A 144,179-nucleotide genomic window follows, 5' to 3' on the forward strand; every position below is an offset into this window, starting at 1 on the left:
TCACATAGTTGATCCTGTTGATCTTTGGCGATCTGCTCTTCAATGGTTCTTACACTTTTGTATCCAGGGTGAGCTTCCCAGGTTTTGTTTCTCTGCTCTTCAATCAATAAACCAATCAAAAAAATGTATAAAGCACGCTACTCACCTGTGAGGGTCTCAAGGCACTTTTGGGGGGGGGGGGCAGGAGGGTCACTGTTCGAACAGCCATGTTTTGAGGTTCTTTCTGAAGAGCAGGTCGTCTTTGGTTTTGCGGAGGTTGGTGGGGAGGGAGTTCCAGGTTTTAGGGGCAAGGTAGGAGAAGGACCTGCCTCCTGTGGTGGTGCATTGGATGCGGGGGACTGTGGCTAGGGCGAGGTTGGCTGATCGGAGGTGCGGAGTGTGAGGAAGCAGGAGGAGGTAAGAGCATTGATTTGCTGTGTCATGGAGAGGGAGGGGTCCAGGATGATGCTGAGGTTGCGTGCGTGGTTTGCGGGGGTGGGTGCGGGTCCTAAGGCGGTGGGCCACCAGGAGTCGTCCCATATGGTTTTGCTGGGGCCGAAGATGATGATCTCGGCTCTTCACATTACTACCATAATGGCGGCTCAAGAAGACAGGTGGCAGCTGTTACTTTTTCTGTAGAAGATTGCTTCTTCCCTATTTTGTGAGTTATGTCCTTCAAATTACTTGCTTTCAAACGGGCTGAAAGTGGTGCTCCTGTCTACTGCTAAGGATGATTATGTCATCTTGGTAGCCTGTCTGGCCGAGCAAAGGTTGCAGGAGCAAGGTGACGTACTCTGGTGTGTTTGCCAGTGCCAAGGATCGGCTTCACATCATCTTTGCTGTCCTGTTCACCCACTAAGACTTGGCTTTTCAGTTCTCAGTAATATTGGTTCTGATGTTACCTATCCTACAAATCCTTCAGTTGTGGTTAACCCCTGTTTCTTTAGTAATGAGTCTATAGCTGCATCTTGGGTATCCACTTTTGGGATGACAGTGTGGCTGCCTTCACAGGAGGCAACACTCTAAGAGAGATTTAACTCTGAAACAGTGGTCCTTGGTGTGAGTTTGTTTCTCAAACTGGGAGCTATTAGTTGTCTTTAGGATTCTGGAGCAATGGCGTATAAGCACTGAGGCATCCTGGTCTGTTTAGGACTGTCAAAAAAGTGATGCCTGCCTGTATTCGGAATCACACTGTCTTTGGGGACAGTTCCACTTTCAGCTGGGCCCTCATCATGATTGCATTCTTTTCTTGGTCTCTCTCTTCTAGAGTCCACTCCTGTTGAAGACGGCAGACTATGCTGGGCCTTTTCATACTGCGCTCTGTAACTGTGTCTGGTCCCCTTTGGGGCTTCCTACAGCTGGTTCAGGGATGAGTCTACCTACGTCGTTCCCCCCCCCCAAACAATGCATGGACAGCTTTCTCATTTTGTTCCCTATTCTGAGTGCTTGAGGATTGGCTCCTTGATCGTGGCATGGCTGGCTCTTTTACATTTCATGATTGTTCCCTTCTGCCTACACAAGCCATGGGGTGACATTCTTTTCTCTGAGACTCTTCAAGCAGCTTGGAGGCTTCCTCTAGTTCTGACAACTCTGCGTCCCATGTGTTTCTTTTCTACCTGGGTCACTTTGCCTCTAGCTGGGAGGAGTCAGGGTGGTTATTACCAAACTAGGATCTACCTTACCACTTCACTTGTATCTGGTTCGACAGAGGTTATGACATCCCCCATTTTATTGTCTTTTTCCAAAAGCTTGGGGGGATTTTCAGTGGTCTCCTCAAAATCCACTAATTTCTCTAAGATTCAAATTAGATTTATTTATTTCACTCTCTGGATACATTGGTAGCTGTTAGGGTTATATGCGTCTGTGGTCAGAAGGCTCATGAGGACTTAGTTGCTCACTTCCTGCTGAGATTTCATTGACCCACCTGTGGTGTTTCTTTAGTCTCATTCCTGGGACTGGCCTATTTCAGTACATTCTTTTGTTCCTCTGTCCCTGTGGGAATTGCTGATCTAGCTCTTTTGGGTGTTAGTTTCATTAGTCCATCGAGTATGCAGGTGCCCTTGCCTTATCATCCCCTTTCCTGTAGATTGAGTGGTTCTTCAAGATGACATTAGGTTCCCACCTTAGGTTTCTTCCTTGGATCACACGGCTCAGGGAGAGGTTATAGCAGCATTTTCCCCCATTCAAATTTGAAGGGGGGCTACTTAATTGTCTAGCTGTTCACTGAGATGTCCTTCCCTGTTAGTTCAACATGTTTGTTCAGGAAATCTAACCATTTATTCATCTCCTTTGAGAAGGCTGGTTGAAGTTGCTAGTCATCTCCTTTGCTTATTTTGAGGGAGACATACTTGGCCATTTTTCTGGCATCTTCGCTGTCTTGAGGTCCTCTCTCAACTGGTCTTCAGGAGAGGTTTGTATATGGTTTGGCGGATTCCTGGATGGAGGTGCAGGTGATTCCTTTACTTGCCATTTGTGGTACAGCCGTTCCGAGCCTTCCTCCCGAGCCTAAGTATAGATTTGGAGGCTTCTATGTTAGGTGGCACTCGGATGAAGTTGGGAGTCTGCATACTCTGTTTTATTCTCTTGAGGTTTTTGTACATTTTTACAAGTCCGCAGATTTCCAGTGTTGCTGACTTGGTGTTTGTATTTTTCTTCTCATTTCACCATAGGACAGGCAGTGGCAGTAGCAGTAGTTTATGAACGAGTGCGGGGAATCTAGCTTTTCTGTGTTCCATGTGGATCCACCATAATGGATGAGTATACTTTGTAACCTTACTCAGTGACTGTTGTCTGGAACCTCAATTTGTGCTTAGGTACAGCCCCACTTGGACATTAAGTGGTATTCCCAGTGTGCCCTTTCACACCTATTTAGGAGGCCTGTGGATCCAATATGAGCTTTATGTGCAGCCTTAGCCCCAACACTGCATTCAGGCATGAGCCACAATAGTCTCAGCCTTTTGCTGGCCTTTCCATCACCAGGGTACAGGCCCTTCTCCTCAAAAGGCCCATCCAAGTTCAAAAGAACTCACATATAAACCTAATAGCCAAGGTCTGCCCGTTTACTAGCACTAATGAGGTTCTATTGGAAACTGGCAGCCTAAAGCATTTCACATCCACAAAGTCACTTCGCTAAGCATATCATCAAGAGTCTTACGAGAGCTGTAACTCACACAATCAACAACCTACGCACACTTCAGAGACATAGCACAGCAGTCATGCACAGCAAGAATTTGGACCGCCCAATATGGAACCATTTACAGGCAAGGATATCAGTAATGTATTCACTTGCTGTGCACACGCCTTGCTGAGATGCAACAGGTGACTTAGTAGACTAACACTTGCCATTGCCGGGCTCTATATTAGAACCCATAGTCTAAGACATTGATTTTGGGAGGGCCTCTCATCTCACGATGACAAGTACTATTTGAGGTGGTTAACACTTGTTACATGATCGACATGAAGTCCTTGGGATAGAATATGCACTTTACAAAATATGTATCATAAGAGCTGGGACACAATTCCCAGTCCAAAAACGCATGCACAAAATTACTTAGCAAATTGTATTTATAGTAATAGCAAAATAAGCATTACAATGCCATGCATATCCCAGTGGAAAATAAGTCCTTCCTCCCCTCTGATGTGCAAAGTTATGCCCAACTGCCTTGTGACCACTTTTGCAGTTGCAAAGCATAAAATGCTAGCACCTGATGAGGCTGATCAAAATACAAAGCAAATCCTGTGCTTCGACCTACCTCTTTTGAGAATCAAGCGTTGCATGTTTTAGTGCTGCGAGTTGCCTATATGTCAACAATTCAATTTAGAAAGGAGAATTACAATGTTCACCTAACAATAGTTTATGGGCTCCATTTAGTTTGGGGGAAAGGGTACTGCATCACGTGATGGCTATACCGTTTATGACGGAGTTACCCATTTCCTCCAAACTCTAAATCAGATCCTTAATTTGCTTGTTTAAAACTCATTCAATTTCCACGCCTTGTTTGTTTCACCATCTCCCCCTTAACTGTTTCCACATATTGGCATTATACGGTTAAAGGGAGCTTTATTTTTTTGCCTTGCCAAAAACGTTTTTCTACACCTTCCTCTTATGAGTTCCTAAACATTGGCACCTATGTGACTGAAGTTCCGGGGGCATCTTTCCAAGGAGGGGGCTTGGCAGAAGCAGTACTGGCGAATATGGTGAAGAAGCCTCCAAAGCCAGACACTTGGACCCCAACATTTTCTTGAGGCCGGCTCTGGCTGCCCAATACGTAGCCTTACGAACAGCAAACGCCTCAATCAGTCCCTCTGCGCGCCTAAACCAACCCATTGCCGATATTTGCCCAGGCACTGCTGAGGCGTCGGGAGAGTGCCCACCTGCGCGTCCTGAGCACTGAAACGGGAACCTCTGTAGAAAGACTGACTCTTCAATCAGGTAATGTCTTTATTAACTTCAGGATCAACAAGGCACAGAGACTACCCCCATCTTTATCCCATTCATACTCCAAATGCCACCCTCTGCATTCTACCACCACCACCATCCCCCACTGTCACAGTATTCCTTCCACACGGTTAGCCCACGTTGAAGCACGCACTGCATATCATAAGACGGAACCGTAAGACTCAACACTCCGCTGAAGTTTAGTTACTCAGCGTAGGCGCCATTATCAACAGTTACCTCACTCTCCAAACCAACCTTAATCTACGTTCCTCAGGAGGCGGAAGCGTCCTAATAATTTATTTCTGAGGTGCAAGGGGGCGCATTTCCCATAAACGGAATTACGTCAGGGGCAGCGCGGGGGCGTGCGTCCGTCAATGGACTTCGCTTCGGACTCGTAATAGTTGCGCAGCCGCGCTCCCGTGAATAATATGAATTTTAGAAAACTGTTAAATGACGGTCTGCATTAAAAACGTCTCCCTAGGGCAATATTGTGGCGGCTTGTAACGATATTTCCGCTCGAAACTGCTCGTAAGTTATATGTTAAATAACTCAAGCAAATTATATCAAATACGTGTAAACTATTTGTTGGAAATTCTAATGAAGGAACATTAAGAGCTACGTTTTAAAGAATATGGCTATGTTAAGACCCGGACTCGTCGTTTTAAACATGTTTTTTGGAGAATATACTCTCTGTTTTTCAGGTGATAATTTCCCACTTCTAAACCATTGAGACATTTGCAAACCACTGAGCCAAAGATAACAAATATAATATTTGTATGGCATCCACCAACTAGATTTAGACGAGATACTCCCGCATTTAAAAGCAAAATTAACTTCATTTTAGCAGACTCCCGTCTGAAATTGCCTCACCTTAAATATATGCCAATGAAGAAAATACATTCGCCCCGATTTTGTTCTTAAAACTTACCACTTTCAAGTTCTACAATATTCGCATGTATGGTATGGCAATCATCATTGTGTAATATATGAAATTATCTCACGACTGATGTATTACTCATGACTAGCCTTTTTAATATCTCTTAACCCGATGACCGCCACGGACGTAATGGTTACGTCCGTGGCTGCGCCTCTCAGATGCCACGGACGTAACCATTAAGTCCATGTACCAGCCATCGGGGGAAGCACCAGCGCTCCCCCCACCAGGGGTGCCCCCCCACTCCCCTAGGTCAGCATTTGAAGGGGAATTGCTTCCCCTTCCACCAAAGACCCCTCCATCCCAGTGGCGTCTGATGATGTCAGCGCACGATCACGCAAGCTGACCTCATCAGAGGCCTGCCCCACGGATCGGAAGAGATGGAAAAGCATTTCTCTTCCGATCACTAGAGGGGCCAAGAAAGGCATGAAAGGAGTGGAAAGGCCTTTCCTCTCCTTTCATGTCTCTCTCCGGGCAGCAGAAATGCCCACTAGACACCAGGGAATTTTTGTAGTTGTTGGACTTGTCATAAGGAGAGCGGCCCCTTCGGTAAGGGTCGCTCCCCAGTGGGCCAAATTATTTTTAGGCCTTTTCTGCCCCCAGGGGGGTAGCAGAAACCACTAGACACTAGTGATTTTTTTTTTATACTCACGAATAAGGGGAGCGGTCCCTTGGGCAAGGGCCGCTCCCCAGGGGTGGCAAAATATTTTTAGGCCATATCTGCCCCCAGGGGGCCAGAAACCTCTAGACACCAGGGATATATATTTTTTTATTTACTCTATGTTTTTATGATTGGGGAGCGACCCCTTAGGCAAGGGTCGCTCCCCTGGGGGGGGGAAATTGTATTTAGGCCATTTCTGCCCCCCTTTGGGCGAGATTGGCCTATTTCTGTTAGGCCAATCTGCCCCCAAGGGTGTCAGAAACCACTAGACACCAGGGATTGGTGTGTGTGTATGTGTGTGTTTTGTCTGGGGAGCAGCTCCTTGGGCAAGGGTCACTCCCCATGGGGGCACATTACTGTTGGCGAGGGGGGCAGATCGGCCTATGGGGCCAAAGTTGTTCTGCCCACCAGTGGGGAGATTGGGAAATACCCCCGATTCACACCCCAGGGGGGCAGAAAGTCTACTAGATGCCAGGGAATAAAAAAAAGTAATAGTGGGGTGGTGGCTACTAAACAGTATGGGCCTGGTTATGCCCCCACCCCAACTGAAGGGGATAACAGTCTTTCAGCTCTCCCCCGCACACTAAAACATTGTATTCCACAACAAGCAAAAGGACATTTGATTATTACAGGTTTTGGTTTTACATTTGGGCATGAGAGCTTGGTAACTCTCAAAATCGTCCCACTTGGAATGGTGAGGGCTGCACTTTTTTGACTTTGGGACGCTGCCATGTAGAAAAATTACCAAGACCTAGACACATCTGAAAAGTAAACATCTGGTTGATTCCAGGGTGGTGTGCGTGAAGCTCCGCATGCAACCCCACAGTGCCCTGCAAACCTCCAACTTTGCTGGAAATCACACATTTTTCCCACATTTTTGTGATGGAACCTTCTGGAATCTGCAGGAATCCACAAAATTCCTACCACCCAACATTGTCTCATCTATACCGATAAAAATTCTGCTGCACTTGTCAGCCTAAAAATGTTTCTTTTCAAACTGCCCTTTTGGACCCGCTTTGGTTCCCCCTCAATTTCGACATGTTTTTGGTTCTTCCCTGTCACAGACACTTGGCCCACCTACACAAGTGAGGTATAATTTTTACCGGGAGACTGAGGGGAACGTTGGGTGGTAATTTGTCCCGGTGCGGTGATCCCACACAGAAATGTTGGAAAAATTCAATTTTTTAGCTAAATTTGAGCTTTGCTGAGGACTCTAGGTAAGAAAACATTGGGGGATCCATGCAAGTCACACCTCCTGGACTCCCTCGGGTGCTAGTTTTCAGAAATGGCTGGGTTTGGTAGGTTTCCCTAGATGGCTGCTGAGCCCAGGACCAAAAACGCAGGTGCCCTCCTCCCCGCAAAAACAGGTAGTTTTGTATTTGATAATTTTGATGTGTCCAGATAGTGTTTTGGGGCATTTCCTGTCGCGAGCACTAGGCCTACCCACACAAGTGAGGTACAATTTTTATCAAGAGACTTGGGGGAATGCTGGGTGGAAGGAAATTTGTGGCTCCTCTCAGATTCCAGAACTTTCTGTCACCGATATGAGAGGAAAACACATTTTTGGGCCAAATTTTGAGGTTTGCAAAGGATTCTGGGTAACAGATCTTGATGAGAGCCCCACAAGTCACCCCATCATGGATTCCCCTAGGTATCTACTTTTAAAAAATGCGCAGGTTTGGTAGGTTTTCCTAGGTGCCGGCTGAGCTAGAGGCCAAAATCTACAGCTAGGCACTTTGCAAAAAACACGTCAGATTTCAATATAAAAATGTGATGTGTCAATGTTGCATTTCCTGTCGCGAGCATTAGGCCTACCCACGCCAAGTGAGGTACCATTTTATCAGGAGACTTGGGGGAACACAGAATAGCAAAACAAGTGTTATTGCCCCTTGTCTTTCTCTACATTTTTTTCCTTCCAAATGTAAGACAGTGTGTAAAAAAGACATCTATTTGAGGAAGGCCCTGTAATTCACATGCTAGTATGGGCACCCCGGAATTCAGAGATGTGCAAATAACCACTGCTTCTCAACAGCCTATCTTGTGCCCATTTTGAAAATACAAAGGTTTTCTTGATACGTATTTTTCACTCTTTATATTTCAGCAAATTAATTGATGTATACCCGTTATAGAATGAAAACCCATTGCAAGGTGCAGCTCATTTATTGGCTGTGGGTACCTAGGGTTCTTGATGAACCTACAAGCCTTATACATCCCCCCAACCAGAAGAGTCCAGCAGACGTAACAGTATATTGCTTTAAAAAATCTGACATCGCAGGAAAAAGTTACAGAGTAAAACGTGGAGAATTTTTTTGTTTTTTTCACCTCAATTTCAATATTGTTTTATTTCAGCTGTTATTTTCTTTAGGGAACCCTTGTAGGATCTACACAAATTACCTCTTGTTGAATTCAGAATTGTATCTACTTTTCAGAAATGTTTAGCTTTCTGGCATCTAGTATTGGTTTCACACCCATTTCTGTCACTAACTGGAAGGAGGCTGAAAGCACAAAAAATAGTAAAAATGGGGTATGTCCCAGTAAAATGCCAAAAATGTGTTGAAAAATTTGTTTTTCTAATTCAAGTCTGCCTGTTCCTGAAAGCTGGGATGATGGTGATTTTAGCACCGCAAAAATTATGCCATTTCCAGGGGAAAAACCACAAGCCTTCTTCTGCAGCCATTTTCCCTATTTAAAAAAAAAATGAAATTTTCGCTGTATTTTGGCTACTTTCTTGGTCTCCTTCAGGGAAACCCCCAAAGTCTGGGTACCTCTAGAATCCTTAGGATGTTGGAAAAAAAGGATGCAAATTTGGCATGGGTAGCATATGTGGACAAAAAGTTATGAGGGTCTAAGCGCGAACTGACCCAAACAGACAAAAAAAGGCTTGGCACCTGAGGGGGAAAAGGCCTGGAAGCGAAGAGGTTAAAAGGGAATATGGTTGCCATGCATCAACACTGAACGTTATCAAACTGTTACTGATGAACAAAACCGGACAAATATCTATCAGATATTCGTGAACTTGCTTTTCTGTAGGAGAGGAGGAAGGAGAGGAGACAGCTCAATCTACTCGGAAGAATGTGGGTGCTCTTCTCATGGAATGATCCCTACCTACTTCACTTATCTCTGTCATACCATAAATTTCAAGGTGTCAAGTTTTTTTTTGTAAAAGTGACTTAGCAAATTGACATCTACATGATACCTCAGTAGGAGGGAGCCTAAATCTTTATGAGCTGCCTACGTAATGTATACTAGTGGGGAGAATACAGAGAGCACAGAATTTACAGACTTGTATATGTAATCCCTCAGCATTGGTAGACAATACTCAGATCTTACTGAAGCCTGATTAAGGCCTTTCTAGTACAGAGCCCAAATATCATTGATCGCTCTGAGCAATGATTCAAGGGCTTAGTAACTGGTCTGGAAAATACCCCAATGATAGGAGCTGGTGCTCAGATCTTACTATTTGGCTTTTTACTCTTAATAGTAAAGAGCAGAGGGAGCTCCTATCTAAGCAGTTGGCTTGTGTTAGGTCTCTGTGGTAGGTTGGGATAAGCTAATTTTACAAGGACTGGTCCATGGTGTCTATCAAGCTCTAGACCAAGTGGCATAATGCAAAATCTGGTTATTTGGTTTGGGCTTCTAGAGCTTTCCAAGAGGTGCCTATGGGGTCTGCTTGAGAGCAACGCACTTTCTGCACCACCAGGCTTACATCATACCCCCTGAGGAAGCTTTGACTGTTTTTGATGCCGTAACTGGCAGATAGTGATGTTCAGGTTATTGGCATAATTTACAGGTCTCAGTCAAAGGTAGAAAAATATTCCTACCGCTGTCCTGTCCCCCATGTCCATAGGAAATGAGTTAGCAGCCTGAGACTACCAAAACCACCTCTGCCTCTTCTTCCAAACCATTACTCCATAAAACGTTTTTCACTTTATGTTTCATAGAAATGAACTGCCTTAAATGGACCTTCCAATCACCCTCACCTTTACAGAACCTTCTGTTTGTTAGTTTTTTTAGGTGTCCTTTACCACTGTATGGGCAATGCTAGGCTACTGCATTGTGGAGAAGTAAGGCTAGTACATAGAAATAAATGTCCAAGCAGGGTAGAAAGAAATACCAAAGGCAAAAGTCAACAAATCTCAAAGAGATGGACAACTTATCTTCGTAATGTTCTTTATAATGGATACTCTAATTGCATATTCCTCACCTTTAGCCAATTCCCCAGACAGTAGACTGAATCCAGAAGTTCTCCCGCATGCCACCATGTGGCGTTTTGCCACTCTGCATCAATCCAATCTTGGTCCTGCAGCCACCACTGCAGATCTTTTGCAGTTTCCTCTGAAATCTGGGGCAGATTGGAAAGATCCCCCTGTTGCTGGGCCCACTAGGAATTCAGATCCCACTGCAGAGCCTGCATATGACATTTGGCTTGACCAGCAGGATGCCATCAGTCCCAGTAGCCTCAGAGTCATCCTCACTAAGATCCAGGAAAGAGGTTAAAACATTGAGATCATAGCCTAAATATCGTGAGCTCTCTTCTCTTGGGGCTAGGTGTAAAACTGCACTGTGTCCAGAATGGCTCAAATGAAGTGGAGTATCTGTGAAGGAGTCAGGTGCAATTGATGGTGAACCCTTGCGATGTTAGGAGATTCCCTGTAGCCTAAAAATTGGAGGTGACTACATGAAGCTGGGACCCCTGACTACCAAAGATGGACAGCAACCACCTCTAGCACTTTCGTGAACACCCAAGGAACACAGGTAAGGCCAAAGGGGAGCAAACTGAAAATGCTTATGGCCTACTGGAAACCACAGGTAACACCTGTGGGCCTGAAGGACGGTGACCTAGAAATAAGTGTCCTGCAGGTCCAACGCTACCATCCAGTCTTCAGGGCCGACAAGACCTGGGCCAGGGTTAGCATTTCAAACTTTTTTCTTTTTCAGAAGGGCATTGAGAGGGAGAAGGTCTAATATGGGACAGAGAACCCATTCATTTTCAGCACCAGGAAGTGGCTGAAATAACAATCATGACAGACTTTTCCCTCCAAGATCCCCCCTGTGGCTCCCTTGGGCAAAATAGCCTGCACTTCCTGCTGCAGAAGAGACAGTTAGTCATGAGTCAGATGTTCTGAGGATGATGGTAGGTGCAGTAGGGTTCTAAGAAATAGTAAAACTTAAGCTGGCTGAACAGCTTGCAGGGCTAACCTGTCCGAAGTGATCAGCTGCCACCCTAGCAGAAACTGTTGGATCTTGCCTCCAACAGGGTGGCTCTGTGCCGACAAGGTCATGCTAAAGAGGTTTGGAGGGGTCGCACCTGGTGTCCTTGTTGCCATCTCTGATGAGTACCACAACCACGAAAGTGCAGTGGAAATTTTTGTACCCTCACCTATCGGGACTGCTGGCTGTGGAAAGGAAGTGGGCAAAACTGCTGGCCTGGCTGGCAAGGGGAAGCAGAAAGGCCCAAGGAACACTCTGTGGCTGTGCTATCACTAGGCACTCCAAAGCCAAGACAACCCTATCACCAAACAATTGGGAATCATTGAATGGCATGTCCTTAAGACTGGCCTGAACGTCACCTAACTTGAAAAGCCAGTTGAATGCATGCGTGGTTGTCTCCGAATGGCCATACTAGTGCCACTAACTCCACTGATGGAGTTAGTAGTATCTAGTCCACAGTGGATGGTGAACTTTGCTGCATCTCAACCATACTGCATGGCCTGAGGAGAATGACCGGGACTTGTTCCAGAACCACAGGCAACACCTAAGCCATGGAGCCCCATCAGGCTTGAGAATGAGAATAGCGGCCTCTTGGAGAGCCTTATACCAGTTTTCCTCTTAGTGCGGTTGAGCATTCTCACCTGCATCATCATAGCCCTCACTGTCTGAGCCTGTGCCGAAAAGTTGATGAGAAGCCTGAGTCTGGGAGGTAGAGGCACTATGTCCAGGTCGGAAGGGTGATGAAAGGATTACACCTGAGACAGAATCCTTTAGCAGGAGCAGCAGGCCTTGGGGTAGCGGTCCCCCAGGCTATTATTGGCTCCATGAGGGGGGGCTATGCAGCTCCCTTCCAATGTTTAAAGAGCCCTGGGGAGGTGGTGGTCCGGGGCTCTGCAACTGACCCCCTTCATTCTTCAGTTCTGTCCCACGGCAGTGTCTGCCCCCGGGGCAATCAAAGCCCCCCCTGAGTCAGAGGAAACAGCCATGTCCTGGGGTGGGTACCCTGGGACATAGCAGGAACAGTAGGCCCTGGGGGGTGGCACTCCCCAGGGCTATTATTGGCTCCATGAGGAGGGCTGCGCAGCCCCCTTCCAATGTTTAAACAGCCTTGGGGAGGTGGTCGTCTGTGGGTCCGCAACAAACCCCCTTCATTCTTTCTGTTCTGCCCCGGGCAGTGGCGGGCTGCGGGGGTCCACCCGGGCCCCCCTATTTTGTTACAATTGCCCTGGGGAGGTGGCGGTCCCGGGGCTGTGGGGTGTCCACAGGACACCCCCACCATAATTGAAAGATTTTGTCCTGGGTAGGTGGTGGTCCCCAGGGCGCGGTGGGGAGGTGCACCTGACCCCCCCCCACTATTCATTTAAACCCCAGGGCGGTGGCGATCTCCGTGGGATAATAAATAAGCCCAAGAGGGGGCCCCGTGTTCCCCCCTCCTTTATTTTTTATAGGCCTTTGGGACCTGGCCCACCCAGGGGCTTTACTAAACAAGCACTGGAGACCGCACTTATTTTTTTTTTCATTTTTGCAGTGAATTTGTGACGCCGTCGTGAACTCAAAGCAATATATATATATATATTTTTAAGTGCTTCTTCGCCATGGGGGGTTAGGGTCCGTCTGCCACCAGAGGTAATAGGTAAGGGTGTATCTACCCTGCCCCATTTTCTTATATTTTATCTTTTTTTCAGGGACTCAGCTGAGTCCTGAGATGGCTGCCAACACGCCTTTGCGTCCTTGTGTGTGTGTGTATATATATATATATATATATATATATATATATATATATATATATATATATATATATATATGTATATATATATATATATATATATATACATCCAGCGTTAGCCTAAACATCACAAGATATCATCCCCGCGATGAAAAGCAACAAGCCAGGACTCAGTGCAGAGTAACGTGCTTTACTTTAACAAAAGAAAAGAAAATCGAACGCGTTTCGGAGAACTAACTCCTTGTTCACAGATCCAAATCACCTCTGTTTTTACAAGTATTTAAATGTCCAAAAACAGGCAACAGAGACTTAAAATAAAAGGACTCAAACCCAAATTCGTCACACAAATGCTCAAAAGGGTGTCTGCCATTTTGAAACAGGCAAATATCTACTTAGAATCAAATAGACAAATTAAATTAAATTTATACAAGTTGATATACAATCAAGTTTACTGTCAAGTATCATGTATATACCCTATTCTTCAAACTCATTAATTTTCTAATAAGCACAATACACTATTATAACACACTCTTATTTTTATACTATCACTTATCTGATTGAGAGATGTCAATCCTCATAGATATAATAGCTCCTTGCATTTCAGCAACACCCCACTAATATTTCTCATATACCTGTTTAAAAAAAGGGAAAAAGAAAAACATAAGTATTCATACATAGGATACAGAAAAAGAGGAAATACAATACATGGTTAGTTATCTGCCACATTAATTCTAAACAAAGGATCCTTCCAAAATTAATTCCAATTTTCTCTCTACAATTTTTTCACCTACAGTTTTTCACAGTTTTTCCGCAATTTTTCACAATTTTCACACTCTTATTTAATCACATTTTTTCAGATTATCTTAACCCAATTTTTAAACAGAATTAAGGTGGACCCAGAGTTCTTCATCCTGGTTAAAGCCATATGGGGAGGTAGTCGAATACTTTATTATAAATCTAGACTCTAACTGCCTTAGTTCCAACTCTCTATTCCCACCTCTTACCTTTGCTGGAATATTGTCTAATACACAGAATTTTAACAGGTCCCTGTTTTTTTGATGTGTACTCGCAAAGAGTCTCCTAATTGCATATGATTTATCCTCATTGGTTATTGCCCTCATATGTTCTAATATCCTCTTTTTGGCTTTGTGAATCGTGCTGCCAACATAATATTTGTCACATGGGCAGCTCAAGGCATAAAAACAATATTCAGTATTACAATTCACATGTTTCTTGATTGTGAATGGAGCCATATCTTTGGATAATTGAACTTTGTGGCAATTTTTACTACCTTTGCATGCTTTACATCTTCCACAAATAAAGAAGCCCTGGACAGTACTCACTCGATTAGCCTGAGATGACTGAATTAGGCTTTTGCATAAGCGATCTTTCAAGGATACACATCTTTTAAAAGTCACTTGAGGTTGTTGACCAACCACACTTAGCAGATGGTCATCTATTTGAAGGATATTCCAATATTTCATAAAAATTTGTTTAACATCCCATGCTTGCGTGTTAAAAGTCGTAATAAACCTTACTGTTTCATTAGATTCCTTACTAGTATCTTTTTTCCTAGTCTTTTCTCTGGGCTATTAGGAATCTTTCCCGGTCCAGTGGTAGTATTTTTTTGACAAGCATTATCAATTAAATTTTCAGAGTAACCTCTTTCCAAAAATCTCTTTTTCATAATTTGTATTTCTACCAAAAAGTCGCTATGTTCACTGCAATTCCTTTTTGCTCTTAGAAGTTCTCCATATGGAATACTCCAAATAAGGTTTTTTGGATGGCAACTTTTGGCATGAAGAATACTATTCCCTGCTGTGTTTTTTGAGAAACAGAGGACTCGTAAGTTTATCATTTTTAATTTCTAACTTCAAGTGTAAGAATTCAATTTCCTTTCTGTGTATCTGTGATGTTAACCTTAGATTCATCTGATTTATGTTTAGTGTTTTAGCAAACTCTACTGCCTGATCTTCATTGCCACTCCAAATAACAGAAATATCATCCATAAAACGTACCCATAGTATTACATGTTCCTCAAAAGCCTGCATTTCATAAACTATTTGTTCCTCCCACCAACCAAGGAAAAGCCCTGCATAACTAGGGGCAAAACAAGTCCCCATAGCAGTCCTTTGTAGTTGTTTATATATCTGATTGTTGAATATGAAAAAGTTGTTGGTTAACCCCTTCGCTGCCAGGCCTTTTCCCCCTCCTGTGGCAGGCCTTTTTTTGCCTATTTGGGGCAGTTCGCGCTTAGGCCCTCATAACGTTTTGTCCACATAAGCTAACCAAGCCAAATTTGCGTCCTTTTTTTCCAACATCCTAGGGATTCGGGAGGGACCCAGACTTTCTGGGTTCCCCTGAAGGAGGCCAAGTAATTGGCCAAAATACAGTGAAAATTTCGTTTTTTTTCAAAAAAATTGGAAAAAGTGGCTGCAGAAGAAGGCTTTTGGATTTCCCCCTGAAAATGGCATCAACAAAGGGTTTGCAGTGCTAAACTCAGCAGCTTCCCAGCTTTTAGGAACAGGCAGACTTGAATCAGAAAACCCAATTTTTCATCACAATTTTGGCATTTTACTGGTGCATACCCCATTTTTGCCATTTTTTGTGCTTTCAGCCTCCTTCCAGTCAGTGACAGGAATGGGTATGAAACCAATGCTGGATCCCAGAAACCTAAACATTTCTGAAAAGTAGACAAAATTCTGAATTCAGCAAGGGGTCATTTGTGTAGATCCTACAAGGGTTTCCTACAGAAAATAACAGCTGAAAAAGAAAAATATTGAAATTGAGGTGAAAAAAACATCAATTTTTCTCTACGTTTTACTCTGTAACTTTTCCCTGCAATGTCAGATTATCGAAAGCAATACACCGTTACGTCTGCTGGACTCCTCTGGTTGCGGGGATATATAGGGCTTGTAGGTTCATCAAGAACCCGAGGAACCCAGAGCCAATAAATGAGCTGCACCCTGCAGTGCGTTTTCATTCTATACCGGGTATACAGCAATTCATTTGCTGAAATATAAAGAGTAAAAAATTGCTATCAAGAAAACCTTTGTATTTCCAAAAAGGGCACAAGATAGGGTGTTGAGGAGCAGTGGTTATTTGCACATCTCTGAATTGGGGGGTGACCATACTAGCATGTGAATTACAGGGCATTTCTCAAATAGATGTCTTTTTTACACACTCTCCTAAATTTGGAAGGAAAAAATGTAGAGAAAGACAAGGGGCAATAACACTTGTTTGCTAATCTATGTTCCCCCAAGTCTCCCGATAAAAATGATACCTCACTTGTGTGGGTAGGCCTAGCGCCCGCGACAGGAAACGCCCCAAAGCGCAACGTGGACACATCCACTTTTTTTAAAGAAAACAGAGGTGTTTTTTGCGAAGTGCCTACCTGTAGATTTTGGCCTCCATCTCAGCCGGCACCTAGGGAAACCTACCAAACCTGTGCATTTCTGAAAACTAGAGACCTAGGGGAATCCAAGGAGGGGAGACTTGCGGGGCTCGGACAAGGTTCTGTTACCCAGAATCCTTTGCAAACAACATAATTTGGCTAAATAAAACACACGTTCCTCACATTTCTGTGGCAGAAAGTTCTGGAATCTGAGAGGAGCCACAAATTTCCTTCCACCCAGCGTTCCCCCAAGTCTCCCGATAAAAATGATACCTCCCTTGTGTGAGTAGGCCTAGCGCCCGTGACAGGAAACGCCCCAAAGCGCAACGTGGACACATCCACATTTTTGGAAGAAAACAGAGGTGTTTTTTGCGTAGTGCCTACCTGTAGATTTTGGCCTCTAGCTCAGCCGGCACCTAGGGAAACCTACCAAACCTGTGCATTTCTGAAAACTTGAGACCTAGGGGAATCCAAGGAGGGGTGACTTGTGGGGCTCGGACCAGGTTCTGTTACCCAGAATCCTTTGCAAACCTCAAAATTTGGCTAAAAAAACACATGTTCCTCACATTTCTGTGGCAGAAAGTTCTGGAATCTGAGAGGAGACACAAATTTCCTTCCACCCAGCGTTCCCCCAAGTCTCCCGATAAAAATGATACCTCACTTGTGAGGGTAGGCCTAGCGCCCGCGACAGGAAACGCCCCAAAGCGCAACGTGGACACATCCAAATTTTTGGAAGAAAACAGGAGGTGTTTTTTGCGAAGTGCCTACCTGTAGATTTTGGCCTCTAGCTCAGCCGGCACCTAGGGAAACCTACCAAACCTGTGCATTTCTGACAACTAGAGACCTAGGGGAATCCAAGGAGGGGTGACTTGCGGGGCTCGGACCAGGTTCTGTTACCCAGAATCCTTTGCAAACCTCAAAATTTGGCTAAAAAAACACATGTTCCTCACATTTCTGTGGCAGAAAGTTCTGGAATCTGAGAGGAGCCACAAATTTCCTTCCACCCAGCGTTCCCCCAAGTCTCCCGATAAAAATGATACCTCACTTGTGTGGGTAGGCCTAGCGCCCGCGACAGGAAACGCCCCAAAGCGCAAAGTGGACACATCCAAATTTTTGGAAGAAAACAGAGGTGTTTTTTGCGAAGTGCCTACCTGTAGATTTTGGCCTCTAGCTCAGCCGGCACCTAGGGAAACCTACCAAACCTGTGCATTTCTGAAAACTAGAGACCTAGGGGAATCCAAGGAGGGGTGACTTGCGGGGCTCGGACCAGATTCTGTTACCCAGAATCCTTTGCAAACCTCAAAATTTGGCTAAAAAAACACATGTTCCTCACATTTCTGTGGCAGAAAGTTCTGGAATCTGAGAGGAGCCACAAATTTTCTTCCACCCAGCGGTCCCCCAAGTCTCCCGATAAAAATGGTACCTCACTTGTGTGGGTAGGCCTAGCGCCCACGACAGGAAACACCCCAAAGCGCAACGTGGACACATCCAAATTTTTGAAAGAAAACAGTGCCTACCTGTAGATTTTGGCCTGTAGCTCAGCCGGCACCTAGGGAAACCTACCAACCCTGTGCATTTCTGAAAACTAGAGACCTAGGGGAATCCAAGATGGGGTGACTTGCGGGGCTGGGACCAGGTTCTGTTACCCAGAATCCTTTGCAAACCTCAAAATGTGGCTAAAAATACACATGTTCCTCACATTTCTGTGGCAGAAAGTTCTGGAATCTGAGAGGAGCCACAAATTTCCTTCCACCCAGCGTTCCCCCAAGTCTCCCGATAAAAATGATACCTCACTTGTGTGGGTAGGCCTAGGGCCCGCGACAGGAAACGCCCCAAAGCGCAACGTGGACACATCCAAATTTTTGGAAGAAAACAGGAGGTGTTTTTTGCGAAGTGCCTACCTGTAGATTTTGGCCTCTAGCTCAGCCGGCACCTAGGGAAACCTACCAAACCTGTGCATTTCTGAAAACTAGAGACCTAGGGGAATCCAAGGAGGGGTGACTTGCGGGGCTCGGACCAGGTTCTGTTACCCAGAATCCTTTGCAAACCTCAAAATTTGGCTAAAAAAACACATGTTCCTCACATTTCTGTGGCAGAAAGTTCTGGAATCTGAGAGGAGCCACAAATTTCCTTCCACCCAGCGTTCCCCCAAGTCTCCCGATAAAAATGATACCTCACTTGTGTGGGTAGGCCTAGCGCCCGCGACAGGAAACGCCCCAAAGCGCAACGTGGACACATCCAAATTTTTGAAAGAAAACAGTGCCTACCTGTAGATTTTGGCCTGTAGCTCAGCCGGCACCTAGGGAAACCTACCAACCCTGTGCATTTCTGAAAACTAGAGACCTAGGGGAATCCAAGATGGGGTGACTTGCGGGGCTCGGACCAGGTTCTGTTACCCAGAATCCTTTGCAAACCTCAAAATGTGGCTAAAAATACACATGTTCCTCACATTTCTGTGGCAGAAAGTTCTGGAATCTGAGAGGAGCCACAAATTTCCTTCCACCCAGCGTTCCCCCAAGTCTCCCGATAAAAATGATACCTCACTTGTGTGGGTAGGCCTAGCGCCCGCGACAGGAAACGCCCCAAAGCGCAACGTGGACACATCCAAATTTTTGGAAGAAAACAGGAGGTGTTTTTTGCGAAGTGCCTACCTGTAGATTTTGGCCTCTAGCTCAGCCGGCACCTAGGGAAAGCTACCAAACCTGTGCATTTCTGAAAACTAGAGACCTAGGGGAATCCAAGGAGGGGTGACTTGCGGGGCTCGGACCAGGTTCTGTTACCCAGAATCCTTTGCAAACCTCAAAATTTGGCTAAAAAAACGCATGTTCCTCACATTTCTGTGGCAGAAAGTTCTGGAATCTGAGAGGAGCCACAAATTTCCTTCCACCCAGCGTTCCCCCAAGTCTCCCGATAAAAATGATACCTCACTTGTGTGGGTAGGCCTAGCGCCCGCGACAGGAAACGCCCCAAAGCGCAAAGTGGACACATCCAAATTTTTGGAAGAAAACAGAGGTGTTTTTTTGCGAAGTGCCTACCTGTAGATTTTGGCCTCTAGCTCAGCCGGCACCTAGGGAAACCTACCAAACCTGTGCATTTCTGAAAACTAGAGACCTAGGGGAATCCAAGGAGGGGTGACTTGCGGGGCTCGGACCAGGTTCTGTTACCCAGAATCCTTTGCAAACCTCAAAATTTGGCTAAAAAAACACATGTTCCTCACATTTCTGTGGCAGAAAGTTCTGGAATCTGAGAGGAGCCACAAATTTTCTTCCACCCAGCGTTCCCCCAAGTCTCCCGATAAAAATGATACCTCACTTGTGTGGGTAGGCCTAGCGCCCACGACAGGAAACGCCCCAAAGCGCAACGTGGACACATCTAAATTTTTGAAAGAAAACAGTGCCTACCTGTAGATTTTGGCCTGTAGCTCAGCCGGCACCTAGGGAAACCTACCAACCCTATGCATTTCTGAAAACTAGAGACCTAGGGGAATCCAAGATGGGGTGACTTGCGGGGCTCGGACCAGGTTCTGTTACCCAGAATCCTTTGCAAACCTCAAAATTTGGCTAAAAATACACATGTTCCTCACATTTCTGTGGCAGAAAGTTCTGGAATCTGAGAGGAGCCACAAATTTCCTTCCACCTAGCGTTCCCCCAAGTCTCCCGATACAAAATGATACCTCACTTGTGTGGGTAGGCCTAGCGCCCGCGACAGGAAACGCCCCAAAGCGCAACGTGGGCACATCCAAATTTTTGGGAGAAAACAGGAGGTGTTTTTTGCGAAGTGCCTACCTGTAGATTTTGGCCTCTAGCTCAGCCGGCACCTAGGGAAACCTACCAAACCTGTGCATTTCTGAAAACTAGAGACCTAGGGGAATCCAAGGAGGGGTGACTTGCGGGGCTCCGACCAGGTTCTGTTACCCAGAATCCTTTGCAAACCTCAAAATTTGGCTAAAAAAACACATGTTCCTCACATTTCTGTGGCAGAAAGTTCTGGAATCTGAGAGGAGCCACAAATTTTCTTCCACCCAGCGTTCCCCCAAGTCTCCCGATAAAAATGATACCTCACTTGTGTGGGTAGGCCTAGCGCCCACGACAGGAAACGCCCCAAAGCGCAACGTGGACACATCTAAATTTTTGAAAGAAAACAGTGCCTACCTGTAGATTTTGGCCTGTAGCTCAGCCGGCACCTAGGGAAACCTACCAAACCTGTGCATTTCTGAAAACTAGAGACCTAAGGGAATCCAAGGAGGGGTGACTTGCGGGGCTTGGACCAGGTTCTGTTACCCAGAATCCTTTGCAAACCTCAAAATTTGGCTAAAAAAACACATGTTCCTCACATTTATGTGGCAGAAAGTTCTGGAATCTGAGAGGAGCTACAAATTTCCTTCCACCCAGCGTTCCCCCAAGTCTCCCGATAAAAATGATACCTCACTTGCGTGGGTAGGTGATAGTTTGTAATTGAAGTCAATGGGAGACCAAGGGGTCTCTTCAGCGATGCAGACAGGCAAGGGGGGGGGGCTCCTCGGGGTAGCCACCACCTGGGCAAGGGAGAGGGCCTCCTGGGGGCCACTCCTGCACTGGAGTTCCGATCCTTCAGGTCCTGGGGGCTGCGGGTGCAGAGTCTTTACCAGGCGTCGGGATCTGAGAAGCAGGCAGTCGCGGTCAGGGGGAGCCTCGGGATTCCCTCTGCAGGAGTCGCTGTTGGGGCTCAGGGGGGCAATTCTGGCTACTCACGGTCTCGCAGTCGCCGGGGAGTCCACCCTGAAGTGTTTGTTCTCCACAAGTCAAGCCGGGCGTGTCGGGTGCAGAGTGGCAAGTCTCACGCTTCCGGCGGGAAACGCAAGTTGTTTTAAAGTTGCTCCTTTGTTACAAAGTTGCAGTCTTGGGTGAACAGAGCCGCTGTCCTCGGGAGTTCTTGGTCCTTCTAGATGCAGGGCAGTCCTCTGGGGATTCAGAGGTCGCTGGTCCCTGGGGAGAGCGTCGCTGGAGCAGTGTCTTTAGAAGTGGGGAGACAGGCCGGTAGAGCTGGGGCCAAAGCAGTTGGTGTCTCTGTCTTCTCTGCAGGGTTTTTCAGCTTAGCAGTCCTCTTCTTCTTAGGTTGCAGGAATCTGAGTTCCTAGGTTCTGGGGAGCCCTTAAATACTAAATTTAAGGGCGTGTTTAGGTCTGGGGGTTAGTAGCCAATGGCTACTAGCCCTGAGGGTGGGTACACCCTCTTTGTGCCTCTTCCCGAGGGGAGGGGGGCACATTCCTATCCCTATTGGGGGAATCCTCCATCTGCAAGATGGAGGATTTCTAAAAGTCAGAGTCACCTCAGCTCAGGACACCTTAGGGGCTGTCCTGACTAGCCAGTGACTCCTCCTTGTTTTTCTCATTATCTCCTCCGGTCTTGCCGCCAAAAGTGGGCCCGTGGCCGGAGGGGGCGGGCAACTCCACTAGCTGGAGTGCCCTGTGGTGCTGTAACAAAGGGGGTGAGCCTTTGAGGCTCACCGCCAGGTGTTACAGTTCCTGCAGGGGGAGGTGTGAAGCACCCCCACCCAGTACAGGCTTTGTTACTAGCCACAGAGTGACAAAGGCACTCTCCCCATGTGGCCAGCAACATGTCTGGTGTGTGGCAGGCTGCTAGAACTAGTCAGCCTACACGGATAGTCGGTTAAAGTTTCAGGGGGCACCTCTAAGGTGCCCTCTGGGGTGTATGTTACAATAAAATGTACACTGGCATCAGTGTGCATTTATTGTGCTGAGAAGTTTGATACCAAACTTCCCAGTTTTCAGTGTAGCCATTATGGTGCTGTGGAGTTTGTGTATGCCATACTCCCAGACCATATACTCTTATGGCTACCCTGCACTTACAATGTCTAAGGTTTTGCTTAGACACTCTAGGGGCACAGTGCTCATGCACTGGTGCCCTCACCTATGGTATAGTGCACCCTGCCTTAGGGCTGTAAGGCCTGCTAGAGGGGTGACTTATCTATACTGCATAGGCAGTGTGAGGTTGGCATGGCACCCTGAGGGGAGTGCCATGTCGACTTACTCGTTTTGTCCTCACTAGCACACACAAGCTGGCAAGCAGTGTGTCTGTGCTGAGTGAGGGGTCCGCAGGGTGGCATAAGACATGCTGCATCGCTTAGAGACCTTCCCTGGCATCAGGGCCCTTGGTACCAGGGGTACCAGTTACAAGGGACTTACCTGGATGCCAGGGTGTGCCAATTGTGGAAACAAAAGTACAGGTTAGGGAAAGAACACTGGTGCTGGGGCCTGGTTATGAGGCCTCAGCACACTTTCAAATCAAAACTTAGCATCAGCAAAGGCAAAAAATCAGGGGGTAACCATGCCAAGGAGGCATTTCCTTACACATATATTCAACTGTTTCCTAGTAATAATAATTGTAGAGGAGGTTATCTTTTGAAAATCTAGGAATGCTTTTTGTCATACAATAACAAGATACAAAATATTCAAGGGCGCCATTTGAACATGTCCATAGTTAATGATGTATCTGGAGCTGTTGCTTAGTCCAAATGCTAATATAATTGACAATGTAACATGATTGGTTTACATCTTTCAGTTATATATCTATAGTCCAGACAATATGTATTGGTAATAAGTTACTTGTGTGGGTGTCACTGCTTCATACTTGCATTCTTATTCTTATTTAAAATAATCTGAAGATCATCCCACTGTTATGCTACAGGAGACATTTACAGGCTTTTTTCTCTTCATATGTAGTAGAAGACGTACAGCATTAGCCCACTGTGACACTGCTTCAAGTCCTCTAGTAAGGTGTAAAGTTTTGGAACCAAGATTTTGTTATTGCTGAAAATAATGCTAGGTCTAAAAATGTTGTCTCGGCTCTGCAGCGTTTTGGGTGTTGAAATAGACTCAGAATACTTCCCTCCACTTTACATAGGTCTGTATGTCCTGATAATCTTGAATTTACATCTGTCATCTGTAATCACCTTACAATATTTTATTATTTTCAGAAACATTGAGGGGGTGATTCTGAGCTTGGCGGGCGGCGGTAGCCGCCCGCCAAGCGGGAACCGCCAGAAGACCGTACCGCGGTCAAAAGACTGCGGCGGTCATTCTGGGTTTTCCACTGGGCTGGCGGGCGACCGCCGAAAGTCCGCCCGCCAGCCCAGCGGGAAACACCCTTCCCACGAGGACGCCAGCTCAGAATTGAGCCGGCGGAGTGGGAAGGTGCGACGGGTGCAGTAGCACCCGTCGCGAATTTCAGTGTCTGCTAGGCAGACACTGAAATTCTTTTTGGGGCCCTCTTACGGGGGCCCCTGCAGTGCCCATGCCATTGGCATGGGCACTGCAGGGGCCCCCAGGGGCCTCGCGGCACCCCCTACCGCCATCCTGTTCCTGGCGGGAGAACCGCCAGGAACAGGATGGCGGTAGGGGGTGTCAGAATCCCCATGGCGGCGGAGCGCTCTCCGCCGCCATGGAGGATTCTCAAGGGCAGCGGAAAGTCGGCGGTACACCGCCGACTTTCCGTTTCTGGCCGCGGCTGAACCGCCGCGGTCAGAATGCCCAGCGGTGCACCGCCAGCCTGTTGGCGGTGCTACCGCGGTTGTTCGCCCTGGCGGTTTTTACCACCAGGGTTAGAATGACCCCCTTAGTGTCTCTCCGCATCTAGGATATTTAGCTGTTACCCCTGGGTATAGCTTATTGATCTTCCATAGAAATTTGGCATTGAGACACTTTGTGGGTGTCGGATACAGCTCGGGCACATTCATTAGTTATAATTTAATTTCCTCCCCAAACCGGTCTCCCATTTTTCTCTGACACTAGCCTTGGATATTCCTGTATGTTCCAGGAACACTCACAAACCCACCTGACTAACCCTCTGCTAACTCTCATGATGTACAACGAGTATTAGAAAACAAGGCCCAGATTCTGGTAGGTGTCGCGCAGTGCAGCATCCAAAAAAGCTGTGCTGCGTGATAAGGAGAGAGCAGGAGTGCGCCATATTCACATAGAAAAATGGTACTCTCTTCCCCTCTCCCTAGCCCAGGTTGCTGATTTCAGATGCTGGGCGCCACGCACACACCTTAGCGCCATAGTGCTAGGGTGTGTGTGTGTGTGAGTCTAGCAGAGGTTTTGTACAGGTAGATTATCTTTTCTGTACAAAATACTATGCCTAGACAAGTGCAAATGCTTTTCCCGCTTTGTATGTGTGCTGTACAGTGCAGGACACATGCAAAGTCTGAAAAACAGGAAAAAATGAAAACATATTTCTGTTTTGTGCCTGCTTTTAAAATGCGTACATTTTTGGCGCTAACCCCTTTCTTCTGATCTTTCATAATAGGGTTTAGCGCCAAAAAGAATGGGTGGTAGCATGGGTATGCCCATGTACCACCCATTTAACGCCCCCTTGACTCAAAGTAATGCAAAGCAGCGTTTCATACTGCTTTGCGTTACTTTGCCATACAAACCAACACAAATATCTGTTTGTGTTGGTTTGTGAATGCCAAAAAAAGTTTGGCATCGGTTTAATGTTAAAAAAAACAATGATAAATTGACACTAAACCTTTGAGAATCTGGGACCATGGGTCTGCGGCTCTGTGTCTGTCATCCCCAAAACTGATCCACTTGTGCAAAGCAATTGTTAGCCTTCTGAATGTTAAGAATTATCCCTTGTGTAGTTTGCTGCCTGCCACCAGCGCTTCAGAGTTGGGCTAGGCCATTCTCTCTAAACAAATCCCTTGTGAAGCCAGTTATTTTCCATAGCGCCAGTTGTATTGCGGTGCTTAAGGATACCAACTAGTGGGATTTCTGGAGTATATAGCTTAACACATAATATTTGCAACTCCCTCCAGAGGCATCCAAGAGCAACTTGCATTAAGAGGATCAAATGTCATGGTGTGAGGTCTTGATGAAGGAACAAATTGTACAACAGTGCCTTCTGAATTCTGAATGCCTTTAACCCAGTTTCATTAAAGTGGTGTCCAGAGAGCCACCGGGCTGGCCATTGTAGCTGGGCAGCCAGATAGCATTGTTTGAATTACCGTGCTTCCAGTCCTCGTTCTGTCAGAAGTTTCAACTTCACTAGATCCACCCATCATCTGCTGGCATGCCATATAAAGTTGCCTAGAAGAACATTCGGGTTTTTTAATGTCTTTGTGGGCAAAATTATGGAAGATTCGAAAAAGTAATAGAGAAAGTGAGGTAGCACCAATATTTTGCCTAAAGCAATTCTCCCTATCACTGGCAGAGGCAATTCTTTCCATAATGCTACTTGAGATTTCAGGGCACTCCCAGCCATTTCTAAGTTTCCATCTAACAAATCAACTTCTCAATGATAAACCTTTATCCTAAGGTAACGAAATGTCACCTGTTCCCATTTTATTTCCCAGCGGCTTAGGTCTACACTATACACATGCCTAGCCAATGGCAAATAGACAAGAGTCTGCCCAGTTAACACTTAGTGGATACCTCTTTGAAGTCCTTCAGGGTTTGTGCTACAGCTGCCTAGTGGCACTCTGGCCAATGGTCTGATATGTAATAGCATTATCTATTTTACCACGTTTCTTCCTAAATCAAAATTTTCATGTATGTAAACAAGTGTTGCCAACTAAAGGCATTACCCAAATTTAGGGACAAAAAGGCTGAGTTGGCCAATGAAGGGCTGCCAACTCAAGGAAGTGAAACAGTCTTCTTATCTTTAGGAAAGTACTTCAGCCAATTAAAAACCCACTTTGGTCTGGATGACGTCGGGAAGCCAAGATAGGAGGCGTCTCGATAATATCTTATCAGTATGATGTGATGTCCATGTAATTTCCCCTTGGTTTTGGTTGTGACATAATCAGAGCCTCGCTTGTAGTAGTGGAGGATATCTAGCCTTAAATACTGCTCCGTAAAGTTATGCTAGTTTTGGGGCTAGTCTGGTTGGTATAAAATTCTGTTGGGATTCGGTCTGAACCCATCGTCTTCCCAGCTGCCAGTTCCAACAAGGCCCCTCTTATTTGATTTTTGTCAATGGGCCCATCCATCTCTTCTGTGTGGTCCAGGGCCACTTGCACACCAGCATTAGCCCGCTTAAGAATTATTTCACGACAATAGGGGAACATCCGTGTACTTGTACATAACTTTGGTAACACACATAAAAAAAACATTAGTGTATTTCTTGACAGTAATGAGAGTACCTAACTTTCTGTCATGCCATGCCAACAAGTTGCTTGCTTTCTTTCAGCCCCTCAGTGTGCTTTCTCATCACGTATGTGGAATATTCAATACTTCGCAATTTCTCGGTCAGGGTGGCATGTTTCTCTTAGGCATGCTTAAGTGGGTCCATACCTGTGTCATTTCGCTTTGGCTTCCCTCTTCAGTTCCACCAGGGATTTCTCCAAGGTTTTTATGTCTTGTTCCACAAATATATGGGTTTCCACTATTGCTTGGATACCATAATCCCTGATGAGACCCTCACGGCTTCCCACTTCCAAGAGTGAGGAGGCTGACCCCTTGGTCTCTTAAAAATGTTTGTTGATGCCTTCACCCAGTGTTCCCAGGAAAGTTGGATCCTGCAGCATGGTGTCTTGCAGCCGCCATGCCGTTAATGGAGAAGGACCTCTGCCACCTTATGCAGTCAGTATGATAGCCCGGACTACATCAAGCTGCTGTGGTGCCATACTAATTGAGGATTGTGTGCTGTATAGTGCCTTAAGTGGGCCAGATCCCTCGGGCTGTTAGACCCTGTAGCAATTTAAAAAACAGCAGTTGAAATGAACCCCTCTTGTGCCCTATATTCATGTTCTTAACTCTACTGGTAAAACACTAAGGCCCTCATTATGACCCTGGCGGTGTTGCACCGCCAGGGCCAACGGGGGCGGGAGCACCGCCGACAGGCCGGCGGTGCTCCCTTGGGCATTCTGACCGCGGCGCTTTGGCCGCGGTCAGAAATGGAAAACCGGCGGTCTCCCGCCGGTTTTCCGTTGCCCATTTGAATCCCCCATGGCGGCGCAGCGAGATTCTGACACCCCCTACCGCCATCCTGTTCCTGGTGGTTCGCCCGCCAGGAACAGGATGGCGGTAGGGGGTGTCGCGGGGCATGGGCACTGCAGGGGCCCCCGTAAGAGGGCCCCGCTAGTATTTCACTGTCTGCATAGCAGACAGTGAAATACGCGACGGGTGCAGTAGCACCCGTCGCACCTTCCCACTCCGCCGGCTCGATTACGAGCCGGCTTCATGGTGGGAAGGTCGTTTTCCCCTGGGCTGGCGGGCGGCCTTTCGGCGGCCGCCCGCCAGCCCAGGGGAAAAGTCAAAATACCCGCCGCGGTCTTGCCACCGCGGTACGGTATTTTGACGGCGGGACTTTGGCGGGCGACCTCCGCCGCCCGCCAAGGTCCGAATGAGGGCCTAATTGTTTTCTGACCAATCAATGTAATCCATGTCAGTGATTTAGTTCATGTTTATGTTTCATATGATTAACACTCTTAGGGAATGTAAAATTAATTAAGCTATTTTCATGGTGTTTTGTTTCTGAATTTTTATTTTTGTGTAGCATATTACTCTTGTGTATTGCATACTATGAACTGAGTCTCCTCCAGTTGTTTAAACTGGGCCAAGATGAGAGCTCTTGAGTTGAGGCTTTCTCACAGTGCCTGCCGGCCGGTCAAAATGTTTTTCAGAATACATGGTCATCTAAACCTTGGCCTCTCTGTAGAGCACGCAAAGCAGTGGTCATGTATTCCAAATGCATTTGTTACTCTGTGCAAGCGTGTATGAAGGAGGGACGACTATGTCAAAATATTGACAAGACGAAAGTGAAAGAAAATTCTGTACTGACAGGTGAGTGGGTGTGTAGTGTGCTCAGGGGTTGTTAGAAATGGGGTCTCTAGTTGGCAGTGGTTTGTACCCTATCCAAGTAGGGACTCACACTCTAGGCAGGGTAAGGGAGCCACACAGCTAAAATAACCCCTGTTCACCCCCTTGGTAGCTTGACACTAGCAGTCAGGCTTATCTCAGAGGAAATGTGTAAAGTATTTGTGTACACACACACACACACACACATTCACACACAGTAACACAGTGAAAATGCCACAAAATGACTCCCCACCAGTTTAGAAAAATAGCCAATATTTATCTGAATAGAACAAGACCAAAACAACAAAAATCCAACATGCACAACTAAAGATATACATTTTCAAAGATCAAATCTTAGTAAAGTGCTTAGAAACACAATAGCTCCAACTGGGGCTACCACGGCATCTTGACAGTCGTTCACAACAGTACGATGCCACTCGCAAAGAAGTACAGGCCTATCACAGAGTCTCACAGACCCCAGGTACAGTACCTTGAAAAATGATGAGGAAACAAAGAGGTTACATGGAGTCGGGAGATGAGGCATTGATGAAGCCGGTGCAATGTTGGTTTCTTACTGCTAGGCAGGGGAGGTGAGGCGTCAGCTCCTTACGGTTGCAGAGGAGGTGATGTGGCGTTGGTGGCGAGGCGTTGGTTCCTTAGGACAAGGCAGGAAAAATGAATACAGCAGGTCAAGATGCGAGGCGTTAACTTTGCAGTGTCGCGATCACACCACAGGGCTGCAGCAGAGTCGGGTGCCACAGACGTCAGTGACACGGCACTCGGGGCTCAGGCTGTGGCGGGACTTTGGAGGTGCGGCGGCGGGCCTGCGGCATAGGTCACAGTTGTTGTACTCAGTGGGGACCACAGCTCTGGTGCAGCAAGTGGCGGAAAGTCAAGGTGCTTGGTTTCTTCTTGGTTGCACCAGAACCAAGGGAACTAGGTTTGGCACCAATTGGCAAGTCAGGACTCTCAACAATAGAGCGCAGGTACTGGCAGATGAAATCTTTAATGTCCAGTGACTTCCTAACAGGAGGCAAGCTCAGTCCAAGCCCCTAGAGAACCTTTGGAAGCAGGATGTAGAAAGCAAAGTCCAGTCCTTTCACTCCCAGGACATAAGTAGCAAGCAGAAGGCCTGCAGAGCAAGGCAACATGCAGAGTGGCAGTCCCTCATATGGCATCCAGCTCCTCTTCCTGGCAGAATGTCCTCAGTCCAGACGGATTCTAACTTTGTGGGTTCAGAGGTCCAGTACTTATACCTATTTCTATCTTTAAAGTAGGCAAACTTGAAAGAGAAGTCTTTGTAGCGCTCAAGATCTACTTTTCCTGCCCTGGCCCCAGACACACTCGAGGGGGTTGGAGACAGCTTTGTTTGAGGACAGGCACAGCCCTATTCAGGTGCAAGTGTCAGCTCCTCCCACCACTCTAACTCTGAAAGACCCATCAGGAAATGCAGGGCACACCTCAGCTCCCTTTGTGTGACTGTCTAGATTGAATTCACAAACAGCCCAACTGTCATCCTGACCCAAACGTGTATTTCACGGACAGGCAGAGACACAGAAAGGTTAAGCAAGAAATGCCCACTTAATAAAAGTGGTATTTTCAAATTCACAATTCAAAAAACAACTTTACCAGAAGATGTATTTTTAAATTGTGATTTCAGAGACCCTAAACGCCACATCTTATCTGCTCCCAATGGGAAATTACACTTAAAAGAGATTTCAAGGCAATCCCCATGCTATCCTACTAGAGAGATGGGCCTTGCAATAGTGAAAAACGAATTTAGCAGTATTTTATTATCATGACATATAAATTACACCAGTACATGTCCTCCTTTTTAAATACACTGCACCCTGCCCATGGGGCTGCCTTGGGCCTACATTAGCGGTGACTTACTTGTACTAAAAGGGAAGGTGTGAAGGTTTGGTTGAAATGGCAGTTTAACACTGCCCACACAGACACTATAGTGACAGGTCTGAGACATGTTTACAGGGCTACTCTTGTGGGTGGCACAATCAGTGCTGCAGGCCCACTAGTAGCATTTGATTTACAGGCCTTGGGCACACATGGTGCACTATACTAAAGACTTACTAGTAAATCAGATATGCCAATCATGGATAAACCAATCACCAATACAATTTAGACAGAGCACATTTGCACTTTAGCACTGGTTAGCAGTGGTAAAGTGCCCAGAGTCCTAAAGCAAACAAAACAGGTCAGAATTATAGAAGGAACAATTTTTTGGGGAGAACCCTGCAAAAAGGACCAGGCCCAGCAAGGGTGATGAAGTAAAGGAGATGCAAGGAACTGCTTGCTTCTGATAGAGCGGAACGTGGTAACGATTTACCTGCGTTCGGACGCTCTTTAGGTCGATGAATCTTTTGACTAAGTGGGAACTCTCTGTACTCTTAATCGATCAATCACCTTAAATCGATAATCAATAACGAACATAAGCAACACCTTGAACAACATAACACTTAACAATTAATCCAGAATACATTTCGGCGAACCCTGACCTTTCAGCCAGGAATAACCACACCAGTTTATTGCAAAGTTAGTGAGTTTATTTTCCTATATTAACAAAGCTAGCACGATATAGATGTGTCTCAACACCAAATGATAAACATAAATGAACATTAATGGCTGTCCATATCGTCGGAACAAGTGTAATCTATGTAGCATTTGGATCACAAGGCATTCGATAGTGGCAATGCAAAGCACTAATACGATAATCTGCAATGGGCTAATTGCGTACATTTAGTCAGCATAACAAGATCTCAAATTACACCGTGCGACATATGGAATCCTCGTCTAACCTCAAATTAGCATCAGCATGTGGGACTTCATGCAAAACAATTTGGCAACATCAATTTGGAAAACTCCTAGCTAGGGTCCTTATCAAAATCAGCAGTTGGTTACCTAAAAGAAACACAATGCAATTTTACAATTTCCTTTCATAATTACCAATTCCAATCAGCAATCAATGAAGTCTTCGTCTCACAGGTACCGTTTCTCGATCAGCATGGGACGGGACAAAGGGGCAGGGGTGAACGGGGCAATTGCCTCACGGCAGCAAGTTAAGACTACTACTTCATGCAAAGGGGCAAATCAAAGTTAAAGTCTCTAGGGCAAGAATCATTAAAGTCTATTTCTCTCGATTAGAGAAAGCATCAAAGTCTCTCAAAATGGCGTCGCAGCAAAGTGTGCCATAGTAGCTACGAAGCCAAAATGGCGGGATGTCCGAAGATCGAGAGAGAGCTTTCCTCTCGTGCACCTGGTTTTTATAGACAACAGTTCAAGTCCTGTAGGGTCTCCATTGGTGGGTTCATAGGTTAGCTTCAAATTGACCAATCAAAAACGACAGTTCTCAAGCTTTTACTTAAGCATACATTATCCTTGGAGATGGGTACGTAATTTGCAACATTGTCTCTCGATTAGCTTACTCTCAGAGCCTCCATTGTCCGCACCTGCAAGTCGACCTTGAATTAAAGAGAAAATATGCCGGCTGGCACTAACTTTAAGATAAGCATGTGAACAGTTTCTGTGGAAAAATACAGCTCCAAGCAGAAATACACGTTTAATAGCACAGTGGAAAAATACAAACATCTAAACCGTGAGACCAGGCAACTAGGCCAAAGCCTCCGCTAAAGTAATGCTAAGCTAAAACATTTCGAACAAGCAAATCGTAGCACACGTTTATGATTATGTTGGATTAGTGCAATTCTAATACACCACGTTATATAAAGCACGTGTATAAATGATGGCAAACTACTCTGAGGGCACATTTTGTCCCCATACAATCTTTATTAATTCGGTTAATATCACACATGATTATTTCAGCACTACGTTTATGCGTTAATAAATCAAAACCTTCATTTTCTGCTTCATCAATCCCTCCTCTGATGACTACTTGTCATCACACAAATTTAGCCCACAAATTTTATCCCATTAAAATTCTGTCAGCTCCCTTTTCCTTTTAGTTCCCCTAGTTTGCGCTTTATATTCTTCTGCCATTCTTTTCATTATTTTCTCCTCCTTTCTTCTTTTAATTCTTTCCATAATCATTATTATTCCCCTTTTTATTCCCCAAATTCCAAATACACAAATTATCACTATTAATATCCCTTCTATTATTTTCAATAATATTCCATTCCAAATTCCCCCAATCCAATGTCCCACTGAAGCAAGTCCCTTTCCAACCTTCTCCCACACTCCTGGTTCTTTCAATTCCTTCAAATCTGCACTTTCTTTTGTTAGATTAGCAAGCATAGTTTTAATCTTCACACTATTATCAGGTATATAGGTACAGCAGTGACGTGCACCAATCATTTTGCAAACGCCTCCATCCTTTGCTAAAAGAATGTCTAAAGCAAGCCTATTTTGAAGAGTCATAGCTCTTTCCGCTGCAAGTTCAGCATCCATCAGGATTATAGCACCTGAAAACTTTGTCAGCATGTTATCCACTATAGTAGACAACTTTCGTATCTTGATGGAATTCAACACAACTCCCAAAGAAGGAATCATGGCTCCAAATATATCACCTACCACAGCAGCTGCGGTCTCTCTTTTCTGGATACGATGGGATCCAGATGTCTTTTGAATCATCGATATGTCATCCAGTTGATAAACCTTTGGGAACACTATACCCAAATAACATCTTCCCCACCATCCCTTTGGAAGACGATAATAGGCATTATGCCCACAAATATAATACACCCCTGGAATGACAGGGTCAAGTCCGTCCATCATGAATGTCCATTTGGCCTTAAAAATAAACGTATGTTTGCATTCACTCGCTCCTACAAAAATATTGTCATAGTAAGATTCACCTCGATATATACAAAACTTCCCTACATGCCAAGCATCTAAAGCTATTTTCCCTTGTGTCTTTATAGCAGCAAAATCATAATTATCTACTGAAGTCCTCTTGTATAGCTCCTTTTCTAATTTCGCTTTCATTTGAGCCCTTCTATCATCTGTGTGATCTAAAAAGCTTATTTCTACAGCAGAGACGGAGCAAGTAAGGTTCTCCCTATGAGCATGAGCCGTTTCAAAAGGTTGCATTGGCTCGAAAAAGTCCCTCATAATTTTGTAATCCCAATATTTTGCAGTCTCGCTTAGCTGCGCTATTATAGGAACATAAGCAAAGGTAACATCATAATTTGAGAAAAAATACTGTATATTAGATTGACCATAAAACCTAGACATTATTATACTACATGTAATCCCATATGTAAGGGGCATGTGGTGATAAGTCACCCCTTCCTTTACTGATGTCGGTATCTGGGTACACACATAACAATCCTTCGCATCCATAGTCTCAACATACTCTGTTAGTAAGCGATAGAAAACGTTATACGAAAGCTCTTTCTTATCGTGCAAGAGCCTCTCATCCATTGCTAATCTTTTCAATGGTGTTAGTTCAGTGACAGTAACAGGAACAATAGTAGAAGCAGCAATAGTCTTATTCTCACCCTTTCCATGCATTCCAAACACAATTGCCATTATTATTAGTACACATGTTAGTAACAAGCCTATACACACGTATTTACAATATTTCTTTCTATTATTCTGCAAAACGTACCTAGGCATGATCTGTATAGAATCAGAGATCTAGAAGCACTTATAAATGAAACTACTTAGCAATTCAGTTACAAAGCTGAACGAGCACAACGTTCACACCGTCTTCTTCAAAAGGCCAGTCACTTATCGGTTAGCAGCATTTGTCTCAATTTGGTTTAGCAATGTCTCAGCTGGTTGTTTGTCTCACGTTAGATTTCAGCAAGCGATCGTTTCAATCAACAGAGTCTATGAAACTTTTCTTTTCTATTGGTATCTCTTCTTCTTCTTCGTTCTCGATGCTTAGAGATACAAACTCATCAGTCCAATCATCGTTTACTGCATATGCCCATTCAGGACCGGAATACCTCCTGTTTGGTATCCTTTTCCTTTTCAATTTTGCTTCTCTTTTCGATTCTGCTTCGCTGGCACTCTCCCCCTTCGCCAAGTCTTTTTCTTCACTTGACGATTGTTCCACGACAGCCACTTCCTTTCTTTTCTCTTTCACTTTTGGCCTTCCTCCTTCGTTCAAACCTTCTTTACCCTTTTCTTTTATCGGTGAGATACTTAGTCTTCTTTTTGCACCGTGTCCGTTTGATGGACCTGCGATCCTTTCTGTAGAGGTTTGAGCTCTTTCGTTCTGCTCTTCTTTGTCCCCACCTTCAGGAGAATCAGTCACGTTTTCCTTTTCTTTTTCTGTATCGTCTGTTTCTGGGAAAGTCCCCTTCTGCTCAGGCTCTCCTGCTTTCTCACTCTCTTCGAGCCCTTCGTCACCGTTACTTTCTTCAGGCTCTGTATCACTTTCAGCTGCTTCAGGTTCCTTGTCACCTTCAGCTGTTTCAGGCTTTTTGCTACCCTCAGCTGCTTCAGGCTCTTTGTCACCTGCAGCTTCGTCGTCGCTGTCTGAACTTTCTCCTTGGTCTTCCCCAAGCGAGTCAGACTCTTCGTTCTCCAATAATATTTCCTTTTCTCCTGCTGTTGCTTGTTCGCTTTCAGTTCGCTTTTGTTCTGTCTCAGCACTCAGCACTGTTTTATCAGGCACTGGTAGTTTCAGCGCTTCAACTTCCTCATCTGTGGGACACAACACCTTCTTTGTATGACTGGCGTGAATCCAGTTGGGAACCCCCGCGCACTTCACAGCGGTAGTTGTCGTCAGGATCACTTGGAAAGGGCCTTTCCAACGGGGTTCCAGACACGACTTCCTCACGTGCTTCTTTATCACGACCCAGTCACCTGCTTTCAGTGCGTGTCCTGGACCTTGGATCGGTGGCAAGGTGGTCGCTTCCACCTGGTGAGAGAAAGAGCGAACCACGTCAGCCAGACCTTTGCAGTAGTCTAACACCATATCATCTGTAATATTCAAAAGCATGTTTGCGGGAACTGCAGGAAGTCTCATAGCCCTGCCCATGAGAATTTCGTGCGGAGACAATCCAGTTTTTCTATCCGGAGTGTTTCTCATTGACATTAGCACTAAGGGCAATGCGTCAGGCCATTTCAAATTTGTTGATGCACATATTTTTGCCATTCTCGATTTCAGCGTACCATTCATCTGCTCCACCAGTCCTGATGCTTCAGGGCGATAGCTACAGTGCAGCTTTTGCTCAATGTTCAGTGCTTCGCAAAGTAACTTCATCACCTCGTTGTTGAAGTGACTTCCCCTATCTGATTCTAAAGAGATCTGGAATCCGAAACGTGGTATTAACTCCCTCAATAATAGCTTGGCAACTGTAAGGCTGTCGTTTCTACGTGTGGGGTATGCCTCAATCCAATGACTAAAAATGCACACAATCACCAACACATATCTTAAACCTCCATGCACAGGCATCTCAATGAAGTCCATCTGCATACGACTAAAAGGACCGCCTTCCCTACCAATGTGACTCACGTTCACAACCGTCCCCTTTCCTGGGTTCATCTGTTGGCAAGTGACACATCGATGGCAAACTGCTTCTGCAGCTTGACGAAATCTGGGGTTAAACCAATCAGTTTTGAACAATCTTATCATGGCATCTCTCCCTAGGTGAGCTTGCCCATGATAGAACCGCGCAAGCTGTGATAAGAGACTATTTGGCAAAACAAATTTTCCCTCATGTGAAACCCATAGCTCGTCTTGTCTCTTTATACATTGTGATTTAATCCAGGAATCTCTTTCATCCTCCCTGACATTACTTTGTAGTGCTTTTAGTTCTTCTATTGTATCTACGACCTTCAAGGCAAATGCTTCAGCTGGTTCGAGTTCCGGTTCACTTATTGTATTCCAATCATCCCTTAACAATATACAGTTCAAGGCACAAAATCTTGCGACTTGATCTGCATAGGCGTTTCCCAGAGACACATAGTCCTGACCCTTCGTGTGAGCACTGCACTTTACCACTGCAACTTCAGCTGGCACTTGAATGGCATGTAACAACTCCCTTATTCTCTCCCCATTTTTCACTGGGGATCCTGAAGAAGTCAGGAAACCTCTCTGTGACCATAGTTGTCCAAAGTCATGCACAATCCCAAACCCGTATTGGCTATCAGTGTAAATGGTGACTTTCATCAATGCAGACAATTGACATGCTCTAGTAAGGGCTACAAGTTCTGCTACTTGTGCAGAATAGACTCCTTGGAGCCATCCCGCTTCCAAGACCCCTGTCACAGTACATACAGCATATCCTGCTTTCAAAATTCCCACCCCATCTCTTAGACATGAACCATCAACAAAAAGAATTTGGTCATTTTCATCAAGTTTTGTATCCTTGATATCCGGTCGGGGTTTTGTGCAAAATTCAGTCACCTGAAGGCAGTCATGCTCGACGTCTTCAGCGTTCTCAATTTCAGCATTTTCTCCAGGAAGTAAGGTAGCTGGATTCAACGTGGTGCACCTTTTCAGCTGCACATTCGGTGAGCCCAGAATAGTCGTTTCATATCTTGTGAGTCTTGCTCCAGTCATGTGCTGCGTTCGGGAGCGGGTCAAAAGTATCTCAACTGAGTGAGGGACCATGACTGTTACTGGGTGTCCCATCACTATTCCTTCACTCTGAGTGAGGCTGATACCAACTGCTGCTACGGCGCGCAAACACCCTGGGAGTGCTGCTGCAACTGGATCCAGAGTAGCTGAAAAATACGCTACTGGTCTGTTTACGCCACCATGGGCTTGAGTCAAGACAGACAAAGAACATGCATCACGTTCATGACAAAACAATGTGAAAGGCTTCGTGTAATCAGGCATACCTAAAGCTGGAGCCCTACACATGCACTCCTTTAATTCAACAAAAGCATCCATCTCATCCCCTTTCAGTTCGATCTGATCCAAGGCATCCTTCTGGGTCAATTTCAGCAAAGGCTTCGCTAGAGACGAGAAGTTGGGAATCCACTGGCGACAGTATCCCACCATTCCCAAAAACTTCCTCACCTCCTTCCTTGTCTTTGGTGGACTCATTTGAAGTACACTGGTAATTCTTTCCTTCATTATTTTCCGTGACCCTTTTTCTATTTGGTGACCCAAGTATTTCACTTTCTTCTGACAGAACTGCAGTTTGGAAGGAGACACCTTGTGTCCATTCCCTCCCAAATGGTTCAACAGAGCAATGGTATCAGCTGTGCAGCCACTTTCTGTCTTTGATGCAACCAGTAAGTCATCAATGTACTGTACTAGGGTTGACTCGAATGGCAACTCTAACTCTTCCAAATCTTTCTTTAGGACTTGATTGAATATCGACGGTGACTCAGAAAACCCCTGAGGAATTCGACACCAACTGTACACTCTGTCTAGGAATTTGAAACAAAAGAGGAATTGGCTGTCCTCATGAAGAGGCACAGAAAAGAATGCTTGTGACAAATCGATGACTGAGAACCACTCAGCTTCACAAGGGATCTGAAACATTATCACAGCTGGATTCGGTACGACAGGGCAGCACTTGATTATGATGTCATTTATTTTCCTCAAATCCTGCACAAGTCGGACTTTCCCACTCGGCTTTATTAGTCCCATTATCGGTGAATTACATGGGCTGCTTAATACTTCTTTTAGTACTCCCTGCTTTACAAATTCGTCAATAAGTTGGGCAACTTTCATGAGGGTATCTTGTGGCATGTGGTATTGTGGGGTCTGGGGAAAGATCGCATTGGGCTTTACCATCACTTTTACTGGTTCCACTCCTTTCATCAATCCCACCTCTTTCCCTGTCATGTCCCACACTTCCGTTCCGACTGTCACCCGTAATTCTGCTGGGATATCTTCTTCAGTTATCATCGGTAAAAGACATATCAGAGGATACTCTTCGTCGACTGTTTCTATCTCATCCCCCTCTACACTGTCCTCGTCTTCCCCATCATTGCTCGTCTCTATTGTTATTCCTTCGTTTGAACACATGATCGAGCAACCCAATTTACACAATAGGTCTCTTCCTAACAGTGCTATCGGGCTTGAGTCACACACCACAAACTGATGTACCCCTTGATAGTTACCAATGTTGACTGGTACCGGATCTGTTATTGGGTTCGTCAGATGCCTGTTTGCTACTCCCACCACTTGAACTGTCCTCCCTGAGAGTGGCAAATTTGGTACTTCACTGCTCTTAACAGTTGAACGTGTGGCTCCCGTGTCAACCAAGAATGAAACACGATGACCCATTACTCTTCCCTCTACGTACGGACCCCTTTGATCGACTTCCAAGGATGCCGCAAGCACACAGTCTCCTTCTTCTCCTGAACTTTCACTCTCCCATACGTTGTTTATTCCACTCTCACTGTGTAATGGGAACTGTTGTACTGTGCCGTTTGTACTCATTACCTGACCCGTTACCTGTGGAGGAACCATCACTTGCTGCTGACTCATTGGTGCCAAAGGTATTTGCATTTGCTGATTAGGTACCATAGGTAACTGCTGTTGCATCGGCTGCATCTGCGTCATCTGCACACGGGGCATCTGCATCTGCTGCGGCTGCATAGGTTGTAATCCCTGCAATTGATTTATGGTCTGAAAATTTGTGTTTGGACCTCTCATTTTCGGTCCTCTCATTGTCTGAAACGCATTGACATCATTATTTTGCTGACCAACACCTACACCTGCACCTTCCTGCACCACCATCGGGCACTCGCGTTTCCAATGACCTACGTTTCCGCACACGTGACACGGCATCACCTTTTTCATTGCCTGCACACCCGTCACAACAGTGTTCAAATCCGGACCATTATTCACAAAACCTCCTCTACCTCTGCCTCTGGCCTGTGGCTGAAATGCCATGTTTCCTTGCAACTGCGGCTGCTGTTGCTGAAACGCCATGTTTCCCTGCAACTGCGGCTGCTGTTGCGGTACCTGCTGTTGGAACCCTTGCATCCCTGGCAACCCTTGCAGTCCTTGCAGACCTTGCAAGCCTGTCTGAGCCGCCTTAAGCTGCATCATCATCACCTTCTCTTTCAGCTTTTTCTGTTTCACCTCAATTTCGTCGCTACAGTATTTCGCATAAGTCAAGACTTCATCAATCGGTTTCGACTGCCAGCAGATCAAATGCGATTTTATCATCTGACTTATCTCTGGTTTCAGCCCTTCCACAAATCTGAACACAAAATGAAGCATATCTTTCGCCTCAATTGCTTCCGTGCCACTGTAATTCTTGAACGCCTTCAACAACCTCTCATAGTAACTATGAATCGATTCTTTAGCCTCTTGGGCAGTTCGATCAATTTTCTGCCAATCCACATTTTTCGCGGCAACCTTTGTCTTCAAATGCTCAATCACCTTATAGTACAGACACATCACCATAGGTGATGGTGCACCCGTCTCTCTGTCTCTCTCTGGTTCACTTGTCGGCCAACCTACAGCTCTTTTGCAATCCTCCCACAAATCTGCCGGAACCACAATCTCGAATAAAGTGTTCAGGTCTTCCCAGAGACATTTGGCAAGCTTCACAAACCTATCAGTCTGTTGATACCATTCGATCGGCTTCTCCCTCAGTTTGGGAAAATCATTCGTAAAAGACTGAATATCGCTCCTGTGCCATGGTACATGTACTAATTTTCCCCCTGCTGTCTCCCTCATGGGTAACATGGTTACGGTCTCGCTGCTCTGCGGTCTTTTCTCATTGTGCTCTGTGGCACTGTCCCTCCTCTTATCCTTCCTCTTTACCCATCTGCTTTCCCACTTGTCTAAGCACCTCCACACTTGGGCACTCTGCAACAATTCTCTAAGGTGTGCCTTCATGCCTGCTGATCTCATGTGTTCAAAATCTGTGGTCCCAAAATCCAACCTATAGCTCCTGCTCAAGTGTTTCGTCTTGCCTATGTCAATCCCGTTCCTGTCTGCTACTTCCTGCAAACTTTTATGTACCTTGTTTACCTCTTTCGTGATCTTTGGACATAGATACCTCAATTCCTCTTCCGTGTAGGATTCTAACCTGTTCACACCCATATTCCCTTCCACCAATTCTTGTGCTTCCATGTTCAGCCTCATCCTGCTCAAGTAATTGTCTCCTTTCCCACTGTCTGAACTTTGTGTGGAATTTAAACTGTTGAACCACTGTGTCAGCTGTTGCGCATTTACCCCCATCAGTGTAGCATTCACATCGACTGCCATCGATGGTTGCGGCAACTTTTCAGTGTTTGATGTTAATGGTATTATTAGTGGGGGGCTCGACCTCACCAGTGTTGACTGAGCACATATGGGACTAAATTCCATCAGGGACCCAGACCCAGTTGGCTGAGTCGCTATCGGAGTTATCCCTGGAGTGTTTTCTATGCACCTTCTTTCTGTCCCATTCTGCAGCATTGGTCCCTGACTGCCCATGCCTAAGTTAGGCTGACTATACAGAGGTACCACTGGACCTACGGTAATGGGCAGTGATATTGCATCTGGATTTTGTCCATTTCCCATATTCTGAGGCATGTTCATCCCCATATTATGGGCCATCATTGCCCGCATGCCCATCTGACTCCCCGTCATTTGAGCATGAACATTTCCTCCCTGTATCTGCTTTTGAGGCATCATAAACTGAGTTGATTCAGCTTGTGCCATTGTTGGGTTGTAACCATTCTGTACACCCCTTACGGTCGGATCTAGAATCATTCCTCCACTGTTATCACTGCTGTAGTACCCTGGCATCTGCGGCTGATAATTTTCTGCTGGTTTCAACACGGGCACATCCGGATACATTCTCCTAATCTGCGGTACCTGTGGGGTGAGCAGTAAACTCGGATCCTTAGATCCCGATGGTGCTCCTGTATTCTGCTTTTCACTGTTCTGTACCGATGCCGGAGGGGCAGAACTGGTACTTGGACCTTGTCCATTTTCCGCATAAGGTGGTGGACGGTCGTTCAGCAATTGCATTATCAACTCCTCATCCTCTAACTCCTCTTCTCTTCTCAACTTTTCCTCGTTCTCTCTATCCTTGGAACATTTCCTGTCTGTCTTACAGGTAGCTTTCTTACCTGTCTCCTCTTCATCTTTAGTAATTGCGGGGAACAATTTTATTCCCTGCAATACATCTGACCTCCACACCTTCTGCGCATTATCCCATCTAGCATCCGCTAGTGTCTTTTCTACCTTCCTCATCCTTGTTTCAAATTTGTTTTTCTGTTGCTGTCTAGCCATGAGTTCCCAGATTGCTAGAGCCTCAAACTGTGCTGGCCTTGGAGGCACCTTCATGTCATACATCGTGAATCTCAAATTCTCTAGGACCCTTATATTGAATGTCCCATGTATCGGGAATGCTACGCTCCCATGTTTCTCTGTCCACTTGTGCCATTGCTTTAGCCAAAGGCACGGAGCTACCCCTTTTTCCTCCATTACAATGTAAGCTGGTGTACCCTCGGGCGGCGTTTCCTCTCCTACGCTCGCTTTAATGTATGACTCTCCCTTCATCGCGCTCCTGAATGCTTTAAGGAATTTCATTTTCTCGTCTTTTAATTCACAAAGTTTATAATCAATAGGTCACTGTAATTCCACAAAATTTGTAATCAATAGGTGACTTTAATTCCCGGAATACTCTTCACCTGCCTTTCCCCTTCCAATCGAGTCCCACGGACTGCATCCAATCCGTGCGCGACCCTTCTCTGCAACCAACCTATCCCAGCGCGGCTCTTAGTGACGTCACACTCACACACACTGCGGCTGACAAAGCCTCGCGGCTAGTCCTCCTTCACTCAGTTCCTCCCGTAACAACTTTTTGCATGTATCGCGAGCTACCAAAAAGTAAAACAGATCTGTCGGTTTACTACAGGAAGGGTAACACAACCGCTTCAGAACCTTAGGGACTTTTCACTAACCTCGGCCACTATTCGATCTCTTTCACCAGCCTCGGTCGCTATTCCGTCTTTCTCAATCCCCACATTCGCAAGCAAATCTGACCCGCAGACCTACTCTCAACTTGTCAATGATCTGTTCTAGTGCACTTAGAATCTTGTCAAAGCCCGAAGTTGAAGTTTCTTTCACTCCCTAACACACGTACCCACTCGTTGACCACGCCCGATCAACCTACTAAACCGCCCAGACCACAACATGGATCAACATACTCCGGAGTCTCTTGACCTCGCAGGGCCCGTCTCAACAACAAAAACCACGTGGACCTTTTTATGCACAAAGCGCCAGACGCACATGAAGTTCGACGACCTCCCTACTCTCACACTCGGAGCCGCACCTCCGCTATTTCTATGAAGTTCGACGACTTCACTACTTCTACACTCGGAGTCGCACCTCCGCTATCCTCTAAAAAAAAAAAAATCCTCGCAACCTTTTCACACACCCTGCGGCAATAAGCTGTGCAAGCGCAAAACCCTAACTTCACTCATACCATCACTAGTACCGCCAACGCTGATTCCACACCTCCGTTCTCTCCATTCGCAAGCTCCGAGATCCCGGGAAAGTCGCGGTGGACCTAGCCCATCATCATCTTGTCACTTATTTTCATCCAAGAAAATCTAATTCAACTTTCCGAATGAGGCCTCAAATGCGTAACCGTTAATCCAACACCATGTACTCTAATGGTACAGGGTCCCAAAAGACGTAACCGTCCTCTGCTACCATCTACTGGTAGAGCGGAACGTGGTAACGATTTACCTACGTTCGGACGCTCTTTAGGTCGATGAATCTTTTGACTAAGTGGGAACTCTCTGTACTCTTAATCGATCAATCACCTTAAATCGATAATCAATAACGAACATAAGCAACACCTTGAACAACATAACACTTAACAATTAATCCAGAATACATTTCGGCGAACCCTGACCTTTCAGCCAGGAATAACCACACCAGTTTATTGCAAAGTTAGTGAGTTTATTTCCCTATATTAACAAAGCTAGCACGATATAGATGTGTCTCAACACCAAATGATAAACATAAATGAACATTAATGGCTGTCCATATCGTCGGAACAAGTGTAATCTATGTAGCATTTGGATCACAAGGCATTCGATAGTGGCAATACAAAGCACTAATACGATAATCTGCAATGGGCTAATTGCGTACATTTAGTCAGCATAACAAGATCTCAAATTACACCGTGCGACATATGGAATCCTCGTCTAACCTCAAATTAGCATCAGCATGTGGGACTTCATGCAAAACAATTTGGCAACATCAATTTGGAAAACTCCTAGCTAGGGTCCTTATCAAAATCAGCAGTTGGTTACCTAAAAGAAACACAATGCAATTTTACAATTTCCTTTCATAATTACCAATTCCAATCAGCATTCAATGAAGTCTTCGTCTCACAGGTACCGTTTCTCGATCAGCATGGGACGGGACAAAGGGGCAGGGGTGAACGGGGCAATTGCCTCACGGCAGCAAGTTAAGACTACTACTTCATGCAAAGGGGCAAATCAAAGTTAAAGTCTCTAGGGCAAGAATCATTAAAGTCTATTTCTCTCGATTAGAGAAAGCATCAAAGTCTCTCAAAATGGCGTCGCAGCAAAGTGTGCCATAGTAGCTACGAAGCCAAAATGGCGGGATGTCCGAAGATCGAGAGAGAGCTTTCCTCTCGTGCACCTGGTTTTTATAGACAACAGTTCAAGTCCTGTAGGGTCTCCATTGGTGGTTTCATAGGTTAGCTTCAAATTGACCAATCAAAAACGACAGTTCTCAAGCTTTTACTTAAGCATACATTATCCTTGGAGATGGGTACGTAATTTGCAACATTGTCTCTCGATTAGCTTACTCTCAGAGCCTCCATTGTCCGCACCTGCAAGTCGACCTTGAATTAAAGAGAAAATATGCCGGCTGGCACTAACTTTAAGATAAGCATGTGAACAGTTTCTGTGGAAAAATACAGCTCCAAGCAGAAATACACGTTTAATAGCACAGTGGAAAAATACAAACATCTAAACCGTGAGACCAGGCAACTAGGCCAAAGCCTCCGCTAAAGTAATGCTAAGCTAAAACATTTCGAACAAGCAAATCGTAGCACACGTTTATGATTATGTTGGATTAGTGCAATTCTAATACACCACGTTATATAAAGCACGCGTATAAATGATGGCAAACTACTCTGAGGGCACATTTTGTCCCCGTACAATCTTTATTAATTCGGTTAATATCAGACATGATTATTTCAGCACTACGTTTATGCGTTAATAAATCAAAACCTTCATTTTCTGCTTCATCACTTCCGGTACAAAGAGACAAGAGGGTGCTGAAGAGGAAACATGCAAGATATGCGATGGGGAGAAAAAAGAGCGTATATATGTAACAGAGTGAACATAACAAGAGTAACTGAGACACTGAAGACCACTGCTACCACTTCCATAGGCCTCAGTAATGTTTAATTCAAAGTCTCATAATTTCAGCATTAAAATATTTTCAATATTATTCACAACAAAATCGTTGTAACTCACCTATCTTATAAAGCCATCAACCACTGACAAAACCAGTAGTATGTCTGCTCGTAAGTGCATGTCGGTTGTTGTGTCATATATCGCGATGCAATAACTGAAAGCTCAGAGAGGCACATCCATGGGAATCATAGAAATGTAACTTAAGTGTTTAAGTCGTGCCCTTTATTACGTAGGCCATGCTTCATTTATGGACAGACCCCTGACTTTTTCGTCCCACATAGAGTCCTGATTCTGTACAAGTGGCAAGAGGTTAGGACAACAACGATGGGTGGGTTCTCTGTCCTAATTATTGTTTTTGTGGTTTCTTCCTCTTCCTTCTTGACTGGGGCATATGGTTAAACATTCCTCTTCATTGCACACTTGTTAAAATAGTAGACTTCTCGCCCAGAATGGGCTTCCCTATTACTTCAACAATAAATCAGCGGAAGCATCACCAGCTTTAGAGTGTGGATTGCTTTCAGCACGTGCACGAACGGGGTCAACTACAGGGTCGGTGCTTTATGGGCAACTGTGCTTCAGTCTGCCAAGAATTTTTTGGTTGGTTTTTCCTTAAAGGCACGTATGAGCCTAGTTCGCATATTAGCTTTTGCAGCAAGGGTACATGGAGAAGCATGGCTAAGCACACAAGCTGCTTTTCAAAAGTAAACACCAGCTGTCTGCGGTTTATACAGCTGTCACAATGCCCCCGCTTCCAACAGGTGCTTCCCGAGGGTGTTAACAACTGGACAGACCATGGATAGGGCTTTACTCAGTGGGGCACCAGGCCACCTTTCCAGCTCACTCTGCACTACCGAAAGGTGCTGCGATAAAATACTAGATGCAGATTGTGAGTTATACAAAACAGAACAAACGGTAATACACAACAGAGTTTAATCCAGACTTCCGCTCCTTATGAGACATGAGGTCCTCCTTACAAGTAGGCTGGAATTCTCAGTCTGGCAGGTACCGGGGAGTTACTGTTCAATGAGGGATTACAAAACGTACAGGGAAACTACACTGCCTCTGTTTTCCACCTAGATATTTCACCAGCAAAAAGCTGGTGAAATTCCTAGGTAGGACACTTTCTGAAATTGTGGAATTACTTCAGTCGCGCTGTAAGTATGCCATGAGCTCTGGTGCAAGCGAGGACAATTGCCGCTTTTACTGCTTTTTAGGCAGCAAAATACAGCAATTATTGAATGGGCATGTCAGGCCACTGGGCCCCGGTACCACTGCACCTGCTGCACCAGTGGTTAGCTGCACCCCTGAATAACCACAGGAATCAGGTGAAGCATGACCACTTTCTGCTGTAATTCCCCCATAGTAAGGGGTTCCTAACAGAGCAGATCAGAATGCCATGGCATTCCCGCACCTCAGGATAAACTATACTCACCGTCAATGATCAAGAGCAACAGCAATACAGTTGCTAGAATACTGGCATGGTTCAACTAGAGACAAGTGTACTGGAACACCAGGCCTACAGATGACCTTATGGTATCTTGCTTTAAGCTTTGGTGACTTCTAGGTGGATTTTAAACCAGTGGGGAATCTTCGATGGAAGTTTTTTTAGTCTTTGAAATCACATTAAGTTTGAATTGTCGGGTGGCCTGACGGGAGAATAATTCTATTCATTGTAACTGTCACAGATTTTGAATTTCGACATTTTATGGGAGGAATTGATTGGGGAAATTGAATCTGACACACTGATCGGCGGCCATTTTAACTTTTTTTGCTCGAGACGCCAATTGTGAGTGCTACCTCCTCCCTGCAAAGGGCGGCGCCTTCCAAAGTTGTGTGCCATTTTAAAAATTGGTGGCAAGGACAGACAACTTAGTGCTTTTGGTAGTTCTGAAGTACTAAGTATATCCTCCAAACGGCTTCTAATTTAAGTAAAGGTCCTTGTAATTTTTAAGCAGGTTTGAGGATCGCTACCAAAACACAAACTTGGTATTGGAAACACTGATAGATGATAAGCGGCATGCACTGTTTCTTACTGGAACATACATGGGGCTGTCTGTCTTCAGGGCCAGACTGTTAGTCTGTTTTCCATCTAGACTGCAGTGAGCTTAGTAGAACTTTTGGTATTGCGATTATTTATCAGTCCACTTTATCTTGAACAGTGTGGAAACTTGAAGGGCTGGAGGCTGCGGAAGTCCTCTTTTCCTTCAAACTATCTCATAATGCTTTCTTTTTAGGAATGCTATTGTACCGGCCACCAGGTTTTGATGGTCAATTTGGAGAACTAGTTTCTAAAGTTGCCCTCCTGCTCTTTTTGCAGTTTTCCAACTTTACTATACTTGGTGATTTTAAAGTTAATGTGAATGATCCTTCCTACATAGTTGCATCTAATCTGCTGGAGGCTTTGAAGGAAATTACTCATAAGCAGAATTTAGTCAGTTCCACCCATAAAGGTGGCGACACGCTAGATTTAATTTTCTCAAACTGCTCTGAGTTAATGCAGATACACCTGTTCCGACTACTTGGTCCGATCATTCCTTGGTACCTTTTTCAGTGTCTGTAGGAGGCTGGCCTGGCTTGTAGTGGGTACCAAGGGGTACTTACACTCTGTACCAGGTCCAGTTATCCCTTATTAGTGTAGAAGAGGTATTTCTAGCAACTTAGGCTGATAGAAGGTAGCTATAGCAGAGCAGCTTAGGCTGAACTAGGAGACATGCAAAGCTCCTACTATACCACTGGTGTCATATGCACAATATCATAAGAAAACACAATACACAGATATTCTAAAAATAAAGGTACTTTATTTTTATGACAATATGCCAAAAGTATCTCAGTGAGTACCCGCAGTATGGGGATGCCAAATATACACAAGATATATGTACACAATACCAAAAATATGCAGTAATAGCAAAAGGAAGTAATGCAAGCAATGTAAAGTTACAGTAGATTGCAGTAGGAGCACATAGGTATAGGGGCAACACAAACCATATACTCCAAAAGTGGAATGCGAACCACGAATGGACCCCAAACCTATGTGAGCTTGCAGAGGGTCGCTGGGACTGTAAGAAAACAGTGAGGGTTAGAAACATAGCCCACCCCAAGACCCTGAAAAGTAGGTGTAAAGTGCACCTATAACCCCCAGAGAGCACAGAAGTCGTGATAGGGGGTTTCTGCAAGGAAGACCAACACCAGCAAAGCAACAACAGTGGATTTCCGGACCTGAGTACCTGTGAAACAAGGGGACCAAGTCCAAGAGTCACGAAAATGTCGAGAGTGGGCAGATGCCCAGGAAATGCCAGCTGAGGGTGCAAAGAAGCTGCCACCGGATGGAAGAAGCTTTGGTTTTTGCAAGAATGAAGAGGACTAGGCCACGTCGTGAAGAAGCTTGCAGAGGTGTTCCCACGCAGAAAGACCGCAAACAAGCCTTGCTAGCTGCAAGGGTCGCAGTTAGGGTTTTTGGATGCTGCTGTGGCCCAGGAGGGACCAGGATGTCGCCACTTGGATGAGGAGACAGAGGGGGCACCCAGCAAGTCAGGGAGCCCTCACAGAAGCAGGCAGCACCCGCAGAAGTACTGGAACAGGCACTTAGAAGAGGAGTGAACTGGAGTCCACCCGAAGTCACAAAAGGGAGTCCCACGACGCCGGAGGACAACTCAGAAGGTTGTGCGCTGCAGGTTAGAGTGTTGGGGACCCAGGCTTGGCTGTGCACAAAGGAAATCCTGGAAGAGTGCACAGGAGCCGGAGCAGCTGCAAATCACGCGGTACCCAGCAATGCAGTCTAGCGTGGGGAGGCAAGGACTTACCTCCACCAAACTTGGACTGAAGAGTCACTGGACTGTGGGAGTCACTTGGACAGAGTTGCTGAGTTCCCGGGACCACGCTCGTCGTGCTGAGAGGGGACCCAGAGGACCGGTGATGCAGTCTTTTGTTGCCTGCGGTTGCAGGGGGAAGATTCCGTCGACCCACGGGAGATTTCTTCAGAGCTCCTGGTGCAAGAAGGAGGCAGGCTACCCCCAGAGCATGCACCACCATGCGAGAAAGCCGGCAGGATGAAGCGATACAAGGTTGCAGTAGTCGTCGTTGCTACTTTGTTGCGGTTTTGCAGGCGTCCTGAGTAGTCAGCGGTCGATCCTTTGGCAGAAGGTGAAGAGAGAGATGCAATGGAACTTTGGTGAGCTCTTGCATTCGGTATCTGAAGAATTCCCCAAAGCAGAGACCCTAAATAGCCAGAAAAGGAGGTTTGGCTACCTAGGAGGGAGGATAGGCTAGTAACACAGGTAAGAGCCTATCAGAAGGAGTCTCTGACGTCACCTGCTGGCCCTGGCCACTCAGAGCAGTCCAGTGTGCCAGCACACCTCTGAATCCAAGATGGCAGAGGTCTGGGGCACGCTGGAGGAGCTCTGGGCACCTCCCCTGGGAGGTGCAGGTCAGGGGAGTGGTCACTCCCCTTTCCCTTGTCCAGTTTGGGGGATCCCTGAACCTGTGTAGACTGGCTTAGGCAGAGATGGGCACCATCTGTGCCCATCAAAGCATTTCCAGAGGCTGGGGGGGGCTACTCCTCCCCAGCCCTGACACCTTTTTCCAAAGGGAGAGGGTGTAACACCCTCTCTCTGAGGAAGTCCTTTGTTCTGCCTTCCTGGGCCGAGCCTGGCTGGACCCCAAGAGGGCAGAAACCTGTCTGAGGGGTTGGCAGCAGCAGCAGCTGCAGTGAAACCCCGGGAAAGGTAGTTTGGCAGTACCCGGGTCTGTGCTAGAGACTCAGGGGATCATGGAATTGTCTGGCATTGGGGTGACAATTCCATGATCTTAGACATGTTACATGGCCATGTTCGGAGTTACCATTGTGACGCTATACATAGGTAGTGACCTATGTATAGTGCACGCGTGAAATGGTGTCTCCGCACTCACAAAGTCTGGGGAATTTGCCCTGAACGATGTGGGGGCACCTTGGCTAGTGCCAGGGTGCCCACACACTAAGTAACTTAGCACCCAACCTTCACCAGGTGAAGGTTAGACATATAGGTGACTTATAAGTTACTTAAGTGCAGTGGTAAATGGCTGTGAAATAACGTGGACGTTATTTCACTCAGGCTGCAGTGGCCGGCCTGTGTAAGAATTGTCAGAGCTCCCTATGGGTGGCAAAAGAAATGCTGCAGCCCATAGGGATCTCCTGGAACCCCAATACCCTGGGTACCTCAGTACCATATACTAGGGAATTATAAGGGTGTTCCAGTATGCCAATGTGAATTGGTAAAATTGGTCACTAGCCTGTTAGTGACAATTTGGAAAGCAGAGAGAGCATAACCACTGATGTTCTGGTTAGCAGAGCCTCAGTGAGACAGTTAGGCATCACACAGGAACACATACATATAGGCCACAAACTTATGAGCACAGTGGTCCTGGCTAGCAGGGTCCCAGTGACACATAACAAACATACTGAAAACATAGGGTTTTCACTATGAGCACTGGGCCCTGGCTAGCAGGATCCCAGTGAGACAGTGAAAACACCCTGACATATACTCACAAACAGGCAAAAAGTGGGGGTAACAAGGCTAGAAAGAGGCTACTTTCTCACAGTGTCATTATCAGATACACTGCTGAAAGATTTACAGCCTTCCATCCCTTCACGGCCATGTGTTGTATTGTAGTTGTAGATTGTTCTATGTAATGGGCTCGTGCGTGATAAGCATGAGCCGGCGAACGGGAGAATGTTGAGGAGTGAATGTTGTGAAATGAATGTTGGGGAGGATTCGGGACAGTTGAGAAGGAGGTGACGGGAGAAGAGGCGGTAGGTCTGGGTGCAGCCGGGGCTATTACTTTGTAAGGAAAATACCTTTTCAATATTTCCGGCCTTGAAGAATAAACATGTTAATCCTACCGATTCCTGTGCTCATTGGTGTTTGCGGCTGGAAACCTTCCTAACATCCAGAATTGCGATCCAGGTTACGATCGTCAAGTTGAACTCCTACGACGTCCACGCAATTCGATTATCTTCAGTCTTCGGAACTCCTGTGAGTAGTTGTTTTTCACCAGAAAGTGCTGAAACGGAGGCTGCATACGCGCGCCCCATGCTCTGCGCTACGGGTGCGCGTGTGCCTGTGACGCGTCTCCTGGCAACGTTTGGCCTACCACTGCGCGTTGGCCTGCAGACGTTACGGGATCGGAACAACTAGACCGCTTACCTTCACGCGGCCTGCAAAACCTTATGGGACTTGGAAACTAGACCGCTAACCTCTTCTAATCCTCTAAAGTCGCCCATAACGTTTTTTTTACTGGAAAAAGCAAGTAATAATACTGATGCAAGTGAACTGACACTTTATTCCAAATTTAAAGACATTAATGTTTATATACATTTGAAGTTGATGAAATATATATTTTTTTAAATCTCTTTCGCACGTACTAATGGCTTCTAGTAATTTGAATCTTCCACCTCCTCAACCTTTTATTCCTGGAAGTAGTGATGTCTCAATTAAAAGGCAAGAATGGCGAGAATATTTTATAAATTACATCTCTGCATGTGATGAAGATAACGATTTTTCAGGAGAAAAAAAGAAGAAGATTTTACTGCATTGTTTAGGGCCGCACGGTCTTAAAATTTACAATAGGATTGAAAAGAAACACAGAGAGCAAGGAGATGTCTTGCATTAGAGGATTTGGATAGATACTATTCTCCCACAGTTTGTGTAGGGATTGATCACTACAAATTTTTTCATAGGAAGCAAGGTAAAGAGGAAACCATTGAAGAATATGTGTCAGCCTTAAAAAATGTAGCTTTAACGTGCAGATTTGGCACTTTACATGACAAGCTCATCAGAGACCAGATAGTTATGCATGCAGCCAACCAGAACATACAGGTTGCTTATGGACTAAAGGGGAATCGCCCTTACAAGAAGTAATAGAAGTAGTCAAAAAAGCAGAACTTACAGGGAGATGCGCAAAAGCTGTCCTACAGAGAAATCACAAAGAGGATGATTCAAAAGCAGAGTCGTATAAGCTGGTGAATAGAGTCATAGAGACAAAGAAATGTTCGACGGGATCAGATGGATTTTCAAGGAAGGCCAATTCCTATAAAAATAGGAAGTCAAAAAGAGACACTTCAAAGGCGGAGGTTACATGTTTCAGATGTGGATTACTTTGTCACTACGCAAATGGCAAAAGCTGTCCAGCACGCAATCAGAAATGTTCTGGTTGTGGTATTATTGGCCATTTTATTAAGGTTTGCAGGAGAAAAAAAGGAACAGCGATAAAGTTGTTAGAGGATGCTACTGAATCAGCTTCCTCCTCAGATAGTGAAGAAAAAGAATATGTGGGTGCTTAAGTAAGAAATTCTGGAACGGGAATGTCGGAGTGCCAACGGAAAAGACCAAAGTGTGACATATCTATAGGGGGTGTTACCATCACGATTACTGCTGACTCTGGGTCACCTTATACAATTGTTAATGAACAAGTTTGGTTAAAAAAATTGAAACGCACTGTAGCTGGGGTTTTGGATACACCGGATATCTCACCTAAAAGTTTTACGGGGGAATCAATCCAGCTGCTTGGCTACAAAAAATTGTTATTTGCATTCAAGGATCGTAAAGCAGAATGTAAGATGTATGTGTCAGTGTCTGGGCCCTCAGTTTTAGGTTGGTGGGACCGGGGAGCATTGGGAATGGTTTTAGACCCAAATGGTACAGAACCAGTATCGGTGATTCAGGGAGGTGATGTGTGTGATGCAACCATAAAGGACAAGTATCCTCTAGTATTTTTCAGGAACTGTGGGAAAGCTAAAAAGATTCCAACATAGGATAATACTTAAAGATGATGCTGTTCCTGTTATTCATAAGGCGAGAAATATTCCCTTTAGTATCAGGAATGAGGTTTCTAGTGAGTTGGATAAGTTACTACAGACTGGTATCATTGAACAGGTTAAGTCATCTGATTGGATTTCTCTACTGGTGGTAGCTAGACGTTCTAATGGCAAATTGAGGTTATGACGACATCAGGACCTTCCTGGACAAAGGCGAAACCGCAGCCCTCATCCTCCTTGACCTCTCAGCCGCCTTTGACACCGTCTGCCACCACACCCTGTGCACATGCCTCCACGACGCAGGGATCTGCGACAAAGCCCTGGACTGGATCACCTCCTTCCTCACCGGCAGAACCCAGAGAGTCCGCCTCCCTCCATTCCGATCTGAAGCCACCTAGACCATCTGTGGCGTACCACAGTGCTCCTCCCTCAGCCCGACCCTCTTAAACATCTACATGGCACCGTTCGCCAACATCGTCTGATCTCACAAACCTCAACATCGTCTCATACGCCGACGACACCCAGCTGATCCTCTCCCTCACCAAGGACCCCGCCACCGCCAAAACCAACCTCCACGAAGGTATGAAGGCCGTTGCCAACTGGATGGAGAACAGTCGCCTAAAACTGTACTCGGACAAGACAGAGGTCTTCATCTTTGGCTCCACCCACTCCGCCTGGGACGCCTCCTGGTGGCCGACCACGCTGGGGGCCGCACTGACACCCACCAACCACGCACGCAACCTGGGTTTCATCCTTGACTCATCGCTCTCCATGACCCAGCATGTCAACGCCGTCTCATCCTCCTGCTTCAACACCCTCCGCATACCCCGCAAGAGCTACAGGTGGATCCCTACCGAAACCAGAAGGATGGTCACCCAGGCCCTCATCAGCAGCAGACTGGACTACGGCAACGCTCTTTATGCAGGAACCACGGCCAATCTCCAGAAAAGACTGCAACGAATACAGAACACCTCCGCACGCCTCATCCTCGACATCCCCCGCCGCAGCCACATCACAGCCTACCTGAGAGACCTACACTGGCTCCCCTTCAACAAAAGGATCACATTCAAACTCCTCACCCACGCCCAGAAACACTCCACAACGCCGGTCCAGCATACCTCAATGATCGACTCACCTTCTACACCCCGAACCGACAGCTCCGCTCCGCCGACCTCGCCCTCGCTACCGTTTCACGCATTCACAGGACAACAACCGGTGGCAGATCATTCTCCTACCTCGCTGTCAAGACCTGGAACACCCTCCCCATCCACTTACGACAGACCAAGGACTTACTGACCTCCAGGAGACCCCTCAAGACCTGGCTGTTCGAGCAGTAGCAGCCTCCCCACCTCCCCACCCCCAAGCACCTTGAGACCCTCACGGGTGAGTAGCGTGCTCTACACATGTACTGATTGCTTGATTGATTGAGGGGCAGTGCTAACACAAGGAAGGAGTTGAGGGGTGTGGGTCCACATTGAATACACAAGTAGATCATTGACAGACACAGAGACAAGATATGTGTAGATCGAAAGAGAGGCTCTGATGATTTTGAGGGAGTGCCACCTCTTTCACCTCTGTCTATACCGACAGGAGTTCTGAGTAATTACCAACCATAAACCACCAATGCCTCTATTCCCGGCCACTTCCTGACACCCACTGTCGTGAATAGAGAGATAGGCCATCCAGCTGAAACCCTACAGCTTTAATATTCTCTACTGACCGTTAGACAGGAATCCCAGAGAGCATTCATCCCGACATCCTAAATCTGAAAAGGATGCTAGAAACAAAGATGATGAGCTAACAGACAAATTGGTCAGGAACGTAGCACAAGAAGCCTTCCCAATGCCATGACACGATGAGCTCAGGGCTGCAGTGGACAAAGATGCCAACCTGCAAAAAGCTGCCATTGCCACACAACAAAGCCAGTGGAAGCAGTTCCTGGATGATCCAAACGGGTGGAATCCGACTGAGAAACTCATAATGACCAAACTATGGAGAGTCCATGATGAGCTCAGCCACGCAACAGATTGGCTCATACAGAGAGGTTGACGCATTGTGGTTTCCCCATCACTATGGACCCAAGTGATCGACTTGGTGCAGCAAGGTCACCAAGAAGCAGCCAGGACCAAATTGACACAGTGCTCCAGATAATTATATTTTGTAAGTTTGCTCCGCTTTTGCGTTAAAATATGATGCAAATGCAGCGCTGAAAATGTATAAATATGGGCCTTAGAGTCCTACTTAGTTTCAAAACAGCACCATTATCTTCTTTGACCCTTGACAGCAAAAATGCCTGACAATAGTTTTATATATACAGCTGCATCTTTGCAGATATTTGTCTGCTCATTTTCAACATTTATCTGAGATCAGTAGGGAGTTTTAAAGAGTTTTCTATGGACATATTTCTCAAAAGGGGTACTAGGTTTGAGTTCTGGATCACACCTATCTGACCTTTGGGGTTGTCGAAGAGAACAGTCATCAGTGAGTTAAGATGAACTTAGTTTAGTTCTTGAAAGCACAAATATATCTTTAACTCAAACATATGATAAATATACGATTGGGAACCTGGGTATGTGCTTACTCATGCTATGCCTGGGGATGGATGTGTTGTCTCATTTAGTTCATTTGTGAGAACTCATATGGAGCATTGTGTCCTCTTAGAAAGGGCTCAACAGCCACATTGTGTATATTGTATCCAATTACTGAGCGATATCTAGACTAATGTGACTGCATGTAGACTAAAGGTCCCATTTCCATGTTATGTCAGTTTGCAGAAGGTTATCTGGAGTGCCATGTTCTGTTTTGGAGGCCTCCCCTTAATTATTGTGCCACCTTCTGGCAAATATGCCTTCTCAATGTAGGTGTGTTATGATGGTGTACACTCCTGTTCTCTGCCCTAAAGTGCCAGAATTCCATACCTGTGATCCTGTTTTTTTTCTCAGTCAGGTCACACACTAATGATGTGTGTGTGCATTGGCCTAGGCCCAGTATTTTGTCAGTGAAAGATAGTGGATCTAGTTCTGAACCGGGAGAGGTGCACCAATTTTACCCTTATAGTGACAGGGGACAAGTGTCCCTGTCATGGGCTTCATATGTGGTGCTCGGTGTTGGCAGCATACTGTGCTAGTGAATTCTGGCAACAACATGTTTACCTGTGGGACATGAATGTGCGCTTACAGGCCCATTCTTCTAAAGTTCTGCTCATCATGATGAAGACAGAATCCTGAACGCATCATCCTGTTTATGTTGTATATGTGTGTGCTAGACAAGATAGTGTGGTGTGCACAAGCGATACAGGTTTGAAGGTTCCATTTTAGAAGCCCACAGTCTGGACCAGAGTACAAGATGGAGGAGAGATTGCATTCTTCAGACAGCATGTGTATTGCTGGCATCTTCTAGATGTGAAGGAGTAGTACCAGATATTATGGTGAGGAAAGAGGAGACGGGCGTTCTTTAGAATTGACAAGGACGTTCCTGAAATGACTTACTGTGACTGTTATTAGGTAGATGAAAGGATGACGACTGCATTATCTGTTGTTAGGGTGAGGAGTCCTTTGAAGGGGCACAGATGCTTGTCTCTCTTCCTAATCTCTGTGTGGAGGGGTAATTAATAGCAGGGTGCAGCCTGCTCACACCTCTTTCTACTTCTGTGGTGAACACTCCACCCAGAGACTGTCCTCCTGGGCAGAGCATCCTTGCTGACAGAGGCCAGGAGTGGAAGATGGCCTGGCCAGGACATAAGAAAGGGCACCCAAGAAAGCAGACCTGGAAAACACATTATCCGTCTGGCAAACCTGTATAAAGTTGGGCACACAAGACCCATTGTTATACATTATCGTGGACTCTTCCACAAAGGAGGGGTACTCCGCAGAGTATTGAGGGACTACTAGGCAGCCATTGGTTGGTGTCACACAGCCACCAACTCCCCAGAGGTAAGGCAAAATCACCTGGAGTTCTATTTGATGGAGAAATTACTGGACTGTCCTGGGCGTCAAGACATCCAGCCTTGTAGCCAGGTATTTGTGTATTATTGATTGTGTAGGGAGAGGGATTGGCCAGACAGGTCACCCCTGGACCTAAGGCTGAGGTCCAGGGTGACATCACCCACACTTGGCCCGACCCAGCACCAAGGGGAGTGGAATGGGCACCATTGCTCCCAGTAGATGCACCTCTACACTTCATGCAACCTCCCATTACCACGTTCAATCCCCGAAACCCAATCCCTCTCCATTTATTCACTTCCTCAAAGCCGGTGGTAAATGGTAAACAGTAGTACATGGGAATGTTAAACAGGCTGGAATTGTGATAACTGCCGGCTACGTAGTTACACCCCATACCTGCCTGTTAAAGTAATAATATTCCACCAATACCTCCAACTGCACGTGAAGCCGTACTGCCATGACGGCCATCCAACAACACAGGATGTCCATGTAGTTGACCTTGTAGTGAACTGTATTCAGTTTCACTTTTTGATGGGGTGCCCCGGAATGGCTCCCTCGTGATGGCATCAAGTTGGCATGAGCTACGGAGACTGAGTGATGGTACTCTGACAGATAAAGGAGCAGACGCCAAGATGAAAGGCGACGGGGGAAGAATAGGCCTCTAAGCCCAGCTATCACCAAGACACTCCAGCCGAATGTAATGACACTAAAGAGCGCGCCCTACAATGAGCGCGGACCTTTCAAGTCGCCGCTCCATTTTCTCCCCTTTTGGATAGTTTGAGGTATATCTCGAACCCTCCCTGCGGGTTTTCGCCGGCTGGAGGTGAAACCGGTTAAGTTACGCCCGCTCGGACAGTGATTAGTTTTCTGTCACTGTACACCCCGTTGTGAGGAGAGCTAGTAACGCAATACGGGGACAGCCCACTGCCTTGGGGGACACACATTCTCCTCGTGTTTCTGAGTATGCCTCAATCACCCGCGTGTATCTTCCCCTCCCCGTGCTACCTCCGGACAGACATGCAGCTCCTCGGCTGTCTGGGCCTTCTGTGCCTCGAAGTGAAATGGTAGCTATGCTGTTACCCTTCATCCCTCTGTTCTGGTTCGAATCTCTTCCCTCGCTTCTCTTTCTGGGTAATCAATTCATTGGTGCAGGAATAATTTTCAGCGTGGAGGCGCTGCCCTCAGTGTTATATCACTGACTTCATAGTAATGACTACTAATTTCGCACAGGGGTACAGTTTTACAGTGCTTTAAATGGGCCGTTACTGTCCGGTACGGAGTACCGGCACTTTTTTATTTTGAGAGGGAGAGTATCTGCACTTCTCAAGAAACACGTAATGCTTTTAATTGGAGAGTACCGGCACTTCTCAAAACTAAGCAGGTACCCTGGTACAGAGTACCCGCACTTCTATTTTTCAATTTCAAGCACTGGATACAACAATATAGCGCACAAACAATAATCTGTAGAAATAGTGCCTTAACAAATATTTGTAATTTGTTCATCACAAAGGGGGTCATTCTGACCCCTGTGGTCATGGACCGCCGGGGCCAGGGTCGGAGGGAGCACCGCCAACAGGCTGGCGGTGCTCCACAGGGTATTCTGACGCGGCCAGAAAGGGAAAACCGGCGGTCTCCCGCCGGTTTTCCGCTGCCCTGTAGAATCCTCCATGGCGGCGCAGCTCGCTGCGCCACCATGGGGATTCTGACACCCCATACCGCCATCCTGTTCCTGGCGGAACAGGATGGCGGTATGGGGTGTCGTGGGGCCCCTGGGGGCCCCTGCAGTGCCCATGCCAATGGCATGGGCACTGCAGGGGCCCCCGTAAGAGGGCCCCACTTTGTATTTCAGTATCTGCTTTGCAGACACTGAAATACGCGACGGGTGCCACTGCACCCGTCGCACCTTCCCACTCCGCCGGCTCAATTCTGAGCCGGCGTCCTCGTGGGAAGGCTCTTTTGCACTGGGCTGGCGGGCGGCCTTCGCGGAGCGGTATTTTGGAGGGGGGAACTCTGGCGGGCGGCCTCCGCCGCCCGCCAGGGTGAGAATCACCCCCAAAGTGTCTTAATTTGAACATATTAAAATCTTTGTTTCACTTCAGAATTACAAAAAGAGAGTTTGTTCTTTTCTAACTGCTGATATATTTTAAATATGTGTACAGTTCATTTACAGGTATTCACAGTTTTGATGTTTTAATTTAAAAAATGACACCCACAGCCTTTCCTTTGACACTAGCAAGATATTCATATAGTTCATTGTAAAAGGATACTTTTACTTTGCAGCCAGAGAAAGAAGAGTAAACACTAATCTCCACATTAAAAGAATACGCAGCAATTTGTGGGCAGACATAACATGACATTTTACCTCTGTCATTGAATGAAGAACAAATGTGATAAGATAAAAACAAAATTTAAAGGCATACTTATTGCTCATTCATATTCAGAACTCCAGCATGGTAATTATGAGGGGTGCTGCTGCAGCACTCCCGCTCCCCTACTTCCAGTGCCTTTGATTGAATTTAATATTCCAAAATATCTGAATTTTCTAAATACTGATTGGTTCAGAGTTTACTTTGGTATATCACTTGTTCACCACCTTTGTTATTTCTTGGTGCATTAATGAAGAAAAAAATGGATATATTTCGAGTGGGCTCGTAGGTCCAGCAGCTAATGCTGTCATGACTCAACTATGTTCTCAGGTACCAATTCTAATTGCAGCTTCCTCCAGGGTGAGGCTGGTTTGAATCTTTTTGCCAAGGATGATTTGATTTCCAATCCACCTGGGAGTATAGTGGAAAATCAGAAGGAAGCTCATTAAGCGTGAAATCATGAATTCTATGGAAGGGTGCAACTTCGCCTCAGAAATTAGGCGTTGCCGTCACAGTTAAGTTGAAATTACTTCACATATTGATTTGTGTATTTGTTGCTTTTTTATAGCATTAGTCGGCAACACTGCATTTTGGTATTTGGTCAGTAAATGTCTTGTGAATTGGGTGCCTTGTGTTCAGTGCACAGAGTTGCGTATTGCCACAATGTATAGAATTCTCTGCTTGAGCCCTAGCTAAATCATCCTTTGATTGAGCCAATTAGAAGAGAAAGCGGTGGTAGAAAATCCACAAGCAAATGTAAATGGCCACATGGCTAATCTTGGGTGTCCAGCTTTCCTTTATCAATTTGCAGGACACTTTGTACAATGTGGCTACACCAGAACATGTTTGTTAGGGTGCTTGTGTGACTATACGTTTTGGGGTGCACGTTTGGGGTTTCATTCCATAACAACATCTCTAAAACAGCTAGAAATTGAGTTTATCAAATGTGATTACTGTGTTGTACTCCACTTGAGTTCCAAACCGTTTACCACCTCCTGGAGTAAGCCTAAATTGCTTACTATTGCTCTCTTTGGTGAGACAAGTTTACAAAATGAATACTTGTTACGCAGATGGAATTAAACAGCCTTCACAGATTTACCAATGGTAAGCAAGAGTATCCACCACGTATACTGTCCAGTAACCACCTACTGCCACTGGACCGAAAGAAAAGATGTCACAGTGTACAACAGCCTTTTTCCATTGAATGAAAATATTGGAGGAAGCTTAGAAGTAGGCTCAATCAGGAAGAAAGTGTAGTGCTATAAAAGATACCTTGACCGGATCCACACAATGAGATCAATTCACTGGCATGGCAGTGTTCTGCTTTCCTTCTCTTATCTCATGACCGAGCTTACAAAACCTCTCTGGAATGCACTTCTGAGTTTAAAGAAGACATTTATTGTTATTATTACTTCACCACGAGGTTCCTGAAAGACGAAATTAGTAGATTGGAAGCACACGTTCAAAAGTAGTCACAGCAATGAAAGCTAAATATATCAAAGTACTTCTCAGTTGCAATGCACACAGCAAATACATGTGATTATATTATAGCATAACTTCAAAGCAAAGCATAAAAGTCAAAATTGCATCACCGTAGGGCCTATTACTGCTTCATCTTTCTGGGGCTTCAAGTTGATGACTCCAGTTCAACTGCGAGAAAGAGATTTTCTGAAGGATACAACTACCTGTGGATTCCTCACCTATTGAATACTCCCATTGCGCCAGCATTCGACGGAAATCTTCTTCCTACCTTCTGCACGTTGACGAGGACGTCACAATTGCCCACACGACGCCGTCTGACGTCATACAGGCAATAAGAGGTCCTCGCCGACGTGCCGACGTCAGTTCCCTTTTTTCCGTGCCATTCGAAACGGTTATCTTCGAGGGAGCTACTGTTGCTACTCGACGTAGTTACAGTGTTTTTTTCGCAATTTTTTGCTTTGAGACATTACAATGTCGCAAAGAAAGTCAGGATTCAAGCCCTGCCGAGAGTGCGGAGGCAAAATGTCGGTTACGGATCCACATTCTGACTGTTTGTGGTGTCTTAGTTCCGACCACGACGTTGACAAGTGCGATTCTTGTCAACGTATGAATCCAAAGTCCTTGAAAGAACGTGAGGCCAAACTTTTTCTTGCGAAGTCAAAGAAGAAGGAGAAGAGACATCACCGAAAGTCGTCTTCACCGAAGTCACATCGTCGTCATCGGGACTCCCGGCGTCGTCGAGAATCTCGACGCCGGTCGAGTAAGGAGAGGTCTCGATCGAGGTCACCATCGACTCAACGTCGAAAGACTTGGGAGGTTAGTCCCACCGTCTCCCCCCAGCCGCCGAAGCCGTTGCCATCTCCGACTTCACCGACTTCACCAGTGTCATCGGTTAATCCTCCTTCTGTGTTCGAGGTTCCACAGCCTCAGGTGTTTTCTCCGTCCATGCAGACGTCGGGACCGGCGTCAATGTCACCTTCGAACCAGGCACCTCAGTACCCGGCTTCCCCGCCCCCTGGAGCTGATAGTACCGCATTCTTGAATGCGATGTTCTCCATCTTCCAACAGATGGCTCCAGGTGGTGGACCGGCTGGTCCGTCAGGCCCTTTGGCCTTCAACATGGGTGCTCCGGCTCCACTTCGACCGGCACCCTTTATGCCCTTTCTTCCCTTGGGAAATGTGGGCTCGGCGCCGGTATCGACGCCTGTGGCTTCGGCTCCTGTGGCTTCGGCGTCTCAGCCAGCACGCCGACTAGACCTCCACCGACTCCGGAACAGTCTTCAGTCCGTCCTGTTCCACGTTTGGCGCCGAAGAAAACCATGGCGCCGTTAGATCCGGCGTCTGACAGATCCGAGGATCGGCGTCAAGCTTCGACATCTGCTGACGCCATGTCGACGTCGAGGATAGAGGAGAGACTGCATTCGAGGAGGCTTGCTCTTCGCCTCCTTGAAGAGCAAGAATACCGGAGACAGGCATTGGAGGAAGGGGAGATTGTCATCACCTGGGGAGTACACAGAGGAGGCAGCGACTTTTCATTCAGTCATTAGAAATGCGGCTGACTTTTTGGACCTCCCTTTGCCGGTGTCTGAGACCAAGCCAAACATCTTGACAGAAGTGTTGCACCCTGCCTCAACAACTGCAGAGCCACTTTTGCCTTTTAATGAGGCACTACTGGACCCCATTATGGAAGTCTGGAAGAAGCCGGTGTCATCTTCGGCGGTGAATAGATCTGTGGCTCGGAGATATAGGGTTGCATCGGCTGACCCAGGCTTTCTTTCCAGGCATCCAACACCTGAAAGCCTGGTGGTTCAGGCTTCTTGCTCAGCTAGATCTGCTCCTGGGTCCTTTCCAGCTGTGCCCTCGAATAGAGACTCTAAAAAGATGGACATGTCATCGAAGAAGGTTTTCTCGTCATGTAGCATGGCTTTGAAATCCACCAATGCTACGTGCATCTTAGGGAGATACATTTACGCCCTGATGGACGAGATTAAGTCAACGCACACTGAGGTTCCTCAATAATTATTGAGCCTGGTTTCTGATGCTCAGGCAGCAGCAACCCAGGTTATTCAATCTGGGTTGGATACATCTGACTCTGTTGCTAGAGCTATGGGTACTGCTGTGGCTACGAGGAGGCATGCCTAGCTTCGTAGCTATGGTTTTTCCTCTGATGTACAATCGACCCTCTTGGACCTTCCGTTTGATGGCGATAAGCTTTTCGGCGCCAAGGCGGATTCGGCTTTAGAAAGGTTCAAGGAGAGTAGGGCCACTGCCAAGTCGTTGGGCTTGCAAGCCTCTTCTTCTGCTTCCTCCAGATTTTTTAGGAGGTTTCGAGGATTTGGTCGTGGTTCCTCTTCCTCCTCCTTTCGAGGAAAATTCCAGCAACCCACCTCTGCTCTCTCCTATAGATCTTTCAGAGGGAGGAGTAGGGTCCGCACCAGGGGAGCCACTCAGCAGCACTCTGCCTCTTCCTCTTTCTCTGGAGGGGTGCAGCATGGGAAGCAGCCTTAGGCTTCCGCCAATTCCTTCTCACTCCACTCCTGTAGGGGGGAGGTTACTGAATTTTCTTCACAAGTGGGAGGTCATAACATCAGACTCCTGGGTTACCAGCATTGTGGGGAAAGGCTATGCCCTTCCCTTTCGGGAGTTTCCGCCCCCCATCCCGCCCGCCCTTCCGACTGTTCAGAAGAGCATCTCCTGTTACTAGAGCAGGAGGTTCAAGTCCTCCTTTCATAGGGTGCGGTAGAGTTGGTTCCGGAGCAGGAGAGGGGTCAGGGTTGTTACTCAAGATACTTCCTGATCCCCAAGAAGGATGGTCGTTTGAGGCCAATCCTGGACCTGAGGATCTTGAATTGGTTCCTCAAACAGGAGAAGTTCAAGATGCTGACCCTAGCTCAGGTACTTATGGCATTGAACGATGGAGATTGGATGGTGTCTGTCGACTTGCAGGATGCTCACTTTCATATCCCAATACTCAAGTCGCAACAGGAAGTATCTCCGGTTTATGGTGGGGTCGCAGCACTATCAGTTTTCAGTCCTCCCGTTTGGTCTTACTTCAGCACCTCGAGTCTTCACAAAGGTGATGTTGGTGGTTGCGGCAGAGCTCAGAAGGAAGGGGATAGAAGTATTTCCTGATCTGGACGACTAGTTGATCAAAGCCAAGTCTCCGGAGCTCGTGTTGCATCACCTACAGTCGACAACCCAGTTGTTGTTCGACCTGGGTTTTTCAGTGAATGTGCCCAAATCTCACCTAGAGCCCTCTCAGCGCCTCCTGTTCATAGGGGCAGTACTGGATACAACGTTGAATCGTGCCTTTCCTCCGCCTCAGCGGATTCAGGACATTCAGGCATTGGTTCCAATGTTTCGAAGTGGAGCGGTCGTTCCAGTCCTCAAGGTCCTACGTCTGCTCGGTCTGTTCGCTTCTTGCATTCTGTTGGTCACTCACGCTCGCTGGCACATGAGGGCTCTTCAGTGGTGCCTCCGGAAGCAGTGGTCTCAACACAAAGGGGATCTCGAAGGATCGGTAAAGATCTCCGGGGACGCTGCTGCGGATTTAAAATGGTGGATTGCGGACGGCAATCTTTCACAAGGAAGGCCGTTCTCGCAACCTCCGCCGGTGACCACAGTAATAACGGATGCTTCCACTCTAGGGTGGGGAGCTCATCTGGGGGACCTGGAGATCAAAGGTCTTTGGTCTCCAGTAGAACAGATGTTTCATATAAATCTGTTAGAGTTGCGGGCTGTACGTCTTGCACTCAAGGCCTTCCTCCCATCCCTTCGCGGTCAGTCGGTTCAGGTCCTGACGGACAATACTACCGCGATGTGGTATATAAACAAACAGGGAGGTGTAGGGTCGTATCTTCTCTGCAGAGAAGCTCTGCGGCTTTGGTCCTGGGCAAAGGACCATCAGATTTGTTTGGTAGCAAATCATCTGGCCGGAGTCTTGAACGTGCGTGCGGATACTCTCAGTCGCCATTTCTCGACCGATCACGAGTGGCGTCTCCATCCGGATCAAGTCCGTCTAATCTTCCAGATGTGGGGGTTTCCTCGGATAGATCTGTTTGCCACTTGGGAGAATTCGCACTGTCCGTTATTCTGCAGCCTCCAGTATCCGGTACAAGGAGCGTTGGGGGACGCGTTTCAGATGACCTGGTGCGACCAGTTGCTTTACACGTTTCCCCCCATACCCTTGATTCCTCGAGTTTTGAGGAAAATTCGCCAAGACCGGGCCCAAGTCATCTTAATAGCTCCGGATTGGCCAATGAGGGTATGGTACTCGGACCTTCTCCAACTCTCACTGTGCCCTCCGCTCCGTCTCCCTCTCAGGGCAGACCTCCTCTCGCACTCGCAGGGGCAGGTTCTACACCCCCACCTCCAGAGCCTGCACCTTCATGCCTGGAGATTGAACGGGGCAACCTGAGTTCCTTTTCTCTCCCGCCTGATGTAGTGGATGTTATCTTATCGGCCAGGCGACACTCCACTAAATCTATCTACGCTAATAGGTGGGCTAAATTTGTGATTTGGTGTGGAGAGAGGCAAATTGATCCCTTACGTGCTCACTTATCAGATATCTTGTCTTTTGCACTGTCTCTGGCACAGAGGGGTTGTGCAGTGGCTACAGTCAAGGGATATTTATCTGCCCTGTCAGCCTTTCTATGTCTTCCGGACCAGCCTTCTCTATTCAAATCCCCTATAGTACTTAGATTTTTAAAAGGTCTTATTAACAAATTTCCTCCCACTCCTTTCATTATGCCTCAGTGGGATTTAAACCTGGTTCTGACTTTTCTTATGGGTACCCCATTTGAGCCTATGCATTCTTGCCCTTTAAGGTTATTGGTCCTAAAGACGGTTTTCCTGGTTGCAATTACTTCTGCATGGAGAGTGAGTGAGCTGCAGGCTCTATCTGTAAAACCCCCTTACACATCTTTTTATGGGGATAAGGTGGTGTTGAGGACCAAGGCTGCTTTCCTACCGAAGGTTGTTTCACCCTTTCATATGGCCCAAACGATTACTCTTTCCACGTTTTATCCTCCGCCTCATCCTTCAAAAGAAGAAGAGAGACTACACCGCTTAGGCCCAAGGAGAGCGCTAAGCTTTTATGTGGACAGAACGAAGGATTTCAGGCTGGAGGATCAGCTCTTCATCGGGTACGTGGGAAAGAGGAGAGGAAAGGCAGTCCACAAGAGAACACTCTCCAGGTGGGTCATTCTTTGCATTAAAATGTGTTACTCTTTAGCAAAGAAAGTACCCCCTGATGGTATAAGAGCTCATTCCACCAGAGCTAAGTCGGCCTCTTCGGCCTTGGCTAGAGGGGTTCCTGTGGTTGACATCTGCAAGGCCGCAACCTGGTCGTCCCTCCACACTTTTGCGAAGCATTACTGCTTGGACTCTGAGGTTCGGAGGGATGGCCATTTTGCACGGTCAGTGCTGCAGAATTTCTTGGTTTGACCATTCAGGCACCCACCACCGAGTGCGGTACTGCTTTGGGACTCTATTCAATAGGTGAGGAATCCACAGGTAGTTGTATCCATCAGAAGAACGAGTTACTTACCTTCGGTAACGACTTTTCTGGTGGATACATTAGCTACCTGTGGATTCCTCACGGTCCCACCCGCCTCCCCGTTGCCTGTCTGGTCTAACCAAGTTGTTCTTGGGTGTGCTCCTCTTGGTTCTTGAGGACTTGTACATTTACTGTATATATGTATATATATATATAGTTATTCGTGTATTCATTTATTTATTTAAAAAAATAATAATAATAATAAGTTCTTGAAATGATGTATTTATTTTGAATGTCATTAAATATTGCTATTTGTTCATTTATCTCAATGGCCTATTATTCTCAGGCACGTAAAAAATGTTGGTGCTGACGTCGGCACGGACCTCTTATTGCCTGTATGACGTCAGACGGCGTCGCATGGGCAATTGTGACGTCCTTGTCGACGTGCAGAAGATAGGAAGAAGATTTCCGTCGAATGCTGGCGCAATGGGAGTATTCAGTAGGTGAGGAATCCACAGGTAGCTAATGTATCCACCAGAAAAGTCGTTACCGAAGGTAAGTAACTCGTTCTTCTACCCAAACGGGGACAGGCAACTGACGTCGGTTCCTGTCTGAAGTCAAGATAGTTTCTAACTAACTCTGCCATTGCCCAGAGCCATTGTTCCAAAAACGTGCCCCTCCTCTCAGACTCGGGAAAACTAAGCAAGCCTTTGGAGACTGGCCAGATCTCCTAGACCCCTCCTCTTCCCAAGGCTGAGCAGAAAGGAAAACACCAAATGTACTCTCTCTTATCAGCTAGGGTCTGGTGTGAAAAACACAGCTTGGTCTATCATGTGGAAAAACACAGCTTGGAAAAACATAGCTCATCTGCAATGTCTCAACTGCAATGTCTAACTCCACGTTAAAGCCAATAGGCAGCTAACCTAAATACCAAATGTAATGTCTAATGCCATGTTAAAGCCAATAGGCAGCTAAACTGAATACAAAATGTAATGTCTAACTCCATGTTAGAGCCAATAGGCAGCTAACCCAAATACCAAATGTAATGTCTAATGTCATGTTAAAGCCAATAGGCAGCTAAACTGAATACAACATGTAACGTGCTCCTGGTGAACATTGAGCAACTAATATGCGCAGTGGTGAAACACAAAGTCATTGGTCAAACACAATTAATAGCAACACAGGCAGAGACACTTTTACTACATGTGGCCAAGTGGCTAAGTTTTAGCCATTTAACAAGGAGACTTTGCACCTTAATTCCAGCTTTACCTGAATATACTGGAAAGAAGGTCTGTATTATAAATTTGGGTGGGTGCACTGCGCAGAGACCTTTCTCCTGGGATGGGTAGTGACTTGCCTTTCCAAGAGAATTACTGCTGTCCAATTAGCTGCCTAGTGTTCTAATAGGAAACTGTGGAAGAAGGAGACATGTTTTTTAATCCCAGACTTTCCATTTGGCCAAATTGTGTTCATTCAAAAGTAATCTCCTGTTAAGCGTGGGAACCCTAAGAATTAATCTAAAAGCTCCTATTATTTGGGGGGACACAAACAAAACTGGACTTGATACCTCATCTGGATGAGTGGTGGGACAAGATTAGTGGGATAGATAGCACCCAGTTTCATGATATATTCACCAAAATATTGTATGGTTGTAAAGGAATATCCTGTCCAGTAATACTGCGTTTCAGCCTTGGATCTCCTACTTCACCAAAATGTTTGGTCTTCTGCAACTCATGTTCTCTCTATAACCTAACCTGATCAGGCTGAATGGAAGAAATAAACATGAAGGGCATATTCCCAGGACCAAGCATAGTTTTCAGTCACACATTCAAAGAAGTATAGGTTCCAAATTTCCTAGTCAGCATCTCTAAAGGTGAATGAGTTCCTGAAGCCGGGTTGTGCAGAACCCTTCCTGGGATGCTTCAGCTTCTCCCTCCGAGTCACACAGTAAGAAAATGTTTGCTGCAGACAGGCATCTCTACACAGCTCATGTAGGGCTGAAATAAGACAAAGCAACACTGTGCAAGCAGTTCTTGGCATCCCGCCAGTTAGCTCAGATTCTCCTGGAAGCAGCAAAATGCAGGACATTTGTCACCTGCACCAGCTCACTTTGGGCAGCAGGACAGACCACTCAACTGCGGGACAAATCTACAGAAAGAGACGTTGGTCACCATAATCTAGTCGTTCTGAGAAGTCAGTGCCAATATTTTCAGGACTTTACGCTTCTCCAGTATTGGATCTTTCATAGATTCACATGCTTGAATCATCCCCGTCGTCGAGGTGGGAGCCTCACGGTAAACTTAAATACATAAAGCAGTAAGTCAGTAAAAGTAAAACCAGTAGGCCTCATAGGGTATTTTACAGTCTATCCACTTTGTTTTGTGAAAAGACCCAAACTTCCGTATCAACCAATCAGTATTCAGCCCCTCCCAAACACTCCCAACAGAGGCTGAATTCCCTCAGATTTTCTACCGCACGTCGTGTGAAGGGAGTCTCCCCGAGCTCTGCTCAGTTTTTTCCTTATTTCTGACTGAAGATTGTTTTCTCTCAGGAAACTAGCTCCACAGCTTTACCATGTCTGAAAAGACAAAGAAGGGTCTGTTCAGAGACTGTGACAATTGTGGGAAGAAGAGACTGCATGTTGATGACCCCCACAAGAAGTGTATCTACTGCCTCCATCCAGACCACAAGGTGAGAGACTGCAAAATCTGTCGCACCTTTAGTCAAAAAACCCTCCAGGACCGTGAGGGTAGACTTCTCTTATGGCTGCAAAAACAGAAAGCCATAGAACATCCTTCCTCAGACGACAGCGAAGCGTCATCACAGGCTTCTCGCCCTCAGAAAAAAACAGGTGAGAGAAGTAGAGGAACTGATGAACCACCAAGGAAGGTGCCCAAAAAGACAAAACAAGTCTCTACTGAGGCAAAAAAGGATGTTTCCCACTCAGAGACATTGAAACATTTGCCAAAAAAGGTTCATTCAGAACCTACTACGCCTTTGCATCGAAAAAGCACCTCAAAAAAGGCATCCCTGTCTCTGTCACCGCAAAAAGAGCCAGAAAAAGTCTCTTCAGCGAAAAAACAACCGTCGACGACCACCCCGTCGACGACGGTGTCGACGGTAACATCTACTACAGTGTCGTCGACGTTCACAACACCGGTCTCGCCGATGATTATGACGTCGTCGCCGTTATCGTCGACAACGATAATTACGGCAAATTTTTTAAAGAAAGCTTCGTCGGCAACCACATTGTCGACGGCGGAGGCCTCCTGGGTTCACCAATCGACCAGGGCACTCCCATCTATGAAGCACCTCTCAATGAGGTTTAAAAAGGCACTGCCGAGGACGGCACCTACAGAAGATACGTCGACGAAACAACCGTCGTCTATAAAGGGCCCGTCGACGAAGGGACCATCGACGAAGGACCCGTCGACGAAAGACCCGTCAGCGAAGACGCCGTCAATGACGGAACCGTCGACGACAGAGTCATCGACGAGAGAACCATCGACGAGACATCCGTCGACGAGGGAACCGTCGACGAGGGAACCGTCGTCGATCATATCGTCCACAGCACTAACAGTGTATAAGCCATCCACCTACCTGGATACTTCGCCGCACCATTCCTCATATCATCAGGACGACTCCACCAGGTTCTTACCCCTTTCACTTATTAACATGGGGGACAAGGCGTCTAATATTCTGCCAATGCATACCTCACCAAGTAAAGTGTTGCCATACCCACCACAGCATCTTTTAGATGATGATGACGATGATGCATACTCTCAAAACAACGGAATGTTTGGGGCAGCTAGTAGCCCGTCCCAAATCAATGTCAAATGCCAAGAGTTTGATGATGAGGAGAATCAGAATTACCAGCCTAGTTATGCCTCAACATCCTATCCACAGGCAGAACAACCATTGCCCCTCGCTATGCCTAGCACACTAGTAGCAGATCTACAATATATGTTGAATGACTACTATAAAAGGTTTCCACCATCAACTCAGTCCACGCCACCTAGACCTGAGAGCTACCAGACACCTCGGCAAACTCAGGCTACTAATCTTTCGGAAACACCACAGGCTAGCATACCGGTAACTAGCCAAACTCAGGAAGCTCACCCCTCGTCAGACGACGAAAGGGAAGAGGGTGAGCTAAGAGATTCGGTGGCTAGTGAATGGGATGATTATCTCGTCCCCACACCATCTCCACCGCCAGCAGGTCCGGTAGATTCTCCTCCGGAGGACATAGGAGGTTTCCATAATTTAACAGAGAGAGCAGCAAAACGTTTTGGCCTCGCAATTGTTTCTCATGAAACCGAATGTTTTTTGTACGACTTCAAAGAGCCATCAAAGAGATCGGTAAGAGCTATACCCATTGTAGATTTCTTATGGCAGGAGGGTTTGAAGGCAATGAAAAATCCGGCAACAGTGCCTTCACAAATGCCAAGACTGGAGAAAAAGTACAAGGCCCCAGATGATTCTCCGGCCTGTCTAGTCTCACAGCCAAAACCTGATGCTGTTATATCACAGGCGGCTCAGCGACGTTCCAAAAACCCCTCCGCACCTATAGCGTCTCCCCCAGACAAGGAACGGAGGAGATTAGACAATATCGGCAAGAAATTTTCCTCTGTTGCAGCGGTCACAGTTAAGGCGGCTAACTCCCTCGCCATCCTGGGAAGGTACGCTCGCCAGATGTGGGCAGACATGTCTGCCTTTTTAGATCTACTGCCAGAAGACGTCAAGGTGGAAGCAAAAAAGGTCTTGCAGGAGGGAGAAATGGTTTCCGCGGAGATTATAGACAGCACAATAGACATTTCTCTCACTGGCTTCAGACAATTAGCTGGCGCAGCAGTCCTGCGCAGGCAAGGATGGCTTAAGGCTACTTCATTCAGACCGGAAGTCCAGAGTCGTGTTCTCGACATGCCTTTTGATGGGGAAAGTTTGTTTGGTAAACATGTCGACGACATGTTGCAGGCTATCAAAACGGATACCGATACGGCAAAATCCCTAGGTACCCTGCAATATAAAAAACAACCTTTTCGTGGAGCAAGGGGTAGAGGAAATTACTGCTTTCGAGGCGGATACCAACAATACAGATCCCAATATCAGTCTTCCTCCACAGGATCACGACATCAGTACCACCAGCAACAGCAACATTATAGATTACCACCGGCCGCAGCTTACAAACATCCAGCTAGAGGAAGAGGAGCTGCCCGAGGAAGAGATACGGGCAGAAAACAATGACCCTCCGGTCATCTCAACGCTTCCCCACCCACCTACATCGAGGGTCGGAGGTCGCATCACTTCCTATTTCCCCCTATGGAAGGCTATAACATCGGACAGATGGGTACTCGATGTAGTGGCCAGAGGTCATACTCTGGAATTCACACAAACACCACCAATTGTTCCTCCATCGGGCCCACCGCCTCCGAGGATGAACCAACTCCTCAAGGAAGTAAGAGTGATGCTGAGAAAAGGAGCGATAGAACCAGTCCCTTCATCTCAAAAGAACAGAGGATTCTACTCCCGTTTTTTCCTTGTAAAGAAACCCTCAGGAGACTGGCACCCCATCCTGGACTTGAGAGCACTAAACAAGTTTCTAAAGAAACAGTCGTTCAGGATGGTAACACTGCAAGATGTCCTGCGTCTGTTAAATGCTGGAGATCTGATGGCATCCCTAGACCTCCAGGATGCTTATTTTCATATCCCCATATATCGCAACCATCGCAAATTCCTAAGGTTCAGAGTGGGAAGGATGCACCTCCAATTCCGGGTTCTCCCATTCGGTCTCAAATCAGCCCCCAGAATCTTCACAAAAATGTTGGCTCCGGTGGCAGCACATCTCTGCCAGTCAGGTATCCAGGTCTTCCCTTACCTGGACGACTGGCTTATAAAGGCACCCTCAAAGTCGCAAGTAACAAGTCATATCTCCTATTGCCTTCAATTGTTACACAGCATGGGGTTTGTAGTCAACTACCAGAAATCTCAGCTCCACCCCAAACAGGTATTAAGGGGGTGATTCTGACCCCGGCGGTCAGACACCGCCGGGGCCAGGGTCGGCGGGAGCACCGCCCACAGGCCGGCGGTGCCCCGCAGGGCATTCTGACCGTGGCGGTTCGGCCGCGGTCAGATGCGGAAAACCGGCGGTCTCCCGCCGGTTTTCCGCTGCCCTTGTGAATCCTCCATGGCGGCGGAGCGCGCTCCGCCGCCATGGGGATTCTGACACCCCCTACCGCCATCCTGTTCCTGGCGGGTCTCCCGCCAGGAACAGGATGGCGGTAGGGGGTGCCGCGGGGCCCCCGTAAGAGGGCCCCACCTTGTATTTCAGTGTCTGCTATGCAGATACTGAAATACGCGACGGGTGCCACTGCACCCGTCGCACCTTCCCTCTCCGCCGGCTCAATTCTGAGCCGGCGTCCTCGTGGGAAGGATGATTTGCCCTGGGCTGGCGGGCGGCCTTTTGGCGGTCGCCCGCCAGCCCAGGGCAAATCCCAAAATACCCTCAGCGGTCTTTCGACCGCGGAGCGGTATTTTGGTGGGGGAAGTCTGGCGGGCGGCCTCCGCCGCCCGCCAGACTTAGAATGACCCCCTAAGTTTCTTGGGAGCAATACTAGATACAGTCCGCAACAAAGCGGACCCATCTCATGAGAGGAAACAAAAGTTAACCTCCTTGGCAGACAGGCTCTCCAGAAAAAAGTTTGTTTCAGTCCGCATCTACAAATCATTGCTCGGGATGATATCATCATGCATTCCGCTAGTCCCAGATTGCAGGCTCCACATGCGACCCCTGCAAGAGCAATTGGACATACAATGGACCCAGATCAACGGTTCCTTCGAAGACAAGATTTGCATAACGCCTCTAATGAAGAACACCATGAGGTGGTGGGCGACTCTAACCAATTTGTCAAACGGACTGTCATTCCTTCTTCAAACACCAGGTTACATAGTAACAACGGATGCCTCTCTCGAAGGATGGGGTGCACACTGCCAGGACCTGCAAATCAGCGGAACCTGGAATGCGAAAGAGGGTCAGCTCCACATCAATTACCTAGAACTCAAGGCAATACACTTAGCTCTAAAAGCTTTCTTGCCAAAGATACAAAATTCAAGCGTCTTAATCAGGACAGACAACACAACCAGCATGTTTTATCTAAACAAGCAAGGAGGCACGAGATCCCTACAACTCTCGCAGCTAGCACAGCAAATCTGGACATGGGCCATCTAGCACAATATTTCACTCAAAGCGGAGCATGTGCCAGGACAAACCAATGTTCTAGCAGACACCCTGAGCAGGACAGTGATTCCTTACCACGAGTGGGAGCTAGACCCAAAAACTCTCAACAGCCTTTTTCTATTATGGGGCAAAGCGAACCTAGACCTATTTGCCACTCTCGAGAACAAGAAATGCCAGTTCTACGCAAGTTGGCTTCCCCAAAAAGATTCGTGGGGGAATGCGTTTTCGATGAGATGGTCCGGAGTTTATGCCTACGCTTTTCCTCCGATCCCGCTCATCCCGAGAGTCATCAACAAACTGAAGTCAGAGGGGTGTCGCTTTCTGCTCATAGCTCCCAGATGGCCCAGACAAGTCTGGTACACGGAGCTCCTCATGCTCTCCGAACGGCCACATCTACGACTCAGACAGAGTCCGACTCTTTCAACGATGCACCAGGGACAAGTCAGACACCCAGATCGGTCGTCTCTTCATTTGTCGGCTTGGCTCCTGAATACAATGAATACTTGAATCTCAACATTTCCCCGGAGTGTAGAGACATCTTGGCAAAAGCTAGAGCTGACACTACCAACAAAACCTATAAACTTAAATGGAAACGTTTTTGTATATGGTGTGCAGCAGAAGATATACATCCTTTGTCCTCTCCTCCAGAACAGGTACTTCCATATCTCCTGCTCCTGGCAAAATCAGGACTTGCATATTCCTCCATTCGGGTACATCTGGCAGCAATCTCCAGATACCGCAGATCACCACACAGAGTCTCATTGTGTTCCACAAGAATTGTCAAGCAATTCATGAAGGGCCTTTTTCGGGTCTTCCCGCCAGTTAGAAAACCTACGCCATTATGGTCCCTGAATGTTGTGTTGATGCAGCTCATGAAAGCTCCTTTTGAGCCGATCCACAAAGCTGATCTAAAATTCATTTCATGGAAAACAGCGTTACTGCTAGCCAAAAGAGTCAGCGACATTCAGGCTTTCACTGTCCAATTCACAAACTCAGGTGTGATCTTGCGAACAAATCCTAAATTCATCCCGAAAGTTCCCTCAACGTTTCACTTGAATGAACCAGTCATCCTAAAAACCTTTTTTCCAAATCCGAAAACAGTAGCCGAAAAGACATTACATTCCCTTGATATTAAAAGATGTTTAAAATTTTATCTACAGAAAACTCAGGCCATCCGCCAGTCTGATCAATTATTTATAGCATTTGGCGGAACAAGAAAGGGGCACGCGGTGTCCAAACAGACTATAGCAAGATGGATTGGCCTGGCAATTCAATTCTGCCATTCAAAAGAAGGAAAACCGCTCCACACTAAGGTGAGAGCCCACTCTACAAGATCGGTAGCCACTTCGGCTGCACTCTTTGCAGGTGTACCACTACATAGCATCTGTAGAGCAGCAACATGGTCCAGCCAACATACATTTACGAGGCATTACTGTCTCGAGGAAACTAACAACGTCGATACAGCAGTGGGACAGGCAGTGCTGAGGCATCTATTTTGTTAAGGTGAGCCTCTTACACATCCCACCACCACACTCAAGGTATGTTCGATATCGGTTCTTAGTCTAGTTAATATCTAATTTTATATCACAGTGTGTTTTACTCTAATGATGTGCTTAAGATTATTCGCTTTGTTATATTGTGTTAACATGTCCTAGACCTCAAAACAATAACAAAACAGATTGTGTCAAAACTTTCTGCCACGCAGCTTTTCTATTGCTCTTCTATTGAGATATCTATGGTTATATATATATATATATATATATATAGATATATCAGTGGATGTACAAAGCTGAACTAATGTGACTCACATCACTTATAAAATTACGATAAAATTACAGTCAATATAATTCACTAATTAAGAAGACATTACTGCTCCTTATTCTGATTCAAGCATGTGAATCTATGAAAGATCCAATACTGGAGAAGAAAATTAGTTACTTACCTGTAACTGCAGTTCTTCAATATTGGTATCATTCATAGATTCACATGCGACCCACCCTCCTCCCCTCAGAGGCTCCCCTATTATACAGATATTAAACTTCACACTCCTACTAGAAAATCTGAGGGAATTCAGCCTCTGTTGGGAGTATTTGGGAGGGGCTGAATCCTGATTGGTTGATACGGAAGTTTGGGTCTTTTCACAAAACAAAGTGGATAGACTGTAAAATACCCTATGAGGCCTACTGGGGCCTACTGGTTTTACTTTTACTGACTTACTGCTTTATGTATTTAAGTTTACCGTGAGGCTCCCACCTCGACGACGGGGATGATTCAAGCATGTGAATCTATGAAAGATACCAATACTGGAGAACTGCAGTTACAGGTAAGTAACTAATTTTCTTATCTTATCATGAAAGTCCACTACTTTCTGTGGCAGGCTTTCATAGAATTAAATGTGCCCCTCTGGATCTGTCACCTTTTCTGGTGGTGTTAGCTCTGCGTCTTGGCAGAGTGGCTAGCATAGTTCCTGATGTATGGTTTAAGAACCTGTCTGGTGGTTCATGCCCACACAGGTAATTCATATCCTGCGCCCAACCCATGGTGTCTGTGTCAAATATGGAGTATGTCCACTATCTGAATGGGTGCATAGCCTGACATGAGGCCTGGTCGTGCTTTCAACCCCACTGTTCATAGCCCATTTATGGGCCACCCTGTGTGTGGGCATCATGGCTTGTAAAAAGATTATGGTCTGTGCTCAACTCATTTGAGCGCAGCCAAAGGCAAAGTGCACATTATCTGCATCATACGTTATCCTTGTAAACACATTGCTATTGTTCTCTGGGTGGAGGAAGGTAGCCACTAGTCCGTTCCTCCTCCCAGAGTGAGCCTTATTCTGTCCTCAGATCCTAAGGTCCAGGCCTCCCTCCTAGACTCAACAGCCAATCCATCTAAGCCAGTTCCAATTGGTCTTTGGGGGATGCAATGATACATGGCCTGGCCGCAAGTTGAACAGACAGACATTACACACTTTCAAGAGTGGAGGATCTCTTCCCGATTTGAGCATTGTAGATTGCCTGATTGGCCAGACCGGGACATATATCTGGCCTCTATAACAAAGACTGTGTTCAAGGTTTTCTCGTCATCCAAAAGAGAATCTGTGCATCATTGTAGCTGAGAAGAACTGGTGATTCAGGATTGGAACCTCTGCTGGTTACCACTCTTCCTGTCCAAAACGTTTACCAAGTCTGTAAAATACCACAACAGTACTGCTGCTACTGAACTTTTTGGAGAGGAAGACCTACCTGTCTACCTTTGTGAGTCACTGGACTGAATCTGGTTAAGCAGCTGGCTTATTAGTTGAGGGAGGTCAGTACGTACCTTAAGGAATAATCACACTCCTTGTCAGGTTAAACCACTAAAGTTACTAAATAAACCTAAGGTCAACCCCTGGTAGCAATGGCATAGAGCAGACAGAGGTAACTTAGAAGCAATGTGTTAAGTATTTATGCAGCACTAAAACCATAATTAAGTTGAAAAGCAAAACAATAAAATTCCCACAATGCAGTAGAACTATGGAGTCAAAATTAATAAACAAAATTACACAAAAATGACAAAATCCAATCAGGGGAACCAGCAATATGAATTTTTAAAGTTTTATGAAGAAATCAGAAAAAGTGCCAGTGACAGTCAGTGGTTGCGTAGAACAGGACTTTGGCAATATTTAGCACTGACCTCGATGGAGTGAAGATTAGATACTCTAATCAGGTCCTTCAGACAGCAAGCCCAGTCCTCTTCTGTTCTTCCACAGATCCAGAAAGTGTTCTGAAGTGAGTTTCTGGAGATGCCACATTTATGACTGGCATAAACTAGTGGAGGGAGTGCCTGAAGAGGGTACATTTATGCCTGGCATGAGCTAGTGGGTGAGAATGACCCCTGGGGATGCCCTAACCAGCGGGGTAAAGGTTCCTGGGGCTAACCATGCCCACTTTGGGCATTTTTAAGAGTCTTCAACCACACTAAACATGGGCTCTGAGCAGCGGAGGTGTACCTGAGGAGTGTACTGTGGCAATCCTAATGTCCTTTCACATCTAAACCAAATCCAGATTGACGCAGTCCCTTTTCCCACAACAACCTCAGAGACAGAAGTCTGGTAGAACAAAGCTGAGTTTTCAGCAACAAAACATGGGATATATAAAAATTGTTGGGGTAGCCTGCCTTCGCCCTTTGAGGGACACCCTAAATGTTATATATATATATATATATATATATATATATATATATATATATATATATCCTCCAACACTCCCTTAGATATCAGGAGAACCAGGACACCTCCAATGTGAAAATTTAAAATTATTTCAGCACAAACATCTAACGCGTTTCGGCAACAGCCTTACTCATGGATAAGTCATTGCTGGAGTGCTCCACATAAAAACCAAGTTAATCATAAACATAAAAAACAGACAAATTCTGAATTCATTCACCATGAAACACATATTGCAGCGGCCATCTTAAAGTGCATCTATATACCAATTGCACAGTAGTTCGTAACATAATCTTGCAAGTTGTTGATCCAATTCGACTCCAATATTTGTTCAAAATCTGTCATAAAAATTCCTTATGATATCATTAATCAGCAAATAAAATCTAATAGCAAAAGTACAAAGTTGTAAAATCATTCATTATAATCTTAAGGTACATTAGATATAAATATTTTCAGAATTTAAAATTTAATATATTATTTCTTATAGATCTTAAATATTCATACCCATGTCTCAATTGCTAACATTGGATCCTATAACTCCCAAGTGGGTATATAAGCATACAAAGGACTCCCTAAAATGATATCATACAACTCCAGATGTTATTCACAAATGTATCTCATATTTTGGAACTTATCTACCCAAGTGGGTAGACGTACAAGATCTTCTACTGTTAAAACCTACTAAACCCCAATAGCTCATAACTTAAATACATAAATCAAAAATATAACATATAACTCACCATCACACAAAGTGCTAATCTAATAACCGGCCGCCCTATTCCCCCAGCTCATTTGAAGAAATACATCAATTACCCTAGATGGATCCTCAACTCTTCACTTGAGTTCAGCCCCACAGGTTCCAGTGTCTCAAAGTCTATTATATATTTAGACTCTAAAATACGCAACAACCTCTCTCTGTCACCACCCCTTTTACTGATCTTTACTTGGTCAATGACTACAAATTTCAACAGATTTTCATTACCAAAGTGTTGTTTGAAGAAGTGTCTAGCTACAGGGTAATTTTTGTCATAGTTCTTGATAGCTCGTCTGTGTTCCAGAACTCTTTTTTTAGCATTGTGTATTGTACTGCCCACATACAACTTATCACATGGGCATATCAAACAATACACACAATAGGACGTATTACAGTTGTAATTACCTCTAATTACAAAGGTGTCTGCCCTTCCTGGAACACTCAATGTCTTGCAGCTATTGCTGGTTTTACAGGCTTTGCATTTCATACAACAGACAAAGGTTTTAACAGTAGAAGATCTTGTACGTCTACCCACTTGGGTAGATAAGTTCCAAAATATGAGATACATTTGTGAATAACATTTGGAGTAGCATGATATCATTTTAGGGAGTCCTTTGTATGTTTATATACCCACTTGGGAGTTATAGGATACAATGTTAGCAATTGAGACATGGGTATGAATATTTAAGATCTATAAGAAATAATATATTAAATTTTAAATTCTGAAAATATTTATATCTAATGTACCTTAAAATTATAATGAATGATTTTACAACTTTGTACTTTTGCTATTAGATTTTATTTGCTGATTAATGATATCATAAGGAATTTTTATGACAGATTTTGAACAAATATTGGAGTCGAATTGGATCAACAACTTGCAAGATTATGTTACGAACTACTGTGCAATTGATGTATAGATGCACTTTAAGATGGCCGCTGCAATATGTGTTTCATGGTGAATGAATTCAGAATTTGTCTGTATTTTATGTTTATGATTAACTTGGTTTTTATGTGGAGCACTCCAGCAATGACTTATCCATGAGTAAGGCTGTTGCCGAAACGCGTTGGATGTTTGTGCTGAAATAAATTAAAATTTTCACATTGGAGGTGTCCTGGTTCTCCTGATATCTAAGGGAGTGTTGGAGGATATGTTAGGGCCTCTCGGAGCCCTTCCAGGACCGCTGTATGAAGCACCTGCTTTCCGGGACTTGTTTGAGAGTTATATATATATATATATATATATATATATATATATATATATACAGTATATATATATACATGACACTGTAATGTCAAAATGAGGCCCACTGTGATTGGGGCCTGGCGGAAAGAGGAAGGGCCTTGCCTAAGTGTCAGTTAACATTTGCCTGTGACAGGGGAGGCCACTTTGAAGTGTGCCTCAAGCATCAAAAACCCCAGCAGGATGTGACATTCAAGCAAGACTTGACACTTTAATGTTAAAAAGGACCCTCCCAGCCCTCTCACATATTCTGTCAGGTCCAGATGGGTCATCTCTGCCCATTCAGGCCATTCAATTACTGGCTAGTGGAAGTGAGAGAGCAAAATTCAGATTTAGCTTCCAGGGATTCCAGGCACGTGAAAGGTATCTTTCCAACTGTTTACTTTCAGTAATATTTAGACAAAATCTGATTTAGCCATTGGATTGGATGTTAAATAAATATTAACAAATAGTTGTTTAATTATTCCTCTAGCTAGGTCCATTCCTGGGATTCAGGATTATTGGTATTTAATATTGCATCCCACTGTTTTCCAATGGAACCACCAGCCTTGCTACAGTGATAATAGCTTTGAGGTGTTAGCCACTGTAAGGGCATGTTTATCATTAAATGTTTACAAGTCCTACTTTTAAATACCATGCACCCTGCCTTATGGGCAATAAGGCCTACATAGGGATGACTTAAAAATATTTAAAAGGAAGGTTGAGGCCTGTTGAAAGGGGTTATTTGGCCAGGCCAGATGTGCTACACATGGTAGGCATGCAGTCATGTTTGCCTTGTGACTGCAGTTTTGTCACCGTGAGTGCTGCAGCCCTCTGGTGACATTTAACTTACAGGCCATAGTATACTCTGGGACCATATACCAGGGACTTATAAGTAAGTTAATTTTGCCTATTAGGGGTAAGCTGTTTGTGTTTACTCCCAAGAAAGGCCATACCCCAAATATGAAAAGAGAAAATTTTATTGGAAGTTGATGCAAACATACATCATCAAGTTTTTACAGCATCAGTGGTCTAGCATCAACTGCCTCACTTCAAACCCTAATACTCTAATCCAGAACGTTTGGTTAACCATTCCAGATGTCTTAATGTAACAAAGCAAAAAACATATTCCCCTAACAAACGTAAGGCATACTATGATAAATTGAACATAAATATGTTATCTGTTTCTATACAGAAATAACAACACAATAAAAGCAAAAATCCCGCAACAAAACAAATCAATCCACAATACCCAAAATTCTTATAATGCACCAGTGCCTTTTACTCTTTTATTACCTCTTCTGACGGTTGCCACCAGAGAAAGAAGGACCCTCCTAATAATTTCATCACCCTGGCTTTTGTGACTTTCCTACCTAAGTATCGTTTGTGGGTCTAATTCACAATCTTATTCTTCATGCCAGCTAAAGGAATTCATCTATCTAGTTAGATCACCACTTTCAGTGCACAATCCAGTAGTCTGTGACAGGTTGGTCTAGATCTTGCACACTTTTAGGTAAACCTTCCACCACTATTATTTTTAATTGAATGCTCACTTCATCCTTCTTCCATAACCCATTCCTGTTTAGTCGGTTGATTCAGCAAGCCAGTTGACGACTGTTTATCCTCTTCAGTTACCATAGACACTGTCAAAGGCAAAAGCAATCAAAATCTGCAGTAGCATTAACAGTACCAGGTATGCACTCAGCTTTAACCTTATGCTCCTCAAGTCCTTCCATCCATCTCTAGATTCTTTGAGCAGCCCTCTCTGACACCTTAAAAGAAAACACCTGTACCAAATGCTTATGGTTCGTCCTTTCAATAAAAGAGAGTGCCACAGAAAAAATGAGAAATTTTGTATTGCCCAGTAGCAAGCTAGTGTTTCACATTCGATCACCAAGTACCACTCCTCCTCAAATGCAGAGAACGAGAAGCAAATGCCATGATCCTTTCCTCCCCATTGTCTTGTTAGGCTGAAACCTACCACACAGCTCTTTCATCCTACCCTCAGTAGTTGACACTGTTTTACAGTTCACATTAAAATGCCCTAAAGTAGGTAGTTTCCTTTACCAAACAAAACACTTTATGACATTTCTCACTTTACTGGTACTTGACCTCTTTCTAAAGTAACACCCTAAGAGGTTTGGACAATGCTGGCAAATCCTTCGATGAATTTCAGATGATAGTCTGCAAATCCTAAGAAGGTCCTAATTTGCTCCTTATCACCTGGAATCAGTACTTTTATTATGGAGTCTGCAAATTTTAAGTTGGAACTAATGCCTTACCCCTAAATTGTGTACCCAGATAAGACACAATACCCACCATGAACTTGCACTTTCATATTTAAGTGTAAATATTGCATCTTTCAACCTAGCCAATATGGTCCTCAAAACAACACCACGGTCAGCCTATTGGTACCAAAGGCAAAGGGCACATGTTTGAACCTAAATGCCCAGGCGGAGTAACGAATGATGTAAGAGCTTGTGAATCTTCATGGAGTAAAATCTGGAATTGTACACAGATAACAATATCAGTAGCAGTATTCGTCAGAGGCTGGCAATCCACCCATATATTACGGTTAAGATTGCGGAGGGCCACTCACACATTCTAATCTTGGATCCCCCTTCCTTGGCAGCTAACACAACTGCTGCTAACCACTCCAAAACTCCCATTTCCTCAATGGCACCCCAAAAAACAATTCATCTAGTTTTTAGTGTAGAGGTTTCATCATGAGATACAGAACTTTGCAGACTTTGTATACTACAGTCCTAGCCTTACCTTTTAAAGGCATTTTATGCTAAAAATCCTTTGACAGTCCAAGACCATCCATGAATACTCACCAAAATCATTTATTCATACTGCATCTTCACTCGTGAAATTTACCAACATAACTTGCTCTGGGAAATTAGGATTTAGAGTGGTTCCCAAATATTTTTGATTCCCCCATCTCAAAAGATTACCACATCTTCTGCCTGTGTAGGCTTTGCCAACAGTTTATCTCCCTTTGATGACATTTTCGTAACGGCAATCCAAATCAAATCGGTTTTTACCCCACCATATCCTCCTGGATCCTGCTAGCCAGGTTCCCTGGGCCAGATCTCTTTCCCTAAAACTGTTGTGATGCATTGGCATACTTGGCAACACTTTTAGCTGCCTATATAATTCCCTAGTAAATGGTACTTGGGTACTCAGGGCATGGAGTACTACAGGTAAGCTTCTGAGGGCAGCAGCACAGATTGTGCCACCTCTAGGGCCAGAAGCACCCAGTACTACCATTGCAGGCTGAGTGTTCTGATGAAATCCTAAAAGACAAACTCGATATGGCACACAGCCTGTGTGCCTTGTCCACTACACTATAAGTAAGTCTGTAGGTAAGTCACCTCTTTGGCAGGCCTTCCAGTCCTAAGACAGGGTGCACTATACTGTATGTGTGGGCATAGATGCATGAGCAATATGCCCCTACTGTGTTCTTGCCAAACCTGTGACATAGTAAGTGAACAGGGCAGCCATTTAATACATATGCTGGACACTGGTCAGTACGAGTTTCACAGCTACATGATGGCTACTCTGAACCCTGAGTTGTTTGGCATCAAACACCTCAGAATGATAAATCCAAACTGGTACCAGTATTCAATTTATTACAAAATGTATCCTGGGGTCACTACTGTGGCATGGTTGCTGGCAGGTCCCAACCAGCCTGCTACCACCAGACAAGATACTGAGACCCTGGAGTGAGATAGCCTGCTCTCTGGGACCCAGAACAAAGCCCTTCCTGAGTGGAGGTGCTAACACTCCTTCCCTTAGGAATGTGCACTGCCCTTATAGCGAGCTTCAAGGGGCTTACCACCCTTGAAACTCGACTGCCACGCCTGCTGCTAGCAGTAGATGGCTGCCCCTATTGCAAACCCCGATGTTTGGCCAGAACAAAGGCGGGAAACCAGACAAAGGACCAGAGGAGTGGTCATCCCCAGCTTGCACCTCCCCTGAGGTGTTGCATGCGAGGTGACCTCTCCATTTCATTTTCCTCGATCTTGAGTGGAAGTAAAATAGCCAATCAGGTGTAGGGAAGTCGTCACTTAGTGGGTGTAGTTACCCTAAGGTGCATGACCCATTGGTCACTACTAGGTACTCCTCTAAACGCCCACTAAATACAGGATTTAGTGGGCATCCATAGACCAAAAAATTAGATTCCAAGGACAAAAGAAGACCAGCAACAAAGAAGACCCAAGCTTCGAGAACTGAAGTCCTGCTGCACCAAGAAAAGGCACCAAACCCTGCCTGCTGGACCCAGGACTCAACAATCGCCGCAGAGGGGCTGCTTGGACGTTGGACGGACTCTATAAACCCCCAGAGGACCTCCACTCTTCACAAATCACTTAAGATCTCCCTCCAGTGGCCAGACAGTGCACTAGCCATCGGTACTGGCCACCTCACATCGGACACCCAGAAGGACATTCCATTCCAGACTGAAAAGAGACCAGGAGGAACCCCAGTCGAGGGACTTAAGGAATCACCCGAAGCTACCACCATAGTGCCCCAGCTGCCCTGCAAGCGACCCTCAAAGAATCCTACCTCCTGCTTCTAGGGGCACCTTTGCATACAACTTCTGGCCACTGTTTCACTGTGCACCCTGCTGCCCTGTGCCGAAGATCCAGCTGTGCCCTTAGGGTCCCTCACCCCTTGCAACCTCAACACCCCAAGGTGGACCCTCCGGACTTACCTTTAAGACCGCCTGTGTACTGCTTTTTCAAGTGAACCCTGCAATGGCCTGGCACCAGCTCCAACGTCTTTCTGCAGATGCTCCGGCCGAAACAGGAGCTACCCGAACTTCTCCAGCTGGTCCATAGTGCCCACCCATGACCTCAACATACCTGCAAAAGGAGTCATTGGTAAACGCATTGCCTGATTTTATATGCATTTTTAAAGTATGTTCTCCATTGATTCCTATGGTGCGTAATTACGCACAAAAAGACTATTTTTAATAAAACTTCAAAAATTCCTAACTTAAAAATTACTTACCCGATTTTGATGATCTTGATCTGAAGAATTTTTGTAAATTGGTCTTGAATTATTATTTTGAGTGTGGTCTTATTTATTTATTGATACTGTGACTACAACACATTCTTTGCACTTCTCCAAGATTACCCTAATTGCTCGACCAAGTTACCATGAAAATAGAGCATTATGCGGTCTAGTTTTTACCTCTGCAAACCAATGTGAGATTGACTGGACCCCCTGCACAGTGTGCCTAACTTTGCACGCTACATAAAGGACCCTCCTCCTACACCCAGCAACACAATCCAGCATATCAACCCGTCTAACATCAATCACACTATACACCTAATTTTCCATAACCTGTTCCAGTTGTAATATATGTGACTATGAGTTCTGAACATGGACACTTTCTTCATCATCATCATCTTCTATAGCATGGTATTTCTTGCATATCAGTTAGGCCAATTAGCGTGACCAAAGCATCCTCATATAAAACATTTCAAATTTTGCACTTTCACAGTATTGAAACTCTCCATAGTTGTTTTGAAATTTTCAGTTTTCCTTTTTTTCACTTTACTTTTCATTTCTTTATACTTTCCACCACACTTTTTCATTTATTTTACCCAAAAATATGTATCTTCCATCCCTTCTGCAGGCTTCCTTGAGATTGGGATTTCCCCCTACAGTTTATCTTGTACAGTGCTATAGTTTGTGCGGCATACCAAGTGAGCCTTAATGGATGAGTATGTCAGATCGCCAAACTCACAGATGCGAGCAAGATTCCTAAGATGCACAACATTGTTCCCCACTCTCTGATGTTTAGCTTGCGTGCAAGTGAACACCTTGGGCCAGATGGACCAAAGGATTTTACCCATTCTGTGTCTATGGGAAAAAGCTTTCGTACATATGGCCCCTAATGTCTCATCCTGTCTCACCCTGTCTCGCTAAATTTAAACGTGCCCAAAAGTGCTGTTACAGCATTTTAGTGATGTGTCGTAGATATTTCTGCAATCTCCTTCAGCAATTCCCACCTGTAGTACTTCAAGACTTGCGTAAATATTGCAACCTTCTATAACCAAATTGTGTAGCAACTCTCCTTTAGGGAATAAAGGTGAAAAGGTCCCTCCCCCAATAGCCACTAGATGGGAGTCAATTAACCAATTTTTTCCAGGGTAAAATAAGTTTACCCACGTCAGAAAGAAAACGTAGAGATTGAGACATTGTAGTTGCTGTGATTACAATTGTAAATACAAACTCCTAAAATAGCAAGATAAAATAAGTTGAAATAACTAGTTAAAACACTAACAACTGATTAAAAAATGAACTTGCATTAATCAATCGTTATACAGTTTCATAATGATTAGCCTGTATATCTTGCAAGTCTAGTGAATCTGTGGTTCCATGATCTATAGTGGTAACAGCTACCACATAAGAGTACCCTTTTATCTCATTTTATTCCCAAACGTTGTTTATAAATTATATACTGTTATCCTGTAGAGTGCTCCGAGATCCTGAAATAATTGTAGATGATTAGTGAGTTATCTTTCCCTCTAACTCCAGAGGAAACGTGATCCTTGAACCAATGAACGTGATATGCTGCGACACACAAGCAGGTAGGAGCGCTTCAAACGTCGCGTTGATCTTTCTTCTAATTTCCGAGGAAAGTGCAACAATGACTTGGCAAGCTATGACGCACGAGCCTACGGAAGCACTTCCTACTTCACATTGCGAACAACTTGCAACTTGCAGTGACTACTGACACTGTACGCCCTCTCACACGCAAGCTGTGGCGGGGGTGGGTGGGGGGGGGGGGGGGATTCCGCTTTCACACACTTGACCGAGCAGGTAATAAACTCGCTCCATTCTGTGGTAAGCTTACAGCTGACGTTCCATCAACTCTGAGGGCACGGCTCGCGGTACCATCACATGCTGTCCCATACGCGTGTAACATTGTTAACATGAAATTCACACAGAAATTAAAATGCACAATACGGAAGCAAAACTGCGCATGTAATGGTCACAAAATCCAAAGTCTTGCCAGTGCGTAAACAAAATCAAATTGCCACTGGTTGCTGTAGTAAAATGTACTGGAACTGGGTGTGGCTGAAATCCACCCATTCTCGGACTCCTCTTTGCCATGTAAACTATAGTGTTTTATTCCCAAGAAAGGTCATATTCCAGATAAGAAAAGAGAAGATTTCATTGGAAGTTAATGCAAATATACACCATCGAGATGTTACAACAGCAGTAGTCTGGCAGCAACTGTCTCGCTTCAAAATACTCTAACCCAGAATTTTTGGTTAAACATTACAGATGTCTTAAAGTAATAACTTGACCACTCATGCCACCCTTGACAAATAATGATTTTTTCCTATTCTACCGTCAAACAGCCCCCTATGATGTGTACAGCATTTCATGCTTGAGATGCTAAAAAAGCTCTCTGTAAATTGCTTGACCACTCCTTTTCTCTAGGTTTATACTATACCAAATACATACAGTTTTTAAAATTCAAAGACAAAGTAAGCTAGAATACTGTCTGGAAAACCTAAATGCCAAACCAACCTCGTCCAGATGAGAAATCAGGCTGCGTTTACCGGAAGATCGTGACCTGCAACCAATGGGTGTTTAGATACAGTCCCCTTACCTAAAAGGGGTATTTAGGTCGACTGACACCTTAATTTGTCACTGCTCCCGACTAGTGGTCAAGTGGCTGCTGTACTCTTGGACTCCAGTAGACTGGGTCACAGCACTGGGCACCGGAGAATTTACTACAGTACCTTACCAGACATGAGCAAGACTCATTATGAACATGGCAGTAATCACCGCTTCGCCGGTGGTAACTACCGCCAACAGGCTGGCAGTCCAGACCGCCAAATAATGAAGCTCATGAGAAACAGCCAGCGGGAAATCCACACACCACCAGCATTGGAGTGCCGAAAATGACGGAAGAGGTCGCGCACAGGCCGACGGAAATGCCCCACTTGCCCAACAGATAATGAAGCACAATACCGCCGTCAGTTCCGGGGCGGGAACCACGGAAACAAACCAAATAAAAGTAAACACTCACCGTAGGCACACGCAACACGCCGAAGCAGACATGGAGAGAGCCAGAATAATGCCAGTCCTGCTCCTTGCACTATACCTCCACGACCGTGACTGACAACTACGGTAAGTACCGCAACCTAGTAAACATGGGGAGAAAGGGCACAGTTACACACCCAGCCACCCCACCCACACTGCATCGCACTCCCAACCCCTCCCACCATCACAAGCCATACACACCAGAACAAGAGGTACTTCCCCGACACAAGGCAAATAAAACCTGCCCAAAGTACACACGTGCACACCACACCCCCTTAATAAAACGATGAACCACGTCTCCATATTATGCCAACAGCAACACTGGGCACATAAACTTTAATAGAACATTAAAATGTAATGTCCAAATAAGGCCATTGGCTAAAGGGCCCAAATGGCCCGAACTTGACTCCTACATGTACAAATGGTACTCCACCGTAAAGGGACATCAATGGGGCAGCCAGGCACCTCAAAGAACAGGGGCAGGGGATGGTGGGGGTGGAGACTTATGTCTGGGGGGGGGCTTATGCTTATGTTTGGGAGGTGGAGGGGGTTTGGGTTTGCTCTTGGAAGGTGGGGGAGCGGGCTTGGACCGGGGGTGTGGCAGACAGGCCTGGGTCAGCATGGGGCTTCTTCCTCTCTTGGGAAGGGGCACAGGAATGGGAAGGGCGGACTGGGGCGGACTTAGACGAGGAAGGAGTGGACAGGGCAAGGAGATGGGCACGTTTAGGGGCGAGACCGGGTAGGCCAGTGGGTTCGAATAGGTCAACACAGGACAGGATATTGTTTTTAGGGGCAGTTGGGGTGGACATGGAGGAAGGTGTGGGAGTGGAGGTAGAGGGAGTGCTTGTAACTGGTGTGTGTGTGCTTGACGTGGATGCAGGTGCCTGTACAGTATGCTGAGGTGTGGTGGATGTGTGTTGAGTGGATGTCTGGGAACGTTTGAGTGTCTTGGGAGGAGGGGGGGTTGGACTCAGTGGGACAAGACAGGCTGCCAGTGTAAATGGATGTTGTGTGGGTGTCTGCAGGTCTGGTGAGTGTGCTGCATGTGTCAGTCAATGTCATTGTGGTGAGTGCAGGTGTGGTGTCTGGGGTGGATGACTGGATGTCTGATGTTGTGGTGACTGCAAAAATGGGGCCAGCAGCAGTGACTGAGGGTGCAGTGCTTGTGGGTGAGCATGTTGAGGTGACAGACAGGGAGGCGGGAGAGGTGGACACACTGGGGGAAGTGGATGTTGTGTGTGCCTTTGTATGTTGGCTGTGTGTATGCCTGTGGTGGGATGTGTGGTGCTTGTGTTTCTCTGTGTGCTTCTTGCGTGTTGTGGTGTGTGCATGGCTGTCTGAACTTGTGCTTGGAATAGGTGAAGGGAGTGGGGTGCTGGGAGGGGTAGAGGTGGTTGGAGGGGGAACGGAAAGAACAGGGACACTGGCTGCCATCAAAGAGGAGGCCAGAGCCTGAAAAGATCTCTGTAGGCCAGACAAGTCACAGTTAGTGCCTTCCAGGTATGCGTTGCACTGCTGCATCTGGGATGCTAGCCCCTAGATGGCATTCACAATGGTTGTCTGTCCTACATAGATGGTCCTCATAAGGTCAATAGCCTCCTCCGTGAGGGCAGCAGGGCTGACTGGGGCAGGGGATGAGGTGCCTGGGGCGAAGGAGACGCCCACCCTTCTGGGTGAGCGGGCATGGGCATCTGGGTGGGGAGCAACTAGGAGGGCAGTGATGGTATGGGGGATGGCACATCTACACACAGCACCTACAACTATAGTCATGACTATGCCCCAGCATAAAACTCATTTGCCACATGACACACAGACCTGATGAACTGTTAGACCTGCCCCTAATGATTTCCGTGCCTAATGGGGGCAGGACTGCTGGAATACACTTGTCAGAGTGCCTGGCACTAGACAGCATACATACTACAGCACCCAAACACATCCATCAAAGTGGTATGAAACAGTGTTTGTAGTCACCCCCATGTTGCTGCTGTACTGCCTTCAAGCGCCCATCCAAATCCGGATATGCCACCGCCAGAATGCGGCACATTAGGGGGGTCAGGGTCCAATGGGCACCCCTTCCTCGTTGGGAGGCCTTCCCCAGCTGGGCCTTGCAGGTCTTCCTGGCCCAGTGCCGCAGGTCCTCACACCGCTTCCTGCAGTGGGTGCTCTGCCGGTTGTAGACCCCCAGGGTCCGCACCTCCCTGGCGATGGCCTGCCAGAGTCCCCTCTTCTGATGGGCGATTACCTCTATGGGACTCACAGAGAAGAAAAACAGAGGTCAGGATATGGCCATTTGATACAGCTGACAATACATCCCCTATGGGACGGACACTTCACAGGATCATTTCACCACCTCACTCACAGTACTTGCCACACAATCTACACCTATGCAGTTACATATCGACCACACATGCATACAGGCATCCACCACCATCACACACATCCACGCAAGGCAACCGCCTACTCACCTCTGGTCACCCATATAACTTGGCATACAGGGGTAGGACCCCGTCCACCAGCTTTTCCAGCTCCTCTGTGGTGAGGGCCGGGGCCCTTTTCCCCTGTGACTTTTGCCATTGGAGTAACCAGAGTCAGGACACAGCAGCACACTCAGTGGAGTACTTGCATGCACGGGATCCGGGATTCAAGTGAAATTGGGGTGACGGCATGGCGTACGCTCCGCGGCAGTGTGCACTGTCACCGCCGGTGGCGATCATGATAGGCCCAGGTTCCCCATTGACAACCATGTAAACCAATGAATGGGTGCACGGCAGTGAACACTGCCTTACGCCATGACAACTACCGCCAGCGGAATGAGGTCACTTCCACTCCATCATATCTGGATGGCAGGAGGCTACCATTTTGTTAGCACCACGTACATTTTTCCTGGTCATGGGCCCCATTCAGGGCCTTCAGGTCCCAGCCTTTTGTTGCCTGCCCTCATGAGTGTCTGTTCTTGACATCAGTCCAGAGGTATCACTGCATACATGTTCCAAAAAGTTGTACATCATACATCGCTTGTGTGTGTGTAACCAACATATTGTACAGCACTTATTCATGCACAACATGTTTTGTATGTGTATGTGTGTCCCTCATATGTGTTCTTTCCTCCCCATAGGTACAGACCCTTGTGGCGAGGGAGGGCCCCATCTGTGTACCGACCTCTTGTTGAAGTGGAAACCATGGTGGAACGTCACATCATTGTCACCTACAGACTCAATTGTGCAACAATCAATGACGTATGTGCTTTACTGGATCCTATACTGAGACCGGCTAATCGGAATCAGCATGCCATCCCTACTGAAGTGCAAGTGCTCTCTGTACTCCATTTCTTGGCAAAGGGCTCATTTCAGGTGACAGTGTGCATGGGTGCAGGGTTCTCACAGCCAATGTTTAGCCTCGTCCTGTCCAAATTCCTGGATGCATTTGTACAACACCTGCAGACATATGTCAAGTTTCCCCAAAGGGCTGAACTCCCTGCCATCAAGTCTGAATTCTTTGCCTATGCTAACATTCCCCATGCGATAGGTGCCATTGATGGCACCCACATAGCTCTCATCCCCCCAAGAGTGAATGAACAGGTGTACAGGAACAGGAAGAACTTCCACTCAATGAATATACAATTGGTGTGTACTGCTGACCAGTACATTTCACATGTAAATGCCATGTTTCCAGGATCAGTTCATGACTCCTTTGTCCTGAGGAACAGCAGTGTGCCACTCATGATGGGAGAACTACAAGGGGACAGAGGATGGCTCATAGGTGAGTGTGTATGACACATGATCAGTACATAGATGACAGCCAGGCTGTCTGCAAGTAATGGCAGTTTGTTACAGTCCTGTTTCAACCACTTTTGCAGGTGATTCTGGCTACCCCAACTTGCAATGGCTCCTGACACCTGTGAGAAATCCCAGGACAGATGTAGAGAGGAATTATAATGAGGCCCATGGACGTACTAGGAGGGTGATTGAGCGCACTATAGGTCTCCTGAAGGATAGATTTTGTTGCCTCCACCTCTCTGGGGGATCCCTGTGCTAAGGCCCTGAGAAGGTGAGTAGAATAGTGGTGGCCTGCTACATGATGCACAACGTGGCTGTGAGGAGAGCTATCCCCCTACTAGTGGAGGAGGGTGCTGTACATCCAGACCTGCTACCTCTGAGAGGGGATGAGAGTGATGATGAGGATGTAGAGAGGGAAGATGTCCACTCCAGGAACCAGCTGATCCAAGTATACTTCCAGTGACTATGAGGTACTGTTCACTGTTGTCTGCACTGCATAATGTTTGTCTGACTCATTTGTTTGGGGATATGGGGTCTGTAGTCATTGACACTGTTACCTGAAGAATAAGGTGGCATGTGCCATGGAAACAAACATGGTGTACATTTTGGTTAACTCCAGACGATGTGGTGCGTGGGGTACCATTCCTGCAATAAATGTATGATTATAGAATTGATTGGCAAATGCATTCACAATTACAGTTGAATCTACATATTGACAGGGGACATACGATTTGGCGTAAATGTGTTTTATTTGGTGTCACAAATGCATTATTGCGCTGTACAGTGATAGGGAGTGGGCTTATGGTGGATGTCCATACTAGGTACATGGGCTTAGCAATTGGTGGCAGTGGGTATAAGTCCATATGTCCCTTGCAAGTTGTTAAGTTGCTATTGGCGGGTGACAATGGGAGACAGTTCATGTCAAAGTCACTTCTTTGGGGGGGCCTTGGTCTTGGCAGGTGTTCCAGTGCCACATCTGGGTCTGAGGGACTGTTTGAGTGTCCAGTGCTGGGCTGCACGGATAGGGGTGCTGGTCTCCTGTGTGTTCTCTGCCAGTGCCACCAGTCCAGTTGCTGCTGCTGATGTAGAAGGCTGGTCTGTGTCCTGGGCAGTGGTAGGGGCTTCCAGGTTTGTGGGGGTCTCAGGCTGGGTTGGGTAGTGGTGCTGCAGCGCCCCTGCAATCGTGGCCATGGTGGCATTGAGTTGTTTCCACTGCTCCATGGTCTCTTGATGTTGGGCTATCTGCAGCCTTTGACTCTGTTCCAAGGTGGCCAGGATCTGGCCCATCCTGTCTTGTGTATGGTGGAATGCTCCCAGGACCTCAGAGATCACCTCCTGTGCTGCAGCATCCATCTTTTGCCCCCCCCCCTGGGCCACTGATGCCCTCACACTGGGCCTAGCCCACTGTGCCTGTGTCCCCTGCACAGGTCTGGCAGTCCCACTTACACTGGGGCCATCATCCTCCTGCCTGTTAGTAGGTGGTGACTCTGGCCTCTGTACTTGTGGTCCGCCAGTCTGTGGCCTGGAGACTGGTGTGGGGTCATTCGGCCAGAGCTAATGTTGGTGGCTGGGTGGTAGGGGTGTCAGTGGTATCCTGGGTGGGGCTGCTGGAGGGTGACAGTCCAGCACTGCCCACACTTCCCTCTCCAGTGTCCTGAGTGGTGCCTCTGTCTCTATGTGGGGCACTGGCAGTCCTTAGCCTTTCCGTCAGGGTGGCATGGGTGGTTGTGCTTGTGGGGGGGAATGGACATGTATGTTACATGTACTAATTCAAATTAGGATGCACAGCTCTGCCCTATTTTGTGCTGTTTATTCCTACTGCCACGGTGACGGCCGTCAAAATGTTGCTGCTGTGGCTACCAGCCGTCTACGCGTATTATGACCGCTGACGGTATTCCGCCAGAAAGCTGGCGGAATACTGCCGACGGTCATGGCAGCGGACGGCGGTAAGGCGGCGCTGCTGACAGCAGCACCGCCACGCCAGCAAAACGTTGACCGTATCCTGACCAATAATACGGCCTGGTGGTGTTTTGCTGGCAGACGCTGCTTCTGACAGGAGTGCCACAGATCGTCTCCAGCCGGAGGATCCCCTGCAAGCAGGTAAGACAGGTTCTCCGACAGGAGAGTGGGGTGGGGGGTGTTGTGTGTATGTGGGGGGTGTTGTATGTATGTAGGGGGTGTTGTGTGTATGTGGGGGTGTGTGTGTATGTTTTGATATACGTGCATGCGGGTGTGAGTTGCGTTGAATGCATGCGTGAATGACTGAATGTATGTTGTGTGTTGTGAATGCGTGTGCGCAACAAGGTATGTTGGTGTGTGTTGCGGTGTGTGGGTATGTATGTGTGCATGCGTGGGGTGTGGTGGGTATGCGTGTGTGCGTGCGTGTATATGGGTGCGCGCGTTGTGTATATGTGAGAGGGGCAGGAAAGGGAGGCTGGGGGAGGGCTCTGGTGAGGGGGAAGGGGGGGGTAGCAGGGGAGACCCCTATCTGATAGTGCCTACCACCAAGGTTTTCGTGGCGGTAAGATTGGCACGAAAACCATGGTGGTAGGCCGGGTCGTAATCCCAATGGTGGGATCGTGACGGCCGCAAGGCTGGAGAGCCCAGCGGCCGTTACCACCCTGGCGGTTGGTGTGTTAAAGTGGCTGGATGTGATGGCGGTTACCGCCAGGGTCAAAATCCCATTTTTTTTACCGCCGGCCTGTTGGCGGTATTAACGCCGCTTTAACACCGACCGCCAGGGTCGTAATGAGGACCATAGTGTACAGGTAATTGTAGTACAGCATAGCATCTGACTTACCTTTATTAACATGGCTGTCATAATTTAGTACGTACTGTATAAAGTGAGTACACAAAACATAATAAGTGATATTGTTGCGTAAGAAGTATCTAAGTTACTATCACTCATAGGGATTTATTGAAAAAGAAGGAAAATGTGTGCACAATCATTTTCACTTACACCTCCAGCTCCCTTTCTTCCCAGGGCTGGCTAACCAGCAATGAAATCTGATTGGAAGGACTATTTTCTAAATTATATAGCCGCCATTGAGGATGAAAGCCAGGAAGAGTTGTCTGGGAACAAATAAATATTGTTACACAGCTTTGGGGCAGAAGGACTAAGACTGTATACGCAAATGGAGAAAAAATCAAGGGCAGCTGATAATCCTGATGTAGTTAAACATGCATTGGAAGATCTGGATGGACACTACCAAACTATTGTTTGTGCTGCTATTGACAGATACAGTTTCTTCCAACATAAGCAAAGTAAGGATGAGATGGTAGAAGATTACGTATATGCCCTAAAAAAATTAACAATAACCTGTAATTACATGGCAAACCTATTCGTGACCAAATCATCATGCAATCCAATAAAGCTAGTGTGGAAAAAAAGTTAGGGGTATGTGGTGACACCTCTCTGAATGAAGTAATTGCTATAGTAAAAAAGGCAGAACTATCCAAGCATGTTGCTGAAGCAGCATTAAAGGAGGGAAAAGAGGTAGAATCAGTATGCAAAGTAACTGATGAGGAGAAGAAAAGTGAAAACACCTACAACTCTGTAAAGAAATCAGTGTTTCGGAAGTATCAAACGGATAAACATCCAGTGTGCTTCAGGTGTGCAAACAAGGGACAACTCTCTAAAGATAGAAATTGCCCAGCATTAAAATCTAAATATTCCTTTTGTGGTATTATACAACATTTTGCCAAAGCATGTAGAAAAAAGGCCAACAAGTCCAGGGTCAAGTGTGTAGTGCATGAGCGAAACAATCCTGTTGTAGTCAATGAATCTGACAGTGCAGCCTGTATTTTGATTATTGAGGACACGTGTTAGGAATTGACGAAAAAAAGAAACCGATTTGTGACATGAAAATTGGAGGTGTAGAAATTCAGGTGGTTATTCTGACTTTAGCGGTCATTTCCGAATACCGCTGTGTAAGCAGGCGCCGAAAGACCGCCATATTAGAAGTCACCAACACAACACCTCCAAATAAAATATTAAAAAACAACACTGTCTGCCTAAACGATGGCTTGAAGGAGGCGTCTGCACCACCAGCACCGCCACACTGAGAACATCCCACCCGCCAAATCACGAGTCACAGATCAGCACCGCAGTCTTAACTCGGTGCCATTTCATTGGCGGTCCGAACCGCTGCGGGAAAAAAGAACCTCTACCAGAACACTGCACCAAATTGGACAATACGAATACCCCACATCTGATACACATACACACACCTGACCACAGCACTACAAAACACACCCCCACACATACCCAGAACCCTTTGCACCCAGAAAGTTTGACAGAACGAGGCAAGAGCACACTGGAAGAAGGCGCTGCACCTAGATGTCACAGGCACCATCACACTGAACATGCATCATACAACACACAAAATCAAGAGAAACACAACACACACATCACCACTGCACACAAACACCACAAACCACACGCACATCCTATCACCCAAACTCACACCAACAAACAGCACACCCAACATCACTGCACAACACACACCCCAGCACCCACAACACAACTACCATGGCACCACAAAAAAACCTCACGATTCACAGACGAGATGCTGAGGGTTGTGGTCGATGAAATTGTCAGAGTGGAGCCGCAACTGTTTGGAGCACAGGTCCAGCAGACATCCATAGCCCAGAAAAACGACTTATGGCAGAGGATTGTCGTCAGGGTGAACGCTGTGGGGAACCATCCACGCACAAGGGAGGACATTAGGAAGAGGTGGAACGACCTACAGGGGAAGATACAGGCCATGGCTTCCAGGCATGAAATCCCCATCATGAGGACTGGTGGTGGGCCCCCACCATCTCCCCCAGAATTATCATCATGGGAGGAGAAGGTCCTGGCCATCCTACACCCAGATGGGCTGACGGGAATACCTAGTGGACTGGACACTGGTAAGTGAACTACACTCCCCAGCCAACATGTCCCTGTGCACAGCATGTACCCCCACCACCCTCTCACCCCTCCTCACAACACCATAACATGCACACACCGAACATGGACCCTAAACCCACCCTTGCATGCCACAGCCCCCTACTAACACCATTCCCCCAGAGGCCCACCTAGTGAATGGATACCCGACACTGCAGCAAATACTACAGCTACCACAATACAACACTCTCTACTCTTGCATGACTGCTACATCCATTTCATATCTCTGCATTTGCACGTTAAACCATGTCACTCCCCTTCACCAACAAGTAATTGGAATGCACATCAGTATATGGCAATCACAATAGCAAGACAAATACAAACTATTCCCCAAAATAGGACCATTGCAATATCCCACTGATGGAAACACAAGCAGTAGTCTAGTAACTGTTAATGCCATTACTGCCCTGCAAATTCAGTCAAAGATGGCATACGACCATGTGTATCATGTGTACAATACCATCATGTGACCCAGTACCTCTCATTCCACAGGTCTCCCAAATACTGCCACACAGCTGATGATGCCAGTGACAGAAAACCTAGGCCTGAAAGCAGGTCTGATACTGGAGGAATTCCCTAGATGTCTGGATATGGATGATGAACCTGGCCCATCAGGCATGAGTGGTCAGTCCAACTCCACCAGCCTCACCCTGCCCACAACTGACACCACCTCCCCTGTGGCACCCATTGCACAGCAGAGCCCACCTTCCAAAACCTGTGTCCCAAGGTCACATCAAACATCAGTGTGCCCCACTGGACATGAGCATGAGTCAACAGAGCAGTCCCAAGACAATGACGGTCCTGGTGTCATTGGGAGGGGCACACTGCACCAGGTGCACACTGGGCAAGGGCCAGTGGGAGGGCAATCGTGGGCCAAGGGACTAGGCAGCAATAGGGCACGACTGGCCAGGAGGCTGTCTCCAGAGTCTTGGGAGCCTACCAGCAATCCCAGGACAAGATGGGCCAGATACTCACCACCACCATGGTCTCCATGTTAGGGGAGTTCAAGGAACTCAACAACATCCTCCGGACATCCTTTACCCACAGGCCCCATCCAGTAGTCAGACAACATCACTACCCTCTACATCAGTACCTGCTACTGGAATGGAGGCCCAGCAGGAGGACCCACAGGCCACCAGCACCCCTACCCCTGCAGCTGAGGGACCACCCTTAAAAGAAATTAGCCATCCAGACATCCTGCAGGACCTGAGTCAAAGACCAGTCCCCCCACCAGGAAATGATCCCTCTCCTGAACCCTCTCCCTTGTTTGCCACTGTTACACCCTGTTGGCTGTCCAATGCAAAGTTCCCATCATCCCAAGACTAATGGATACAAGACCTGTGAAACAAACAGCTGGACCACCCACTCTCATCGTCACCTAAACCATGTCCCTACTCCTCTAGACTGTGATGTAAAACACTCAATAAACACCAATTTGCACAAGCCACAAAGTGGCGATTCTGTTTACAAGCAATAATCATACACACATGTTGGTACCACAATAATATCAAAGTGACAGATGTAGTAGGAATCTCCAGCTGGTGTGTAAGTACATCCATATTGCAGTAACATCCAGTGTCAACGATGCCAACAGGCAAATCAGTAAGCAGCTTGTAAACAGACATGTGACCTGAAGAGGGAAAATTACATGGAATTAGGCACAATGTTGTAAGGCATGTACCCCATAGTCACACATCGACAGCAGTTGAGCACAAACACAGGATGACTGTCCCAGCAGCTATGATACCACATATGTAAGGGCCTGCATTGTCACTCACACACATGTGTAGGAAAGTAAAGATACTACATAGGTAACTTCCTCTACTGTTCACCTCCCTGAGTAGTCAGGAACAGCTAGTTTCCACACAGCAGGACAAGACTGATAAGTCCCCCATACATTTACCAAAACAGGCAAACTGAGGATTCAAAACCTTCGGTACAACCATAAGGATGTTCCGTTATGGCACAAGCATTTAACACGTCATTAGCAGCAATGCATTTCCACTACCCCCTAATGGTAAGGCAGCTACCTTTCAGGCTCGGAAACCAAGATGGAAGGCAGTAGTCCCCACACACACCTTGAAGCATGCAAAATCTAGGTACAGACTGGCTATACCAATTTATAGTCCAAGTTCAGATGACGTAGACATCACACATTCCTGTTTATCATTGAAAGTAGTGACAAATCAGGTCAGCCCTGTTGTCATGTGCCTTATCCTCGTATGCCTCCTCCTCAGCATCAGAGTCACCGGCCCCAACCACTTCTCCAGCGTCAATGTCCCCCTCCTCCAACAGTAGGATGTACCTTCTGAGGGCCAGATTATGGAGCATGCAGCATGGAACAAAGATCTTGCAGACTTTCCCTGGTCGGTATTGTAGGGCACCACCGGACACATGGAGGCAACGAAATCTAGCTTCCAAGAGGCCGAAAGTCCTCTCAATAACTCGCCTCATCTGGCCATGTGCCTCATTGTACCTGTTTTCTCCTCCTGTATTTGGATGTCTAACAGGTGTCAGGAGCCAGGGCAGGATGGGGTATCCGGAGTCACCTGTGTGGAAAAGGAGATATGGCGATAGGTAACAATGCTAGGCGGAGTGCAGACTGTATGGAGAGGGGTATCAAACGTCGGACATTGGGAGCAGTACACATACCTATTAGCCAGGCCTTTCTACCTGTAGCTGTAACATCAATGCATGGACACTGCTGTCCCTCAGGACGTAGAAATCATGTACGGATCCAGGAAATTTTGCGTTTACGTGTGTTATGTACTCGTCTGCAAGACGCATCACTTGTAAATTGAGCAAATATGTACTCTTCCGGTTCCTGTAAACCTGCTTATTGGCCCTCGGAGGTACCAAGGTGATGTGAGTCCCATCAAAGGCCCCTGTTACATGTGGGACTTGTGATATATTGTAGAAGGCTGCTCTAACAGTGGGCAATTCGGCATGTTGTGGGAACCTAATTTACCTATTCACATGCTTCAGTAGGGCATCCAGCGCATCCTGTAACACCTTACTGAACTTGGGCTGTGACATCCTTGCAGCCAGTCCCACAATTACCTGAAAAGAGCCACTCGCCAGAAAATGCAGGACTGCCAACACCTGGACTGTTGGAGGGATGTCATGGGGATTTCTCAAAGCCAGCAGGAGGTCTGGCTCCAACTGGGCGACCACTTCCCTGATGGACACACGGTTCAGTCAATAGGTCAGGATAATGTGGCACTCTTCCATGGTTTCAAGATCTACTAGTGGCCGGTAAACTGGTGCATTCCTCATGACTATTTTGGCGATATCTAGGCAGGGAGACAAACAAAAATCTGGGCACCTCACACAATGTTGTGTACCAAGTATGACATACGACAATCACAAAGTATTGGTCATGTAAGTTGGCTGTCATGTTTTGGAAAGACACATTACGCCACACTCCAGTCCTAGCCAGACAATGCCACATAATCCCTGTGACAAGGGACGTGTACAGGACATGTAAACATACACCTTCCATATGTTCCAACATACGGATTGTCAATACAGACATATGTAGTAACAAGTGTGGTGGTCACCTGACACTCACTACATATGTGATTATCCACAAAATGTAACCTAAATGAATCAATTTGTGACGATGTGCAGGTAATGACGCAGTGTGAACCCAGGACAGTCATGTAATATACTAATATGGCATCTGCCTGTCCTGCATGCATTGGACAGATGGAAGTGACCTCATTCTGCCGCCGGCAGTCGTCATGGTGGAAGGTGGATGGAACTGCCATGCAACTCCTCATTGGATAACATTGACGTCTATGGGAAACTGGGAACAATGACGATCATCGCCGGCGCTGACAGTCATGACTGCTGCGGTCGTGACTGCAATTTTGTATGGGCAAGCTCACTTAACTCCTGGCATTCGGGCAAGGAAAACCTCCACTTTGGGTGCTGTTGTGTCCTGAATCTTGGAGCAACAATGGCACACACTGCAGGGGATAGGGCCCCAGCTTTGTGTCGCCAAAGGTTGCAGCTGTATTGGTAACATTTACATGTTCCCCATTTTTGGAATGTTTCCCATGCAGATCAGCGCCCACCAGAAAAAAGGGTTGTGGAGAGCCATCGCCAAGGAAGTGCGGACCCTGGGGGTCCATAGTCGGCAGAGCACCCACTGCAGGAAGCAATGGGAGGACCTGAGACGCTGGGCCCAGAAGACCGCAGAGGCCCAGCTGGGGATGGCCTCCCAACGTGGAAGGGGTGCCCGTCGGACCCTGACCCCCCCTAATGGCCTGTATATTGGCGGTGCCTACCCAGTTACAGTCCTGGTTGTCACACCAATCATGTTGGAGTGTGACACGTTAGCTATGTAGAGCCATGCAGGAACAGAAGTGGTGGCACTGTAACACACATTCTACTGTACATATGGGTTGCTCAAATGTTCAGGCATTTCACTGACTGCATACTCCATTTCTGCATATACTGCAGCAGTACAAGGTAATCTTATTGGCACTGTATTAGGGTGATGACAGGTATGTTTTGTTAACATTGCTATTGCTTCAATTGCAGCGTCAGTGGACCTCTGTACCAAATGTTCGCCACACATTCCTGTCATTTAGTTTGTATGCACAGTTCCTCTGAGGTCAGATTTGTTTCATCCTGTCATGACTGACATGTGGTTGGGTATATTAATGGGTTGAATTGTTGGATCAGTTATTTTGCCATTTGACAGGCATGTAGGACTTCCCAATTAGGTATCTAGGCTGCAGGGATGAGGTGATTGGTGATAAGTTTGGTTATAGCTTGCAGGACTCTATTGTTCATGAATGCAAAATGGTCTCTTGTTTTCTAGACATGGGCAAATGTATCTATTGTTTGTATGTGAAGTGGATGTGTGGGTTATTACCATTTCCTCCCTTTCTGTTTCTCCCACCCTCCTTCTCTCTCCACCTCTATCTACGTGTACATTAGCATCATCTGGCGAAGGAGGAAGGGCACCAGCGAGTGGGGATGCAGCAGCCCATGGGACCCAGGAGGCTAGCACTAGTGAAGCCAAGAAGACCAGTGGGCGAGGGGAGCATCACAGGGAGACTGGAGCTACAACCACATCAGATTCAGATTCCTCCTCCAATGGCGGCTCCCTGGCAGTGGCAGACCCATCTGGGACCACCCCCACACCATCCTTGTCCGCCAGCCCACTTACCTGCATGCCCTCCCTGTAGCTCCCCACCCAGTTGCCTGTGCCCGCTTACCCAGGAGGCTGGGTGTCTTCTTTGCCGCAGGCACCCCTGCCCCTGCCCCAGTCAGCCCTGCTGCCCTCAGCGAGGAGGCTATTGACCTCCTGAGGTGCATCTCTGTGAGGCAGACAACCATCGTGAATGCCATCCAAGGACTGGCATCCCAGATGCAGCAGTCCAGTGTCTACCTGAAAGGCATTCACAGTGCCTTGCATGGCCTACAGAGATCATTTCAGGCTCTGCCCTCCTCGTTTACGGCAGCCAGTGTCCCTTCCTCTTCTGTCCCCCCTCCAGCTATCTGTTCCCAATTCGCAACCCCTCACTTTACAGACCTGCATACACCCACTACAACACACAAGGTGCGCAAAGGCAAACATAAGCACCACAAACTAACCCACATGCATGCACACACATAACACACATCTGCCTACACAACAACAGACACTTACCACACTGCCTCCCTTACGGTCACATCACCACTCACACCTGCCAGCACTGCATCATCACACACTGGTCCTGCTAGGATTCCTCTCATACCTCAATCACTACAACAGACACCCACCCCACACATTACATCCACACTCACCACGACCACCTTCTCTGCCACCTGCACCACATCCACCTCACTTGCACACACCACCGCAATATTCACTCACGCACGTCTTCCATTCCTTCTCGCTGCATCTCTACCCCTCTCCTCCCAAGATATGCACACGCACCCACTCACCGAACCAACATACACCCACCACAGACATGCACATATTGCACACACCAGCATCACGTACAGCACACCAGCACATCACGTGACCACTCCCTCTACCTCCACTCCCATCTCTCATGCATGTGACCACCCCCTGTACCTAAAAAAAAGTCTTCCTGGCTGCCCTTGACCTCTTCCCTACTTCTCTCCCACCCTATGTTACCTCTAAATGTTGTGTTCCCCTGCCCCTCCCAGGCTCTTCTATCTCCCATTCCTCAGGTGCCCCCTCTGGTGTCTCCCCTGCTCTTCCACCCAGCAAAAAATTCACCCCTCCCAGAGCCAAAGTCCCCCTCCCAAACCCAAACAGAGACATGCCCCTTCCAAATCCAACCCACACCCAAACCCCGAGGTGCCTGCATTACCAACTGATGCCCCATGACATGGAGGCCTATTTGGTATCAGCAGTCAAGTTGGGGCCATGATGTCTGGAAAATGTGTCCTGATTTTCTGGACATTGGACTTGCCATTTGGCACATTTTAAGCTTTTATCACTGTCATGGTTCAAAATACATCGGTCCACATTGCTGTGACTGGCAAGTTGAGATGTGTGTCCTGGTTTCCTTCTACATGGTGGTATGGCATCTGTGTGCATCGGTGTGTGTGGTCTGTGTATGGGTTGTGTCTGTGTTGTCGCTAGCGCTGGGTAGATGGGTTGTGCCATGTGCATGTTGTTATGTGTCTGACTGTTGCTTGTGGGATTGTATGGGGTGTTGTGTGGGTCTGTGTGTATGGTGCTGCATTTGTGGATTTCTTGTATGTTGGTTGTACATGTTGTGTCACCTGTGTCATTATTTGGATGTATGTTCACTGTTGTCGATTGTGTGTCATTGCTACATACAGTTTCTTTGTATGTGTGGTGTTTCATAACGTGCTTGTCTATGCCTGCATTGAGGTGTTTGTGGTCTAATTATCATTGTGTGGTTATGGGGTGTTGTGTTTGGATGTGTATGACTGTGTAAGTGGTGTTTGTGTGGTTGTGCTGTTTGTGACATCTATGCTTATCTTTGTGTGTGTATTGGGTACTTGTCTGTTACATATTTTGAGTGTGAGTGTGTGTGTATGGATGTGTGTGCTGTTACAGTACATTTGTACGCATGTGTGTGTGGCTCGCTGTCCATGCTGGGAATGTGTGTTATGTGTGGGTGTGTATCACTGCCATTTCCTCCGCTCTGTGCTAGGCGTACTTAACGGTGGTTGTCTTCGTCATTGTCGCTGGCCCAGAAGGTGTATTGCAAGATACAACACTGGGAAGACTAGCAGTTTGTTTGCCATGGCGGCCGCGGACGCATCTGTGTGTCTCGAGGTGGGTGTCTCCTTTTGTACTTTCTGTTTCCGCCAAGATTTTAGTCACGGCCAGCCCGCCTGCCCGCCCTGGATAATCTGGCGGTCTGGTGACTCATAATATGGTAAGTGGGACATTGGTTCCCAACAGTCTGAAGTTGGCTACCGCCGCCAATGCTGCTCGTCGGCGGCGGTGCTGGCGGTGAGTTGTCTGTGTTGTGTTTCACCGCCTTACTCGTTATGTGGTCACAACACCGCCGCTGGCATGGCGGTCAGGTTAGTGCCCACCTCGGAATAACCACCACAAATTGTAGCTAATTTGGGGTCACCTTGTACAATTATTCACAAGGAGGTATTGGATGAAAAATGTGCAAAGCTCATAGGGGACCATTTAATGCCTTCTAGTGTGTGTTTAGTCACATCTATGGGGGACAAAATGCCAATGCTAGGATGTAAGTCACTAACGTTCAAATGTAAAGGGAGGAAGGCACAAGGGACACTGTATGTAGCGGAAAAAAGACTATTGATCTTAGGAGGATGGACCAGGGGGCTATAGGCATTATACTAGACCCTAATAGCAATGACCAAGTTATATCACTGGAGAAACCAGACAACTCAAAAGAAGAAAATTTACTAAGGACATTTCCAGAAGTATTTTCAGGCAGAGTTGGAAAACTATTGACATTTAAACATAAAATAATTGTAAATGAAGGAGCTGTGCCGGTAAGCCACAAGGTGATGAACATTCCCATGAAAGTAAGAGAGTCTGTGATGCAGGAACTAGACAGCTTGGAAAGTAGTGGAATAATAGAACCCATAGAAAGTGCAGAATGGTTAGCCCCTTTGGTGGTAGAATGTGAATCCATCAGGCAGATCAGGCTATGTGTCGACTGATGAGAGTTGAACAAAAACATAGTAGTAGATTTCCACTTCCTAAGATAGACGAATTGTTAACGAAAACTAGAGGCATTCAGTGGTTTTCTACTGTAGATTTAATGTCTGTGTACCATCAAATCTCCCTACACCAATCAAGTAAAAAACTAACATCCTTTATGTAGGAAGATGGCCTGGTGTGTGGTGGACATCTATGGTATTATCACCTATTTCCAGGTCCAACTATTCCCTATTAGTGAAGTGTAGGCAGTGTCTAGGAAGCCAGGGAAGAGGTAGCTGTGGATGAGCAGCCAAGACATATTTAGGATACATGCAAAGCTTATGCAATACCACTATAGTCACAAGGCAAATGATCACACATGAAAGAACCACACAGTGTTACAAAAATAAAGGTACTCTATTATAGTAACACAACACTAGAATACTTATAGGCAGTCCCCCCCCAACTGGAGGAAAGTGCACATTAATTATATATACAGTAGCAATCAGTAAACAGCATAGAAACAACAAGCATTGACAATGCTTAGTAAAAATAGCAAGGGCCCTAGGGGAGAGACAAACCATATGCTAAAAGAGTGGAATGCGAAATGCAACCCCCTCCTCCCCCAAGGATGTGGAGTTGTTAGATGGGAGCTAAAAGAACTAGGAACCCCATTTGGTGAGTACCCGAGTAACCCCCAGCAACCATGAGAGAAGAGGTAAGTACCTGATCTTCCCAAGGACTAACAGGAGGACTTGGAAAAAGGATTATACAAGAACAGGACCAGACAAGAAGATTCCAGTAGAAGAGGACCAGCAAAAGAAAAGGACAGAGTCCAACCCACGATGGAGTGTCCAGTGGGGGGAGGAGCCACAACCCTATGGGGGTTCTATGGATGCAGAACCAGGTCGACGAGGGAGGAAGAAGACCAGCTGTGGAGCCCAGGAGCTGAAGAGGAGTCCTTGGAGCAGTGCAGATGGTGTGCTATGTCGGTTGTCAGGACGTGGATGGTCAGTGGTGCAGGAGAACCACCAACAAGCCTTGGCAAATGCAATAGGATCAAAAGAAGAGTTGAAAGGCTGAAGAGGACCAGCAAGGCCTAGGGGACTCAACCCAGGGAAGGGAATCTGAGGTGACCCTCAGCAGTCGGGAGAGCCAAGAGAAGCAGTTGCAGCCCCCACAGGCAACCCACTGGCAGCAGGCACAGTAAGTCGCAGTGAGGCCCAGTCAGTACACCTGAAAAGGAGTCCCACGTCGCTGGAGCAGCAGAGAGGAGACTGTGCTTGGCAGGATGAAGCACTGGGGGCTGGGGCTACACAAAGACTGAAGATTCCTTGGAGCAGGAGCAAACAGGCCTTGGCAGATGCAGCACAGGGGCACTGCCCTGCACGGAGAGGCAAGGGCTTACCATCGCCCAAGTTGGGCAGCGGGCAGAAAGAAACAAGGCGACCATTCCAGACCACCACCTGTGTTGCAGGATCCACACAGTTCCAGAGGAGAGCAGAGCCACGCAGCCGGTCGTCGTTGCAGATAGTGCCTGCAGATGCAGGGGAGTGACTCCTTCAGTCAAAGGGAGATTCCTTCTTACTTCTTGATGCAGGCTGAAGTGTCACCGACCTCAGAGGATGCACAGCTCAGGAAAGGTTGCAGTTGTTGGAAGGAGCTGGAGAAACAATGTTGCAAAGCAAAGTCGTTGCCGAAGTTGCAGCTTGTCGGTTCCTGAAAAGTCTAGTTGCAGTTCCAGTGGCCTAGGGATACCTTCTCTCAAAAATATTCCAGACACAAACAAAATTACCTCTGATGTATCAACTTTTCCACTTACTTAAAATTCAGGCCACTGTGACTACAGATCCAGTAAATCCATTCCATACCTGGGCACACCCGAGGTAGGCCCTCTCAGCCCAGAGGGCAGTGTGAAGGTACCTGTGTGTGAGGGAACCCCCTGCACTGGCAGAGGTGCCCCCACAAACTCCTGGACCATTTTCCTGGACTTTGTGAGTGCAGGGACTCCATTTTACGCGTGTACTGGACATAGGTCACTACCTGTGTCCAGCTACATAATGGTAACTCCGAACGTGGGTATCAAACATGTCGGAATCATACCCCAATACTGTTGAAAGTATTGGATGTATGATTCCATGCACTCTGAGGCCTCCTTAGATGACCCCCAGCATTGCTACCACCAGTCTTACAGGGTTTTCCGGGAAGCCCAAGCTGCTGCCACCCCTCAGACAGCTTTCTGCCATCCTGCTGCTTGATCTGATCAAGCCCAGGAAGGCAGGACAAAGGATTTCTTTTGGGAGAGAGAAGTAACACCCTCTCCCTTTGAAAATAGGTGTGAGTGGTTCGGGAGGGCTAGCCTCCCCAAGCCATTGTTATGAGTTGAAGGGCACATTTGGTGCCCTTCGTGCATAAACAAGACTGGTTCAGGGACCCCCAGTCCCTGCTCTGGCGCAAAACTGGACAATGGAAAGGGAAGTGACCACCCCCCTGTCCATCACCACCCCGGGGTGGTGCTCAGACCTCCTCCAGAGGGTCCCTCGTGTCTGCCATCTTGTTTCCAAGGTTGGCAGGGAACTCTGGGAGCGTCTGAGTGGCTAGGCCAGGCAGGTGACATCAGAGCCCCCTCCTGATAGGTGCTTACCTGGCTAGGTGACCAATCCCTCTTTCAGGGCTAGTTAGGGTCTCTCTCTTGGGTGAGTCCTTATCTTCGGCTTGCAGGATTCTAGCAGGACTCCTCAGCAAACTCTACTTTGACTTATGGCTTTCGGAACTGCGACTGGACCCTCCAGGACCCAACAAGCTGCTTCCAAGAAGAACTCTTCTGCAGCGTTGTTTCCAGGGCTCAAGCCAGCAACTGCAACATTTCCACTGGCTGTTCATCCACTGAGGGCAGCGTATCTTCAGTCTGCTCTAGAAGAAAGAAGGAATCTCCCTTGGGGTGAAAGAGTCACTCCCCTGCATCCACAGGCACGTGCTGCAATGACGATCTGTGTGGATCTCCCCTCATCCTGAGCTGCATGGATCCTGCATCATGGGTGGTGGTCCAGAGTAGTCCTCTTGGTGGTCTATGCTAGCTGTCCAACTTTGGTGGAGGTAAGCCCTTGCCTTCCCATGCAGGACAGTACCCTCATGCACCACGTCTCTTGCAATTGCCAAGACTTGTTTGCATCTCCTCCAAAAGACCTTCAAGTGTTGTGTAGCTCCATGTCCCTAGCACTCCTTCCTGCAACGCACAGCCCTCTGTGTGGTTCTCCTGCGGCGTGGGATCCCCTTCTGTAGTGGTGCATGATCTCCTTCTGCAACTTTTGTGCCCCCGTCCTTTGAGACTTCTGTGGGTGCTGCGTCTGCTTCTCTGGGTCCTCTGTGTCGCTGAGGGTCCCCTGTGACTTCCCCTCCTGGGTTCAGTTCTCCTGGGCCTTGGTGGTCCTCGTCAGTTCCACTTTTCCTCAAACCACGTGTTTGCCTTTGCCAAGGCTTGTTGGTGGAATTCCTGCACCGACACCTGCCTGCAATCTTCACTCCAGCATGGGACATCTTGTGCATCCATCGGGAATTCTTCTCTGGCTCCAGGGCATGCAGTGCTGACCTGTTCTTCCTCACCGTTGACCAACTCCTGCAAGTACAGCTGGGTGGGTAGTAACTCCTACACTTCCTGGACTCTACTGTGACTCTTGGACTTGGTCTCCTCTCTCCAGAGGTCTTCTTCTCCAGGAATCCATCGCTGGTTTCTTACAGTCTTGTCTGGGTGTCTTCTTTTTATTCTTTTCCTCCTTTTGGGTGGTTTGGGGAAATTCCAGTGATTTAATTCTGCTTTTCTGGTCTCTGGGGGTATTGTACTACTTACCTCTGTGGTTTTCTAGTACCCCCAGCTCCCCTCTACACATTCCACTTACCTAGGTAGGGGTCCATTCCATTTTTTAGGTATGTTGTTTGGGCTCCCCCTAGGGTCACTATTGGTTATGGCTATTTGCACTGTTTTCTAACCTTTTCTATGCCTATGTCTGATTACTAGTGTACATAATTAGTGTGTTTACTTACCTCCTAAGGGAGTGTTGCCTTTTTAGTAATTTTGGTATTGTGTAACTAAAATAAAGTACCTTTATTTTTGTAACACTGTGTGATTTCTTTCATGCGTCTAAATGCTGTGTGACTACAGTGGTTTTGCATGTCTCCTAGATAAGCCTTGGCTGCTCATCCACAGCTACCTCTAGAGAGTCTGGCTTCTAGGCACTGCCTACACATCACACAGAAGGGATACCTGGACCTGGGATAGGGTGCCAGTACCTTTGGTACGCATCACACACAAGGCCAGCTTCCTACGTGGAGACACAGAAATCATACGACCACTGAATTCAGGTATTATTCAGCAATACACAGCCAACACTCCTCAATAGACAACTGGCTTCTCTTCTGGGACTTGTGCCTGGGTTCCGTCATGCTCATGTTTGCCAGTACATACTCTGACCATTCCCCAGTGATTGGGGACCTAGAAATCCCAAATATCCATCCTTCTGAATTTACTTCGAGGTTCCATATTAGACTCTGCGTTTCACCCCGAAATAGCCACCACTGTCAAAGATTTCTTTGAATACAAAGTAGGATCGGTGGAGAGCTTTGAAATGCATAGGCAACTTTCAAAGTTTTTATTTGAAGTAAGGCATTGTGAAGCATACAGGCATCCTGAAGTCTCTGTGTGGCAGTTTGTAGTGACTTCAGAAAGAAATAGCCAAGCTGGAAAGAGCATATGAAGCTACAGTGATAAAAAACTTTAGCCGAAATGTGGAAAAAGCTGGGCGAATATCAGAATTTGTCAGAGAGGGAGGTCATACCTAGGAGAAGGTATGAGGTAGTTAGAGTGTATAGTGAGGGAGAAGGACCTGGAGCAACCTTGGCATAATTGTTGCATCCTTAACTAAGCGTTCGTATCATAACCAGTGTCTGATAAGAAACTGAATACATTTATGATTCAAAGCATATTGAGGATAGATTCAGGAAATACTACAAAGAACTGTATGCTTCATGCAAAGCTCATTCGTCACAAAATGTTAACAATTAATTTGTAAATCTAACAATTGATTGGCCTGATGATGGGCATAGAGAAATACTTCTCCCACCTCACGCTACTACAATAAAGGGAATGCTAGGAGGAAGGACCACTGTTATGTACAAACTAATCACCAACCTCTAACAAGAGTATATAGGGAAATTTACCTCTCATAGCATAACTATTGGAAACAGCAGCACCGTTTGGAAGTCTCCTAGCCTCAATGTAGAGGTATTAATAGTCACAGTACTGAAACTAGGTAAGCCAAATGATCAGTACTCATCATTTCTGATAGAGACTTCTAGTTGCAGATTCCTTACCATAGAATTTCCCCCACACATCAGACTGGATCCAGAGACTTTTTTTTGAGTAGTACCCTTGCGCGCCATTAAGTGGCGTCGGTTGACTTTGTGTCCATCGTTGGCATCATGGACGCCGTGATGGCGTCGAGGTCGAATATAGGCGCTGCCTCGATGCAGTGACGTCAGTTCCTTTCTTTTCGCTCCACGCACTGATCCGGAGAGAGCTACCCTGTTCACTTTTTAACTGGCATGGACACTTTTGGTGAATTTTGTGGTGACTGTTGGTGCATCTAAGGATGTCCCCAGAGACCGGGTTTAAGCCTTGCGAGGATTGTCACCGAATGATGTCAGTGACCAATCCGCATCGGGTCTGTTTGTTGTTTCTGGAGCGTTACAACAACCCAAAGTCGTGCTCTGAGTGCCAGGCCATGCAACTGAAGGCTTTGAGGGAGGGGTCCCTAAAGCTAATGGCTGCCTGGCGCTTGACTCTGCATTGCAACTGGTCTCATTCAAGAGGAAGGTCTCGAGACCGGCCACGAGTCACTACCACTCGTCTTCCTCCAAGTCATCGGGACATTCGGGTAAGAAAAAGAAGTCGAAGAAGGCCAGGCATTTTTCGACTTCACCTCATCCCTCGGACGAGGCAGCAAGAGCGTCAACGCTCTAGGCCTTTGTCTGCGGAGCCTACTACTGGGTCTGCTCCGCGCCTCCCTGACTTTCCAGGAGCCCTGCCCAACTAAAGGAATTTTATGAGGCCATGTGCCTCATTTTTGGGCAGTCCGGCCCTCTGTGGCACCTTTGGAATCTCAGGAGTCGGAAGGGGGCCCTTCAGCCACCAAGAGTCCCACCAGATCCGCTCCGGCACTGGTCGAACCACTGAGACTTTCCCCCGCACTTGGGAAGTCGTCGACGCTCCTAATATTGGTTGGGCCCACAATCGGCATCGGCCCGATCCTGATTCTCTACAGCCTGGAGCCAGAACGGCATCGGCCGAAGCCGCTTCTGACTTCGATGGGGCGTAGCTGGATCCAAAAAGAGCTTTCTATCTTAATCACACCAAATATTTCTCGGCGGACAATCAACTCTTTGTTGGGTATGTGGGTGTGAAGAAAGGGAAGGCGGTGCAGAAGCGTACCATCTCCCAATGGGTGCTTGTCTGGATCAAAATGTGCTACGCTTTGGCAAAGAAGCGACCTCCAGAGAGTTTCCGTGCTCACTTAACCAGAGCAACTGCTGCTCCCACAGCATTAGCACGCGGAGTTCCTGTCATGAACATCTGTCATGCAGCAATGTGGGCGTCTTTGCAGGCATTTACTGAACATTACTGCCTGGACAGTCAGGTCCGCAGAGACGGCTACTTTGGTCATTCGGTCCTGCAGGACTTTATAGTATGATTTTGGTTTGCAGCCCTCCTCCGAGGATGGTATTGCTTAGGTATCTATTCTAAGTTAAGGAATCTTCAACTCGAAGTCTTTATCAGATGAACAAGTTACTTTCGGTAACGAATGATCTGGTAGAGACATATTCTAGTTGCAGATTCCTTACCGACCCACCCATCCTCCCTGATTGCAAACTGATTTCTAGGGAAAGAGATTACCTTTTAGGGCCTTAGCTCTGGCGCACCACTTCAGTATTTTTCATGGCTTTGCGCTTTGGCAGGGAAAGTCGTGAAAAGAAACTGATGTCACCACGCCAAGGCGGCACCTATATTCGACCCTGACATCATCATGGCGACCACAACGCCAACGACCGACGCGGAGTCGGCGGACACCACCTAAGGAAAGGGTACTGCCTGAAGAAAAGTCTCCTTATCCAGTCTGATGCTTGGGGGAAATTATAAGGTAAGGAATCTGCAAATATAATATGTCTCTACCAGATAATTTGTTACTGAAGGTAAGTAACTTGTTCATCAGGCACTGTCGCTGCTTAACACTGATATGAAAATATTTGCAAAAGTATTGACTAGCTGCCAGACTCCTTGGAGGGATCTGCTCGCTCTACCTGAACAGGTGGGAGTTGTATGGAGAGCGTCAACTGTACTTAACCTTGTAACATTTTTGGCACAATCAGCTAGACCCCAACGTTAACATGATGGTAGTCTTCTTAGATGCTGAAAAAGCATTTGATTTGGTTGAAGGGAAGTTCATGTTTGCAGTACTTGCCAAAATTGGAGTAGGTGACATATTTCTCAAACAAATCCTGCTGTTGTATAGCACTTATTTGGCCTGGTTCTGTATGAATGTAGTCACAACTGAGCCTGTCCCTATTGCCAGACGTACACACCAGGGGTGTCCTTTCTCTCCACTGCTTTATGTGACAGTTGCAGAGCATCTGGCGTGTGCGCTCAGGGAACAGCATGCAGAAAGGGGCTTTTGATTTCTAGGCTATAAACTCATACTTTCCACATATGCGCATTATGGCCCTCATTACAACCCTTCCGGTCGGCGTAGAAGTGGCGGTAATACTGCAAACAGGCCGGCGGAAAAAAAATGAAATTACAAGCATGGCGGTTACCGCCATGCCAAATCGCCACTTCTACACTCCGACCGCCAGGGTGGTAACGACCGCTGGGCTGGAGACTTCGGTCTCCAGACCGGCAGCCGTCACTAGACCGCCAGCGGTATCATGACCCGCATACCGCCATGGATTTCGTGGGGTTCTGTACCGCAATGAAATCCATGGCGGTAGGCACTATCAGTGCCAGGGAATTCTTTCCCTGGCACTGAGAGGGGTTTCCCCCACCCCACTCCCCCTCCCCAGAGTCCTCCCCCCAAACCCATGCCCCCCCTACCACCCCCCAAAGGTGGCAGGACCACCCTCCCCACCCCCACGAACATTGACAGACACCCCCCACCCCCTACACGCACGCTCACACAACTACTACACATACACGCAGATATACACGCACACATGCACACAGACATATACGCACACATTTTGCATACACACAACACCCCCGCATGCATACACGCACTCACACACCCCCTCTACACACTCACACGCACACCCCCCATGCACGCACACAACACCCCTCCACCCCCCCCCTAACGGACCTTGTCCGGTGATCCTCCGGGAGGGGACGGGATCCATGGGGGCTGCTCCGCTGCCAGCTCCCCGTCACCAGAACACCGCCACACCAAATCCTGGGTTGTGATTCGGTGTGCAGTGTTCTGATGACGTGCCGGTGGAGGTGGAGCAGCCTCCACTTCACCGCCAACCGCCAGTATGGCTGCTGGTGGCTTTCCGTCCGAAAAAGGGCGGAGGACTGCCAGCAGTCATAATACACTGGGCGGAAAACCGCCTGCACTGGCGGTCTTCAGCCCGGCGGTACCTCAGCGGTCTTTGAAAAAGACAGCCAAGGTCCAAATGAGGGCCTATGTTGCTTAATGTCATAAATCCCTCACTAATCCGACACCAGTACTGAATGGTGTTGTGCATTACAGGGGTCACTCTAGTCTAGCTTGTGCATTATTTGGGACAAGTCTATTATACTTCTGCATACCACATCAATGTTCTGATGCACAGTGGATTTCCCACTGAGATAGACTGAGGACCTTGTACGATATTTAGGAATCACAATATCTTAAATTATTATGGTGCAACAGTAAACAGATTAACAGAAAATAGCGAAAAGATTTGATTATCACTGTCACTATCAAGCAGGATACCCATAATGGAAAGCTAGTTCTACCTAGAGTTCTTTTCTTGTTTCTTAATATACCCATTTCCTTTCCCAAAAGGTTTTTTCATACGCTACAACAGTTAATGAAAACTTGCATGGGCGGCAAACAACCTTGAGTTACATGGTCAACGTTAAAGCTTTCTTTAAAAAAAAAGGTGGCGTAGCCAGCTCCTGATTTAGAACTTTTTAGTACAGCGTACCACAGTGCCTTTTATGCTCATTATTGGATGCATGTCTTTAAACATTTGCCCTATTTGTGGGTGGAGAGAAATGCTGCTGCTTTACTGCTCCTTGGAGTCATAATGTTTAGCTGCACCACCAGAAAATGCAACATCGCTGGGCGACCGCAGCTTTACAGCCGCGGTCGGAATACCACATGAAGCACCGCCAGCCTGTTGGCGGTGCTTCCGTGGACAGCCACCCTGGCGGTCTATGACCGCCAGGGTTGAAATGAGGGCCAGAGTCATTTCAGGTAAAGATGTACGGGCTTCACCAACCCATGCCTATTTTTATACTATAGGTTGCTTTGAGGATTTCCCAGTTTCCAAGAATAAGGAGTTTGCAGATTCAATCGAGATGAATTAGGTTTATTCTTCATCGTACTCCAGCCACTAAGGTTGTTGCACTCTTCTGTTCTGTCCCCGCATCTTCTGAACACATTCTACATTCAACTACCCTCTACATCATGACAGAGCAAGAATCTTATAGTAATTCCATTACACTGAATACAACACATCTCCCTTTCTATATAAAATACATACACACTTATGTTACAGCATCATAACGAGATTAACTATAAACTATTCAGTAGTCAAACTTATTGGGTCTGTTAATGCTTCTCCTGGATCTCCTCAATTCTGTTGGCTTAGATTCCTTATGTACCTTTCCCTCTTCTTGCACAGTGTTACTGCTGTCATCCTTAACTTTCAAAATGCTGTTCAAGTTCCACATGTGGAGGTTTTCAGTTTTCACAGCATTCCTAAACACATTTATACCATTCAATTTACTGCAAAATTTGGAAGACTTCCCGACTTACAGGAGCTGTTTCTCCTACCTTAAGCACAATTTTCTTCACACCTTTCCAACTGTCTACATACATCTTCCTTTCATTCACTTTTCTGTCTTCTTTACATCTCCATTCACCATCGATGTTCATGTCACTAACCTCAGTTCCGTCATTCATCCATGCTGTACATAACATGCTATTGGCATTCCTTTCTCTAAATAATTCAAAAGGTATGGGAAGCCGTTCATGTCAAAATTACAGCTCCCCATATTGGACACCTCCTGAAATGCATAGCTGCTGCAAAATGAATATGACACACACCAGAATGAATGTACTATGTGTCAAAATAATTATGATACCTGGCAGAGTGAATCTGAATTGAACCAAAACAAATATGAAACCTGGCAGAATGAATATGCTACTTAGTGATCAATATGAATAACACACACACCAAATTGAATAAGAAATATACTGAAATATATATAAATCATACTGAAAATAATATGGCCCTCACTGTAAACAATAAAGCAATCACTGAAACTAATACAATATTCACCAAAAAGAATGGGGCATTTCTTGAAATGATTGACTTATGCCAAGGGAAATATGACATACATTTAAATAAATATGGCAGATTGAAAATAATATAAAGTATTGAAATGAATATATTATATTCTGAAAATAAAACAATGCACATTGAAACTAATACAATGTACATTGAAATGAACATTAAACACGTTGCACTGAATTTGAATTGTATTGAAATGAATATTACTGAGATGGCAATGAATATGAGACACACAGAAATGAATAGGAGATGACTGAAAATAAATATGGCTTGTGTTGAAATTAATGCAGCCCCATTGAATTGAAGTTGACATGTCTTCAAATGAGTATGACCACAGCTGAAATTCACATGAGATTTGTTAAAATGAATATGGCACGCCTTGAAATTAATATGACACATATTCAAACTAATATGATACATATTCAAATTAATATGATATATGTTAAAATTGATAAGTTGCATCTTAAAATTAATATGACAAGTGTTAATATGAATATGACATCTATTGAAATAAACTTAACATTGATTGAAAAGAATATAACACATGTTAAAATGAAGATGACCTACGTTGAAATGAATATGGCCTTCATTGAAATTAATTTGACATGTTTTAAAATGAATACGAGTAACGTTAAAATGATCATGACACTTATCACAATGAACATGGCTTGCATTGAAAGCGATACGATGTAAATTGACATGATTATGATATATGTTGCAATGGATATAATTTATGTTAAAATTAAGGTGTGTTAATATGAATGAAGCATCCATTGAAAGAAATATGACACATACTAAGATGAATATGACATGCATTGAAACAAATATGAGCTCCACCGAAATGAATTCAACATGTCTTAAACTGAATATGACCAATGCTGAAATTAAAATAAAACTTGTCAAAATGAATATGTTGTGCTTTGAAATTGATATGATACACAACAAAATAAGTACTGCATATATTGAAATTAATATGACATATGTTGAAATGGATATGACCCGTGCTAAAATTATTATGACAGGTGTTAAGGTGAATATGACATCCACTGAAATGAATGACATTTATAGAAAGGAATATGACACATGTTAAGATGAATATGAGCCACTTTGAAATGAATATGACACCTGATGAGATTAATATGGCCCATATCAAAAGTTATATGGCATTCTGTAACATGAATATCACACTTTTTGAAATGAAAATGAAACTGTGAGATAAATGTAACATGCTTTGAAATGAATTAGGCAAATATTGAAATGAACACAAGCCATGTTTAAATGAATATGACTGCTGTTTAAATGAATATGGCTTGCTCTGAACTTATGTAGATTTGCTTTAAAATTAATGTTACATATTGAAATTAATGTTACATATTCTCAAAGGGTAGCATTACGAGTTTGGCGGTTTGTGTACCACCATGGTGGCAGTGTGACCGCCATCTGCTTGGCAGTCAGACCACAGTATTACAATGTTGGCAGTCTCATAGGGAAAGATTGCCGCAGTCCCGCCAGCACCACCAGGCAGCGCAGACCACCGCGGTGGCGAGGCAGGCCAAAAAGGCCGACAGAGCCGGTGTTTCAGATAGAAACATTATGATGTTGCCTACTGCCAGCGTGACCGTGGCAGTCCAGCCACCACATCCCAGCAGGTGGAAACGGAAAGCATAAAGGAAGCAACTCACCTGCAGGCAGTGTTACATGACCTGTGCCGCCATGGAGCCCATCACACACACATCCTGCTGCAAGTGCTGCTCATTGATGGACACACAGCACCCACATTGCAACACAATGGAAGGTCAATGGGATGCACAATAGGTTGTGAAACGAATATCCAAAGCTCACAATGCAAACAATACCTGCATAATAGTGATGCGCGACATCAGGAGCATTCATGGACACATTTCACTTTGCACATGCCCCTAAAACAGCATTTGCATAGGAACTGACCCTTCGTGTATCTCAGGGACAAACAATATTTGAGCCAAGTGATATGCCTAGCTGCCAAATGTGTAAGTACAAGTCAAGAAAGCACATACAATGGCAACAGCATGGTCCACACATCTAGATGATGTAGCTGTAAGGTACACACATCAAAGTGGACACATGGTCAGTCAAATCCAAAGGAAGCTACCACAATTTAACACCCTCCACGTGTGGACAAACAAAACTCTAGCTCCCGCACATGAAACGAAAGTACAATCTATATCAGGGGACAAATCTACACCATACATGCTGACATTGGCCAACACAAGATGAAATACTTACCCTAGCAAGCATAACATAATGCAATGACACCCCAATTGGATCAACACCCACATATCCATACAGTGAACATCTACCCTTGTCTTGGGTGACCAACACTTCCCACAAAGTCAGATATTAAAAAACAACAGCAAATGTGGTGGATGTGTCTGTGGGTGTTGTGGTGGTGTCTGGGGTATGGTGACTGAGGTGTGTGGGGCTGTGGGTGGTGAGCTGTTGTAGGAGGCTGGCCTGGCTTGTAGCGGGTACCTTAGGTACTTACACCTTATACCAGGTCCAGTTATCCCTTATTAGTGAAATGTAGTAGTGTTCTAGCAGCTTAGGCTGATAGAGGAAGCTGTAGCAGAGCAGCTTAGGCTGAACTAGGAGGCATGCAAAGCTCCTGCAATACCACTTAAAGTTACACAGTACTTATACACAACAAAATACAATACTCAGTGTTACCAAAAATAAAGGTCATCAGGAGAGGAGTCCCAGAGAACCTGTTGTCGTCTTAGAAGGTTCCTGTTGGAGCAGGGAAGTGAATCTCCACTGGAGATTTCTTTGGTCCTTTTGGTGCAGGGTGAAGACGGAGTCCCCAGAGTGTGCACACCATGGAAACTGTTGCAGTTGCTGGCTGGAGCTGAAGTTGTAGCGTTGTTGATACTTTGTTGCATTTACAGTGGTTCCTGGAGCAGTCTGTGGTTGATCTGAGGTCAGAGGATGAAGCAGGAGTTGCAGAGGACTCCTGGTGGAAACTTGCAAGACAAATCTGAAGAGGAACCCACAGGAGAGACCCTAAGAAGCGCTGAGAGGGGGATTGGCTACCTACCCAGGTATGCACCTATCTGGAGGGGTCTCTGACGTCACCTGTTGGCACTGGCCACTCAGAGATCTCCAGAGTGTCCCCTTCCCATTGTCCAGTTTCACGACAGAGCAGGGACAGTGGGACCCTGAACCAGTGAAGACTGGCATATGCAAGGAGGGCACCATCTGTGCCCTGTAAGGCATTTCCAGAGGCTCTGGAAGGCTACCCCTTCCAAGCCTGTAACACCTATTTCCAAAGGAAGAGGGCGTAACACCCTCCTCCCTAGGAAATGCTCTTTTCTGCCTTCCTGGGACTGGGCTTCTCAGACCCCAGGAGGGCGGAACCCTGTCTGTGAGGTGGCAGCAGGTGTAGCTGCAGTGCAAGCCTCAGAGAGCTTGTTTGCCAGTACTGGGGGTCCATGGTGGAGCCCACAGGATGCATGGGATTGGCCCCTCAATACCAGATTTGGAATGGGGGGACAATTCCATGATCCGAGACACCTTACATGGCCATATTCTGAGTTACCTTTGTGAAGCTACATATAGGTATTGACCTATATGTAGTACACGTGTGTAATGGTGACCCTGCACTCACGAAGTCTGGGGATTTGGCCCTGGACTGCGTGGGGGCACCTTTGCTAGTGCAAGGGTGCCCTCAACACTTAGTAACTTTGCACCTAGCCTTCAGTAAATGAATGTTAGACGTATAGGTGACTGATAAGTTACTTAAATGCAGTGAAAATGGCTGTGAAATAGTGTGTGTACTATTTTATTCAGGCTGCAGTGGCAGTCCTGTGAAAGGGTTTGTCTGAGCTCCTTATGGGTGGCAAAAGAAATGCTGCTGCCCATAAGGATCTCCTGGAACCCCAATTCCGTGGGTACCTAGGTACCTAGGTACCATATACTAGGGACTTATAAGGGGGGGTCCAGTGTGCCAATTGGAATTGGCGTATGAAGTCACTAAACTATAGTGACTAATTTGGAAGCAGAGAGAGCATAAGCACTGACGCTCTGGTTAGCAGAACTTTAGTGACACAGTTAGGCACTACTGACAACACACACAGTAGGCCACAAACTATGAGCACTGGGGTCCTGGCTAGCAGGATCCCAGTGAGACAGTAAAAACACACTGACATGCACTCACAAACAAGCCAAAAGTGGGGGTAACCATGCTACAAAGAGGCTACTTTCTCACAGGTGTTGTCTGGGTGTATGGTGGGTGTGATGGATGTGTCACTGGGTGTTGTGTTGGTGTCTGTGGGAATGGTGGATGTGGTGTGTGGGTCGATGGGAGTGTCAGTTGAAATGGTGGCTGATGTGGTGTCTGTGGGTGAATGTTGAGTGCCTGCATGCCGGTGTGCCTGGTAGAGTTTGTGTCGCTGTGTGCTGCTTATGTGTGTTGAGGTTGGTGCATGTGGATGTGTCTATGTGCTTAGGACAAGTAGGGGAATAGGGAATTTGGATAGGGAAAAGAGAGGATGTTAGAGGGAGGATTGGGGATAGATTGCTGTCATCATTGAGGAGGCCAGAGCCTGAAAAGATTTCTGTAGGCCAGACACCATCGAAATCATGAACACCATCCACTCCGGCTCTTCATGTGACCCCTGCACTCACCACATCCTCAACAAAGCAAGCTCCGTCATTGCACCCCAACTATGGAAGATCATCAACAATTCCTTCAAGTCTGCCACCTTCCCTGAGAGCTGGAAACACGCCGAGATCAATGCACTCCTCAAAAAATGCAAGGCGGACCGAAAGGACCTCAAGAACTTCTGGCCTATCGCCCTGCTCCCCTTCCCGGCAAAATTAATAGAGAAGGCTGTCAACAGACAACTAACCCGCTTCCTCGATTAAAACTGCACCCTGGACCCTTCCCAGTCTGGATTCCGCAGCAACCACAGTACCGATTTCGCCCTCATCGCCGCCACCGACGACATCAGAACCATACTGGACAAAGGCGAAACCGCGGCCCTCATCCTCCTGGACCTCTCGGCCACGTTTGACACCATCTGCCACCACACCCTACGCTCAGGCCTCAGCAATGCAGGAATCCACGACAGAGCCGTGGACTGGGTCACCTCCTTTCTCACCGGCAGAACCCAGACAGTCTGCCACCCCCCATTCCGCTCAGAGGCCACCAAAATCATCTGTGCCGTACCCCAGGGTTTGTCCCTCAGCCTGACCCTCTTCAACGTCTACATTGCCCTGATTGCTAAAATCACCCAATCCCACAACCTCAACATCATCTCATATGCCGACGACACCCAGCTGATCCTATCACTCACCAAGGACTCCGCCAAGACCAACCTCCACGAAGGAATGAAGGCCATCGTCGAATGGATGCCTCAAACTCAATTCCGACAAGACGGAAGTCCTCATCTTCGACTCCACCCCCTCCGCATGGGATGACTCCTGGTGGCCTGCCACTCTCTGAGCCCCTCCGACAATTGCATGGGTGAAGTTTTGCAATCATAATAACCATTGAACAAGTAGAAGATCATATCACCTTCAATGCTTTGCCTCATGGAGCATACCTGTTAACTGTTGTCATACAATAGTAGGCCAACGCTAAGTTCATTCCAACAGATCCCAAACAAGGTCATGCAGACATCTATTTCGCACATACTCAATAACACAACAATAAGAAATGATGCTCCAAATCCTTCCATGTTGCTGACAGCAGTACAGTATCCTGAAGGTGACATGGAAATGCTCATGTCACACTGGAACCATGTCAACAATGCACACTTCACCATGTGTAAATTGTCCTAATTGAGCCATGGAGGTAGTACTAATGTTGCTCAGATATACTACATATTTAGCATGGAAATGTACACTGTAGTCAAAATGTGCAAATTGAAAGGGAGATATGTTGCTAAAATACATAACACAATGAAACAGCTAGCCCCCAGAAAATCACCACTACTATATGGCACCCCTTACAATGACAAACTCTGATTGCATCAGTAGAAGCCATTCGTTCTTTGTATATTGGAGAGGCCCAGGGATTTACAAGAACTTGTAGAAGGCCCTGGACATGTTGCCTAATGGGACGCTACATCACTGTCTCTATTTTGGTCCTGCAAACCCAGATGTCCGTGGATGAATGGTTCTACCCAACCACATGTGATTCCAACAAAACTGTAAGTCACTCCATGATGTGTGCCAACAGTCAGGCAGCAAATCTTTCCCATTTAACATGTGCAGTGCACTTTGCCACTTCATGCCACATCAATGGCACGGAAATGGACATTATGTGTAAAAACTCTAGTCCTACATGTCATAGCTACTGAAGTTGTACATGCCAAATGACATGCAATGATGGGTGAGAGTATGTGGGAGCCAACAATCAATGGTGACACACTCCTGTCTGTGGCACCACATAAAATGTAGCCCCATTGCATATGTCCAATTCCAAAGACAGGTTGGCATGCAACTATATGCGAGGGAATACAGAAATCTTCCTGTGAACACAGGTAGACGAAGCATGAAACAGCAGTGTACACATTATGTTAAAAGAGAATGGGACATATGCTAACATACAGCACAAGGAATTTTGGCAACAGTGAAACAGGGACATAAATCATGTCAATGGACATTCCTCACTTACCAAGGGAAAGTTTTGATCTGTAGCTGCACCCAAAGAACAATGTATGATCTGTCACATGTGTGATGCCACCTTCACATGTCAGACAGTAGTGAGGCACCAGCACTCATCACACACTGAAAACAAGTGACCTCTTGGGAGCAGATGTCAATTTACTCACTTAACCAGTAACATGGCTGAGGACAGTGATCCATCACTTTTTTTTTCTTTGGACTATAACACTGAGAAGTAGTGGTCTGTTGCGTAGAATTTAGACCCACTACAGCAACAAACCGTCCTTGATTGATCACTGTACAAAGGAATGTGTTGTCCTCGGAGAGCAATTGTTTTGTGGATTGTACTCAGTTGTGATCTAGGTCCCTGGGCTACTAGGCAAGGCACATCAATATGCACCAAATTTCATATCTACATAAACAGTTAATCATCTTGTGTGTCACACATGGTCCATCCCGAGTCATCAGGAGGAGATGTCAGAACCTAACACATTAACTTGGCTGTGTGACAGGCAGTAATATGTCCTGCACTCATTGTGGCTGCTGTGCTCCCTGCAAATGCCCATCAAGGTCTGGGTATGCTACTGCCAGAATGAGGGCCCCTAGGGGAATCATGCTTCGAGGTGTGCCCGCCCACGTTGGGAGGACAGCCCTATCTGAATCTCTGAGATCTTCTGGCCCAGCACCTCAGGTCCTTCCACCTCTTGCAACAGTGGGCACTTTGCCAGCTATGGAACCCCAGGGTCTGCACCTCCTGAGTGATGGCTTTCCAAATCTCTTTCTGTTGATGGGTGTTTGTCTATATGGATGCAAGAGACAAATCAAGCGATTACAAACACAATTTTTTGCTCAAATGGTTGTGTCACACACGTCAGAAACACCAAGCATAAAATGGGCACCACAAGTGTGAAGCACATGCCAATAAGTACAGGGACATGACTACACACTTTTGGATTCATCTGCAGACTAACCCACTACCCTGCTCAAGGCCTACAATGACTAAGCAAGCCTAATGACATCAGGTATTCGATGCTCCAGCAACATGTACTGTGATGTGAGCCACAATGAAAGACCACACAGCAATGTGGTTTCTGAAGGGTAAACTCGTTAGGCCTGACTGGACAAACACATTTACACTCTGCAACACTGATTCAATGCATACAGTCCCTACAGGCAAAATCATAGTACAGACTTCACTCTTACACTTAAGTGACAATGAAAGGGCTGGCATGGTGGGCACAGAAAGTATCTTCCCTGTGCATGTGTGGACATGTGGCCTAGCAAATGCAGGCTCATGTCACTTCAGAGTAGGTTTCGGTGGTATGTACCACAAAACACTCCTTTAAATATATGTTTCTAACCTACAAAGAGAACAACTCAGCGAGTTGAGCGTCACAGGATGGAGTGCTGGGGACCTTGGCTAGGCTGTGCACGAAGGAATTCTGCAAATAGTGCACAGAGGCCTCAGGAGGTGAAGAAGACGCAGTACACAGGGGTACCGTCACTCTCAGGGAGGGCAAGGTCCTACCTCCTCCACATTGCGTCAGCATGACCTCAGGACAGCCTATGTCGATGGGGTCCCCCTTCTGTGTCCTTAGGAGCAAACTCGTCACTGTGAAAGGAGTCCAAGGGTATCGGTCATCATCTTGGAAGGTGCCTGCATGAGCAGGGGAGTGACTCTGTCATCCCACTGAAGATTTCTTCGGTCCTTCTGGTCCAGGATGAAGACAGGAAGTCCCCAGAGCGTGCTCACTGTGGAAACTGTTGCAGTTGCTGGCTGGAGCTGAAGTTGCAGAAGAAAAGTATCCCTTGTGGATACTTTGTTGCTGTTACAGCAGTTCCTGGAGCAGGCTGCGGTTGATCCAAGGTCAGAGGGTCAAGTAGTAGTTGCATAGGATTGCTGAAGAAAACTTGCAAGCAGAATCTGAAGAGAACCCACAGGAGAGACCATAAATAGCCCTGAGAGGGGGATTGGCTACCTCATCAGGTAAGGACCTATCAGGAGGGGTCTCTGATGTCACCTGCTGGCACTGGATACTTAGGGGCATATTTATACTCCGTTTGCGCCGGAATTGCGTCGTTTTTTTTTACGCAATTTCGACGCAAAACTAACTCCATATTTATACTTTGTCGTTAGACGCGTCTAGCGCCAAAGTCCATGGAGTTAGCGTCATTTTTTAGCGTGGACACCTACTTTGCGTTAATTATATGCAAGGTAGGCGTTCCCGTCTAAAAAATCGACTCCGAGGCATGTGCGTCGGATTTATACTCCCGGGCAAAATTCACGCCCGGGAGTGGGCGGGTCAAAAAAAATGACGTACGGCCACTTTTGCGCCGTTTTTTAGCGCCTGCAAAAGGCAGGCGTTAAGGGACCTGTGGGCTCTGAAGGAGCCCAGAGGTGCCCTCCCATGCCCCCAGGGACACCCCCTGTCACCCTTGCCCACCCCAGGAGGACACCCAAGGCTGGAGGGACCCATCCCAGGGACATTAAGGTAAGTTCAGGTACGTTTTTTTTTTGTTTTGTTTTTTGTGGCATAGGGGGTCTGATTTGTGCCCCCCTACATGCCACTATGCCCAATGACCATGCCCAGGGGACATAAGTCCCCTGGGCATGGCCATTGGGCAAGGGGGCATGACTCCTGTCTTTGCTAAGACAGGAGTCATTTCTATGGGGGTTGGGAGTGAAAAAAAATGGCGCAAATCGGGTTGAGGCGAAAAAATTGCCTCAACCTGACTTGCCCCATTTCTTGACGCCCAAGCCCCATATCCCCCTACGCCGGCGCTGCCTGGTGTACGTTGTTTTTTTTAACGCACACCAGACGGCGCCGGCGGATAACGCCGGCTAACGTCATTCAATAAATACGGCGCCCGCATGGCGCTTCAGAATGGCGTTAGCCGGCGCGAATTTTTTTGACGCAAAACTGCGTTAGCGCAGTTTTGCGTCAAAAAGTATAAATATGGGCCTTAGAGCCCTCCAGAGTGCCCCACACCTTGCAAAGCAAGATGGCTGAAGTCTGGGACACACTGGAGAGCTCTGGGCACCACTCCTGGGGTGGTGATGGACAGGGTACTGGTCACTCCCCTTTCCTTTGTCCAGTTTTGGACCAGAGCAGGGGACAAGGGGTCCCTGAACCAGCATAGACTGGTTTATGCAAGGAGGGCACCATCTGTGCCCTTCAAATCCTTTCCAGAGGCTGGGGGAGGATACCCCTCCCCAGCCTGTAACACCTATTTCAAAAGGGAGAGGATGTAACACCATGCTCTCAGAGGAAATGCTTTGTTCTGCCTTCCTGGGACTGAGCTGCTCAGACCTGAGGAGGGCAGAACCCTGTCTGTGAGGTGGCAGCAGCTGTAGCTGCAGTGCAAGCCTCAGAGAGCTGGTTTGGCAGTACTAGGGATCCATGCTGGAACCCCCAGGATGCATGGAATTGGCTCCCCAATACCAGATTTGGAATGGGGGGACAATTCCATGATCTTAGACATGTTACATGGCCATATTCGGAGTGACCATTGTGAAGCTACATATAGGTATTGACCTATATGTAGTGCACATGTGTAATGGCGTCCCGCACTCACAAAGTCCCGGGAAATTACCCTGAACTATGTGGGGGCACTTTGCTAGTGCAAGGGTTCCCTCACACTTAGTAACTTTGCACCTAACCTTCAGCAAGTGAGGGTTAGACATATTGGTGACTTATAAGAGTGCAGTGAAAATGGCTGTGAAATAGTGTGTGCACTATTTCATGCAGGCTGCAATGGCAGCCCTGTGCAAGAGTTTGTCCAAGCTCCCTAAGTGTGGCAAAAGAAATGCTTCAGCCCATATGGATCTCCTGGAACCCCAATGCCCTGGGCACCTAGGTACGATATACTAGGGACTTATTTGGGGGGGTCCAGTGTGGCAATTGAAATTGGTAAATGAAGTCACTAGCCTACAGTGACAAATTTAAAAGCAGAGAGAGCATAAGCACTGAGGTTCTGGTTAGCAGAGCATCAGTGACACAGTCAAGCACTATACAGACACACACATTAGGCCGTAAAATATGAGCACTGGGGTCCTGACCAGCAGGATCCCAGTAAGACAGGCAAAAACATACTGACGTACAGGTAAAAATGGGGGTAACATGCCAAGGAAGATGGTACTTTCCTACAGCAGCATTTCATTATCAGGACATGTAAAACACCCCAGTATATGTCCTACGTTTTAAATACACTGCACTCTGCCCATGGGGCTGACTTAGGCCTACTTTAGGGGTACATTACATGTAGTAAAAGGGAAGCTTTGGGCCTGGCAAGTGGGTGCACTTGCCAGGTTGAAATGGCAGTTTAAAACTGCACACACAAACATTGCAGTAGAAGGTCTGAAACACGTTGACAGGGCTACTCATGTGGGTGGCACAATCAGTGCTGCAGGCCCAATAGTAGCATTTGATTTACAGGTCCTGGGCACACATGTTGCACTACACTAGGGACTTACGGGTAAAACAACTATGCCAATCATGGATAAACCAATCATCAGGTCAATTTAGACAGAGAGCACTTGCACTTTAGCACTGGTCAGCAGTGGTAAAGTGCTCAGGATCCAAAAGCCAGCAAAAACTAAATGTAGTACATAGTCGAAAACATATATTTATTTTAGTTCATTAATTTGGGTTCATACCATTTATTTAAGTTAATTAATTTGGGTTCATACCATATCCTTTCAGAATATGTAATATTAATTTCAATATGTATTGTTCATTTTAAAGCAAATCAACATCGATTCAAGGCAAGCCATATTTAAACAGTGAGCATTTTAATTTACACATGGCTGGTGTTTATTTCGATATGTGCTTTATTCATTTCAAAGCATGCTATATTTATCTCATATAGTTTCATATCCATTTTAATAAGTGTCATATTAATTTTAATGAATGTCATGTTAATTTTGATATGGGTCATATCAACTTCATCAGATATCATATTTTTTTGAAAATGGTTCATATAAATTTTAACATGTGTCATACTGCTTCAAATGAATGGCATATTCGTGTCAGTGGATGTCTTATTCATCTTAACACCTGACATTATTATAATTGTAATATGGGTCATATCCATTTCAACATAGGTCAAATTAATTTCAGTATATGCAATATTCATGTTGCTGTGTATCATATTGATTTCAAAGCATAACATTCATTTTGACAAGTTTCATTTTCATGTCAGCATTTGTCATATTCAGTTTAAGGCATGTTGAATTAATTTCAAAAGGGCTCATATTCATTTCATGTCATAGTCATCTTAGCATGTGTCATATTCCTTTCAATAGATGTATCATTCATATTAACGCATGATATTGATTTTAACATGACTCATACCAATTGCAACACATATTATAATCATGTCAATGTGTATCATATTACTTTCAATGCAAACCAAATTCATTTTTTTTATAAATGTAATGTTCATTGCACATTATATTCCTTTCAGAATAATGCATTTTCATTTCAGTACCTTATATTCATTGCAAGCTGTCATATCCATTCCAATGTGTGTCATATTCCTCTAGGCACATGCCGGTCATTTCAATAAATGTCTCATTCTTTTTGACAAATATTGTATGTGTTTCAGTGATTGCTTTATTATTTACAGTGAGGACCATATTTATTTCAGTATGATTGATATATATTTCAGTATATCTCTTATTCATTTCTGAGTGTGAGTTATTCATAATACTCACTAAGTAGCATATTCACTTTGCCTGGTTTCATATTTTTTTGGGTTCAAGTCAGATTCACTCTGCCAGGTATCATATTTATTTTGACACATAGTACATTCATTCTGGTGTATGTCTTATTCATTTTGCAACACGCTATCCATTCCAGGAGGTGTCCTATATAGGGAGCTGTAATTTTGACATGAACGGCTTCCCATAAAAAGGCACCCTTCCAGTAGCACCATGTGGGGTGCCTGTATGTCTCTAACCACTTCTTAACTTCCACTTTCCGGTCTTTACATGAATTGGAATTGCATACCTAAGCATTCTTTTGACTCTTTTCACCATTTGTTTCAGGATGATATATTGTGCATCTTTTATGTTTAATTCCTCTTTCCATCAAATACTGTCACATTTCTTTAGTTGTAAATTGAACTACATTATTTGTAGATAGCGATCCCAGAAAATCCACTCTGGCAAATATGTCGGATAGACACTATCGCCCCCTTAGTGTTTACTTTATTCACTGTTTTCAATTCTGGCCACCTATAAAACATGCCCATCACCAACAGAAAATACCTCTGCTGTACTGGGCCATCAATTGATCCTACTATGTTCATTGGAATCCCATCCTCGTCGCCAATGTGAAGATGATGTGAATTTCCAAGAATAAAGAGTTTGTAGCTGCATTCCATATGAATTAGGTTTATTCTTTACTGTGCTGCAACCACCAAGGTTGCTATACTCTTCTGTGGTAGCATCTTTTGAATACATTCTGACTGGCAAACAGAGTGGCTGTTCTGTTGCTGTGCCATTAAAAATGTCTCCCTTTAATAGACATAGGCTTATACAATATAATATGTCCAAAGATATTATTACACCACTGCCAAGTTGTGCCTCAGGGAGAACTCTGATTGTTCTATATTTCAGGATGAGGCAGCAGATTTTATAAGTCTATCTTGGAACTGCCCTGCTATACAAATTTACTGGGGATTATTTTTTGCAGAGATTACCCGAATAGTAGATGTTAAATTGGTGTCAGACCCTCTGATTGCCCTTCTAGGCTACGTGATGGAGCAGGGAGGCACTCCTCACTATTGAGGAATGGCGACATGACCCTATATTATGTAGCAACACACTGAAAAACTTTATGCCACCTAAATCTAGACCATGTAACATATTGGTGCCTTATCAAGCATACTTGACACCAAGCGGAACGCGGCTTGCATTGCTAAAATGGCAGCACTGTTTTTGTACGGCTCCACTACTCTTACCCCAACATCTGCCCTTTATCCTGTCCTCCCGCGCAATCTGAATGCTTGTGCAATCTGAATTCACTGATGAAAATACCTCGACTGGCAGCCCAGCTGAGCTGTCTATTACCTGCAACCAATGATTCTGTAGCAGAATCGGGGAGCCTGGCCCTCCGGCGGCGCCCCTGCAGCACAGCTGCACCATGTGACCAGTGAGACGCCTCAGTACCTGCCTTTGCTGTGTGCTACATGTGCCGCTTGTCAAGCCGCATAAAGTGAGGCGAGGGGCTGCCTGCTGACTTCCCCACGGGTCACTATCTGAGGTGAAACCCGCACCCCCGAGAGTGGGTGCTGCGCTCTACCTGCATGCGCTGTAGCCGGCTACCGTGACTGACCTGGACAGGGCCGTAGTCACCTACCTGGCTGCCTGCTGGATCTGCTTGTGCCTTGTCTCCTGCTGGAAGGACCTGTGTGGGCAGCACAGTATTGCCACTCGTCCTTTGTTCTCTGGCCTAGTGTGTCCCTGGTGTAGGAAGCTGGCCTGGTGTGTGATGAGTACCTATGGTGTTATCACCAGTGCTTGAAATGGAAAAATTAAAGTGAAGGTACTCTGTGCCAGAGTACTTTCTTGTTTCTGAGAAGTGCCGGTACTCTCCAATTAAAAGTATTATATTTTTCTTGAGGTGTGCCAGTACTCTCCCTCTAAAAATAAAAAAGTGCTGGTACTCAGTACCGGCCCATTTAAAGCACTGGTTATCAACTTATACCACGTTCAGGATCCCCGATTAGTGAAGTGTAGGCACTGTCTAGGAAGCCTGTGGATGTGGATTATCTAGGAGACATCCAAAGCTTAAGCAATACCACTATGGCCACACAGCACTTAAACACATGTAAGAACCACACAGTGTTACAAAAATAAAGGTACTTTATTATAGTAACACAAATACTAGAACACTGAATAGGCAATCCCCCCACTGGAGGTAAGTAAACAAACTATTGTATACACATTAGCAATAGGTAAATAGCATAGAAAATAATAAACATTGGCAAAAGTATTAGCAAATAGTGAGGGCTCTACAAGAAGGCCAAACCAAGTACTAAAAAAGTGGAATGTAAAAAGCAGTCCCCTACCCAAGGAAGTGGAATCTGTAGAGGGGAGCTGTAGAAACTAGGAACCCCTTAGAGGTGAGTACCAGAATGACCCCCAGCGACCAGGAGAGCAGAGGTAAGTACCTGATTTTCCCTAAAACCAACAGGAAAACTTTGGAAAATGATTATGCAATACCCAACCAAGACTGGAAGACCCCAAAGGTGGATCCTGACAGAAGAGGACCTGCAAAGGAAAGGGAAAAAGTCCAGTTCGAGATGGAGTGTCTGGTTGTGGCAGGAGCCACTACCCACCCTTCTGTGGATGCAGGATCAGGTCGACGGTGGACAAAGAAGGTCAGGAGTGCAGCACATGAGCTGAAGAGGAGGTCCAGAAGTGATGCAGGTGATGTTTCACGCCAGCAGTCGAGATGCAGTCAGTCAGTGGTGCTGGCAAACCACCAACAAGCCTTGGCAAATGCAAGAAATGGAAAAGAAGGTTTGCAACGCTGAAGAAGACTAGCAAAGTTCAGGGGACTCGACCAAAGGAGGGGAGTCTTGGGTGACCCTCAGCAGCCGGGAGAGTCACAAGAAGAGGGGGCAACACCCTGTTCTTGTGACTCTCCCGGCTGCTGAAGCTGGCAACCCACTGGCAGCAGGCACAGGAGTCGCAGTGAGGCCCACTCAGCACACCTGAAGAGTAGTTATATGTAGCTGGAGCAGCTGGCAGGAGACTTTACTTTGCAGGAAGGAGTGCTGGAGGCCGGGGCTACACAAAGCCTGAAGATCCCTTGGAGGAGGAGCAAACAAGCCTTGGTAAGTGCAAGAGTCGTGGTGCACATGGGTACTGACCTACAAGGAGAGGCAAGGGCTTACCATTTCCCAAGATGGACAGCTGGAGGACAGCTGGTAAAGAGGACCAGGGGGTCCAATCCAGACCGCAACCTGTGATGCAGGATCCATGCAGTTCCGGAGGAGAGCAGATCCATGCAGCTAATCTTTGTTACAGTTGGTGCCTGCAGATGCAGGGGAGTGACTCCTTCACTCCAAGGGAGATTTCCTCTTACTTCCTGTGCAGACTGGAGGCTTGCCGCCCTCAGAGGATGCACAGCCGGGGAAATATTGCAGTTGCTGGAAGTAGCTGGAGAAACAATGTTGCAGAGCGGAAACGTTGCTGAAGTTGCATATTGTCGGTCCCTGGAGGTTCCAGTTGCAGTCCCAATGGCCAGAAGATGAAGTAAACTATGCAGAGGAGTCCTGCTGGAATATTGGACATCGAATCTTAGGACCCACACAAGAGGGAGACCCTAAATAACGCAGGAAGGGGGATTGGTCACCTAGCAGGGTGACCACCTACAAAGAGGAGGCTGTCACGTCACCTACCTGACCTGGCCAATGAGATGCTCCCAGGGGCCTCTGCCCACCTTGGATTCATAATGACAGAATCAAATGGCCACCTTGAGGAGCCCTGGGCACCACCCCTAGGGTGGTGATGTACAGAGAAGTGGTTACTCCCCTTTCCTTTGTCTAGTTTCATGCCAGAACAGGGACCGGGGCAAACTGGGGTGTGCAAGGAGGGCACCAAATTTGCCCTTCAAAGCATACCGGTAGCTTGGGAAGGCTACCCAAAGCCTATTTCCAAGGAAGAGGGTGTTACCTCCTTCTCCCACAGGAAATCCTTTGTTCTGCCTTCCTCTGCCTGAGCTAGTCAAGCAGCAGAAGGGCAGAAACCTGTCTAAGGGGTGGCAGCAGAGTGGGCTGCCCAAAAACCCCAGAAGACTGGTAGGAGCAATGCTGGGGGCACCTCTAGGGAGCCTCCAGAGTGCATGGAATCATACAACCAATACTGGCAACAGTATTGGTGTATGATTCTGACATGTTTGGTACCAAAGATGCCTAGGTTCGTAGTTACCATTATGTAGCTCGACACGGGTAGGTGACCTGTGTCCAGTACACAGGTAAAATGACTTTCCCCGCTTACAAAGTCCAGTATAATGGAGCTGGAGTTCGTAGGGGCACCTCTGCTCATGCAGGGGTGCCCTCACCCACAGGTACTTGCACCCTGCCCTCTGGGTTAGGAAGGCCTACCATAGAAGTGACTTACAGTGAACTTTTCATGCCGGCTGTGACGGCAGGGATGCAGCCACATTTTATATGTGCTCTCATGGGTGGCATAATACATGCTGCAGCCCATGAGGGACCCCGGGGCCCCAATGCCCTGGGTACCTAAGTACCATATACTAGGGACTTATATGTGGGGACGAATATAGCAATTGTGGGGTGTAGAAAATCCTAGGCAACCAAATTTGGAGAGAGAGAGCACAATCACTGGCTTCCTGGTTAGCAGGATCCCAGTGAAAACAGTCAAAGCATACTGATAGCAGGCAAAACGTGGGGGTAACCACAAAAAGAGTGACTTTCCTACATCTGGCACGCCTGATCTGAGCTCCTACGGGGCTGTCACCCCCTACTGAAAAGTGCTCTGTGGCCTTTTCCATTTGGCGGCCCCCGAACCTTACAAAGGAGAGACTCATGCAATGCGGTGTATTGGATGCTTTGGGACCACGTCACACCTCAGCTGCCTTCCAGGCACCTGGCCCATGGACAGTGTGATTGAACCACATTGTATATACAGGCTCACACTTCATGCCTAAGTGCCTCATTCACATCGAAGCCTGGAGTATTATGCTTTACCTCCCTACTGACTCTCATGGCAATGGCGCCAACCATACCTACAATCTTTGTCCCTCGCCATAATCCTTCAAAGCCTTTGGAAACCAGATACTTTCCCTGCCTGTTTACCGGTACTGTGGCCCAATATGCCCCACGGCGTTCTCTGCCTCTTATGTCCCTGTTATGTCTATCGGTGCGGCCTTGATTTGGCCCCCTCCATACTTTCCCTCACCAGCTACTGAGTCTCTGTTCAGTCGTACATCACATACTGCACCACCAAGTTGTTTACCCACTGAACTCCCTGGATCATCCACTGATGCCCTTGGACTGGTATTGCGGGGCTGCTCGTGCTGCACACTTCCTAGGACACTGGAAGTGCAAGCGGGCCCTGATCCTGAGTGTTGCCTCCCCATCTCCACATGGAGGACACTCACCCTGAAACCTACTCTGGACTGTACAGACTACAACACATGTTCTGCTGCAGAGCACAGGCACTGCAGACTGAGCTGCTTGTGCTACGTTGTCCTGCTTTGTGTGGCTAACATACGTAAGTGGGCCTAGCATCTTGGAAGGCTCCAGATCCCCACCATCACACGCCGAATGCCATTTGCCATGGGTTGCCCTGGTGCCCCCCAAAACACCCCAACCCATCTAAGAGGGACCCCTCGCCTGCAAATGTGTGCTCCACTCCTCTGGCTTATGAAACTGAACCTGCATCTATAGATAGCAAGCTAGATGCAGTCTTGGTGGCTATTGAAATCTCTCACACTTTGGTGGAACAAAGGACACGATGGCAGCAGATCTAACCCTGCCATGTGCGGATCACCATAATCTAGCTGACAAAGTCCAAAACACTGAGCTCACTATATCAACAATACAATCCCAGGCACTGGAGACCGAGAAAGGATTAAACGCTCTTAGAGTTACGGAATCAACACCCAACTCATCCTCTCCCTATCCAACGAACCCAACATAGCCAGACACAGCTTCTGTGAAGGCATGGGAGCAGTAGCCAACTGGATGAAAAACAGCTGCCTCCAACTCAACGTAAACAAGACAGAAGTTCTCATCATGGGGCCGCAACCCAACGCATGGAACGACTCATGGTGGCTACCCGCCCTCGGAAACCCACCCACCCCCACGAACCAAGCCCGAAACCTCGGGATCATCCTGGACGCCAAACTCAACATGGACCACCAAATCAGCTCCGTCACATCGACCTGCTTCCACACCCTCCGCCTCCTATGGAAGACCTTCAAATGGATCCCGGTGGAACACAAGAAGACTGTCACACACGCCCTTATCACCAGCAGACTGGACTACAGCAACGCGCTCTACGCCGGGATCAACAAGAAGCTCATGCACAGACTACAGAACATCCAGAATGCCGATGCCACACTGGTCCTTGACCTGCCCCGACACTGCCACATCTCTCAGCACCTGCAAACACTTCACTGCCTTCTAATAGAAAAAAGAATCACCTTCAAGATCCTCAGCCACGCCCACAAAGCCCTCCATGAGACTGGACCAGGCTACCTGAACAGCCGACTAAACTTTCACCTACCCCCACAGGACCCACCGATCAGCCCAGCTCTCCCTCACTGAAGTACACTGTATCAGGAAATCAAGAACAGGGGGACGCTCTTTCTCCCACATTGCAGCAACGGCCTGGAACACCCTACTGCTTCACCTCAGACAAACTACCTCCATTCTTAACTTCAAGAAGGAGCTGAAGACATGGCTTTTTGGAGAACCACATCAGTGATGATAGCTACGCAAACCTCTCTTCCCCCCGGCACCTTGAGACCCTTACGGGTGAGTAGCTGTGCTATATAAGCAATGCCTGATTGATTGATTGATTGATTGATGCACTGAGCAAATAGGTCTGTGTCCTGGAGGAAAGATTTGAAAATGCGGAGGGGCGGTCCTGCAGGAATAACATTTACCTTGTTGGCCTACCAGAAAAGTGGAGAGTCCAAACCTGGTGTAGGAAAGTAGCATCTTTCTGAAAAAGTTACCCCACTTTTTCCCTGATGTCAGTGTGTTTAGGTCTAGTGCACTGAGTTCCTGCTAACCAGGACTCCAATGCGTGTTCTCTCTCCTCTAAATTTGGTTGCTGGTAAACTTTACACCCCACAATTGGCATACTGGTGCACCCATGTAAGACACTAGTATATGGTACTTAGGTACCCAGGGCATTGGTACACCAGGCATCTCCCATCGGCTGCAGCATGTATTGTGCGCCCATGGTAGCCCATGTAAATGTGTCTGGAGGCCTGCCATTGTGGTTCCTTAGAGGATCTCCCAGTTCTGTGCAGCCTTATGAGGTCTGACTGTCAGACCCTGGCTCCCACTCTGGTGCAAAAACACACAAAGGAAAAGGGAGTGACCACCCCCCTTGTCCAGCCCCTCCCCTAGGGATGTGCACAGAGCTGTGCCAGGTGGCTGGTTGATTCTGCCATCTTGAAAATAAGATCTGCAGAGGCCCCTAGTAGCATCTGACTGGTTAGCCCCTCACCCCCTCTGATATGTGGGTCACTTCAAAGAGTGACCAACCCCCTTTTCGGATTACTTAAGGGCTCCCCTAAGGGGGGCTCCTCAGATTCTTCACGCAAGACTCTTCAAGGAACTCTCTGCAAGACATCTTCTGCTTCTCGCCTCCGGAACCGCTTCTGGTCTGCCTTTGGAACTGAAACGACTGTATCCAGTTGGTAGGGCTCCCACTGCAACATTGTTTCTCCAGCTCCTGTAAGATTTCTGCAACACCCTATGCATCCTCCAGGGTCAGAAGGACTCTGCCTGCATCCAAGAAACAAGAAGGAATCTCCCTTGGAGTGAAGGAGTCCCTCCCCTACATCTGCAGGCACCTCAGGACAACGACAACCGACCAGTGGATCCTGCTGTCCCATGGACAAAGTAAAGGCTCTGCTCGCGGGTGGTGGTTCTGTGGTCCTCTCTGCGTCCAACTTGTCTTCTGACCAACTTGGGAGACGGTGGACCATTGCTGCAGCCACTGGAACGGAACTCCTGTGCACCAGGACTGTTGCTCTTGCCAAAGCTTGTTGGCTCTTGCTCCAAGAACATCTTTGAGCTCCAAGAAGCCCCTCTCCCCAGCACTTTGCAACTCAAGATTCAGCTCCCCCTCTGCAGCTCTTGGGACGTAAGACTCCTGCTTGTTGTGCTGCTGAGACCTACTTGCGACTCCCTGTGCTTGCTGCCAGTGGGTCACTCGTGGGGGCTCCTCGAACTCCAGCTAGCTTTCCTACCTGCTGAAGACTTGCCCTGACTCCTTTTTAAGAGTTGACTCACTAGGTCCTTGCTGGTCCTCTATAATCTACAAACTTCCTTGCAACTGCGATTTGCATTTGCCAAGGCTTGTTGGTGGTCCTGCTGGCCACTGACCGTCCTGCAACCGGCAACCGACTCCAAGGATCTCCTACATCCCCCTGGACTCCGCAGCTGGACTTCTTCTTTCACTGTCCTGCAGGAACTTCACCTCCAAGTGTGGGCATTGCCGACCTGCACCGCTTGGACATCTCCTAGTAGTCTGGACACTGTCCGCTTTTTTTCAGGTTCCTCTTGTCTAGAATCCACCTTTGCGTTCCACCGACCAGGCCCAGGGGTCGCTACAGCAGCTGGATAACTGAGGCTTCCATTGATTCCAGCGAGGGTTTTTGACACCACTTCACCCCTATGCACCTGGACTCCTTGGTCTAGGCACTCTGGTCTTCTCGGTATCCACGGGTGGGGCACTCTCCTTCCTTCTTTGTGCCAACTGCTTTTCTCGAGGTCAACTGGCAAGGGTCCTGAATTCATACAAATCCAAATGTGATGGTCCTGTGTTAGACTATGGGACACCCGGCTCGATAACAACACTGCACCCGGCGCCTGTGGGATTTCTAGTACTTACCTCTGGTAATTTCCTACTCCCCCAGCCCCTGGTTGGGCACCTCTATTCTTATACCACTTTCTTAGTATATGGTTTGGCCCCGCCATAGGGTCCCATGTATTTTTATGCTTTTCCTGATTATTGCTATGTGCATATTTGTGTGTGGTGATATCTCAAGGTGGAGATATACCAAAGTTAGAGTAACTTTAGTGTTGTAATAAATACATCTTTATTTTTGCAACACCTGTTGTGGTTCTTTCTTGTGATTGGTTACTGACTGACTATTGTGGTATTGCAAGTGCTTTACACTCCTCCTAGATAAGCTTTAGCTGCTCACCACAGCTACCCCTAAAGAGCTTTTGCGATCTGGACACCTAAACACTATCACTAAGGGTTGCCTGGACTCAGTATAGGGTGCCACACCATAGGTGTACATCATAAACTGAGCCAGCCTCCTACACCTGGTCTTCTATGCAGAGGACTGGCTGCTCAGTATTCTTCCCACAGCTGTTCTATCCCTCTTTTTTCTCAATTGAATGAGCCCATAGGTCCCTCCACTTTGACTTCCCCCTCTATCCAACGTCCAGCCTGTGGTGCTCCGTCTGTTGCACTACCACGACCGCAAATTGCCTGACCTGACAGTGGAGAACTCACAGATCATAATATTCCTGATTAAACCCTGACAGTACAGCGGCAACATTACTCCTGTCTTGCAGTCAAGAGGCACCTCTGAGCACTGGGGGTCAGATACTTCCTTCTATTCCTGGTGAGACTTCGCAGGATACACAATGGCCTGATGTCCCTCTTCACCAACCCTACAGGTGGAGGGGAGTGGATTGAAAGCTCTTGACTTACCCCTGTGGCTGTCACAGTGGAGGAAGGTCGCAGACACCGATGACACTGACGGGACTGCTCCTCGAGATCGCATAACACCCATGACCTGGAGCAGATGATCCAAGAATGACGTATGGCCCTTTAGGCCGCTGCTACAATCTGGGCCCTAGCACCTTTATCACAACTCGATGAAGAACTATCCATATCCTCCAGTGATGACAGCTCATTGTCGGCCTGGCCTGCTAGGCTAGGTTCTGACATGCCTTCCTGGATGATCCCTGAAGCTTCTGAAGACCTTGGCTGAACACTATTTTGCATTGTATGGTACCCTTTTCTCTTTTGCTGCAATGCATGTCCAATAACCATGGTCTGATTGAAACAGACAGAGTAAGATGAACCCCCGTCCTCAGTCCCCCTTTTTATCTCCTCATCTCTTCTTCCCCCTCCCCTTCTCCCTTACCTCCCCCTCTTCCTTCCCCTTGGTCCCATTGCCTTCTTCCCCCAACGCCAACCTGGAAGGGGGTGCTCACCGCAACTGTGGAACATTGTCATGCGTACATTGCCTTGCATTACATTCTACTTTACATTATGTATGGTGTGGGCTTGGTTGTAATGTGATTAAGCTGCATAAGGGGTGTCTTTATCTTCCTCTTGTTGCTTGTGTGGCACACTGTATGAGGGATGTGTGGAAATTTAGCTTCGGGGGCTTGGTTAATTTATGAATCGTACTTTCTTTATTGAGATACAACAACAATTGTTGACCAAATTCCCGGGGGGGGGGGGTCTCTATTGGAATGGGTCTAATGTCTCTGTTCTCCTCCTTCTTCTCGGATCTGGAGTGATGAGGTTGTTTCCCAGTTTCCTTCTTTTAGCAGGTGTTTCCCTGTTTGGTGCTGCTGTCAGTCTCCCTGGAAAAAGGAGCACATATAGGGGGTCATTCTGACCGCGGCGGGAGCCGCCCACCTGGAGGGAACCGCCATATGGCCGCTCCGCGGTCGAAAGACCGCGGAGGCCATTCTGGCTTTCCCGCTGGGCTGGCGGGCGACCGCCAGAAGGCCGCCCGCCAGCCCAGCGGGAAACCCCTTCCCACGAGGAAGCCGGCTCCGAATGGAGCCGGCGGAGTGGGAAGGTGCGACGGGTGCAGTTGCACCCGTCGCGAATTTCAGTGTCTGCTGAGCAGACACTGAAATTCTTTGTGGGGCCCTCTTACGAGGGCCCCTGCAGTGCCCATGCCATTGGCATGGGCACTGCAGGGGCCCCCAGGGGCCCCACGACACCCCATACCGCCATCCTGTTCCTGGCAGGCGAACCGCCAGGAACAGGATGGCGGTATGGGGTGTCGGAATCCCCATGATGGCGCAGCAAGCTGCGCCGCCATGGAGAATTCCTGAGGGCATCGGAAAACCGGCGGGAGACCGCCGGTTTTCCTGTTCTGACCGCGGCCAAACTGCCGCGCTCAGAATGCCCTGCGGGGCACCGCCAGCCTGTTGGCGGTGCTCCCGCATCCCCCCATAATGCTGTAAGTACGTTGGTTTCAAGTATATGTGGCTACCGTCACAATAGCACCCGGGGTTTCCCATGAGGGCTGTTTCCCTACTTCTGTGGGTGGTGCTAACGAGCTGACAAATCGTTTTCAGGATCAGGGATGGAGGTACAGTTTTAAGGAGAAGGGGTGCTTCATGCACTCAGGGTTGTTCAGAAACAAAATACAAATAAACATAAGGGTACTCCTACTTTGTATATGGGAGAGTGCCCAATTAACTGAAATTCCCTTAAGTTCAGGTCTCCCCCACCTTACATTTCCTTGCTTTACAAAACCTTGTGGTTCCTGCCCCTTCCCTACTCACCACACTAGCCACAACTCTGTAGAGTTGTGGTGGGCTCTGGGGCTTCCACTGGCAGCGTCCACAAGTCCTCGCACCAGATTCCGGGCACTTTGTTCTCTGTCACAGTCTTGGTTTCCTGGGGGTAGTGCGGGTGACTAGCTTCCTCTTCCTCCTGCTCGCGGCCTGTTTTGGACTTGGCTTCCACATGTTGTTCCTTACCAGGCTCCTCAGAGTCTTCCTGGTGTCTTCTTTCTACATCTGTTTCCCCGCATGGCTTCACCTGCAAGGATCCCAAGAAAGTGATCTCTTTTCACAGCTGACCTGTTCCTCTTTTTAGGCACTTGACTCTGTCCTGTACTTCCTAACAGGGCAAGTCCCTCATTAGTATCGGTGACCTTCCCCGTATTGGCTTCCTGTTCTCTAATACTTTGTCCTTCTTCCCTTTCAGCTATTCCTGGCCGTTCACCGCAGAAGAAAAGAGATGGGGAACCATGGCCAGATTACCAGGTAAGGAGGAGGTGTGGGAGGGGGTCTCTTCACACACACACACACACCCTACTAGACACTTCTCCACCATTAACACATGTGTTCATTGGTTTGGGAAGATATATGATGTTCCTCTGCCCTTATGGTATTAACTGTTTGCTAATTCCCTGTTACCCTGGTTTTAGTTATTGTTTCCTTCATTGTCTGCACCTCTTCCTAACTCACACCATGGAGTGGTTAGCATGTCCCAATTGTGGCGGCAGGATGCATACCCCTTCGCGCAGATATGCAGTATATTCATACTTACACTGCCACTCTAGCCACATCGCTTTGTTGCAAGAATCCCACTTGACACTGGCTGTAGCTGGAAAACTGCAATGTCGCTGGTGTGGGCATATATTTTCCACAAAATACTCCACATACCCCAGAGGCACTCTGTTAGAAATGGGGTCTCTAGTTGGCAGAGGTTTGCACTCTGTCCAAGTAGAGACCCTCACTCTAGTCAATCAATCAATCAGATAGTATTTGTATAGCGCAGCTTGTCACCCACAAGGGTTTCCAGGCGCTTAGCTGTGGGTCTCATTCGAAGAATCACTCTTTAGCCTGTTTCTGAAGTCTGTCATTGAGGGTCGGAGGTGGAGGACGTTTCAAGCTTTGGCGATGAGATGGGAGGAAGAGCGTCCTCCGTGCAGCAATGGCTTGCGCAGGTGATCTGTGCGAGGGCAAGGCGTGCAGAGTGGAGGTCCCTAGAGGGATGGTGGAAGTGTAGCCGGTGGTTCAGGTAGGCAGGTCCCTGGTTGTAGAGGGCTTTGTAGGCATGGGTCAGGAGATTGAATTGGCATCTCTGCTGGACCGGGAGCCAGCGGAGTTCTTTCAGGTGCTGAATGATGTGGGCTTTTTTTAGTAGGTTGAGGATCAGTCTGGTGGCTGTATTCTGGATCGACTCAAGTCTTTGTATGAGCTCAGTGGAGGTGCCTGCATAGAGTGCGTTGCCGTAGTCCAGTCAGCTGGTGATGATGCATGCGCCACTGCTTCCTGGTGTTGATGGGGAGCCACGTAAAGATTTTGCAGAGCTTGTGGAAGCAGGCTGAGGACACGTCATTGACCTGTCGTTTCATGGAGAGCTTGCTGTCTAGTATGATGCCGAGGTTGTGGATGTGGTCATTCTGAGTGGGCATGGGTCCGAGTTCCGACGGCCACCAGGAGTTGTTCCAGAGGATTGTGTGTTTGCTCACACACCTCCGTCTTGTTGATGTTGAGTTTTAGGCAGTTGTCCCTCATCCATGCTGAGAGGGTCCGGGTAAGGAAGTCACACAGCTAAGATAACCTCTGCTCACCCCCTTGGTAGCTTGGCACGAGCAGTCAGGCTTATCTCAGAGGCAATGTGTAAAGTATCTGTACACACGCACAGAGTAACACAGTGGAAACACTGCAAAAGGACTCCATACCAGTTTAGAAAAATAGACAATATTTATCTGAGTAAAACAAGACCGAAATGACAAAAATCCAACATACACAAGTAAAGATACACTTTTTAAAAGTTGAAATGAGTCTTAATCCATAGGACTCAATGATTGTATGTTTTTAGCATAAAGTACCTGGGATGCGTCAAAAACAAAGATGATGCAAGCCACAGAGTAGGTGAGGCTCCGAAAAGCAAAGTCATGCATTGGTTCCTTACTGCGCAGGGAAGGTGATGCATCGATTCTTTCCTCTCAGGAGAGGCGATGCATTGGTTCCTTACTGGCAGGGGAGCTGATGCTTTGATTTTTTCCTCGCAGGAAAGGTGATGCATTGATTTCCAGACACGCAGCCTCAGTTCCTTGCTGTGGTGCATGGTCGATGAGAAATTGACGACCCGAGGACAATGTGTGGAAAATCCAGACGTGCTGTGTTGATTGAGCCACAGTGAAACAGGTGCTGCGTTGATTCTGTAGCCACAAGACATTCTCTGCGTCCATTCTCCAGCCGCGGGACATGTGCTGCATCGATTCTTCCACTGCAGCACGTCAGAGCATGGATTTTCTACTTCATGTCACCAGCTTACACTTCCAAGGGTGTAAGGACTGGAGTTGGCACCACTTGGCAAGTCAGGACTCTCAGCAGAAGCAGCATCAGCAGATGAAGTCTTTGGTGGCCCTGAGACTTCTTACAGGAGGCAAGCTCAGTTCAAGCCCTTGGAGGACCTTGGAAAGCAGGATGTAGAGAGCAAGCAGCAGGCCCCCACAACAAAGTAACAGGCAGAGTAACAGTCCCTCCTATAGCATCCAGCTCTTTTTCCTGGCAGAATGTCCTCAGTCCAAAAGTGTTCTAACTTTGTGGTGTCAGAGGTCCAGTACTTATACACCTTTTTGTCTTTGAAGTAGGCAGACTTCAAAGAGAAGACTTTGTAGTGCAGAGGACTCTACCTTCCCCTGCCCTGGCCCCAGTCACACTCCAGGGGGTTGGAAACTGCTTTGTGTAAGGACAGGCACAGTCCTATTCAGGTGCAGGTGTCAGCTCCTCCCACCGCTCTAGCTCAGGAATACCCATCAGGAAATGCAGGGCACACCTCAGCTCTCTTTGTGTGACTGTCTAGAGTGAATTCACAAACAGCCCAACTGTTACCCTGACCCAGACGTGTATTCCACCGGAAGAAAGAGGCACAGAATGCTTAAGCAACAAAATGCCCACTTTCTAAAAGTGGCATTTTCAAACCTACAATTTAAAAAAAAAAAAATCATCAAAACATGTATTTTCAAATTGTGAGCTCAGAGACCCCAAACTTCATAACTCTATCTGCTCCTAATGGGAAATTACACTTAAAAGATATTTCAAGGAAATCCCCAGGTTACCCTATGGGAGAGATAGGCCTTGCTGTAGTGAACAACAAATCTGGCAGTATTCCACTATTGGACATGTAAAACACACCAGTACATGTCATACCTTTTAAATACATTGCACGTTGCCTCTGTAGCTGCCTTGAGCCTGCCTTAGGGATGACTTACATGTAGTAAAAGAGAAGGTGTGGCCCTGGCCAGTGGTTGCACTTGCCAGGTCGACATGGCAGTTTTAAAACTGCCCACACAGACACTGCAGTGACAGGTCTGAGACACGTTTACAGGGCTACTTATGTGGGTGGCACAATCAGTGCTGCAGGCCCATTTTTAGTATTTGATTCACAGGCCCTGGACACACATGGTGCACTATACTAGGGATTTACTAGTAAATCAAATATTACAATCATAGATAACCCAATCACCAATATGATTGAGACAGAGAGCACTTTAGCACTGGTCAGCAGTGGTAAAGTGCCTGGAGTCCTAAAGCCAGCAAAAATGAAATTCAGCACAGGATCAAAAACAGGAGGCCAGAAGCAAAAATAAAAGGGGGAAACAACACCAATAGCTGACAGGTCTACCACACTCTAGTGTGGATCAAAGCTAACATCCCATTTATTATGAACACAACACTTGTAGATACAGAGGGCCAAAACGTTCTGGTAGAGGGACACCTTGAGGGGCTTTATACACTTATTGGTTCCATTTATGCACCAAATGTTGACCAATATGGGTTCGTCACCAGATTATCAGGGATACTTTGACGCTGGAATGGGATACCATGGCTTCTGGGTGTAGACTTCAGTAGTGTATTAGATGTTAACATAGACCGCACCGTCCCTTCCCTCCCCGTACAGTCACCATGTCCAACGCCTAGGCACTGGCCTTCTGGCTCAAACACTGGTGACTGTCAGACATATGAAGGCTCTGCAATGCTCACACTAGAGTCTATTCCTTTTATTGCGGCCCTCACAACTTGCATGTCCGCATAGATAGACTGATTGGCACACCAGACCCCTTCCCCACATAACCTAAATAGATTGCCTAGATTGTACTTACTCTGATCATAATCACCAAATTTACGTCTGAATTGGGATGCTGAGCCTCCCCCAATGTCCACATGATGTCTGCAGCCTACAGCACTAAAAGTCCCCCTTTTCCGCTTCTTGCTGGGAACAGCTATAGAGGAACATTTTAAGCTCAATGCTAATACAGCTTTGACTAAACTTCTTGAATGGGATGCCTTTAAGGCTGTTATTAGGGGCCACTGTTTGGAATATACATGGAATGTTAGGGGGATGCTTGCCAGGGACATCTCCCATATTAAACACAACCTCCTGGGTCATGAATCACTAGCTAGCCTGTCACCAGAACACAAGGAGAGACCTCTACAGTGGTGAATCCATTTTAGTTTCCCCTTGGGACACAGGAGTCAGCTTAGCCGTTGGCTTGCCGGCCTGTGCCCTCGTCACATAGGCCCTCATTATAAACATGGCAGTCCAGACCGCCATGCCAGCGGTGGTGAAAAATACTGCTACCAGCATGGCGGTCTGGACCACCATATTCCTAACACAGGGGGATCGCCACAGGCGGCCCTCTGCCACCGCCAGGCTACCGCCACCAGACAGCCTGACGATGGCAGAGTTCTCTATCCGACAGGGAAACGTTGCGGATAAAGAACCTGTGTTCCTCCAGCATTTCCCTGGCGATTTCTCCCGCCAGGGAAAGGCTGGCAGGAGAGGTGCTCCAGGGGCCCCCGTGCACAACCCCGTCGCGCAGGTCACTGCACGATTTACAGGCAGTGATATGCGCGATGGGTGCTGCTGCACCCGCCGCACTGTGGCATTGACGACGGCTCCATGTGGAGCCCTCGGCAATGTCCAGGCCCAACACTGTTTCTGCCCGCTGGCCCAGTAGAATGTTCATTATTGAGCCGGTGGGGTCTTCAACGGGCTGGCGGTCTGTGTTTAGACCGCCAGCATGAACACGGTGGGGAATCCCACCGTGTTCATAATGATCCCCATAGTGACCTTCTATCTACTTAGCTTGCTCTGTTATATTTCATTTATTTTATGATTTCTTTTAGCTTTCGCCATGTACTTACATTTTATAAGAAATATTTTGATTTTCATTATCAGTGCCGTTCTAAGAATGCTTCATTATCTACGTCACTATCAGTGATACATGTAAGTATTGTCATCATGTCCCTTTCCCACTTACCCGTGATAGAAACATCATGTGCACTTGTTAGGGATTGTTTATGCAATTCCTGTCAACAAATCTGCCACATTATCAGTTGTTTAGGAACATACCTGCGTCAGGGATCCCACATGATCTGTATAAATACACCTCACACGGACAAGGTCATTAGAGGGGTTTATTCCAGATGTGATCTATGCTAGACGTCACCTTGCAGTAGAACTCAACCTTTGTGTCACCACAGAGTCTGACCTAGAGACCTCATTCCAAGGTAACAAGGATTTGGAGGGCGCTTCTCATGGA

Source organism: Pleurodeles waltl, chromosome 7, assembly GCF_031143425.1.
Source record: "Pleurodeles waltl isolate 20211129_DDA chromosome 7, aPleWal1.hap1.20221129, whole genome shotgun sequence".
Lineage (NCBI taxonomy): Eukaryota > Metazoa > Chordata > Amphibia > Caudata > Salamandridae > Pleurodeles > Pleurodeles waltl.